The 142,305-nt window shown below is 34.8% G+C and overlaps 12 protein-coding genes, 2 long non-coding RNA genes and 1 pseudogene across 67 annotated transcripts; 9 read left to right on the top strand and 6 right to left on the bottom strand.

Moving 5' to 3' along the window:
- Positions 1–1,060: 1,060 nt before the first annotated feature.
- Positions 1,061–6,347, top strand: LOC112277533 (uncharacterized). 8 transcript variants are annotated; one of them, XM_090247294.1, is made up of 10 exons: positions 1,221–1,432; positions 1,970–2,026; positions 2,277–2,352; positions 2,746–2,794; positions 3,097–3,620; positions 4,049–5,053; positions 5,172–5,348; positions 5,483–5,634; positions 5,824–5,934; positions 6,125–6,347. In XM_090247294.1, the coding sequence occupies exons 5-10, from the start codon at positions 3,573–3,575 to the stop codon at positions 6,207–6,209; spliced, it is 1,578 nt and encodes a 525-aa protein (XP_090103420.1). In that variant the 5' UTR covers positions 1,221–1,432; positions 1,970–2,026; positions 2,277–2,352; positions 2,746–2,794; positions 3,097–3,572; the 3' UTR covers positions 6,210–6,347. The 8 variants fall into 8 exon arrangements, with proteins under 8 accessions (XP_024365750.1, XP_090103420.1, XP_024365752.1 ...); XM_024509984.3 differs by lacking the exon at positions 1,970–2,026 and having other exon boundaries at positions 2,263–2,352; XM_090247295.1 differs by lacking the exon at positions 1,970–2,026 and having other exon boundaries at positions 2,277–2,377; positions 3,108–3,620.
- On the bottom strand, positions 6,310–25,013 carry LOC112277364 (protein HAPLESS 2). 12 transcript variants are annotated; one of them, XM_073531229.2, is made up of 16 exons: positions 24,626–25,013; positions 22,724–23,557; positions 19,867–19,954; positions 17,517–17,583; positions 17,046–17,160; positions 16,350–16,488; positions 15,931–16,118; positions 15,376–15,459; positions 14,990–15,102; positions 14,721–14,838; positions 14,540–14,575; positions 13,465–13,558; positions 13,206–13,294; positions 12,775–12,908; positions 8,753–8,847; positions 6,310–7,958 (listed from the first exon to the last, which is right to left on the bottom strand). In XM_073531229.2, the coding sequence occupies exons 2-16, from the start codon at positions 23,231–23,233 to the stop codon at positions 6,688–6,690; spliced, it is 3,141 nt and encodes a 1,046-aa protein (XP_073387330.1). In that variant the 5' UTR covers positions 23,234–23,557; positions 24,626–25,013; the 3' UTR covers positions 6,310–6,687. The 12 variants fall into 12 exon arrangements, 11 of the variants coding, with proteins under 11 accessions (XP_073387330.1, XP_073387327.1, XP_073387326.1 ...); XM_073531226.2 differs by having other exon boundaries at positions 22,724–23,591; XM_073531225.2 differs by lacking the exon at positions 24,626–25,013 and adding an exon at positions 24,376–24,614.
- A 5,993-nt stretch (positions 25,014–31,006) lies between these two features.
- Positions 31,007–36,704, top strand: LOC112277532 (putative elongation factor TypA-like SVR3, chloroplastic). Its single transcript, XM_024509980.3, has 14 exons — positions 31,007–31,421; positions 31,672–31,781; positions 31,946–32,149; positions 32,265–32,441; positions 32,607–32,759; positions 33,042–33,131; positions 33,461–33,595; positions 33,996–34,112; positions 34,243–34,394; positions 34,526–34,610; positions 34,846–34,940; positions 35,191–35,356; positions 35,577–35,772; positions 35,939–36,704. Exons 1-14 carry the CDS (start codon positions 31,172–31,174, stop codon positions 36,070–36,072), a joined length of 2,064 nt encoding a protein of 687 aa, XP_024365748.1. The 5' UTR covers positions 31,007–31,171; the 3' UTR covers positions 36,073–36,704.
- Positions 36,705–38,154: 1,450 nt separating this feature from the next.
- LOC149986342 (uncharacterized) lies at positions 38,155–39,369 on the top strand. Of its 3 annotated transcripts, none has more exons than XR_016500812.1 (3): positions 38,155–38,465; positions 38,834–38,958; positions 39,063–39,196. It is a non-coding gene; the product is annotated as an uncharacterized LOC149986342 (long non-coding RNA). The 3 variants fall into 3 exon arrangements; XR_016500811.1 differs by having other exon boundaries at positions 38,357–38,465; positions 38,834–38,965; positions 39,063–39,369; XR_016500810.1 differs by lacking the exon at positions 38,155–38,465 and having other exon boundaries at positions 38,732–38,965; positions 39,063–39,369.
- A 563-nt stretch (positions 39,370–39,932) lies between these two features.
- Positions 39,933–43,394, top strand: LOC112277579 (acyl-coenzyme A thioesterase 2, chloroplastic). Of its 6 annotated transcripts, none has more exons than XM_024510088.3 (8): positions 39,933–40,086; positions 40,549–40,634; positions 40,730–40,894; positions 41,242–41,419; positions 41,624–41,868; positions 42,241–42,474; positions 42,626–42,754; positions 43,044–43,394. In XM_024510088.3, the coding sequence occupies exons 1-8, from the start codon at positions 40,008–40,010 to the stop codon at positions 43,203–43,205; spliced, it is 1,278 nt and encodes a 425-aa protein (XP_024365856.1). In that variant the 5' UTR covers positions 39,933–40,007; the 3' UTR covers positions 43,206–43,394. The 6 variants fall into 6 exon arrangements, with proteins under 6 accessions (XP_024365856.1, XP_024365857.1, XP_024365854.1 ...); XM_024510089.3 differs by having other exon boundaries at positions 40,000–40,203; positions 40,552–40,634; XM_024510090.3 differs by having other exon boundaries at positions 40,067–40,203.
- Positions 43,395–43,492: 98 nt separating this feature from the next.
- Positions 43,493–48,883, bottom strand: LOC112277580 (DNA repair protein RAD51 homolog 2). Of its 5 annotated transcripts, none has more exons than XM_024510092.3 (13): positions 48,713–48,883; positions 47,968–48,166; positions 47,683–47,796; positions 47,375–47,527; positions 46,969–47,072; positions 46,602–46,665; positions 46,386–46,441; positions 46,041–46,121; positions 45,734–45,799; positions 45,506–45,603; positions 45,068–45,196; positions 44,437–44,575; positions 43,493–44,173 (listed from the first exon to the last, which is right to left on the bottom strand). In XM_024510092.3, coding segments are annotated over exons 2-13 (1,089 nt in total). In that variant the 5' UTR covers positions 48,052–48,166; positions 48,713–48,883; the 3' UTR covers positions 43,493–44,172. The 5 variants fall into 5 exon arrangements, with proteins under 5 accessions (XP_024365860.1, XP_024365861.1, XP_024365863.1 ...); XM_024510093.3 differs by having other exon boundaries at positions 48,477–48,858; XM_024510095.3 differs by having other exon boundaries at positions 47,704–47,796; positions 48,713–48,851.
- Positions 48,884–49,613: 730 nt separating this feature from the next.
- On the bottom strand, positions 49,614–53,804 carry LOC112277577 (uncharacterized). 18 transcript variants are annotated; one of them, XM_024510082.3, is made up of 6 exons: positions 53,433–53,570; positions 53,028–53,072; positions 52,792–52,860; positions 52,250–52,615; positions 51,093–51,882; positions 49,614–50,946 (listed from the first exon to the last, which is right to left on the bottom strand). In XM_024510082.3, exons 4-6 carry the CDS (start codon positions 52,575–52,577, stop codon positions 50,385–50,387), a joined length of 1,680 nt encoding a protein of 559 aa, XP_024365850.1. In that variant the 5' UTR covers positions 52,578–52,615; positions 52,792–52,860; positions 53,028–53,072; positions 53,433–53,570; the 3' UTR covers positions 49,614–50,384. The 18 variants fall into 18 exon arrangements, with proteins under 18 accessions (XP_024365850.1, XP_024365848.1, XP_090103432.1 ...); XM_024510080.3 differs by having other exon boundaries at positions 53,346–53,487; XM_090247306.1 differs by lacking the exon at positions 52,792–52,860 and having other exon boundaries at positions 51,093–51,879; positions 52,861–53,072; positions 53,346–53,730.
- Positions 53,805–56,975: 3,171 nt separating this feature from the next.
- LOC112277218 (uncharacterized) lies at positions 56,976–59,252 on the top strand. Its single transcript, XM_024509297.3, has 2 exons — positions 56,976–57,336; positions 57,751–59,252. Exons 1-2 carry the CDS (start codon positions 57,319–57,321, stop codon positions 58,918–58,920), a joined length of 1,188 nt encoding a protein of 395 aa, XP_024365065.1. The 5' UTR covers positions 56,976–57,318; the 3' UTR covers positions 58,921–59,252.
- Positions 59,253–63,215: 3,963 nt separating this feature from the next.
- Positions 63,216–65,868, top strand: LOC112277382 (proteasome subunit alpha type-1-B). 2 transcript variants are annotated; one of them, XR_002968375.3, is made up of 3 exons: positions 63,216–63,866; positions 64,728–65,282; positions 65,428–65,868. XR_002968375.3 is itself a non-coding variant. In XM_024509598.3 (2 exons), the coding sequence occupies exons 1-2, from the start codon at positions 63,516–63,518 to the stop codon at positions 65,223–65,225; spliced, it is 849 nt and encodes a 282-aa protein (XP_024365366.1). In that variant the 5' UTR covers positions 63,216–63,515; the 3' UTR covers positions 65,226–65,408. The 2 variants fall into 2 exon arrangements, 1 of the variants encoding a protein (XP_024365366.1); XM_024509598.3 differs by lacking the exon at positions 65,428–65,868 and having other exon boundaries at positions 64,728–65,408.
- An 894-nt stretch (positions 65,869–66,762) lies between these two features.
- Positions 66,763–69,127, top strand: LOC112277383 (ATP-dependent Clp protease proteolytic subunit 6, chloroplastic). Its single transcript, XM_024509599.3, has 7 exons — positions 66,763–67,172; positions 67,298–67,363; positions 67,573–67,638; positions 67,797–67,937; positions 68,232–68,285; positions 68,417–68,509; positions 68,704–69,127. Exons 1-7 carry the CDS (start codon positions 66,864–66,866, stop codon positions 68,749–68,751), a joined length of 777 nt encoding a protein of 258 aa, XP_024365367.1. The 5' UTR covers positions 66,763–66,863; the 3' UTR covers positions 68,752–69,127.
- A 499-nt stretch (positions 69,128–69,626) lies between these two features.
- Positions 69,627–72,222, bottom strand: LOC112277381 (ran-binding protein M homolog). Its single transcript, XM_024509597.3, has one exon. The coding sequence runs from the start codon at positions 71,916–71,918 to the stop codon at positions 70,518–70,520; it is 1,401 nt and encodes a 466-aa protein (XP_024365365.1). The 5' UTR covers positions 71,919–72,222; the 3' UTR covers positions 69,627–70,517.
- A 649-nt stretch (positions 72,223–72,871) lies between these two features.
- On the bottom strand, positions 72,872–76,406 carry LOC112277380 (putative leucine-rich repeat receptor-like protein kinase At1g68400). 3 transcript variants are annotated; one of them, XM_024509594.2, is made up of 4 exons: positions 76,216–76,406; positions 73,975–75,413; positions 73,550–73,851; positions 72,872–73,398 (listed from the first exon to the last, which is right to left on the bottom strand). In XM_024509594.2, exons 2-4 carry the CDS (start codon positions 75,365–75,367, stop codon positions 73,060–73,062), a joined length of 2,034 nt encoding a protein of 677 aa, XP_024365362.1. In that variant the 5' UTR covers positions 75,368–75,413; positions 76,216–76,406; the 3' UTR covers positions 72,872–73,059. The 3 variants fall into 3 exon arrangements, with proteins under 3 accessions (XP_024365362.1, XP_024365364.1, XP_024365363.1); XM_024509596.2 differs by lacking the exon at positions 76,216–76,406 and adding an exon at positions 76,044–76,185; XM_024509595.3 differs by lacking the exon at positions 76,216–76,406 and adding an exon at positions 75,707–76,162.
- Positions 76,407–90,310: 13,904 nt separating this feature from the next.
- On the top strand, positions 90,311–93,342 carry LOC112277525 (uncharacterized). Its single transcript, XR_002968408.3, has 3 exons — positions 90,311–91,972; positions 92,222–92,433; positions 92,700–93,342. It is a non-coding gene; the product is annotated as an uncharacterized LOC112277525 (long non-coding RNA).
- Positions 93,343–134,037: 40,695 nt separating this feature from the next.
- LOC112277415 (F-box/kelch-repeat protein At5g15710) lies at positions 134,038–138,215 on the top strand. Of its 4 annotated transcripts, XM_090247382.1 has the most exons (4): positions 134,327–134,395; positions 134,847–134,982; positions 135,073–135,165; positions 136,726–138,215. In XM_090247382.1, exons 3-4 carry the CDS (start codon positions 135,102–135,104, stop codon positions 137,823–137,825), a joined length of 1,164 nt encoding a protein of 387 aa, XP_090103508.1. In that variant the 5' UTR covers positions 134,327–134,395; positions 134,847–134,982; positions 135,073–135,101; the 3' UTR covers positions 137,826–138,215. The 4 variants fall into 4 exon arrangements, with proteins under 4 accessions (XP_024365433.1, XP_024365434.1, XP_090103508.1 ...); XM_024509665.3 differs by lacking the exon at positions 135,073–135,165 and having other exon boundaries at positions 134,038–134,395; XM_024509666.3 differs by lacking the exons at positions 134,847–134,982; positions 135,073–135,165 and having other exon boundaries at positions 134,260–134,395.
- A 117-nt stretch (positions 138,216–138,332) lies between these two features.
- On the bottom strand, positions 138,333–141,171 carry LOC112277414 (amorpha-4,11-diene 12-monooxygenase-like; annotated as a pseudogene). Its single transcript, XR_016500833.1, has 4 exons — positions 140,866–141,171; positions 140,158–140,524; positions 139,329–139,671; positions 138,333–139,214 (listed from the first exon to the last, which is right to left on the bottom strand). The product of XR_016500833.1 is annotated as an amorpha-4,11-diene 12-monooxygenase-like (transcript).
- Positions 141,172–142,305: the final 1,134 nt, after the last annotated feature.

The raw sequence follows: 142,305 nt of genomic DNA on the forward strand, positions 1-142,305 counted from the left end.
TCTTTGATATTATGACATTCTTTCAATAAGATGGTTTATAATAAAAATAAAATAATATAACAATTATATCACTATACAAATTCCTTGCAAACCAAAAAACATAGAAACATTTAGCATAGAAGTTGATACAAATAAAGACACATGATTTGTTCTTCTATAGCAAAAACATTTAAACATTTTTTTCTTTAAAATATAAAATATTTACTTTTTGTAACTAAGAAGGTTTTTAAAGATCTAACAATCATTATTTATGATATTTCATAAAATTATTATATTTTTTTATAAATACCAAAAAATACATAAATAAATATGTTACTTAATAATTTAATTTAAACTTAAAAATAAAATAAAAAGTTATAGAATTTAAATAGAAAATATTTCATTTTAAAATAAAAAATAGATTGTCTCAAAAAAAATGTTTGTATAAACATAGAGAGAAATATATATATATATATATATATATATATATCATCAACCATAAAAATAAAAAATGAAAAATGAAATTTTAATGATTAAATATTAAAAGTAAAAATCTAAGCATTTTTATTTTAAAGGGATCATGTGTTTTCATAGTACTAACTTGAAAGTAGCTAGAAAGGACTGTAATCTTTCAACATTTTTTGATGAAAACAACTAGTCTTTATAAAATCCATAGATTTTTAAAGATTTTGAATCAAAAAATTCAAACTAAGTGAAACAAATAATGTGGTGTTTGATCCTTTTGGACAATGAAATAGTACTATGCACTGGAGCCTTGTGTTACATGTGTGCAGATGTTGTTTTCTGCAATAACTTCATGAACAATGTGGAAATTTTCTGAATCCTCAAAATCTGTAGAAAGCACAGAGTGTTTTCATTAAGCTTACAATGCAATAAAGACATGAGGAAGAGGAAGAATATTACAGTGATTACAGAAGGACATACATGATGGGAGTTGAAATGCAATGCAGTGTAGCAGATGTATGCAACAAACGAAGGGGCATATACAAAGCCTGACCCTAGGAGACTTGGCAATATTAACACTGAATGGAATCAATACATTGATGTTGAGTTGGGTGGAAATGCAACGCCATCATCGGGCGTGCTGTGCCTCCTTACCTGGTCTTAGTGGCGTTGACAGCTTCCTTCCGGGATCCCCCCCCCAGTTCCTCCGTGGCCCGCCTCGCCCTACGCCGGGCTCCCCTGCCCTGCCTTCCCTCACATTCCGTGCCCTCCTCCGTAACCCTGCCCCCTTCCTTGCCGTGCCCTCCTCGTCCTCCGCTCCTTTCCTCCTTCTTCTTCTTATTCCTCTCTCGTGACTCTCGCCACCCCTCCCCTCTCCCCGCATCACTGCCATCTCCACCACTACCACGTCACTTGCACTCACTGGAACCAACCTGCCCCCCTTCCCTCCCTCGCCTCCCGTTTCTCTGCCTGCCTGCCTCCCTCCCAGGTATGTATGTATGTATGTATGCATGCTCTTCTCACCCTTTCTTCTCTTGCTCTTGCTCTTTCAATCTTTGTTTCTGCATAGTGCTCCTTCCTCCTCCTTCTAGTGCGGGGAACCGGATCTCACTATTCCCTCCGAAACCTGCCCTCTCTCATTTCTTCTCGTATTCCTCGTCTGTTAACTCTTCCAGTTGCCTGATGATTTCATGGGGTTCTGGGGATCTCTTGGCAGCCCCGGGTTGGTGTGCCGCATGCTTCCCAATTTTGGTTGTTTCCAATTCTTAGGTTCAACTTTGCAAATGCATATTCTTAGGTTCAGTTGAAACTTAAGTGACCGTAGGCTGATACGTTATGACATCAGCACTTCGTTTCTAGTTAGGAGGGTCTGCATGCAATTTTGTTTTGTTTTTTTGCGAGTGTACTTTTTTATCGGGAACGAGGTTCTGTCGATCTGTACCGTGTCACTTTCGTTGCTGTGGGTAGCTATATGTTTGTCAACTACATACCTACCTAGCTTAAAAGCAGTCACGGAACATTTCAGGTTATCCCTGCATCATGCTATTTGAGCTGGTGATATTGAATCTTAATCTTTTATGAGGTAGGAGCCGAATTCAACAAGAACTGCTTATCGTGCTTGCTATCCAGTTCAACTGGTGTACCTTCCTCCCCATATTGATCGAAACAATTATGTAGTTTGTCTGGGATAATACGAGAAAATTAACCTAGTTAACCGTTTAACTATTTACACCATGAAATTTCAAGCCTTGACGGCTTCATAATTCATTGGGTTGAAAAACAGTGTTTGAACGGCTTTTTAATCACCTCAGTCCCTAGTGCATTCTCTTCAGGTGCCCTTTAGAAGCTGGGTAAAATGACACCAAGCTACTAGTACGAAACGCAGCATCTGCATCTGATCTGGAATGGGTACGTCAACGCATTACATACTTGGGTGGGTGACGTAGTGACATGATGGGCGTTATCGTAGTGAATTACAGGTTCTCTTCTTTGAGAATAATTTCTTCTTGAGCACCCTAGTTACATTTGCGGAGACACTTAGGTTATGCGTGAGAACTGCGTATTTAGGAATGCATCAGTAAAAGCACTGCTCTGAATTTGTCATCCCCAATGATTACTAGTCCTCTGCACTGCTATTGAATTCTCACTATCTGTTTTTCCTCATGGATGATGATATTGTTGCGGTGGCTTGGTCTATCGGAATTTTTTGTTTATTATGTGCAGCTGACAACACACTGCTTCTTAAAAGTGCTCAAACAATATGTTACTGTCTATTACATTTATCCTGCTTTATTTGTGCAGGATAAGTGCTGTTGCTTTACAAGAACCAGCCCATCTTAAATACAGTCAGGTGAGCAGATATGTCTACCATTCGCTGTGATTGTTCAACAGACAATTAATAATGAATTTAATTATGCCCAAGTTTTTTAACAGTGTTGAATTCAATATCAACATTTTCATTACTTCGAGGATAAGCAATCGTTTTTTTTTTTTTTTTTTTTTTTTTTTTTTTTTTTTCGCTTAATTATCTTAAGGGTTCACCAATATGTTCACCTAATGCGAAGAGCTTGTGTTTTCGAGAATTGGTTATATATTTTTTCTCGTGTTTTTTTGGGTGTGGTACTGATCTTCTTGGTGCTTGAGAAATGCTAGGAGAATTTCAGTGATATGAAAAGCTGGACAACGAATTGATGGATACGGGAGCGATATTGTGATTTGTTCCGAAACAGACGTATCATGGTCGTGCACGTTCCGTCATTTACCGTGGCCGTCACGATTTGCCACGGCAGGAGGGTAGGGACAGGTCAAGCATCAAAAAGATGCGTATGCTTTAGGGGGATGGGCATCAAAGAGTAGATGCATAATTGGTCCTGCATCAAACATCACTGGACAACTTCTTTCCGTTCTTGGTCCTCCTACGATTTTGGAGCTAGCCATCATCAAGTTACTGGATCTTCAGACGAGTCTTTTTTTCCTTTTTGCAACACTGAGTTTCACGTGCCGTTGGTGCATACAGATTTATACCTTACAGCATCTTACTTCATACAATTACATTTCTACCCTAGCCTTTTTGAGCCTCATGTGCGCTGCCCTCTCTCTTCCTCACTCTTCTCTGCGTGTTGCTCAGCATGGGCTCTGCTGCCAGTCGCACAGCTTCCCATCGATCTCAGACCCCAGTGAGTTTCCCACCTATCCTTTGCTGTATACGACATTTTATAATGTATACTTCACATCTGGCGTACAGCTCTTGTTTCAGCTCCACTCTATGTTTCGGACCAAGTTTTTGATGGAAACCATTGGGGTTTATGATCGTGTCGGATTGATTTCACAGTTTTGATGGAGTCATACTGCACCCGTTCATTCTTGTTGCGAAGTTTTCATAAGGACATTTATGTTTATGACTCCAGGATTTTAGTTCAATTCAAATGTTGTTAATACGCCTTGATAGCTTAAGCTCACAGCCATATAGCTAGGAGACTATGTACTGCTTGATTGCTGGTTGATTATCCCTAGATGGGGAAGGTTTTCTATTCACAGTGTGACGTGACATGGCATATTTCTGAAGCTGCTGCACTCACAATTTGCGCGTGCATTCATATTTCAGAATGCGAGTATTGAGGAGTTCGTGCAATCACGTGGTGCTACGCAACAACCACGCCATTTAAGTCCTGAGAATGTCAGGGAAGGGTACATTGTAAGGAGCACCGAAAGTCATAGATCAGCAAGTAGGAGTGTATCTGCTGATCCTGCGCGACTTCTCGGAGTTGGCAGTGGCACCAGCAGCGATTCCTCGCTGTGTACATCTTATCCTGATCTGACAGGTAACGGGAGCCCTACTCTGATGGTTGAATTGGAGGCGGTTGGTAGCGCACAGGCTGGATCTTCGAGCACAACTCCTTATCCTACAACTTCATTACTTCCATCTGTTAGAACAGGATCCTCACGAGAAATTTATCAAGATGGTAGAGACATCTTTCTCGAAGAAGAAGGTAGTAGGCAGTTGTCAAATGAAAGGTTGCATATGGCTTGTGCGACTACTCTGCGGCGGCAGAGAGTGAACGAAATGCAGGAACAGCTTCGGAGATGTGCAGGACTTCCACCTGCCCTTGATTTACATGAGCTAGAAAGACGAGGTCTTATGGCGACAGAAACAGTTGAAGCTCAGCGTCGCATGGAAGTTATGTCAGGCACGGTACATCAAGGGCTTTTCACCTCGGGAAGCGGTCGAGACTCTCATGATATGTCTGCCTGGGCGTCGCCCTCCTTTGTGCAGGTCTTGGATCACTCAGATTTGTGGCAAGGTGGTTATGCAGGGCCTTCCAGCTCCGTGCCAAGTTCAGGTCGTGCAAGTCCTCCTGTTGGAGATAGATTAGGAATGAGACTCGATAGCGTACCAGGTCGAGAAAGCAGGCGCACAAATGGGAGGAGGCTGTGGGACGCTTTGTCAAGGGCAACTTCACATCGTCGCTCAACCGCATCAACAGCTGCAGTGGGTGACGACATTGAGGATGCTATATCAATCGACGATGTTGATAGCGTGGGGGTGGGTATTTTACACAGCAGCAGGACTCTAGATCTAGAGGAACGACGGAGAAGGGTTAGATCGCAGGTGTGTTCATCCTCCCGTGATGTCTGCTGGTTTCGCTCGTCAATTTCTCTTTCATAGAGTCTTCTCATTCAATGGCTCTAAGCTTGCATGCGGATTTGAATTCAGTATTTTGCTGTAGGTGTGGGCTCTTCGACGTCTGAGCAATGGCTTGGAGGGAGTTCCTTGGCATTCTAGGACATGCACTGTAAACCATCACGGGCATCGTTGCTCTTGCGAAGCGCAAGGACCGGTTGATGATACGAACACAAGGGCTAGCATCTCTCGCATCATTATGCTGGCTGAAGCTCTTTTCGAGGTATGGTCTCAAGAACGAATGGGATCAGATCGGTGCGAGGCACTCAGCCGTATCATGTCAGGTGCCCATATATTTCATTGCAATGGCAGACGACAACCAAGACTTAATTTCTGTTTGGATTTTGTGAAATTCAGGTGCTTGATGAAATACACAGGCAATCTGTGGCGCTTTCGAGGTCTGCAACTATGTCACGAGCTTCTCTTCCTGCTCCTTCAACCATTGTGGACAGCTTTCCAACTCGCATTTATTTGAGCAAGTCTGCAGTTGCTTGTAACGAAGCTGTGCAGTAAGTCAGCGATTGCTATTTGGTGGCTTATCATCGAGCAATTACAGCAGGGTCATTTTGTTTTTTAGTCTACGATGTTATTTGTTCTGACATTTAGAAAATCTTATTTTATAATTCTTGGTCTTTATTAGGCTTTTGGTGTCTAGATGATGTACCCCTGATATGTTTTAACGCTTTTGTGGTGCTTAGGTGTCATATCTGTCTGGTGGAGTATGAAGATGGAGACGAGATAAGGGTTCTTCCCTGTCAGCATGAATATCACAAAGATTGTGTTGACAAGTGGCTGAAAGAGGTTCACAGGTATTGTTTTTCCTTCCAGATTAAGAGCTGTTGGTTGGGGTATACTGTTCTACAACGGTTTGTGTTTTTGTTCTTGTCCCCACCTGGGAATGAGGATGAAATTGATTGCTACAAGTGTATTTTTTATTCGATTGTGTTCTTGGTTGACGCTCATCGCTTAATTGTCTTCAAACTTTCGGTGCTGTTCCAGGGTGTGCCCTCTCTGTCGTGGCGATGTGTGTGATTTGAAGTCAGTCGAGACATCCGTCGAGACAACTGTATCAGAGAATATCTGACTAACTACATCAAGCAAGCTGTAAAGTATGTATGGCTAGCTATATGTTGCAGTGCAACACAAGTAGTTTGCCTCTACCAAGGGAATATGTTAAGCCTGAATTATCAAAAAAAATTATCGTGTTTGAATTTGTTTACTACATTATTTGTTGGTTCTTCGTTTGAGTATCTGATGCGGGTTTTTATTACGACATTCTGCTCTGCACAAACAGCGGAGCTGCTTTTATTGTGTTGATGCAGCAGATCGTTTATCCTTCTGTCAAGTTGAGTCAAACTTTAAAGTTTTTTGTTGATTGGCTATATTAATTTTTGTGATTGTAGCTAATCTAGGATTTACGTCTTTAACTTAAACTAATGTTTTGACTAGTTTATGTTAATGTTAATATTATTTTAAACAAAGCCGCTGCTATCTAGAAAATGAATATGCAAGGTATAATATTTTGTAGAAAAGATGTTAGCTCAAATATCTGTAACACCTAATTAATATGTTTCATTGTTGTATCCTATGATTGGAGATAAATCAGTTGCATTCTGTGTTTCATAATCGTCATAGTTTTCATGAGGTTGAGATTGAGAAATAATTCCTTCATATTCCTGAGTAACTGGCTGTTGATATTGCAATTGTGTGCCGTTGTAATAGTTTGTTTGATTAGGATCTGGCATTTGTGGATCATACAGTGGCAACATGGGGTCTTGTTGATAAGGATCATACGATAGTGTTTGGTTTTGCAAGTAGGGATCATAGTATTGCATTTGATCTTGCATGTATGAAACATTTGGGGGCATTGGGTTGTTAAGGTAAGGGTTGTTGTTGTTGGTAATGTAACCATGTGGGGGCTCCACTTGAGGGGCAAGATATGGATTGAAAGTATATGGACTCTCGTGTGGCAAGGGTGGCATTCCCGTTCTTGCAAAGGGAGCTAATGTAATATTATTGGATGTTCCAACGGGGTCATTGCTTTGCCTTTTTGCCTTGTTCACACTTTTTGCAACCGTTTCATGCTCACTTGCATCTTCGTTTTCATCTTCGCTTTCATCTTGATCGTCATCTTCCTCCTCCTCCTCCTTATCGGCCTGTTTATGTTTTTTAGATTTTGAAAGTTTCTTATTTCTAGCCTTTGTTTGTTTTGATTTGTTCTTATTGATTTGGTGAGATCTAACTTTTTCATTGATATTGTCGTCTTCATTATCTGGTTCCTCTTCATCATCTTCTGGCTCTTCATCATTATCACTGTCATTTTCATCTTCTACTTCTGAACTTTCCTCCTCTACTTCATCTTCTTCCTCTTTACCTTTTCTTTTCTCATTTCCAAGTTTTGGGGGTTCTTTTACCTTTTTACTGAACCGTTTCCCTCCTTTTACAGTGTGGCTTATAGATGTATTCGTATTGTTTTTTTTCATAAAACGATTTTTTCCACCTTTGAACTTGTGTGCACCATTTTTGAATGTTTCTTTTAATTTACCAATACTCTTTTGATAGTTTCCAAATATAGTTGATTTCAATTTTCCCATTTTCATTTTACCCATGAGTTTTTTGGGATTGGCAATCTTCCTTAATTTTTCCATAGGCATTTTAATAATTTTTTTGAGAAAGACCATAAACTTTGAACTTCCTTGCTGTAATGAACGAGATGTTTTTGAGAAGAAAGAACTTTTGCCGAGTGCACTACATCCTTTTGTAAGAGCAAGTATTTTCTTCAATAGACTAGTTATAAGACCACTTTTATTTAAATATCCAAATGCAATGAATCCTGTAAATATACCATTCAAAAATGCATTTATGAGGTTCTAAAACCAAATGTCTACTTTTAAAACAACCTTTATTTATATATATATATATATATAATAACGTAGTCACAAAATAAATCTATCATGTTATGAGTTGAAAACAAACAATGAAATGCTTCATAAACTACTAATATTCATTCCATAACACAGTATGAGTGTAATCAGGTGGCAAAGAAGATACAGAGTTATTATTTGAGTAGTGAAAATTAAAGTCTCTTCAGTCCCAAAACATTTTCATTCTTAAATTTCACATTTTAAATTATGAGCAAGGCTCACAAAAATAACGAATATTTTAGATTGTAAGGAGAAATTGATCTGAATATTTGATCCAAATCAAAGCGATATTAAATTCAACAACCTTACATTAGCTAGAGTAATAGGGAAAAAAAAATGAAAAGAAAAAGATTAGTTCTGACGTTGGTGAAGGATATTAGCAGTACTGAAAGACCACTATAATTCAAAAAACAATAACTAAGAATAGTCTGGCATTAAAATAAAAAAAAACGATTGAAATGAAAATGTGTGCTTAAAACAGTTTTATACGATTTAGCATGTGTAGCATATGCATCTTTTGGAATACTTCTAACTTATAGTTTTTCATTATTCATTGAATCAAATCCCAATAATATAGTGTGATTGATGTCAAACACATGCAATCAACAATAATATTTACATAAATTTAGGAATGTAAATGAATTCAAATAATTATGATGTAACTCAATACAAGTACAATGTTTTAAAAATGTAGTGAGATTACCTGCAACAATCAGTAAAATAAATCCAAGGGATTCTACCATGCGTGACCAACACAGTCTTTTCATTGCACATAAAATATTGAAGAAATTACATTGTCTGTTTTCATGATTTTTGTGATAATTGGTTTTAGCATTAATAGTTTGAAGTTCTTATAAGAATTTTACACGAAAAAATCATCACAAAGATTTTAATTTTAAAACACGTAATAGATTTTTAAAGTATAATTTAAAATATTAAATAATATGTATTTAAATATGTAGATATATGTATAAATATATGTATGTATATATGTATATTATTAATGTGAGATTGAAAGTACACAGATATTCTGTATTTTAGCATCTCCATGTCATATAATCTAGAATTCATTAAGTCCAATTCATACTTTAAATATAAATTTTTGTTGTCCAATATCATCTTTTACTGCCACAGAGTATATTATTATATCTTTGCTCATATTTTGACTTGTTGACAAAGATCACAGTTTAAAACATACAGTTTAACAGGTAAAACAAACAAAAAAAAAAAAAAGAAAAAAAAAAAGAAACTTTATTATAACATTTTGAAAAGTTTTTATGAAGCTAAGAATTTATTGAAAAAAATATAGAAATACATTCATATGAATAATGAAGTATAGTTTCTGTACGATTTCTTCTATCAGTTTTTTAAAATGATATGTATATATATATATATATATATATATATATATCTTTCTATGAAAATAGATAGACATGGATCACGAATTTTGGTGCCAATGACTATTGGTGTGTGTGTGTGTGTGTATATATATATATATAAGCATATTGTTTTATGAAAACCAACACAAAAATGTCTTGAAACCTTGTAAATTCATATTAACTACAATTTTTTTATCATGTTCATGGACGCCTTAATGTTTAGAAGTTAAATATGATTGATATTTTTTTATTGACATATTCAGATAATCTTCTGGACATGTTCATGTTACAAATATTCTATTACATGTTTATTCAAGTAATCCTTCTGAATCTTGTCTAAAATATTTACATGACCGTTAGCATCCTTTTGCATCATCTGAACCCGTGTATTTGTTACTATTTTCAAAAAATTGAACCAAAAAGTTTTTCGAAAAACTTTTCTTGAGTACTCAAGAAAATCAAAATTTTCAATAACACAGAAAACATTGTCTGAGTTATATATGCGAACTAAGTAATTGTTGATAAATGCAAAGGTGCCAAAATGAAGGTCATAAAATATGATATCAAAAAAATTCTTTGTGTATCTTGTGCATGATAAAAAAAAAAATAATGTAAATGAATAAAACAACAAATATATACTGAAAAGTAGTTGGCTTTACAAGGAGAACAAATTTATGCTTTTAAAATTACTTTGCATTTAATTGATTATTTATAAGCAATATTGATCAACTATATAAAAATAAAGAAATCATATGCTAACTACAATAGGAATGAGTTTGATTCTAAAGAAGGACCACATAAAAAGTTGTGATAACTGATTTATAAATCGTTTCAAGAATTATTATTTTAGAAGGAACTTACATATTAATGGTTGAATATCAAATTATTTGATTATATATATGATAAGAATTTTAAATTATATTTTCAAAATAAAAACATAAAAACAAATAACACAACAATTATGGTTAAATTTTTAGATTTATCTGACGTATAATCAATAAACGTTGAAATTGGATCCAGCTTGATGATTTTGCAGCAAAATTATATTACAAGATCATCACAAAAGTGAACTTAAAAAATTGACATTTAGATCTAGAGGAATTTCATATAAGTACATCTAAATAACTAAATAAATAAATTATAAGAATTTAAGTGAAAAACTGTTTTGAAAAGAAGTCATATTTAAGGATTTCTAAAACAAACAATTAATTGTTAATTTAAAAAATTGAAGTCAAATTGAAGAAATTCTAGAAATAATTGAAATTCTAGAAAAAATTGAAGAAATTAGTATAAATAACACCGAATATTCTTCAATTCAAATAATGAGTGCAATTTTACTAACTTTTAAATCTTAATTTTTCTTTAAATTGACAAATGTTTTGTAATCCCACACATGCTAAGTACTTTGTTTGTATAGATCTAGAATTGTAATATTTCTAAAATTAAAATGTTGCACTACTAAAATGAGTTTTCAATGTATATATATATATATATATATATATATATTGATGGTATTATCTTTTATCTGTAGAATATGTTATTGATTAAATAAAAGCACAAAATAAATAAATTTATATATATTATTTATTTATTTATTTATATTATATATCAGCTGAATAAAATCTAGATTTATTCAACCATGGCATTCTGTTTATAAATACATGGAACAACAATTAAATAACTTGAATTTATTATTATTTGATCATTTAAATTTATTACAAAATACAATACAATTTTTTAATTGATATTAAGTCAAGAAAGAAATATTTTTTAGCAACTGATGATCAAAAAAAGGATTTAAATTAAAATATTCACAGTCATGATTATTTATCGAGTTTACATTTTATAATAATATTTTGTTATATTATATTATTTTGTAAGGGTGTAGTCAATATTTACACAGATTAAAAATGTATATTTCTTAGTGGATAAAAAACATAAATAAAAATTGCAGATATGAATCAATGTTTTAAGAGTATTTTGAATATATATATATATATATATATATATATATAATAAGAAAGTCTTAAAAAATTGAATTCTTGTACAATATTTGTTTCAAATGCAAGGATATTTTATGTCAGGCGGTTTAAGAAAATAGAGCCAAATCTAATTTTTAATTGAAATAAGATTCTTAATCTATTTTAAAATTTCTACATATTTAAATAATATATGTCTATAAAAACAAATACTTTTGATTTTTTTCGAAGTCCACTACAAAAACAAGTTGATATTCTTATTTATATACATATAAAGAAGTAAAGTAAATTTGAATCAAATTATGATATTAGAAAACACAATAGCTCAATTTGATTTTAGATTTATAGAATCATTTCTCAAATGATACATGTTTTAAAATACATGTATAAAAAAAAGTTGCTCTTACAATCTAAAATAACTCAAAATAGTTTTCTTTACTATTGAAATATATTGTTAAATAGAATTTGGATTTATATATAAATATATATATATATATATATATATATATAATAATTTTAAATAGACCCACCTTTGATGAAGAATATGGTTATCATGATGAATGTGGTTGGTTTTTATTGGTTGCAAATTCTAATAATAACGAAATGAATATAGAAGTCATTATTTTTTTTTCATGATGGTTAGGATGGGTAGGTTGATTTAATAAAAACTTGAGTCTATTTAATATTCCCACACACATATATATATATATATATATATATATATAATGGATAAAATCAGATTTTCCTTAAAAAAAACATAAATATGTATGTATATATGGGCACAAGCAACCCAAAAAAGCAATAGAATTATAACAAAATACAATCAAATATGTTTGTTACTATTATGACCTAAAGTATTACTTGCAAATAAGTAATTAAATAATTTTTTTAAAAAAAAATCTTCAATCAAGTATATATATATATATATATATATACATATACATTAATGATACAAAAATAAAAAAATAATACTAGAATCACTTCAAAATTCTATAAATGGAGTCTTTGAGTTTATATTAAAAAGTTAAGTTTTCACACTAGATTGGTACAGAGTAAACAAACTAGTCACAGCTGGAAGAATTAAAAGAAATTTAAATTCAGAGGTTAGATAGAACATTAGATGAAAAAAATTATTTAGCATTTCTTCACTCAATTTATTAGGAATATCCATGGCTACTTAGTGAAGATTGAGATATTAGTTTATAAAATTGAATTTTATTTCATATTTAATCAATTTATTCAAATAATTCAACAAGGTTGAGCCATTCATATTTTACATGAAATTCTTCCATCAATACATGTATTAAATTTTATCAAATGCATAAACAAAGTGTAAGGTATAGAGGCTTTTGTGGTGGGGAACATACTGGCATGATCCAAAAATGCTGCCATGAAATATTTTGCCCATGAAGCTCCAACCACTGAACCAGGATTTGGGGTTCTTAAAACTCCAGGAGCTTGTGTAATTGACAAGAGGCTTCTTATCCAGAACCACACCTGACTGCCCCACACCATACAATCCCCAATTTTTTTATTTAACAAAAAAAACACACACACACACACACAGTCATTTTGATCAATAATTGTGTCTGATATTGAATTATGGATCAATTATTGATCCATAAATGTTTTCCAAAATAAACCACACTCCAAATCAGAGCCTCAAAACTTAAAACCATTCTTTAAATTTACAGTCAAAATTTGTACAGAAAAGTAAGAGTTCACCATCAAAGCGTTGAATTGAAAACAGACTTGTTGTGAGTAGTTTACTTTCAACATTATCAATTGTGTTCAATACCTGGTCTCCTTTGGAGTTCTCAGTCTGGGTTGTTTGAAATTGGCAGATTTGAGAGAACACATTCACTGCAAATGAATCCAGCAAGTCCACTGCAAAAAAGCAAGATTGTGCAGATGATGAATAGAATGGAATGTTGAGGAGCACATTCCATCACAACCCCCACTTCTACCACTTCTATTATTATTATTATTATTACTACTACTACTACTACTTTGCAGTGTGTAATTAAGTGTGGGGTTAGTGAGTGAGTGGGTGATACCTTTGCAGGTGTGGATGTTGGCCTTATCATCAATTGTTTCCAGGTCAAATTTGACTGTGGCTGAGGCACCTGGTGCTATGGTCTCTTGCTTCTCCTTCACATCCCACACACACACATATAGATATATATATACATATATATATTCACATGCACACATGTATATAAATAAATATATATATATATATATATGTATCTTGATTCAATATGGCTGCATATACATATATATATATATATATATATTCATGAACATTGTTCAAATAATTGGATAATGAAGAGGTGGAATCTACAAAATAAAAATAAAAAAATAAAATCAACACTTATTTATTTTAAAGGTAGTTAAACTGGACAGAACTTTATACTATAGATGAAAGTTTCTTGAATCATAAATATGAATATCATATATTTATCAAAAAAGATTCAAGACATAGTTAGGTGTCATTAAAGAAAAGTAATCAATCAGACAGATATATATATATATATATATATATTTATATACATGTGTGCACACATGTATATAAATATAGCAGACAGATAATAATTATTAATAGTAACTGCTTTCAAAATACAATATTTGTGAGGTAGAATCTTTGGAAGCAATGAAAAAATAATAATGATAATTTTAGAAACACTCTGGTTTGGAAGTAAGTTGTCCCTCTGGTAATTAATCCCGAAAAACTAATAACCCCCAACAAGTAATCAAAATTTTGAGAATTGATTCCAGCTAGAATCTAATGTTGGTTGTTGTTTTAGTGAGGAGGGGGAGCTGTTATAGAATCCTTTAATAAGATCCTCCATAATCCATTTCAGTCAAATAACCCACTTGACCTCTAATTACACACACAGCAGCATTCTTGTGATATAATACATACAAATTAGACAAAGGACCCTGCATGGACAAAAGAGCCCAACAGACTCATTTCCAATCAGCTGTTCCCAAACTTTACAAATGTGTTTATAATTCTAAGTATCTTGATCTTAGTTTTAATCCCTCTTTTTTAGATTAATATTTAATAATTGCAATTCACCATACAACAAATAAATTATGCATTTTTCAAAAGCATTACAAAATGCATACCTCTGGGTCTATGATGCCAGAAGAACAAGCATGGACCTGCTTGCAAGTGTTTGAAAAATAATCAAAAATAAAAATATATTAGAATAATGTGAACAAGTATAAAAGCTCTACTATTTGTTACATTCCATTACATGATGATATTATTGAATATGTATATATGTAAGTTCTGAGGTTAAATTACCTGTATGAAATATAAAGATACTATAGTTCCAGTATTTTGAACAACAACTTCCATTTGTCCATAGCGCGTATATGCTTCAAATGTGGGCACTGAAGCACTTATGATCTTACCTGGAGACCTATTTGTATACAAAAGATAAAATCAAACATACAGAAGGAACAATTTTAAAATGAACAGTTCAAAAAAATTGAGTTAAATGTAAAACATGCATTTTTATTTAGTAAGATCCTGGATGTATGGATTTTAAAAAAAGAAAAAAATGGTTTTACCTGTTCACAAAAAATTCCATCCCAGAGGCTTCCACTTCAAGTGTTACAACTGATGTCATAATTTGATCAAGTGTGATGGTCAACACTCTAGAATCAGGGTCTCCTTCAAAATTCTATTCCACACAATATATATACATTGCTTTATTTATTTGTATATGTGTAACTTAATTAAAAATAAGTTGATAATTTAATGCCCTCATGTGATTTTGAAACACATGAGTTCTCCATCTTTTTAAATTTTTTTTTTTACAGATTTAATAATAATAATAATAATAATAATAATAATAGATCTGTGAAGATAGTTCCTCATGCTGATCATTCTCATCAACACAGGCACAGTCCAAATCATTTTTTTACCAAACACCCATCTTCTCATACATACATACATGTATTCTCAAATCAACAACTCCTTCTTTTAAAACCGAGAAAATGGGTCTTGGGGGAACCAATGCACATGCAGCTGCTTCAGCCTACAATCAGTTGTATCAATTTGCACAAAATATAAGTAAAATAAATAAATAAAACAAAGCTAAGTAGAAAATCAAGATGAGAAATGGACATCTGCATGTTCATACAAATCACTACTTCCCATGCCACTGATTGAGTTTTCACACAATTACTGACATGATAAGTAGTCCAACACAACATTATTACTCTTACACCCACACAAGTTTAATGTAATAATCATACTCTTCAAGAAGAAGGAGAAGAAGAAGAAGAAGAAGAGGAACATCTACAGTACAATAACACATACTTTAGCCAATTCAGCATTTGTATATTTGTGTACAACAAATTGAATTATATCAACAATGGAAGAGACAGATTGAGTTTATCCATGAATGTGTGTTGGTATGTGTATATATATATATATATATATATACACTCACATGGGTGCAGATGTGTATGTTACTGATATATGTGAGTCTAGTATTTGAGTTTACTTGTGCAAAAGTCCAGAGTTGTGATGCCAAACAAGTTCCCACGGGTTCATAGCATCCTCTTTCTTGAATCCGAAATGGTGTAAAACCCACCCCAATTTTATTGCATTCAAGCCCATCATCCGTCACATGACCTTTGGGTATCAAAAGCCATTTCACTCTTTTCTGAAATGGATTGTCATGTGGATCATCTATCATCCAGTCACAATCATTCTCTTTGTAAAAAAATTCATTAATACCACCATTGTGAAATTTACACTTAAAATCCACATGAAACTAAGTACTCTTATACAATGCTTCCAATGACATTCTTAAGAAATGAATATTTGACATTAAATGAAAACAGTTTAGCATTGTGCACAAATTGATTTGTTTCATTTCATTTAAATTAATAATTTTTCACTCCTTGCACAAATTATTACCTGCGTTGGGTGTGAAAAGGTAAACATCATTCAGTTGCGGAAAAGATCTATAGTTCAAAAAGTCTCCAGCTAAGTGCACTATGCAATTACGATCTTTATTTGTAGCTTCCATTTGGGTTGGAGAAACAGTCAACAATTCCTTCAAAAACAAGTTTTTCTTATCTATTAGAGACATGTTTGTGTACAAGTTACAATGAATTATTCTATGAATCAATCAAATTCCATACAACAGAAAATTTTACATATTTTCCAGTTCAAATTTCATAATATATATATATATATATATATATATATATGACATTCTGCTCACCAAGATGTTTCTTTGCAACATGTATTTTTTTTTTTCTTTTTTTTTTTTCAGATAAACTACTGTGCATTATTTTTTTTTTTATTTTTTTTCTTCGTTACATAAATATATTTTTTTAGAATACACAAGCACACACGAGACTTAAATTTATAAATATTTATAAATATTTCGTTGGGGAATTGAAAATAGAGATTAAAATTTATTAATTTTTCTCCTGACATTACATTTGATCCAGTGGTTGCAAATACACACAAACAAAACAGAAGCAGATCACATCTGATTTTTAAGGTTATTGCCCAAAAATGTTGTAAAGATGCAAAAATAAGTGACAATATTGAAAAACTGAAACTGAGGATGTAGTAGAAGGGATAGGAGTATATTTTAATTACAGATCCACCACCAGGAGCTGGTTTGTTGCTTGGATCATCAAATCTCTTTTCATAAGAGAAACTTGTGACAATTTTGAATCTCAGCCTTGGCTCATTTACAGTGTATCCAACCCACCTGGATGCCAATTTTTCTTTCCTTTTTCAATAGTTTTTGGAAGTAGGACTGAACTCAAAAATTATGACATAAGCATGTTTTAGCAACAGTCAACACAAGTTTTTGATGTCATTATTTATAACAAGAATGACATCAAAATATCATGTTAAATTAATGAGGTTATAAACCTATAATACTGTAGCATTATATTTTTTTAACATTGACAATATATTCCAATAATAAAGCTAGTAATATCTTATTTCTTCAGTTTCAACTTTTGATTTTGATTTTATTTGAAATACTGATAAATTATATATATATATATATATATATATATATATTGTAAAACAATAAAGGGATCAAGAAATTTAACCAACCAGTCTGAACCCCAACGTAAACAAGAAGCAGATTGTCTTCTATTCCAGTATTCAAATTTATAGTCACCTACATGAACACATGTAAAGTCTTATTTTATAACTTCAAATTAAGATTAAAAATCATCACCATATACATGTTATTTTTTTATTGGAATATATTGTTACTAGCTTTATGTATATAAAATATTCTCTCTCTCTCTCTCTCTCTCTCTCTCTTGCTATATATATATATATATATATATATCATTACTCTAATAAACAAGGATTTATACCAATGTCTTTTGAGTTAATAGATCTTCTTAAAAAAATTTGAAAAGTTGAAAAAAGTAAAGGGATCCTAGTTATCAAATACATTCTTGTGAACTGATATTCATGAATAATCATACTAAAAGTGAAATAAAATACAAAATTAATATCAAGGTTTGCTACATCATCAAATAAATTGTGAACTAAAAATTACTATAGAAATTAAACATCATTTATATAAGTGTTTTAAAAACTATATATATATATATATATATATATATACACACATATTCAAGTGAATATTTACTTAGATAGTTAGATAGTATAAAACAAAATCTTTGAAGAAACAATTGTTTATTGAAGTACAAAACACACACATGAAAAAATAATGATAATAATAATTATAATAAATACTTTTATTCTATTATCTCACAAATCTTCATTTGAAAATAAAGGCAATGAGAGTAAGCTGAGTTTATTACAATTCTAGAAAATCAAAACTAAGTAAAATAGTCAATGCATTTACTACAAATTGCTATTTTAAAGGTTATTCTCATGATTGTCAAATTTAGGTATGTTGGAGGCATTTTAGACATCATATATATATATATATACATTAAAATATACTTGACTATCATTATGTAAAATGTGTATGTATGTATGTATTCTTCATTATTTTGTATTTTAAATGAGACATGTAGTTTGTTGCTATTATGGCATTTTATATTTATTCATAGAGAGTTATATGGATAGGCAATGTTTGTATCCATCAATATGCATAAGCATGGATGATTAGAAGTGCTGTGTCTTTACTTTGAGATTACACTTGTAAGTATCAAAGATCCAAAATATTACTAAATTTGTTTTCTTAACAGTCATGATCAGACAAATACTTATAATGGTTGATTCTAATTGTAGTGATATTTTGATTCAATAACTTATTTATTATCTTTGGCTTACATGACTAATTTTCATTTTTTTCATTGTAAATATTTTATGATAATTTCTAATTAAATTTTAAATATTATTTTTATCTTATTAACATACTACATTTTATTTTGTAAATGGGAAATACACAATCCATATATTCTGTATCAAGCTACAATATTAGGTTATAATCTTTAGGAATAATAATTTTTAATTATATAAACATATTACCTTATAAAGAGGGGTATAATTTTCAATATGTTATTTTGGTATATTTATGCTTACATCTATCAATCTCATTAAAGTTAGAGGTGTCAAGAGATACTTCAGAAATTATTATTTTTATCTGAGAAACCATTTAAATTTTCAGTGATATAATTTTCAAAAATATTATATTAATTTAGAAGAGAAATTATTTATTAGAACAAGATTTTGACGTAAAAAAAGTATGATTACTTTACAATATTTCATTTTACTGGTTAAATTCAACAGTATCAAGCATAGAATGCCTATGAAAGCCATGAAAATTATTTTTTGATGAAATGTATGTAAGTACTAATGTTGCTTGTAAAAACTTGTTTGTAAACCTCATAAATATGTGAATACATACTAGCATTAGTAATTTCTTAGTAAAAAATGAAAAAGATGACATTGAAATTCATTCAGAGAACTGTAAATTTTTGTGTTACGTAACACAACTTAATCTTTAATTTGATTTTATATATATATATATATATATATATATATATATTTCATTCAATAGTCTTTCTATGCTTCTCACACGAGGCATCATAAACATTAAACCACTCTCTTGCTTGTTGAAATTTTCATCAACAATAGACTTTCATGTGAAGGCTTTTGTCACTGATGCCTTGCACTTATACTAGAGATATAAATTCGAACCAACTATGGTTTCTTAAATTGAATATTCATGTTTCAAATTATTTTTCATTTTTTATTTTTTAACCAAGTCTCAAACTAGTTCAGGACAATTATTATTGTTAGAGCTTTACAAAAAGCACTCAAAGCTTGTGCAAACTTGAACGTTGAAATAAATTCCAAAAGATCTATAATGTTTCAAATGAAGAATGTGTAAATCAGAAGATAATAAGTCAATATTTTGAAAAGAGTAAATATGTTTATATGTATATTATATTTTACAATTTGAATAACTTACAATGCATTGGTTCTCCGCCACGATATGTAAGAGATTTTATTCCGTTATTACTGAACCAAGATGGTTTTCCACACTTACAACAAAATCCCTGCAAACATTTATTGCCAAGAGATCAAGTAAATGCACTTGGTGGTTGTGCGATTTGATTTAAAGCATGCAGGATATTTTAGAAAAAATAGTGAACAAATTTAGCTTTTACTGATGATGCAAGTAATGATATTGTAAAGTATTATTTTGTTATTTTAAAAAAAATCCAAAAAAAAGCTTCATGTTTAATTCCTTTCTACATGCTGTATCACTTCTCTATGTCAAGAAAAGGAAAAAGAAGAAAAGTTGCAGAAGAAAAAAGAATAAAAAGAAGATGAAAAAAGAAGAGAAAACGCACTGCAAGTATTAAATAATTTATCTTGTATATTGCCTCAGGGAACATATAGACTTTTAATGCTAAATCCTAATAAGTGAGACTCAAAGGAAGAAATTTCCAATCAAATCAACTTCCAACCTTATTTAAAGACTATTCATGTGCCACACAATGTTGTATGAGTCATTTTAAGAAACATCCAATATTTTGATGTAAAAATAAATTCGTTAATGTTTGCTTTCATTTTAATGCGTGAGAGTTGAAAGAAGAAACTTCAGAATTTTAGAATGATTAATGTTTGTATCTGCAGACTAAATTCTTATGCCTCAGAACTGGAGTTGCTTCAATATAAGAAAAAATTAAAGTAATATTGGAGAATTGTAGACTTAAAAAAATTCGCCATTTTTGTTATAATTATTAGAACTTGAGTAATTTTTTGACTTTTCGCCACTCACATATAAATTGATTCAAAAATAGATTTCTATGCATCATTGAAAGCCCACAAATAACAATATTTAGCCAAATAAATCTCAGGTTTATCGAAAACATGCAATGTGTGACATGTTAACATAAATATTTTACTATATTCAGACAAAAAGAATTGAAATTATTCACCAAAAAGGTATTAACTGCACTTTTGAAGTTGTTTGGAAATTACAAGGGATTATTAAACTGGTGTCCTCAAAACAAAATTGTATCACTACACATACAGACAGTAATCAATACATACAGAATAATTTATGTTATGTTTTTATTTTTTATTTTTTTGTTAAATATATAAAGTACTGTTAATTATAAGCATAATTATATGAATATTTTATCATCTACTAAATAAAAAGAATAATTTTCTTGCAGTATTCAACACCGAGTCTCTCCTGTTTTATTCTGTTTTTGTTAAGCTTTTAAAATGTTGTATACATGTAAAGTTTTGTTTACCGTGAGTAGTTGCTGGTTCTTAAAACACTATGTTTTCAGTCACAAAGTAACACTCTTACAATAAAGTAACACTCTTACAATATATATATATATATATATTGTATATATTTCTACTACTCCATAAGTTCCACCAAAGATATTTCTAGTTAGTACAAATTAAGCCCTCTTACCCTTACAAAAATAAATAAATAAATAAAAAAAAAAAAAAATCTAACTAGTTTAAAGGAACGATATTCCACTAAACAAAGAAAATGAATGAGAAGAGTAATAATTTAAACTAAACCCTCCAAATATGTGGTTCATTGTATGTTCTTGTAACGTGATATTTCTATGCTTATTATGTGTGTTACAAAAAAGACAATATAAAAGCTACCAAGCATATTTAAAAATATATTACATAGATATAGATGTAAGTAACATGTAAATACAAAGAACAGTAAGATTTCAAATAAAGGACTATAATTACTAGCAATAATTTTATCAGAAAACTGTTCATTTGAAAAAATTAAAATTGAAATTAAGTATATCAAACATTCAGATTCATGTAGAATATGATTGCCTATATATTTGCTGGTTCATTATACTATCAAAACTTCTTATATTTTGAAAGTTTATTCAGTGTAAAACAACAACACAACTTTGAGATTTGAGTTTCTACAAATATGTTTGATACATTATGGAAGCTCCTAATTGATACAAATGAAATACCTTGTAGAAAATAAATAAATAAATAAGATCCACATTTCAACTAAGGATATGATTTTAATAACATTTCTAATTACTATCATTCAATTAGTCTTCAACATAGAAAATATTTAACAATTATTTAAAAATGCACATGATTAATAATTCGTATTGTGTATCTATGTATATATATATATATATATATATATGTATGTGTGTGTGTTCAATTTTTTTAATAATGGTATATGTTACTAATTTTACCTTTCATGAGCTAGTTTACAATATAATAATTTTATTTAATACTCTTCATTAATCTAAACAAGAAACCACACCATCATTCATTCTTTTTTAATTCATAGTTACACACAACATACTTTATAATACATAATTATGAAATATGTTTAAATCATCACATACATACGTACATATGTATGTGTTTTATTTAAAACTTAGAAATTTTTTTTCACTCAATTGATTTTCCATCTTTTTAATTTGTTAACTTTCTGTTTTCTTTCTTTTTCTTTCTTCTAACCGGTTTGTGAGTTTATCATTCATGATTAATTTTACTAACATTATTGATATCTTATGTTTTTTCATTAAGAATACAAGGAAGTTTAAATATGAATGATAAGATACTTCAAAATTTCTGGAATATTAGTTTTACCTCTTACAATTTCAAGAGTCGAAAAGTTCAAATCTAATCCAAATTGTGCATTCTATTTCTTAAAAAAGAATATATATATATATATATATATATGATTAATTTTAATATAAAATATATCCTTTTTTCTAATATTGTATAACATGTTACATTCATAATGTGTAATAAATAGTGTGAGGTAGTGCACGATGATGAGGGGGAGGGGGGTAACATACCTGGCTATCCTGAACGCGGACATTGCCAACGTAAGCCCATCGGCAGGAGACGTCGCGCTGCTGGACATCGTCTTGGCAGTCGCCTTCCTTCATGTAGAGCAGCTCTTCGAAGGGGGCGTAGTTGAAATGGCGCTGGTAGTAGATGGGGTAGAACAGCCAGGTCTGCCCTTTGGTGACCACGATCTTGATGCCGTAGCGCACATTGAGCTCAGTCCCATTGGATGCCCTGCACTTCCACTGTGTGAATCTCAGCTCCCCTGCTGCCTCGCCATCCTTGTTGGTCACGGTGATGGTGGTGACCATCATGTTCTTGCAGGTGGGTGTGGAGGGAGTTGGGCTCCCCCCATACTGCTCACACATCACCAGCTCACTCTTCGCCAACACACTCAATGCCTCCACCCTCCTCCACCCCTCCTCCTCTTCCAGCAACACCAGCAATAGCAGGAGCAAGATAACATGACAAAAACGCTCCACCACCACCACACCCAGCTTCCCTCTTGCTCTCCCCATTAACCCTAACCCTAACCCTAATAACCATCCCTCTCCCTCTCCCTCTGCTCTCCCTTCTCCTCCGCTTATCTCTCCCTTGTCATGTCTTTGTCTCTCCCTCTTCTCCACCTCCTTTTCTCTCAATTTCTTCTTCTGGTTTTGTTTTGTTTTGCTTTCTCTGTTTTTCAATTTCCCCCTACTTTTGCATCAAGGCGTTTGTCAGCAACCTTCTTCAAAAGCAATGCTCATCACTTTCCTTCAAGCACCATGCTAATTGTGCACATTTCCCACCAAAGCAGCAGAAGCAGCACACCTACGATGATTCCTCTTGTTTCTTCTCATCTTCTTTTCATTTGAGTTCCCTCAAAAACAGAAACAACTGTAAGAACAAACAGGCACACTAAGTGTAATGCCACTGCTACAACTAACTTCTGCTCTGCTACCATCTGCTACAGTTAAAACACCACACATTTTGCTCCTAACAAGACTCAAATTAAAATGCCAATAGCACTTTACAAAATATTAATAGTATGAACTTTGCTCACACAATATGTGAATATCACATATAAAACACATAGTATTCAAATTTTTGAAAATATAATTGAACTAAATGTGTTCAAAATCTTACAACTAGAAATTTCAAAATATAACATTCAATGTGTTGATAAAACCTAATTCGTTTGTAATTATGTTGATGAATAAGATTTTTTTTTTTTTTTTTTTTTTATTTAGGAAAAAAAAATATAAAAAAAAATCTGCAATTCACTTAAATTACATACAAAAAAAAAGGCTAACTTCTCATTCATGCATCAATGTTTGTTTTTAATTTTGTCTTTTTATCAATGTAAAAAACATGCAGATTTAAATCAACTATGAGCAAATGTCTAAATGTAAATATGGTTCATATGTTAAGTTGTTGAAATTAACATACTACAAACATGTTGCTTTACAATGGCACTATTGAATTATTACTAAGCTATGGAGATGTACATGACATTATTGTAATTACTATTACTATTGTTTTATGTATTTGTGAAAATTCACCCAACATAAATTGACATATTATTGTAAGAACTACTATAAATTATTTGTTATAAACATTATTTGTTATAAACATCCGTAAAAACAATCTCTGATGGTAGATGTGTTAAAAAACATAATACCTGATAAGTAAATAAAAAAAGGAAAAAGGATTGAATATAATATTATCTGTGAGGTATATGTATAGAATAAATTAACTTATTTAAAAATAATAACGGTTTCTTTGTCTAGGGTTTTTATTTTTTATTTTGTTTTATATAATTATTTTGTTCCAAAACATTTTGAATCTATTGTTATGAACCAACAAAGATTAAACTGTTTAGGTTTGTGATGTTTAAAGTAGATATTATTTGCTCCAAATAAAATTCTCACATGTATTGTTTTACTTCTCTGCCTCCACATCATAATGTCAATAGCTTGTTTACCTTATTCAAAATGTAGAGAAAACAAATACAAAATCACACACATGCAAAGAGATTAATAAAACAAAGTTGTTTTACTCATCATTGAACCAAACTACGCAATTGGAGTTATTTTGAACTAATCACTAGATTTGCTAAAGTTTTTGAAGGATTTCTACCAAATATTCTTAATTCCCACTCAATAGAGTGTACACTGTTTTGTAGGGGCACTACCCCTCCTCTCCCCCCTTCATGAGAGTGTTCATTAATGGTGGGCAAGCTTGCTTTATTTTATATATGGTTTAAGCAGACAAAATACAAGGCGTTTTATAACAAGCAAATACATTTAAAAAAAAAAAAAAAAAAAAAAAAAAGGTGCTCTAAAGATGGATAGAATGTCTAAGAAGACTCCAAATATTACTACAATATGCATTTTTGAAAAAAAATTAAAATAAAATTAAAGATCATATTTAATATATTAAAAAGACAGCTCACTATATAATTATTTTTTATTTAAAAAAAATAATGTGACTCACTTAAATTATATAACAAAAATTTACAAATTTGCAACCATCATCATCATGTAAAAGCTTGTGCAGTTCTAATAATTTGTAACTATTAAAATTACAAATGTAAAAGACAAAAAAAAAAAAGTAAAATTAAAATTTTCAAGTAAAAGATTACGATAATTTTGAATACAATTCCAAGAATAAGATAATACTCTAGTTGCTTTAAAATACGTTTGACAAAATCGATGCCTCTTTTTTACCTCTCTATTTATACAATGGCAACTAGATTCTATAGAAGCTTCTAAGAAATGTTTTAGAAATAGTTATATGTTTTAAAATTTTATAAAATCTTCTACAAAACTTATTTTAGTTAAAGAAGATTAAAAATAAGTATAGACTATAAAATCTTTAAACATATCATGAATTTTTATTAAAATTTGTAAAAGACCACAAAAAAAATTAATTAATAATTAATGAAAGCTTTTAGACGACTGTAGAATACTAAAGAAACTTCAAAAATACCGTAGAGAAAATTTAAAGCTGTAATGGAAGCTAAAGAATTTTTTTGAAAGTTATATTATATTTTTATAATCAATAAAAAGTAAAAGAAATATCAGGGGGTTTTTAAAATGTTATAAAAATTCTAAAACGTTCTAAAAGGTCTTTGAAACCATAGTTTATCATGTACTTTTTACCAAAACCATCACAGTCTACAACAATTCTAATAAAATAATGATTGCTAAAAATAGTTTAAATTTGAAATCAAGCATATTTGTAACATCGTCATCAACATCTCGATAATATATAAAGATAATTATAAAAAATTATAATTAGCTAAAGAAGATTTCTATTAATTATTTTTAAATATACTATTTTTTATTCAAAAGAACTTTGATACACACTTTCTTTAAGAAATAATCTTGTTAATATAAAGCATAGCAACTTATTAAAAAAATTATTTTTTTAAAAAATATTTTTTCAATAATAAATTAATAAAATAAAAATTTAATACATATAATTATTTAATAAAATCAAATAACTTAAATTAATTTTTTTTATTAGTTGCAATAATTTTTTTAAAGAATAAAATTATTACAAACATTTTACAAGGATATCTACAATATTTACTATTATAAATCTAAACTATGTATTTTAGTGCTATAAAATTATTATTATTAAAATTAAAAAATTAAAAAATAATTTTTTATTGATTAAAAGAAAATATTATATATATATATATATATATGTAAGTGCATTATCACATCAGAGATTTGTTTAATTTAATATAAAAAATGTAAATATAATAGTATTATTATTTTTAATCAAATAATAGATTTTATAATATAATAAGTAATATAAAAATTTATCTATATATATATATATATATATATTAGTATACAAGAATTAAACTTTTAGATAAATATATGAAAATAAAAATCAAAAAATTGTAGCTTTCTATCAATTAATTGGAAGTTTTACATCTATCACTTTCAATATTATATATGATTTTAAAAAAATTCTATGTAGAGATTATTACTATTTAAACTATTATATATATGTTCTATGTAATATTAGATGTCTATTATAAGATAATTATTTTTTACTTATTAATTAATATGTACAAGTATTATTACAAACTACAAATATTACTAGCCTAATTGCAACAAATTTTAACAAATAGAATTCTTTATCTAATCAAATCCATCCTTTTTTTCTTTAAAAAAAATCTAATTTTTACTCATAAAATATTATATTTATATGTATATACATATATATATATATATATATATATATGAATTTTCTAAACCTAGAATATTCATTTGATAATATTAAATTTTATTTCAAAGAAAATTTTATATAATAATTTTATACATCCCACTTTAGAAAATAAAATTTTGTCTTTAATTACTAGAATTTCTATACTGAATTTCTATACTGAATTGCATTATCGAAAAATATTCATTTTATTCAATATAAGAAATAGTATTGATTTAATTCAAATCCTAGTAATTATTTATATATATTATTTTATATATATATATATATATATATATATAATCTAATACATAATTTATATTTTATTAATTAATCTATCTTTCATACATAGTATTCACAAGATAAAATATAAATTTTTACTCTTGATTATTTTAACTTATTTAGAAATATTTTTCAAATGCAATTATTATTTTTTCTTGAAGTTTAAATAGATTCTTGCATCTTTTTTATTTTTTAATTCTTCATTAATACCAAATGTCATTTTATGTTTGTTGTATATATGAAAATTATTTAAGAACATAATCTAATTTTTGCTTTAAATATCTTGACATCAACTAAGAGTTGTAGTCTTTTGGAATAATTTTTGATGTTTTGTAATTAAAATACAACTCATTGTAAAAGAAAAATTGAAACAGCTACTTCAAGTAGAATTTATAAGGCCTACATTTTGGTTGTTTCATATTATCTTGATGAAAAAGAAGGGAAGAAATAAGCTTATGGTGTCTATGGATTATTGGGATTTGAATAAGCACATTCAAAAAGACCATTTTCCATTACTTTTTATTACTTCTATAGTAGATGATGAGGGCGATTATGACTTATATAGTTTTATGAATGATTACTTTGGTTATAATTAATTATCAATAGCTCCTCAAGATTGATATAAGATTACATGAAAAACACTTTGAAAAACTTTTGTATATGTGGTATTGCCTTTTACCTTAATGTAAGTCATAATATCAACTCATTGGTAGTTTTAGAACAATAAATTGCACTTACAGTGCCAAAATTACAAGTATTAGGTAAAAACTAGATCAAGAAATTTTAGATTAAGAAAAAATGGTGTTAGTTGAAAAAAAATGCAATTCAGTATAGAAATTCTAGTATAAAAATTTAACTTCTAAGAGCATCTTTTAGTTATCCTTTTAGTATTGTTCAGGTATCCATTAGGAATTTAAAATATTCAATTTGGAATAGTATCTCTTTGAAATATATAGATAGAAGTAAGTTCTCTATCTAGATAGAAGTTGAATATTAATATGGCATAGGCTTGGGTTAACAATAGAGTATTTAGATCCTTTATTATTTTTTATTTTTAAATTAATAACATAATTTATTGCTACATATATGTATTTATATAAATATTAATAGAAATCTTTGTTATAAGGTACAAATAAGCTATTGAAAGTATTCTATTCCAAACTAAAGGCCTTGAAAAGCCCTACAATCTCATATTCTTGAGTGTTGTTGTTATATGGCATGTTTTTCTATTTAAAAATATGCTAGGTACCTAGCTATATAGAGTTTAGCTTTAACTTATTAGCCAAGGTCCAATAAGTGATTTATTCTTATTATTGAAGATAAATAAATACATCAATAAAAAAAGATATTTTAATATGAAAAACCTTTTATATATAAGAAGGTTTATATACAAGGCTTTTAAAGCATCTAAAAATGCCCTAACATCCTTTGCTATACCAAATCATAACTTATTGTTTGTCGATAAGTTTGATTTTCTATGAGCTCAAAGAAAATCCACAATCCTCTTATAAAAATCCATCTTTATATCATAATTTTTTCATAACTCCATATCTCCATCTTTCACATATATATAAAATTTTGGCTTCCAAAAACCCCTCTATTTTGTATAAAAATCCCAAATTATAGCAAAATCCTTTCAAAATATTTTTCTCTTGCATAGAATTTTTCTACCCAAATTTAAAAAATTCATATCTCTTAAATCATAAATCTACTAAAAAATCATTTGGCATCTTAGAAACCCTAGCAAGTACTCTAAACCCTAATTTATAAACATCCAAGTATTACTTTTTCTATATCTCAAAAATCCAAAATTTAAATGCCACAAAATTTATGAATAAAGTTTAGTAACATGATAACATACATTTTAGGAAATTTTTAGCCAAAAACTTGTCAAATTGCTCAGTTTATAGTTCAAAACACAACCACTATTAAATTGGGTCACTTACTGCTTTTAGATTGCAAGCGCTGAATTCAACTTCATATATCTCCTTCATCCCAAATTAGAATTCATCAAGTAGTATATGAAAAGTATAGCCAAAAAAGTATTCTTTCCAAACCCAGTTGCCTATCCTTTATTTCTTTCCACATACATGTGTTATACCCAAAAGAGTGACAATAGGTACATAATCAACACCTTAACTTTGAGTGCCTATATTTCTTTCATAAAAACTCTAAATTACTCAAAATTTGCATCAAAATAATAGCCAAAAACCTAAACTTCTTGATCCCAACTTCTGAAGTTCAAATTCTCCAAAAGAATAATCCTAATCCCTAATAAGGCCATAGAAAACCTCCTTGAAGTCCATTAGATATGAATTTTGGCCAATAAGAATGGAGATTTTCATCATCCATCTCCATTCATCTATATGGTTGGCCTAAATATTCTTTTTTACACAAAAACCATTCTCTAATATTTTTTCTAATAAGTTTTGTATAGTATATATTTAAACATCAAATAAAAGAAACAAAACAAGATTTCAAGAGTCACCAATGTCTAATAAAAGTGGCTCTAAATATATAAAAACTATTATCAACATAAAATTGACCTCAATAATAGCTCTTTTAAACTAATTACTTCAAAGTAGTAATCTAATCACATTTTTTAACCAACTAAAATTTAATAACATGGCTCTCACTACATTGTATAATAAATAATATATTAAATATATATGTGCATTATTTTCACATGGTAGCCAAACCACAATACAACACCGTGCTCTTACAATCCTTGCATTTCCTTCATCATTGCTAATGAGAGTTTTTTTTTTTTTTTTTTTTTTTTTTTTGTCTCTGTCTTGTATCCAAGCCACATCATATAATAAATAACATTTCTTAACATCTTTCCAAATATTGTGGTTGGAGGTGAGTTTGACATGATAAGACTTTTTGTTTTGTGTTATCTTTAAAAGATGCAAAAAATAAAAGAACATATTGGGCATGTGAGAAACAGTGCTGAAAGGTGTTGGTATGGCATATGTTCCAAGATGGTATGTACTCACATATAATGTGTGAGTGGGAGGGACAAATGCCCAATGCTTGAGGTGAAAAAAGTGGACTCCAGGAGGGAGAGAGAACATGGGGAGGGATGGTGCAATGAGCAGTGGAGGTTTGGAATAGATAGAGGAATGGACAGGGCTATAAAAAAAACCCCCCCCCCCCTTCTGCCTTTCTATTTGGGGTAGACAGTATATTACTCCGAACAAAACACCAAATGTGGGGTACAGAAGAGACAAAATTGGTGTGAATGTGGAAGGAAGAGAGAGCAACAAGAATGGTGGGAGAGGAGAACATGAGAGAGAGAGAGAGATGGTGATACTGATACTACTAACAAAATACAGATATATGAGAGACTGTCTTGACTGCATGGGAGAGAGTGTCGGAGCAGGGAGGTAACAGAATACGAAATAGAACAACAACACGAAGAAGAAGAAGACGAAGAGCGAGAGACGGGAGAGGGAAGGAAGAAACTGAAGTAGGCCAATGCATCCCCCAATCTCAAGTCCATGCTGGGAAACGGCGCTTCCGACTTGGCGGAAAGCCAGCCCCACGCTGGGGGGACGACGATCAACCCATCTGAAGCCATCCATCCATCCATCTCCCAATCCTCGAGAGGGTGAGACACCCAGCCTGGTGGTGGTGGGAGGGGGGGGGGGGGGGGGTGGGGGTGAGGCTGTGTCTCCACCCCACAGCCCTGAGAGTGCTCCCTGACCCCCCAATGTGTTCCTTCAGCCTGGTTCGCCCTCCTCACCCCTTCACCGCTCTCTTAAACCTCGCTTCGCCTTCCCCTGTTCTTTGTCTCCTTTTACAGGCGGCCACTTTGTCTCCGTGCGTTACTCGTCGCCTCCCCTTCCTCCTCAGTCTCTGGATATTTCGCCTTGGGCTTGAATTGCCCCCTTCTCCATTTGTGTCATCATCCCCTGCTTCCTTCTTTTCCTCCGCAGTGTACCTCCTCCTGCCTCTTTTTCTTCCCCATGGCTAGCCTTGCACACGCAGCTACGGCTGCTGGTGTGCAATGGGGCCTCTCTCCTGCACATTCCTCCGCTTCTGCTGGAAATTCGCCCCACCGGCTTTCTGCATTGCCTCGCACGCCAATATCTGGTTCAATTCGGCACGAGCTGCTCGGTGATGCTCTGTGCTTTCGTCCTCTGCCTATTGGGACCCCGAAATCCAAATTAGCTGCAGCTGTCCGCAACGCTGTTGCTACTGAAGAGCTTCCGCAAGGTAGTAATTTGCGTCCATCTCTCCTCTCCTATCCCATACTCATTTCCTTGATGTCCATCTTTAGTCCCAAATTTCATTTTTTACCGCCTTGTTGAGGCCACTCTGAACTTGAATATGTTTTTCCTTCCTCTACCCTCCTATATCAACTGATTAATGGAATTAGTTGATTGGTACTACGTCAATTCGAAAATTTCTGTTCTGTTGGTGCATTTTTTGCTCGACTTACTGGGGTGAGTGTTGCTTGCCACAGTCACTAACAAGAAGATGAGCTTACGAAGCGATATTCGGAATATTGCTATTGTCGCACATGTCGACCACGGAAAGACTACGCTAGTTGATGCCATGCTTCGACAGGCTAAGGTACTAGCTTGTCAGAACAGATATACAAGTCTAGGTTCAGCAAGGTCGTTCGTTTCGAGGCTTGAGTTGGACCTCCACCCTTAATCGGCTTTGCTCTGGTTGGTCTGGGGATGGTCACGTCGTCAGATACTAACTTATTTCCCATCTACCTTGGAATTCTTAAGGTTTTCCGTGACAACCAATCCGTTCAAGAGCGCATTATGGACTCCAATGACCTGGAGCGCGAAAGAGGAATTACCATTCTGAGTAAGAACACTGCTATTCGATACAAAGGGACTAAGATTAACATCATTGATACACCCGGGCATTCAGACTTTGGTGGTGAGGTGGAGCGAGTGCTTAACATGGTTGATGGCGTGCTCTTACTGGTAAGTTGATTATTATCGATTTCCTCCAAGCCCTGTGTACTGTGACCAAATGAATGAGATGATATGTGGTTGATGTTTCATGAACTGGAATGATGTAGTTGCTTTTTCAAACCAGGTCGACTCGGTGGAGGGTCCAATGCCCCAGACCAGATTTGTATTAAAGAAGGCCCTGGAGCTTGGCCAAACTGTGGTTGTGGTTGTAAACAAGGTGGACCGACCTTCAGCGCGACCCGACTACGTCGTCAACACCACCTTCGAGTTGTTTGTAGAACTGAATGCTTCTGATGAGCAGGTTCGTGCCAATTCCTCATTGTTGCTAAAATACATCTAATTATGTAGGGCAAGAATTTAGTATTTTTCCACGCCTACGTTGTCGTACAGGACTGAGTCTGCCCCATTTTTGTTAACATGCGAGATTTAGTCGTGTGATTTAATGAAAGTCTTGTGAGTTTTGCAGTGCGACTTTCAGGTTGTGTACGCCAGTGGCATTCACGGGAAAGCTGGTTTAGAGCCAGACCAGCTTGCTGACGACCTGGAACCGCTATTCGAGGCAGTGATCAGGTGTATTCCAGAGCCCCGGGTTGATATTGAAGGTCCTCTCCAGATGCTTGTAAGTGGTTTTACCGTGTGCTTGTGTTATCTCGTTTATAGGTTTGTATCTTGGATAGATTGCTGTGGAGAGAGATTTGTTGTTCAAATGTCGACGTAGACCTGAAATCACTGCGAATTCATCAGGCATCATTGACTACAATGGTGATGGCGCTGGGTATACCATCTAATATTCTCTTGGAGTGCCGAGCATCTTCGAATCTGACGAACGCATTTTGAGTGTTTTGAACTCTGACATTGTGAGAAAATAATTCTATTCTTTCTTCTTTCTTCATCGCAACAGATAACAAACTTGGATTACGACGAACACAAGGGTCGAATTGCAATTGGACGCGTTCATGCTGGGCGTGTGAGGAAAGGGATGGAAGTGAAGGTGGGGTCTTTGCGGATGTCTATGTTGTCTGGCAGGGTGGGGTTTAGGGATGTTTGGGTTTTTTTTTTTTTTCACACCAACCATGTTCCTGAATCAGAAATTATCGTGGGAAGTAGAGGCCTACGTTTCAATCTGCCAGTGAAAGGGTGAAATATTTTTGTTCAGTTGTGGCGATCACTCACTCAATTTGTTCTGCCAACTTATTACAGAACCGACAAACGATGATTGTACAATACTGTGAGGGGAGATATTTTTACTCAAGTTTGTCTACTGTGATCTCCCTTGCAGAGGATATGTGGTTGATGAGGTATTGATTTTGTTCCATGCAGGTCTGCACCCCGGACGACCGTTGCAGAAACGTGAAAGTCAATGAGCTTTTCGAGTATGATAATTTTGCCCGAGTTCCTGCTGATGTGGTGGAGGCTGGAGATATTTGTTGTCTCTCCGGAATTGATGATGTTTTGGTACCGCCTCTCACTGGCTTTTAACCCAACATGTTGCATTGGTTTTTCCACCTTCTGTCAGATCTCAACAAGTTTTCTGTTCACTTTGCTAGATTACCTTTGCTTTGTGCCCAGGGTTTAGATGTTTTGCCACGGCTGTAGACTCTTTCTTTCGCTAAATGATGTGTTGTGTAGCAGTCAGTGCCCTCGTTATGCATGGTTTATGCATGCCCTCGTGATAGGGCTGGGTGCAAATGTATTTGTTAAAGTTCGTTATTTTATTTTCGTTTTAGTTGTTAATCATGGAAGTCCTTTGCATGCGTCGAGCGCTGTGCTCCATGCTGGTGCAAGGTGATAAGATTGTCCACACTTTCGGATAATTATTGGGAGTCCCTTAATCCTTATTTTGCACGTTGAACAGATTGGAGAGACACTGGCGGACAAGATAGATGGGGTAGCACTGCCAACCATTACAGTGGAGGAACCTACTGTTAGGATGTCTTTTTCTGTGAATACGTCGCCTTTTGCTGGACGAGAGGTAATGAAGATGATGTGTTATATTTTCCCCCTATACTTCATGCAACAGAATTGTAATTGTAGTTGTGGTTCTTTCCTTGGGGGTGTTATTAATCGTAATTGGTATGGACAAATGGTTCGCATGTTTTCAGGGGAAGTATGTGACAAGTAGGAATCTGAGAGATCGGCTCTACCGGGAGTTGGAAAGGAACCTGGCCATGAAGGTAGAAGATGGTGAAACTGCCGACACTTTTATTGTCAGTGGTCGTGGAACGCTGCACCTCACAATCCTTATAGAGAACATGTAAGCTGACAGGCTACCTTGTGCGCGTCGGTCTACGTTACAGTTGGAACAAGTTTTATTTCAGCTTTTGTCAGTTTACTTCCCTGCCTCTGTGGTGTCTGGTGTTTATTGTGGCACTGGTGTTCTGGCAGGAGGAGAGAAGGCTACGAGTTCTTAATTGGTCCACCGAAAGTCATCAACCGGGAGCTAAATGGGAAGAAGCTTGAGCCTTTTGAGGTAAAGACAGTGAATTTTACGCCGATTGAATGACGAATGCATGAGATTTGCATACTGGACCTCTGCAATCATCTGACTGAGGGATTTTTTACAGCCAGTGCCTTTGTATCGTAATGGTTTGTAGAGATATGTGTGCATACTGTGTATGTTTGGAATGTGTTTGCGTATGTGTCCTCTCTTTGCTATCATCAATATGTGTGAAAAAGTTTTTGTTAAAGGTTGTGATATCCTGCAGGATGCTACTGTGGAGGTTCCTGAAGAGTATGTGGGAGCAGTTGTGGACTTAATGGGCAAGCGTCGGGGTCAAATGCTGGATTTGTCAACCACCGGGTAAGGTTATCATATCGTCTGCTGGTCCTTTAGTGGCGAAATGGCGTAATCAGCATGCTCTCTCTGCAAGTTTTTCTGTTGATTTCGCAGTTGCAAGTGGCATTTTCGTCATATGGTTTGGCCATGTTTGTGCTTCTGTTAATAAAGAGGAATGGTCTTCTATACTATCATGAAACGGTTGAATGAACAACTCAGATCTTGATTAGTTTGCATGAAGTTAACCGAATGGTGGGAATGCGCGGTACTGCAGGATGGAGAATACCACGCTGGTGAAGTACAGGATTCCAACTCGCGGTTTGCTTGGTCTACGGAACGCAATACTCACTGCCTCCAGGGGCACTGCTGTGCTTAACACTATCTTTCATGGATATGACGTGTGGGCTGGAGATATAAGTACTCGTGAGCAAGGATCTTTGGTAAGAACAATTCTACAGCCTGCCGTACATGAAGTCGCTGAGAATATTTGAAAATAATTTATTCCATTGATTTGGTAATGAATGGAGGGCTTTACGTTTCATTGCTGGAGTAGAACAATGTGATAAAGCAATCTTTCCTCGTCGGCAAGTCGAATAAAGCAAAGGTAAAAGGGTACAAGTCTCCGCAATTGTGTTTTGAGATAAGTTTATGTTGGAACAGGTTGCTTTTGAGACTGGACCTACAACTTCGTACGCCCTTTTCAGTTGTCAAGACAGAGGCAACCTCTTTCTGGGCCCTGGAGTAGAAGTCTACAAGGGCCAAATAATTGGAATTCATCAAAGACCTGGTGACTTATCTCTAAATGCCTGTAAAAGGAAGGCTGCAACCAATGTGCGCTCAAACAAGGAAGCTACAGGTGAGAATTTTACGTGGTGACCGCATGGGATCTCATGGTATACCGTAGTGTGTCGTTTTGTGTCACCTGCGGTCATGCCTTTTGTAAGTCATGTTAAAAGTGTGTGAACAAGGAATAACTATAATGAGGTAACTAATGTATGTGGTGTGTTTTACGTTGTGTGCAGTGGTATTAGCGTCCCCTATAGAGCTGAGTCTGGATGATTGTGTGGAGTACATTCAAGAAGATGAGCTCGTGGAGGTCACTCCCCTCAGCATTCGGATGTGCAAGAATGCCAAGATGCTGCAGAAGAAGCGTTAGAATGGAGGATCTTTTGTATTTTTGGTATGGTTAGGTGTAGACATTCCTGGAAGTAGGATTATTTGCGAAGAACTAGTACGCCGTTTTACGTTGTGAAATTCAGGTTCTTTTAGTTCTTTATTTTTTTATTTTTTCGTCGATAGCATCGTATGTAGGGACATAAGTCTTATTTATGGAAATTTGAGCTGATTTCTTATCCCTGTAATCTGATAAGGGGGTGTTACATTAAGGTACTTAGAAATTTTAGAGGGATTGGTACTCAGAGGAGCATATTATGCAGTGCGTAGCACAAGTAATATGATGTTGACAGAAGTTGGGCCGATATGTTATACGGCTGACTTAGATATAGAATCGTGAATGAAGTTGATAGAGCTTTAGAAGGTGAGTAGGAAGAGGTGATCTGTTAGTGTAAAACGCGTTGGAAAGTGTTTAGGATAATACCCTCGGAACACACGTCAGGAATGACCGGTGTTGTGACTATGTCTTGAACAAGTTGGGTTGCAACAGGCGGGTTCACAGGAGAATTTCTGTCGCTTTATCAACTCCTGTTCACAAAGATTATAAAAGGACAGTGTATTGATGAAAAATCGAATATTAGATATTAATTATAACGTGAATAACTTAACTGGGCAGTTATCAGAAGTAAATATCTTGGTTATGAAATCATCTTGCTTCATTCAAAGCTTCTTTTTTATACAGAAGACAGGCAAAGTAAATCGTGAATTGGTGTTGTGAGCATTTTGACGGTGTATCTCCAATCATTGTTTTGAAGATAAGTTTGAGATAGTTAAATATTCCTACTACACAACATAATGTGATCTCTTTCATCTGCTTAACTGCTCCGATTCTAAGCATCACAGTTCAAACCACGCAATGTTGTGGTTATGCAGTTGGACCTTTGTTTGTTGACATGGCAAGATAAATTTTGAGAATACATCTACTAAAATGCGTATTGGAATTGTTGTAACAAATGCTCATTACATCCCATTGCATCTATTTGTGTCACAGTATTCTTCTATTTGATACCCACCTTTCACAAAGAAACGATTGAATGTTTTCAAGTCATGAGACATTGAAATAGATCTATAAAGAAGGAACCCTTCTCATAATTTACAAATATGTTTTGAAAAGAATTTGGCTATTAGCAAATTTGTTCGATGGTAAACACATTATTTCTATTCTTATTCTTTTTTAACTTTTTAAAATAAAAATGGGGTATATTCAATGTATTAATAGAGTAGAAAAGGTACAATAGACAACTTAACTCATACTCAAAGACAAAATTAAGAGTACAATGAGCATGGAACAATTATCAGAGTGAGTTCATGTTTACTTTTATATATGATCACACCACATTGAGATACTTTAGAGTTCTATGGAATTACTTTATCATTTCTAGAATCTAAAGGTGTTTAGTTATCGATGAGTTATTCCATCTCTTAAAAAGAGAAGACTTGTGTTGCAAGTTTTTTTCTAATTTCTTTTTGACAAATTTCCAACAAATTTGTCCATATTCTAGAAGACCTTTCTAAACTAAGCTTCTAGTCTACTGTGTACACCATACTTTCTTTTTGAAGACAATTTTGTTTCTTTGAATCCAAATAGTCCATAGACAAAGACTTCTTAGTAAGGACCAATTCTTATGAAAATATTTGAATTTGGAGAGAAGAGCTTCAACAAAAATAATTTGTTGCCAATTGAAGAATTCATAATATACTCTATCAAACTTAGCACAAAGCTACTTCAAAATAATCTCTTCTACTAATTTAGTGGCACACAAATAGAATTCTCTCTTTGGTCAAGGCTATTCTTTTAACTGGAAAGATATTAAGTCCAACCCACAATCCCATAAAGAGGCTGTGTTCATTTGGCAATAATTTGTAATCTTTTTTCATTTCATCTTGGGATCATACTTTCACTACCCAAGGTTTCAAAGTAAGGCTCCAAATTTAATAAGCTGGTTGCCATTGCAAGGCTTAAAAATTGGGCATCAAGCAGATAAATGTAAGTGGTAGATTTCTGGTGTTTGGAAGGAAGGAAAGACGAATGACCCACTGAATTATCAAGGGAGTTACACCGGGTAATAATAATATTTAATATTTAATATTTAGAGAGGATGCCCTCAACCCAATTGTCCGTAGGTCCCCACCCACAGCTGCCACGTGGTCCATCACACTTGTCGCCGCCATGGTTCGTTGTGCCACAATGGAGCCCCTCTCTCTCGCTCGAAGCCCGACAAATGGAGTACTGCTGTTGCTGCTTCCCAACTCCTCCAATGTCTTCATTTCATTTGCAGTAAGTAGGATTCGGTCTCGAAGCCGTCATTCCAATCTTCCCACATCCGAAATCACTCCGTCTTGGCCTCTCTCTCTCTCAGTTCCCGCATATTTAAGGTAAAGGACTTTCCGAGATCCACATGTGGAGCCTCTTCTGAATCCGTCTCTAGAACCCTGACTTTTGGACCCTAAGATCCCTTTCGATTAGATGGGACGGCATCTGGGGAAGTTTGATAAAGCCTTGGCCCTTTATTCTACTGCAAGAAGTCTGTATCAAAGATTGAGTTTAATCGAGACCCATTTCTAGTAGCACATAGCAATGTGAGCAATTTCTAGAAGCAAAATGAAAAATATAATAAAATGAATAAACAAATCTCATGTTTATGTCCGCTTGAAAAATAAGTGCTCGTGAAGCCAATAGTGTTATCTAGCATGGCTATCCAGGTTGTATCTTTCCTGTAAAGGGGTCCTCAGTGCATGTGCAGGAAAGGATGTGATTCGGAACCCGGAGGCCTTGGAGATGTTTGAGGAGGCCAGTGACGACAACGTGGAAGAAGAGGAAGAGGCTCAAGGTCCTAGTGAGGACGAGGAAGATCCGGTCGAAGAAGAGGTAAAGAGTGAGTTTCCAATGCTCACTAATTTTTGCTTCATCTGTAGAGTTCAATATCTCATTTGAAGCTACTTTTGCTTACCTTGTTGGAAACCTTCGTCCAGGCAATGAGAAAAAGAAGAGGATGAAGAAGCCCCGATCTCCAACCACCGTGAAGGAGAAGCCAAGGCCAAGGAAAGTCAGAATGGCGAGGTGTCGGTCGGTAGAGAGTAGAAAAATCGGTGGATCTCGGAAAGTCCTTGCATCAGAGACCATGAAACACAAACGAGACTTGGCATGATCTCAAAGAAGTCGAAGTCAATCTTGAAGAACGCACACAACAATGTGGACTTGAGAAAAATCGAAAACAGCGAAGGCCTTAAAAATTAAATCCACAAGTCAGGGGGTCAATGATGTTGAGTGGGAGGGCGCCGAAAAGTCAGTCGCATGGCTCTTCACAAGAAATAGCTCCTCACGGTTTGCCGCATGAAGAAGCTTCGGAGCTAAATTTAGCGGGTGTCACGGGATCGAGCTGCTCTCTACTTAATGCAGTCACTCGACAGAATTGTAGCCGATATAGAGTCTTTGATACAAACCCTAGAACCTATGTTGCTAAATGGATGATTTTGTATTTACCAAATTCCCTTTGAGTCTCTCCGTTTCAGATGTACAACCATTTGTTGTTTGGTCTGCAGTTCTCGTGCGTGAAGTCGAGTCTTCTCATTGCCAGCTCTTGAGTTAACATGGCTTGTATTTGCCTCATGGCGTGCATGGCGATCATTCCCCTATTGCAACTATTGAAGTTGCTTTCTTCGTATCATTAACACAACACCGCACAGTGCCGAAGGATTGACTTGAGCTGTGTTCAATAAGATCAGCAAGACAGTTGAAAGTCCTGTAGAAGTTAGTCATGAGCTCATCGTGACGTCCCCGGTCATCAATTAACAACAAAAGCTGGCTCACATGCTCAAAGCCTTATTGAAATCCGGCATCTAAGATATGATTTGCTCGTACCCCTTTCTCTAAAAGGTCATCAATATTTGCAACTTCGTGAAAGAACCTTGCTGTGCATGTCGCTTCGTGGGACCACTCCGCAGGTTTTTAGTACTTGCGCCAGCACTGGCAGTGACGGCCCTAACTTCTCCGACTGTATACTATTAATACTCAATATTATCAATTTTCTTTCATCGTTGGATCTATTTTGAATTAGAGCAGGGTGATCGCAGAACTGCGTGTGGTAGAACAGTTGGTGTGCGACTCTGAGAGGTGATTTGTGATTGTGGACTCGTAATTGTGTCGTGATTTTAGGTTGTGGTATTTTTTTTTTTTTTGCTGGAGTAAGAAATTCAATTTTGTAATGTACTTGCAAGAACAGACCAGATTTTTTGGAGTTGAATGCCATGGTGTGATATGGTTTGGAGGCTGCCTTGTCCGTATTATTGCGGTTAGAAATTGGGTTGTATCTGTTGCGCAATGGTCGTCGAATTAGCTTGTTACGGTGACGAATTCTCGTTCTAGGGTTTGTGGGAGTGGAGTGGGAGTTGAGTGGAGGTTGTAGCGCATTACTTGTTTAAGGATTTTTTTTTTTTTTTTTTTTTTTTTTTTTTCCAGCAGAATGGCGGACGAAAATGTGCTCAAGGGGAAGGACTTTGTTATCAACTCACCGTCGCAGCAGGACCGCTTCAACCTGTGGCCGGGTAAGTACCATTCACCCGTGACAACCGCATTATGGCACGCCAGATCCAGTATCGTGGAAAGGGCTCGCAATATATCTGTGGATAGTCCCGCGCAGAGTACTCTCCAGAGCAAGACACCGGCGGGGAACCGCACTAGCGTGCTGTATAATTTTTCTTCCGACAACGAACTGCGAGAAGAGTATCGAAATCCCTGGAACTCGATTCGTATTGGGAAGCTTTTGGAGGATCTGGATGCTTTAGCAGGAACTATTGCGGTGAAGGTAATCACTTACCGTCGTGGCTCCTCTCAATTGAAAGACCTGTTGAATCTTAGCTCAATGGACTTACTGGTGCAGGTCTTAAGGTTCTTGATTGTCTCGTGCTTCGGACTGCATGATCCACTGGAAGGAATTTTCAGAAGATCTCTTCACTGGATTTGATTGCCTACTGGCTATTGAGTTTCTTCTTCTCTTCTGTTGCGGGTGTTTCGTTGTTGATTTTGTGTACAAAATCTTGATGGATCAACTTTGTCTGTGATTGGTGTTTTCCTGCCAATTGGACATAATTCAGGAGGTTAATAGCAGCGTGGCATATCCCAATGTTAATGTTGATGGCATTGTTATGGCAGCATTGTTCAGATAGCGACCACACAACCAGGCCTCTTTTATTGGTGACGGCGTCAGTCGATAAAATCAGCATGAAGAAGCGCTTGCGTATTGACGTTGATCTTCAATTGGCCGGAGCTGTTGCCTGGGTGGGGCGGTCTTCCATGGAGATTCGGATGGAGGTTATTCAACCGGTTCGAGGTGTGTTTCAAACATGTCCTCATTGACGAATTTCTCAAGATATTTAAGATCAGTAATATTCATCGAGCTGTCGTAATAATCAAAATGTGATTGCTTCGTCTTCATAATCCTGAGGGCTTGACATGAATTTTAGAGTTGGGAGTGGCTTTTTGTTGCCCATCGATACCAATTTTAGCCGATAATCAGATTTGTTCGTGCAAGCAGAGGTAATGGAGGAGGATGATAAGGCTCTCATAGCGAATTTCACATTCGTCGCCAGGGATTGGAAAACACACAAGGCTGCTCTTGTAAATCATTTGGTGCCCCAAACCGAGGAGGAGAAGCAGCTCTTCGCAATGGGCTCTGCCCGCGACGCCCATCGCAAAAAGCTTCGGTTGGAGCACCAAGAAGCGTCTACTTCTCCTTTCACGAAGCAGTACAACGACCGACTCGCTCAACTTTTGAGAGAGGTGTGACCATCATAAATAAACTCGTGTGATTGGTTACTCCCAATTAACCTGATTTTTGTGGCAGAAATTACTAGCGTCACTGGCATAAGCCACAATGCTTTCACTCCCATTTCTCTAGGGTATGAAGCCTCCGCCCACGAGTCTTATACAGAAGCAAATCTCAAGGGTAAATCCGAGAGATCTTCTTCCGCTTGAGGCCCTTGGGCAGACGCTTCTCAAATCAACCAGGGCTGAAATTTATGATTTCCCTCTCGCGCAAGATAATGTAGTGTCTACTTCACAGAGTCTTTCTGACCGGATTCTGTCCTATTATCTTCCTAAAATTCCATTAGCCTTTTGAGCTTGGGTACTTAATGTTGCTTGTGATAGTAGGGGCGAGTTCTTTGTGAAATGCCAGCGTTGGCCGATCGGAACAGTATTCTGATGCGAGACACACGGTTGGAGAATGCTATCATTTGCCAACCTCAGCAACGGAACATGCATGGCCGTATTTTTGGAGGGTTTCTGATGCGAAGGGCCTTTGAGATTGCCTTCTCAACTGCATATGTCTTCGGGGGCATCAGACCTCTCTTCCTGGAAGTTGATCACGTCGACTTCAGACGGCCGGTATGCATGATTAGTCTTAACCCTCTTGTGCATTCCCAGAATTTGATAGTAGAGGGCTATGCAGCCATCCGTGCCGTGTTCTCTTTTTTTTTTTTTTATCGCTCTGACCATGCTTATCAATGCTGATTTCAATTGGATTGTTGAACTCCAGGTCGATGTCGGAGACTTCCTTCGGCTCAAATCCTGTGTGCTGTATACCGAAACAGAAAATCTGGAGCAACCCCGCATTCATGTTGAAGTGATCGCCCATGTCACTCAACCGGAACTGAAATCCAGTGAGGTACTACTTTGACTTCACTCGGAGGTGGGGGCTGGTTATAACGGCTTAGTCTCTTTAAAGGGAATGTTGACTGTTTCCCCTAGCCCAGGTTTTATGATTTATGATTTATCTTGTCGGATGGTTCTTGATGATTTGTTGGAGGTTATGAGGGCAAATTCAGCATTACCATAATTGATTAATTTCGACAGCCTTCATGTCAATATATTCGGATGTAAGCAGCACCAGTTCCTCTTTTTACATAGTTTAATTTCTAGTTCCTTCGGCTGAATTGATTTATCCTGATTGCCAGGTGTCGAATACCTTTTACTTCACATTCTCACTCGATCCAGAGATTAAGGCTCCTGGTGTGGATTGGAATGTGCGCCGTGTGCTTCCTGCTACTGAAGAAGAAGCGCGAACTTATCTAGCACGTTACGAAGCTGACCACATTGTCCATGAAGTATCAGTATAGTTGTCCTCAGATTTGTAGTTGTCTGTTGACTTGAGAACTCGCACCGTACGAGTGGGATCGCTTATATTTCTGGATTAAGAAATTAAAAACATTAGAGAAGTTTCATAAGCGATGCTTGTACATTCATAACATAAATTCCTCCATCAAGCAGATAATGGAAAATCACTACTGCTCATTCACCTCTGGAAATTAACCCTACGTTTCAACGAATGCTGCCTTGATTAACTTTTATGTGTCTAGAACACCACAGAAGTCTCTTCACATTCAGAGACGTTAAGAAAATGCTGTTTACTTTAAAAAATGCATCTGATTGATAAGCATGTACACGTCTTCACATTGCGCATTTGCACATTTAATGCTGACAGTGTACAAACTAAATTTCGTCGCAGCCTAGACTGTTTATTGCTTGGCGCCGTCGGTTTGCCTCTGCACACAAAGCTTGTCCTTGAGCATTAGGTGCAAGAAACTGTTCCAGTATTCATCTAGCGCCCCATGCCCATGTTCACTTTGAAGTTAGAATTCTCGGTATAGGGCAGTTTTTGAAGTCATTGGTACTTGTAATGGTAGGGACATCACAAGTACAATGATCACTTTCTAGCAATGGTACCGGCTGAAAAGTCCAAAAATGACTTCTTCCTACGCTCCCAATCTCGTCATGAAACGTAGAAAAAGAGGTCAGCATCACAAAACTTAACAGTGGTAACAGACAACCAACAAGGAATAAGTTCAAAATCTTCCCAACTAACACTCATTGTCAGAGGCGTAATTCCAAATCTTTTATGTATGGAAACTGGGATGTGTAAGATCCAACGGTTATCATGAAGACATGAAGTACAAGTAACCAAAATTCGAAGTTGGGCTGTGGCATTTCTTTGTGGCTGAGACGTCGCAGCAAATGTTTGGTGATGAAAAGGTAGAAATGCAGAGTTTGAGGAATTATCCGAAGGAAACAGTCGATATGAATTAATCTGAAAACAGATCATCAAAAGCTCAGAAACTTTTACATCACTGTTCATTCTCATAACAACTCAACCTTCAACAAGTTAAATAGCCTCGACTAGAAACACAAATTAAGTGAGTGTCGAAGTTTAGGGAGGTGAACATGACACGGACATTAGCACCCTCGAGTTCTCTGTGTAAGAACTGTGTAAATGTTGTTAAATAGGATGCAAATCTGATGGATTTGTAGAAATCTGAGAACCGAAGAACGTAGAAAGGATGAGGCACCAACCACTGGATCATGTTTCTCCCCCCATCACTAGCATCGAAGGTTTCATCTCCTATCTGTTCAATTCCTGCACACGTGACCTCGTAATGGAATGCTATCGTTGCAGACATGGGGGACTTGGCGATTTTCATGTAGCGAGTTCCTGCAAGAATCAGCTAGTTAGGATAGGATTGCAATCTACCCACCAAGATATAATATTGAAACAGTTCAATTAAAAAAAAATTACATCAATAACATGCCCAGCACGAAGGAGTGAGCACACATGTGACCTTCAACAACCCTTGTAACGGCAGACGTGATGAGAAGCATGCCTACTATCAAAATGCAATCGGTTTTGGATCGTGAAGCTACACGAGTCCATTCAGGGGACGTGATGGTTAACTCATATTTGAATTCAGTTGTCATATAGACGTGCCCAAAATATCTGGATGGTACTGTTCAATTCCAAGCTCTACGCATGTGGACAGAATAGGTGTCACGGGAAGAAATAGACTTGCAAGAACATCCAGAGCCCCATGTGCAACCTTACCTTTTCAGTTGATTTACCGATATAGGTATAAACTTGTGTTAATTTATTTTACTCATTTCAACGTCATAACCTCGTGAAGCGAAAGAGCAACTCTCAACGATGTACCTGAAAGGCTTTCGAGGACGAGGCGGATGTTGACTGCATGTGACCACTTTGTACCAAGAGCAGCTGTAAGTTGAAGGTCTAACCCTTCACCGTTTGCTGTCTCTGTTGCCCGCATTATCTCTTTCTTACCTGTCAAAATGCACATTTTACGTCCTTGGATGTTGGCGTGATGATGAAATATCTATCATGCCATGCTTTTCATCTTATATGTCACATTAAACCAAACCAACAGGTAACCTCAGCTCAACAGCGTTCAGCCATTCCAAGCCTGTGATTACAACAGTGTAGACATTCCTATTCTCCAGAATTATAAATAAATAAATAAACTATCAAGTTTGTGCATTGAAGCAATGTGCTGCAAGAGGGTTAATCCTTTCTAACGTAATCCGGATTTTCACGTTTCGTTTAGTCTAAGGAAAATTGTGAAATTGGCAATACCAGCAGAAGTAAATGCTGTCTCTTGACCTCCAGGTCCACCCTGAAACCTCACTTGATTGGTAACGATGACTGGCATTCTACGAGATTCAGCCAAATGCCTGACCAAAACAAGCTCAATATCCATTTCAACAGTGAGGTGAGCACTTGGCAAATCAAGGCCCATCCTCAAAACTACGTCAAGAATCATGAGCAGAAGAGAAAGGGTAGGATGAGCAGAGGATCACTTACTTCAAAATTGACGCTTGCCTCCCGAGTAGTTCCTGTCTCCGAATAATGTCGTCACGTCCATACTCGCTGCATCCACTCCACACAGATGATTAAAGATAGATAACTTAAATAAGCATGTACTGGCACAGTCGTATCACCAATGAGCATATAATATGAACGGGTATAGTTGATCCAATATACAATAGCGTTCAGGATTGTGTAAACCCAATACAAGTAGATTCACAAATTTTACCACGCAACCCAAAAAGGTCCTCACAATCGGAGATAATATTAATAGTCATCTTCAGAGAATCAAATTCACAGACACCTTTGCAAGAGTGCAGCCACGCTATCCACCACCAGAAGTCTCACTCCGTGTTGACGAATTGCCTCTTCAAGTCCCTGTAACCTACACAGAATTAAACTTGAGATCCCCTATTCGATTACATACAGAAGTGCTGTAAAACAGAAAGTAAAACTTAATGGCTTCAGCTTGTCATACAATGGGATCTGCAAACGCAAAACTCCTGGTATATTGTGAGGGACACCATTTGAAAGATCATTGACTTATCTATTAAAGGAAAAGCGCACCAAAAACAAGAAGAGTTAAAAAAACTGATGCAATATCTAACGGTGTCAATAAAACAGAAAAACGACATAGCTCCCATTACACCTCAGCATGAGCTCAGAAACTGTGTCGGGTTGGACCATAAGCACGCGCGCAGCCAGCTGCAAAATATTTCAATAAGTACTTGACGAGGATCTTCCTCCAAACTATGATAGGTAGCTCTAAGATGGAAGCAAACCTAAAACACCAAGAAAAACACAGCATATCTGGTTCATTCTAAGCCATGATCTAGAGGTGGAGTTCCGAATGTCCAAGGATTACCTGCTGTAACACCTGATCGCTAGTAAAGTGATCTGGAAATCTGGACTTTGCTATTTGTAGTAATCTGTTTGCACGAAGTCAACGGCCTTAAGATTTCAACTTCGTCGGAAAAGATTGACATGCTTTGTTGAGAAAAACTTGACTTCTCTTTCAACGGAAAGAATAAGCCTAACAAGTGATTTCATCACGATGACCATGACTAAACACAAAGACGCATTACGCACTCCCACAAACTACCTTGCACACTAACGCTCTTACACAATCTGCAAGTGATGCAGTTTGGGAACATTACATCTCTCCTGAGGCAGCTGCTGAGTTTGATGGAATGTATGTTATCGACTCGTCTTTCTGAGGAACAGGACTGTACCTTTCCGGTCGGAACTTTTTCTCGGTATCAATGTATATCACACGTCCGTCGAGACCGCCAAGTTCGACGGGCATGGCTGCTAGTACTGATAGAGTAATACAGAACTGCAACCCATACAACATACACCATACACCAAAACCTATTAGATTGTACACTAATCATACATCAGATGCGAGTTGGCGAATGGGCTGTAAATCCAAAAGCTACAAATTCTGAGCACTTCTAAAACTTCTTCCAATTACCAAAGTGAAGTCATGCAAAAGTCTCTCGATCCACAAAAATTACGAAATTACAATGTCCCGTGAAACGCAATAGTCGTAGGAACACCGAAATGTTCACACTCTTCCAAAATAAACGGGACAAACATTAAACGGGTAACCCATAGAGGTAAATTTCGAAAAACTACCTGAGTTTTCCCAATACCAGCAGGTCCCACAATTTCAGTCATTACGCCAAAGGGAATTCCTCCCCACAATGACTCATCCAAAGCGCCTAACCCTGTGGGTAGATGACCAAATGCAGCCTCCTTCTTGGCACGCTCACTCAAAATGTTGAAGACCTGATTCAAAATGAATTTTTCATGTATCACAATTCCCAATCCACGCAAAACATGTTAAAAGCGGGTGCACTTCAATGGTCAAGAGAGGGAGGAACAGGAGTCATGAAGGCACATAATAAAACACAACCAAGAGCGAATAAAGCTGCGAGTCAAACCGAATGACATGGTGGGCACACTTTCGCACTGATGATAGCGAGTGCGGATTGCACTTCTCCAAATGGCACATCCAGTAGCTCTACAAGCTCCAGTTCTGTCTTGAAAAGAGCTTCCTACACAAACAAAGCCAAAGCCAAATTTCAAATATCTTGCTCTTTAGACAACACCAACACAGCACGCGTACATCCTTATAAAGATTTGAAAACACAATCGCATGAATACAATGAAGTGACCACTGAGACTAAATAACCACACGCTCAGCCGGTTGGCAGCAATAACTATACCTTGGCCGTGAGTATGTTACGAGCTCTGAAGATATGAGCAATTGAGTCGTTAAGCCCCATAGAGCTCAAACTCATGCTCGCCATCTCTCTGGCGCCAGGTTTAGGGTTTAGGGTTTACGAACCGTGGCCTGTTGAGCACTCCTTACATCTTAAGAGGAATTCGCAGATCACCCCGCTAGTGCATCATCCAAAATCTCACCTAGGGTCAGCAAATTATGGAATATTAGAAAAGATGTTGCAAAAAGTTCGTCCCTACGGAAAGTAAGAACCTCCATCTTCACATTCTTCAAGAAAAATTGGCAATCTGCAGTTCCATTGTTGGTCCGACCTAATTACATGAATACAGAAACAACAGAATAATGAAAATAAACGTTTCACAATTGGCCATGCGACAGAACAAGAATTCACACCAAGTCAATAAAAGGGCACCTCAACATCTACGATTTCAAAGACCATAAAAGTGACGAAAGAATCAGCTCTAGGGCCTAGGGTTTAAGGCTTTTGCAGACCAGTGTCTCCGCAGGGAGAAGACAAATGAAAGATTAGACGCACAGTGATGCTGTAGAGCAATTCACCGGAATAAACTCCATGTCTTGCATATATCTGCCATATTCAATACAGCAGACCTTCTCGCAAACAACACACCAATGAAAACACAAACCTCTCTACACCTCCGTTCCCACCAAAAAAACCCACAATAATCAGCATCTATTTGCTGAAACTAGTATTGAGCTCATATTATTACCAATTAAGAAAACATCGTCGTGAAAAGTTGCCTCAATTCAACCCGCACAATACACACAAGGCACCACAATGCGCAGGAAGGAACAGTGAATGCCCACAATTTGAGACCATCTGATGAAAGTGTTAAATCCTCTTCCAGGCCGAAGCTGAAGAGCCAAGAGCTTCATTCAAATTGTGGGGTGCGAGAAATGCAAGTGCATGCAGGGCTCCTTCCCCGCGCACTGTTTTTCGTTCGTCCACGTTGAGGCAATTTCGTTGACGATTAGACGGCGATTCGTCCAGATTCCGTCACCCTTGAAAATATTTAAGAAAATAATAAAAATCATATCTTGAAACTTTCCTACACAGGACCACACTCAAAATCATTGAATCATGGATATGTTCTTAACTGCAAAATTTTGATTCTCACAAGAATAAATTCTTTTCAGCATTATACCATCCATCTGTATATGATCCCTATATTTATCATTGAGTGTTAATAGGCATCAATGCTCAGCAAGGTCATTCAGCAAGATTGAAATGCAAGAATATTGAAAAGCAAAATTAACAAACCTTCAAAGTATTCAATAAAAGGTATATATTTGGTCATGTACAACTGTTATAAATAATAAAATGCATGTATGAATATATATATATATATATATAATCACATATTAAATATTTTTAGAATGTTTTCTTTAATTATCTAATTAATTATTTATTTGCTCAAAAACATGGTCATTATCTTTACACTAACATACTGTTATGTATTATTTTAAAATAATAATAATAATAATTGAATACTTGCTAATTGTTAGAATTTAAAAAAAGTTACCATTTTGATTTATTGGTAGGTTACCTGAGGTATTAGAAACATCTATATTAATTATGTACATAATAGTAAATAGAAAAACAAAACAAAATTTAGTGGTAATAAATAGAATTAATAATATCTTGTGAAATTGTACAAGTTTTGTGGACACAAATAGAATCTAAAAATATTCTTACGTGCCTCATATAATTATAGAAACTTCTCCTAAGAGTACTTTAGCTTTTGGGATCTAAATAGCTACTCTACAAGAGAAAAATTAAAATTAAACAGATTATTTAAGTAATCATTACACAAGGTCCAAAGTTACATATAAATCCACAGGAATGCAAGCAAAGAATAAGGAATGAATGAATAAGAAAAAGGTTCTTCTTTAGTGCATGGGCCCCAAAAAAGGCTTTTTTTTTTCTGCAGGGAAATGACGGAGGTGAGAGCTTTGATCAGAGGGTCCGCTGCATGTTCAAGACGTGAAAAGCTGGTTCCAAACACTCAGCCATGAGAGAGCAGAGTTTGTATTGTCCTCCAACAAGTCAATTAGACAACAAACAACAAACAACAAACTGCAGAAGAAGCTGGAGGAAAGTAGAACCAGTGTGACATGATTTGGTGATACTCCAGTCCTTCCTGCAATAAAAGAGCACTTTGCATTGGCATCCACTAGAGGGCCTCTATCTCGTCCTCCAGATATAGATAGATACCTGGTGCCGAACCACCCCAGCTCCAGCTCTCGGTGCTGCTGGAACTGAATCACATGGGGATTACGCACTTCTTCTGAGTGCCTTCATGATTACACACTTCTTCGGAGTTCACATTCCATGGGACCTACTTAAGAAACAGTCCTTCGTGAAGTAGTGTAGATTATCCCTTAAAAATGAAGGATCATGCTATCCATCCACCCTAGCTTAAGACTAGTGCCGGCAAGTGTAAGACCAAGCGCAAATGCCAATCCAATGGCATAACTCAGAACGATTTTAGTTCTTCTGTCGCCTCCAACATTTCTCACGGGTGCGCTTGGGTCCCGGCAACGCAAAACAGTTGAGAAGTACTTAAGCATCTGGCGGTGAATGCTGCCCTTCTCGAAGTGCTTCCGAGAATTTTCTGACAAATGGTCGAGACCGGCAGAAGTTGATGTGAAGTGCTTAACCCACACAGCCCCATGCCGGTTTTGGACACACACCTTGAGCCAGGCATTTTCTGCTTGCAAAGAAGCAATCCAGTGACGGTATGTAAGGGACAAAGATGCCTCTCGGAAAAACAGCTGTGACAGCTTTCTATACTCTCTCTTGGTCTGCTCAACTTTCAATTCAGCCTCTCTAGCCCGAGTTTGCGAGTGACACAATGCTTCCACCAGAGGACATGTGTGCTTGCTTGAGGAACTGCCAACCACTCCTCCACCACCACTGCAGCTTGTATTTCTGTTGTCAGCACTGGTGCATATCCATGGTCAAAACAAACAATTGTTATGGGGTTCAAGAAGATTGAAACGGCGTAGGAAATTAAGTATATTAAATAATCCACATCTCATGAAAAAAAAAGAAAAAGAAAAAAGGGAGTCCGGCTTTTTATGATGCACCTGTAGTTTTTTGAAATAAGTTCCTGGGCCGGTGCATTGGAAATGTTGAGATGCTCACCGGTTGCCAGAAGGAAAGGTGTGGCATGGGACTCTGATTTACTGTACATACGAGAGCTTGCCTGCATGCCCAGATCCTCAGGGTAAGAGAGTTTACCACCCTGAAATACTGAAGAGAGCAAATCGCGATCCAAAGATTTCGAAATATCATGAGGACCTTCCTCCAGCACTTCCCAACCGTCCAAAGATGCCTTGAATTTAAATCCTGATCTTGGAGTTGGAAGATCACAATTTTCAACCATTTCCAATGACTTCTGTGCAACAAAGACAGCTAAAGCTTCCTTGTCCGATGTACGCCACGAACTTCCTGCATTCGGAGATCGTGTATTTGTGGATGCAGATATGGGTGTTGGAAGGCATTTTGTTGACTGTCCAGTCAAGATAAGATCTTCTGCTTCTTCTATTCTACGTATCCACATATTTTCCAGTTTTTCCGGTCTTTCTTCTGATTCGAAGCTAGAGGTGGAAGGCTGACTTGTAAATTCTTGAACGGTTTTCGGTAACATCACGTGCGCCACCAAGCTGAGATTGTTTGCTTCGTCATCGTCTGTAGGTACGCCTTCACCACCTTCTTCAACTAAAGGAGGGGAAATATCGTCCCCTTCAAGATTCTTATCCCGCATTTTGGTTTCAGACACATCAACTAACTTAGGTTTTGGATCCAAAACAAACTGCCATCCGAGATCGACTTCATTGCTGACAGAATACTCGGATGGCACACCGATGTAACCTGCTACATTGGAATCCCAATAAAGACATTAAAAAATTAACACTTCCAACGGACTGCGAATCTTCCACAAACCTAACTCCAAGAACTACCTTGCAACTGCAGGGTTTTCACGCTCAGAAATTGCCATTTCTACCTTAAAAAAAATCTCTCCTCAAACGTCTACTAAATCGGAGAAGGCCTCCTCTACCAACCGGACATCCACACATCCAGAAAAACCACGTCATTGACATGGCACCAGAATATTGTAGTTCAAAAGTCATACGCTATTAGAAACAGGGCATTTTCACATGCAAATCAAACAGAGAAGATAAGTCCAAATAACAAAAATTCAGAACAATTCACATCAATTCACACCAATGATGGCACTAACCTGAGATCCCAAGCTTTGTGCAGCTCCGCTCGGCAACAATATCTTGCAAACGTGGCTTGAACTGCGACAAGAGAACATCCTCTACTCCCAGATACTCGGATCTATAGTCACGATGAGCGCTAGAACTAATCTGTCGTGGTAAGTCAACTTTTGTATCCATAGAGCCGCAACTGTTGCCAAAGGAGGAGTAGGAGTCTTGTGCTTTCAAGGAAGGACGGTGTGCTAATTTGGGGGCTTTGGCAGTATCCTCCTGGACAGCACGCTTTTCCGCCGCCCGCTGGCATATTGCGTGCGATTCCGCTGCCGCCATCAAGTAATCCCACCACATGACAAATCTTTGCTTAATGGTTGGAGCCCTTGTCGTCTCTGCGCAAATATTCCCACTAAATCCATTACATATACGATGACAGCCATGCATGCTTGTTCGAATGTGAATCATTGGAAAATACGGAAGATCAAGTGGCTGAAACCAAGTCTTTGCCGGAGCAGAGAGAATTAGTCAATTGAGACAAAATCCACTTCACGTCTTCATAATGACATGCCTTTTTCATTTGTTGAGCTCGTTATCGAAGGTGCGCAAAGAAACGCCGTTTCTCGGAATACTCACTCACCTATCAGGCGCAATAGCACCGTCCGCTTTAACCCAAATGTAAAGGGTCGCAACACGTACTTCCAAAATGGGAAAGGGGGAAAAAAAAATCATGAAACTGATCAATTCACTACGAGAAGCAGGTACAATGACAGGGTTGTTATTCGCAGCGTCTCTTTACGTCCACACCTTCTTCAGAAATCGCGTCTCAATGGTCTTCCTCAACTTCCTTCCCTACATATCACACCAACAGCTCTGACGTCTTACTCTCATGTAGATATCACCAATAGATCCAATCGCGAACACCTCAAAAGCAGCCCAATCGTTCCATACTTTTCGAAGAATTAAAATAATACTCCTAAGCTGGCCCCTGCGATCCTTGACAAACACTCATCACAAATATCCCAGAATTATGACACTTTCGAAAACCAACTCAAATCCTGCTGTCTTCAACTCCCTTTCACGTTCACTTAACGCTGCAAGTCTCTCGCTTCAACCACACCTCACCTCAAATCCTCACAGATCCCCATGCCAAACCATCGACTCTGACCAGGCACAAGAAAAAGTCTAGAATCGGCCAGGTCAAGAGAATACAAGAAAGACCAGTGCGTGGTGTCTCTGACAGTGCAACTACCACACAATCCTCAAACCTCAGTTCCTGCATGCAAGAACCCAAACCCTCGGTCAAGCCATCCCCACACGCGTCCACTGGAACAAGGGAAAACGACTGCAGGCGTGCAATCTTCACTCCATTGTCGCTGGAGGGGTGGGGGTGATTGAGCGAGGAGGAGGGGGAGATCTGACCCTGCCGTCCCTGAGTGAGCAAGGCGACAGGGCGCACAACGGTAGCTCTCAATTCCAGAATAATGAAGAAGACAAGTCAGTCAGTAGAGAAGTTGAAGATGGGATCCCCTCTCGTCTCTGTCGCCATAGCCAGCCAGCAGCACCCCCTCCTCGACGACGAATGTGTTGGTCCTGCTCCGGCGCCGTGCTGGCATTGCCATGTCGCACTTGCTGGGGCGGGGGGGGGGTGCCGACCTCCACCTAAGACACCAACGAATGAGCGTCTGACGTGGCTGAATTCATGCATGTGGCGCGTGGATGATTTTCTTCTCTTTTTCGGGCCTGCAACGCTGTGCGAGCAATTTCTTTTGCATGCCGATTGCATGTCCACACACACTCGCCACAACCCCCCCTCATACAAATGGGGGCTCAATCAGATTTAAATGAGAGCAAATCCCTTCCCACTCCGATTGGGTGTGATGCTTCTTCTGCTGCCTCGTCACCCTCCCTTTGCAGAGTAAGCCTGGTCCATCATCACATCACACTTGGGCAGTCCTTTCTTGCCATGCCTCGGTTGCCCATTGTTGGATGAAAAGAAAGTAAGAAAGAAAGGAAAAAAACAGACATTTCGAAACTTCTCTGGACAGTGAACCCTCGAACTTCCTCCAACTAAAAATGCTGATAAATGGACAATAGGTATTATTGAGGTCAGCTTTTCTTCAGTAGCTTCTTTCATCCATCCATCCATCCATCCATCCATGGATATCAAGAGAAGGTACTAAATTATATTTTGGATTGGGTGTGTTCTTCCACTGGAATTGGATTGGAGTCTTATTCTTCCGTGTTCTACAGATCTCTCAGACCCTAAATTGGTCCAAATACCGCCTTCAACAAGACACATCCACAGATGGGGAGGACAGATGTCTCTCAAGCGAGTCAGTCATCTATGTTCATCCACTAATATTCGTTAGTGGGCAACACCGTGGGGTCCTATATCCATGGCCATAAAGGCCCATATCTGTGGAAGAAGAATGTAAACCCTTTGTCCGTCTTGCGCGGATGTCGCAGCCTCCATGATGGATTACATTCGTTGACGTGTTTCATTCGCCGAGAGTAACTGAAGGAAGGGTCTTCTCTGTCAGCTATATTCTCGGGGGATATATGTTCCTTATTGGCTGTGTCGGTAGATGCGGCCGGTTCCTCGCCTGCATTGCTATTTTGAGCGATGTTGTACGGAAGCAGGTTTCGCGAAGTGGGTCGAATATCTTGATAAGAGCCAAAATGCTCAGAAAAGATGTACATTGTAAGTCGAGGATAGACTCACGTGTGATATATTCCTAATCCTCTAGGTCGACCAGACTTGGCGAGATTTGTTCAAGTTCTTCCTGTGTATGTGGATGGAATGATCCTTCCTGGTAAAATGCTCCCGATGAAGGCACACTTGTGAACATGCGTGAAGTCTAAGTAATCATGGTAAACTTGACTCATTTATTCAACTTGGCGCATTCATGAGAAGAATCCAATGCATCGTTTGACAGGAGTGCGAGTGTTATGTACCATATTCTCCCCTTACTCTTAGCCAATTATCACATGATTCGCAGTTGATTGATATCATAGATTAGAGTATGGATATTACTTCCTGGTTGCAACGTACTTTTCTCCTTGAAGGAATTTTTTTTGTCGTTGAGCAGTGCCGTTGTTAAGAAGCAAGGATTGTATTTTCAGTTATAAATAGCAGAAAAGAAAACGCCCCAAAATTGTGGGCGATCACTACATTAAAGTGAAGAATACAAGGAATCTTATTGACCTCAGATTCGGCACAATTGGAGCTGCTCTATACCGTTGTTTCCACGAAATTCTACAACTATGTCACATGAACTTTGACAACACGATAACTCCTGCCTGTCGTTGTCTTCATGGCTACTGAGGTTTTTAGTATATAGGATTCTAATTTTTTGGCGGATTGCCTTGATTTCGGAGAGCATGACCCTTCCACTGTTCTGTCTATTGACGAACGTGTCGTCTGACCTGTCAAATTGCGAGACTGCTCTTGAAGGAAAACTTCTTTCCAGTACGCTTCAAGTGATCATTCAATCACAACAACCTATTTCTCAATGCTCTCTCCACAATTATTTTCACTCGATGAGCACGCCATTGGGTAAATAAATCTGATGTCTCTTCTATCGCATCGACGCTGACGGTGACCCAATTGAGTTGAATATGCCCTCGATGTCTGCATTCGATCTGTTGTTGACTTGGTTGTTTGCTTTCCCCTTTCAGAATAATTTTAGGGCTCGATTTTATGCTTCATCGTAGTATTGGGATGGGGGATTCAACCTGTCTCATTCGTGGATGTGGCATCATACCTCTGCGTGTCTTTGTGAAGGCAATGAAAGTGTTTTTGGCCGTTTCATTCCTGAAGGACAACCTGTAAAAAACACACAAACACCGCAATCTGTAGGTTCACCCCCAAAGACCTTTTCCGCCCTTGAGAATTCTGACTTCTTTCAACACCAATCAACACTGTGATGAGCGATATGAGTGGGCAATCCAGCTTGGAGTCACATTTGAGGATCCAATGACACGTAGGGGATATTATTCCCAGGAGGGTTACATCGCTTGACATTTCTAGCGACTTTGACTCACCAGAATGTTGCCATTCTTAATTCCAATGAGAGGGGTTTCTACGAATACAAAGCATGGGTGAATGTGGAGTTTTCCGAAACTTGTTACGCATGGCAGAACACAACTACAAGAGAAAACTTTTCGAGAGAGTAAGCTACCTGGGCCCCCAGGAACTCTGATTCAGGTGTGTCGGTTCACCTCGCACAGCGCATTACACGGCTAACGTGCAATTCATCTCGATCTTTGAAGTACTTATCAAATCTCTCAGATCCTGCCACCTCCCTCCAATATTATCTTCAGAAGCTTTGATACAAGCATTCACACCATCTCCTTGAACTCTTCCACTGAATCCACGAACACCGTCTAGAAGGTTGTGTTCAACAAGTACCCTAGCCAGTGTATCGTAGCTGGGGATACTCAACCAAGGGTACTGGATGAATACGTTAAGGACATTGCAGAGGTTGAAAGAGCTTAAAAGCAGCAAATGGAGCCACGCGGAAGGGCCATGCTGAAAAATCTCTGACACTCCACGCGTGACTTGGCCCATGTCCGGAGGGGATCTGCTGCCTCCTGTCCCCGATTCTGTCCTACCCCATTTAGCATGATATGATCTTCAGGTCCTTCATTGTCTCGCTCGCTCTTGTCAGGCTCTGCAGCGGCCTCGATAGTGGGATATTCATGTTTCAACCTTTTTGGTACCCAACCTAATCAAGCCACACGGATAGTAGTGCCGTCCTCCCTCTCCAGTCCCCGACATACTTAGAAGCTGAAGCATTCCCTTGTTCCACTCACTTGTTCATTCCTGCTCTACTTGGTCTATGTCTGGTTTGTCTAAGCCGTAAGACAAATAGTGCCCTTTCGCAATAGTTCAGGTAACATAGGTGTGATCCAGAACTGTTCTGGTAATCCCTGGTAAGAGCAGAGCTACTGTTCTGGTTGAGAGAAGACCGAAATTGCTTTTTAGTCACTACATTTTGCGCTGTGAGTGCCGGTGGAGTTGTTCCTGAATCACTTGCCCAGGTGTTCTGTGTGAGGCTTGGAGATCTGAACTGTGCGCAACCGGCTCAGGATAATGGCCCGCATTCAGGAGGTCTGTTGCATCTTGAGCAGTCTGTATACATTGAACGACACAAGATATATGCTCGTAATGCTGATGTGCACTAATGATCTTGTAGAGGACAGAGGTGTGCATTTGAAGGCTATAGTTTCAGGAGTTTTAGTAGCGATGATATCTGCGTTGACTTGAGTGAGAGAGAGAAAACATTGATAAAGTTTAAGAACTATTTTGACACATTCAATGCGGCGCCGCTTGCATCGTACAGTGCAAAATAGAAATCTTCATTGATTAGCAGCTCGTATCCGGTGTCTAAATCTTTACTGGGCTATCGTAGACAGATTAAATGAATAAAGAGTTGCTGTGGTCTTGTTGGTGGTAGTCAACTTGTTTTGTTTGTGAGCGCCCTTGTGACCTTTTTGATGATCGTACGCTGCTTGTTCTGTGTAGACTTGGAGAGGCCAACAAGAGCCAGAGTACCGTTACCGCACTGGCTACGATCAGCGCCAAGCTCGAGAGTCTAGCAGGTACTTCAGCTATCCTTCCAGTGCCACTTCCGAAGTGCACAACGGATATCAAAGGCCATACGGAGAAGTTTCGGATTGGCATGGTCGAAGTCGGTATGGTACAGCAGAATTGCTAGGAGAGTACCGCAGACCATACCGAAGCAGCGAGCAATCACCGCGGGGTGTAGAGTACCGGAAGCCGTATCGTGAGAGCAGCGGTGATTACCAAAAGTCTTCTGCTGGATCTAAGCGTGATACGGACGACTCTGTGATCGTTCTCAAGGTGCCCATGTGTTGCGACAAATGCAAGGAGAAGGTCCAAGAGGAGCTGGGTGAGGTCGAAGGAGTAGAGTCTGTTCGTTGCGACCAGTACGCCTCTAGGGTGACTGTTAGGGGCGAGGGTATCGACGTCGACAGGTGCTTGAAGAAGGCTGAACGAGCTGTGAAGAAGAAATGCGAGTTGATCAGTGGCGATGACGACGATGAAGCTGACGACGACGACGACGACGACGATGACGACAAGCGCAAGTCCAGCCGCCGCATGAGTATGAACAGGACCAGATCAGGCGATTATCCAAACTTGGACAGGGGCAGGTCAGGCGACTACCGCGGCGATGTCGAACGAAACGGAAGCCATGTCCGCTCAAACTCTGGCGCTATGCAGATCAGCGGTCGACCCAGCTTGGGAAGACTCCCCTCATTTGCAAGCGGGAAGGTCAATTACTACGACGGAGCTGGGCATATCGGCCAGGATTACGAAGCAAAGGATTACTCAGGATTCCGTCGCTTGCCGTCCTTCAGCAAGCACCGACACCACGAGGCTGAGTACATCAGCACCATTCCAGACCAACGGCCAGAATTTACGGGTAGTGGCCTCGATTATTACGCTGTACGCCGTATGCCGTCTTTCAACGGGCACCGACACCACGACGCCGAGTACATCACCACGGCTGATCGTGAGTACAGTCCTCGCACATTCTACGAGGACTCCAGCAGCAAGTACACCACGGTGTTAAATGAGCGGCCTGTGTATCGATCCCAAGCATCGTTCTCTCGGCTTCCCGTTGGAAACCCATATTACGTGAAGCAAATCGATGGTATCCCAATGTACTAATGAGCGGGGCATCGATAAATTGTGATCTACTATCGTTCTTTGAACAGGGTGTTAGACGTATTCAGAGGTGCAGGCGATGATTTTACCAACTGGTGTCTTCGTGTTCATTTTTCCAGTAGTCTTCGTTCACCAAATTTTTGTCCTATGTTGGTTTTGTCACTTTCACATCCTGATCTCTGTCACAGACATAAAAAGAATAGCGATTATATGGATAGTATAGCGTAATCAAGAACAGGCTGAGTCCTTTGGATTTTCGCCAGAAAAAATTGCCTTCAGTATGTACCATGACACTGAGATGATAATGAACACAGTTGGTTGTTAAATTTGAACCATATGTGATCCCTTTTAAAGGATATGCTCGGTCATACTCGCTGTTGCTGTGTATGTGTGTGTGTGTGTGTGTGTGTGTGGGTAAACTGGAGTGACGAAGATTTTAGATGGTAACCCGAGCACTTGGATTTCACTCAGAAACATTGTATGCTGTAATTTAACATCCAAAGTGTCTTCAATACCTGTCTATCGTTGTTTGAGAGGGTGCTGATTGTGAATGGTTACAGAACTAATACTAATATAAACTTAGCAACACTTTGAGTTTTTGTGACCCCGTCATACTTTTGCTCCGTCAAGTGACGTTACTGCACAGCAGCTGATGTTTCTGGGTCTTTTAGTGGGCAAATCATCATTTTCACTGCAAGACATGCATGTTTCTTGGTTTTGCAAGCACGTTTTCATCGTGACTGTATTATCTAGACCGATTGCACTGTGTGGGTGTGTGTAATCTGCTTGTGGGCAGTGCTCACCACAGTTGGAAACGAATCACAAACCAATTCTCCACAATCAAGCGTTACCTGCTTGGTTACTTGCTTGCTTGCTTGTTTGTTTGATAGCTTCTTCACAGTTACCTTTCTTCAACCCTCGGAGCTCCAACTCATCTTTGGGGTGGAACTGGAATTCTACATCTTCATGTGCCAGGGCTGTTCCTTTTCTGTACAACAAGTGCGCAATTCTGAAATTGTCATGTGTGTTGTTACATGATGTATGGGTGGCTTTTAATTTGTAAATTTAGCATGTAAGTGGCGACTTCAATGTACAAGTAAGCTTGTAAAATCGTTATCGTAATGAGATTGGTTAATCTACTTTTTTATTCATCGGAATTTATTTCGAATATTCCTCTAATCTGCAACCAACCACGAAAAAAAGATGTACGTCATCCTTAAGACATTGGTGTTCATTTGTTGCCGAATTGAGGTCATTTCAATCTTTTACAGAACTAAGTCTGAATATCAGTATAATTCTTAAGACTACTGAAATGAAAAAAAATTCAATTCATGATTAATAGAGAAAAAGATATTATATATATATATATATATATAGATATATTGCATGTATTTGTGTATGAAAGAATAGATCTGTAAGACAACATAATTCGGCTTCTATCACAATAGCAACACAACTGTGCACATACATCATTATCAATCAAATAAATATAAATTACAAAACAAAAATAAAATGAAGTAATCTTGAGGAAAATAATCAATCATTCCAAAATTATATTTGGGCGACTACATATTTGATTAATACCAATATACATATATGCAAAGCTGTTACTTCTCAATAAAATAAACAAGTCATAGAATATTTGTAGATCTAACTTTATACAAAAATAAAGAAATAGAATACTCAATATCAATTAATAAAAAATAGTATTAAAAATTTGCAATCAATCCAAATCAACAATAACCGTGAAACAACATATTCATATTCACCTGAATGCTTTTTTGTTAACCATGTTTTACAAAAAAAAATACTGATAAATTAAAGTGCATAATTTGTAAACTTGTAAGTTTGATGAAGGTTCCAAATTGATAATATGTTTAAAAACAAAAACAATATTAATTTTACTTTTAATTTAATACATATTCCCATAGAAAGTATACATATAAGAGTTTCTTATTTTTGATATATTGTAATAAAAATAGTCATAAATTTGAATTTTAATATTTAAAACTGTATATATCTGATATGTAACATTATACAGACTAATCAAATTATTGTTCAAAAAAAATATATTGTATTAGCATACAACGGTTCTTAAATTACAAATTTTAATTACAATTGCATAGAATTTTATGTATGTATAATTATTAATATTATATCATTGAATTAAAATAAATGATGGTTACATCTAATGTTTAAGCATTAAAGCATGGGAACTATATATATATATATATATATATAATAATTTATGTTAATGCATTTAGATTTTAGATTAATTAAAATATGGATTTATGTGAACATTATATTTAAATTATACTAAGATTTCATTGTTTTTATGAAAAGTAAACTAGAATTGTTAGGTAATATATATATATATATATATATATATATATTGAAAATAATCTTGGGTAAAAAAGTATTTTTTTATTTGTATTTTATTGAATTTTACTTCTTAAAATAATATTCTATATAACATTTCTTTATCAAATATTGTGTTAGTATAAAAATTGTATAAATTACAGATTTTTTTCATAAATTATGTATATCTATATATTTAAATCAATATTTAGTGAAAAAAGAAAGGATTCAAGCAGCTTTGACATGATTAATTTGGAATCAAATTTTTAGGATGAACATTAAATGTTTACTCAAAATACATCTTTGAATGTTACTAAAACGATTGTGGTGTATCTAAAAATAACAGTATAACTTAAAGTAGTAGGTTCTTTATACATATGTTCAAGTATAATCCTCTAAAGTTATTGTTCTTGGATTACATCTATGCTAGACCACCTCAAGTTCGATGATCTATTTTTTTATTCTAAAAAACTTTTTTTTCTAAATTTCTACACAAAAATAGCTTTTTTTTTTTTTAAATGCACTCTCAAATTCTCATATTACGAAAATCCCTCCAATAAACTAGAATCAAGTTTAAAATAATTAAACAATAAACTTTATTATAAGTCATTGTAGAAGACACAACAAGTGCACTCAGTGCTTCTCCTATTCTAACAAGTCAATTTAGCATCCTCAAAATTCTGTAAGCTCTAAGAAAATCTTAGAATCTCTCTTTCTTTCAACCATAAGTCCAAACCTTCTCAAACTTCTTCAACCTTAGATCTTTTCAATCTTATATACATACACACTAAAATAAAATAAAGTTATTTGACAATAAATTAATAAATTGGAAATTATATATATATATATATATATATATATATATATAATTTCCAATTTATATATATATATACTGCCATGCAAATATGAATCTAATATCACGCTTTAAAGAGTTATAAATGTGCATGAATATCTATGTTTTGACTACTAACCAGATTAAATTACAAGAACAAGAATTATTTATTGTTTCAAGAAAAAAAAATGCAAAATTTATTGGGCTTGTGTGTAATCTCAAGAATACTGTATCTTGATGGCATTGGTAAAGAGTTAATTGCTACTGCTTTGCGAAATAAATTGTACACAAGAAAACTGAAAGATTCATGATAATTGACAAAATAGCAATGTAGAGTACTTGAAATGAAAAAATAGTGATACATATTAAGTAATGAGAAGACTGTTGTTGTTTTAGATTTTGGTGTGACTCAATCATACACATTATATATACATATATAGAGTATAAGAATACTCTATTAATGTACTTAATAAAAACCTATATTACTGATTATATTCATATTACGTGTAAATCATTATACTATTCTTTTTAAAAAAAATACAATGATCAAGTGCACATAACAAAAACATGAATATAAGGTCAACTATATATTTCAGTCCTATACAACATGAAAAAATTTCCTAATAAAACATGTGTAAGAAAAATTAAGCCTCATTGAATGGAAAAAATTAATTGAAATATTCTATAAACAAAAACTTCACTTGAACAGATTATTGCAGTAAAACATTATTATGTTATTTATTGAGGAAGTAAACGATTTTATAAAGAAACAAATGATAATGCATACATAAATCACCATGTTTGAAGTCTAACATAAAACAAGCATAATGAAGTTGCAATGGACCCTATATAAAATCAGCAAAAGTAATGCAAGTTCTAGGAGGAAGCAAAAACACACACACCCATGGATGAATTAAATCGGGAATGAATAAATGGATGAATGAGCCACCTCACCCAAGAGGGATGTAAGTAGATACTTGGGAATTGAACCGAGGACACCCGGATTGGTCGGTCGAGTCAGGGTATGAAGCACGACTGGCGTCTGCAACAGCTTGGGCAGCAAGCATACTTAATTGTTGTTGTTATTATTGTTGTTGCGGCTGTTGTTGTTGCTCCATTCCTCGTGGCCATCGCCAAATTGCTGGAATTGCTTCGACGTCGACGGGGCGCCAAGGGAACAGTTCCTCTCATCGCCAGCGCTTCCTTCTCTTTGGAACTGCGGGAGCTCGTCCTCTTCGTTGCACTCTTGATCCCGAGGGCTGTGACCTGGCGCAGAGAAGCAGACGGGACGAGGCGTAAGAAGAATAATAATAATAAGAAGAAGAAGTCGAAGTCGAAGAAGGGGGGGCCTGCCTTGCTTAGGTCGCGGTTTGTAGGGTTTGTAGCGAGCGTGCGTGAGTGGGTGAGGATGTTTAGGAACCAGTATGACACGGACGTGACGACATGGAGCCCCGCGGGGCGCTTGCACCAGGTGGAATATGCCATGGAGGCCGTGAAACAGGGGAGCGCCGCGATTGGGCTCCGATCCAAGACGCATGTGGTGCTGGCTGCGGTGAACAAGGCATCGTCGGAGCTTTCGTCGCACCAGAAAAAGCTGTTCAAGATTGATAATCACATAGGGATTGCTATGGCGGGGCTCACCGCTGACGGGCGTGTATTGTCTCGGTACATGCGATCGGAGTGCATCAATCATAAATTTGTTTACGAGTCGCCTCTCCCCGTCGGCCGGTTGGTGGTTCAAGTTGCAGATAAGGCTCAGGTGATTGATTCTGCTTTCACTGTGTTCAGTTAGATTGGTTTGTGTGGCGTTTGGAGGTTTTCTTCTCAACCAAAAATTTGTCCGGGCGGAGGACATTTTTAGTGCACATATTGGAATATCCTAATTACCCTGATGCTGAGTCTAGCCACTGCGGAATCAAAATCTGATCGTCGAATTCAAAGCTTTTGGGTTGTTCCGAATCCGCTCCTCTCTCATTTAGGTCTAGGTCAAATATATTCGAATATCAGGGATGGGTGTTATCGTAGCGAACAGCACGATGGTACCATTACCAAGTCAGCAGCTTAAGCAATTCGAAAGCACTTTCTTTCTCAAGTAATAGACATCAGTACCAGGACGTACCCGGTGCACTGTAAGCCTCATTGCGTTTTCGGCATGCGGAACGCGACTGTGACTGCGCGTAAGATGAAAACTGTAGTTAGGATGGTACTCAAGATGCACTATATGAAGAAATTGGGTTGTGCTGCCTTACTGGGCTCTAAATAGCAGCAGGTCTAACGACTTTGTATTTAGGTGGATCTTTTTGTGAATTTTTCCATTTACATATCTTGTTTCAGCCAACCACAATTACTCGCTCTTCTTCTTCCTCTCATGATTGTATTTTAAGGTAACGTGTAATTTGTAATGACCATAATTAGCAATGTGCCGAGTTGTCTTCCTTTTTTAATCCCACATAGAATATCTGATCGTTTTGACTAGAATATCATCGCTTTCTTGCTGCACATTGCTGATCATTTCGTTAATCCAAAATGTTCATGTGGCAATTTTTGTGTCGTGATAATTGATTCTTGATGTGCTCAGTTCCTTTTGTTCATAAACCTTTTTTTTCCCCCATTTTCACAGGTGTGTACGCAACGTTCGTGGAAGCGACCATATGGTGTAGGTCTTCTTGTTGCAGGACTAGATGAAACTGGTCCCCACCTTTATCAGAACTGCCCTTCTGGAAACTACTTTGAGTTCCATGCGTTTGCTATTGGATCCCGTTCACAGGCTGCAAAAACATACTTGGAACGAAAATTCGAGAGTTTTATGGACTGCTCGAAGGAGGAGTTAGTTCGTCATGCTCTTCATGCTGTGAAGGAATCACTTCAAGAAGAGGAGCTTAGCAGTGCTAACTGTGGGGTAGCCATTGTTGGTGTTGGAGAACCTTTCGTTATTCTTGATTCTAAGACACTTCAGGCGTACATTGAGTCATTGGAAGGTGCCAAGGATGATCAAGCGACCAAGATTGAAGTGGAAGAGGAAAGAAATCCCGCAGTCATTGAGCGGCAGGATGTTTCAGGTGGAGGAGGCGTAGGAGTTGGTGCTGAAGGCGAAGGCCCTTCAGACATGGAGACTTGATGACAGGGTGTTTGGGGGCCATTCGAGGCGGGAGAAGCTGGTCCATAGTTTTTTGAGGTGCTAAGGATCTTACCATTTGTTGCAGACTCTCTGCTTCCAGAAATTGAACTAATCACGCAGTATTAAGTATGTCAAAGTTTCCAACATTTTTATCGTGCTGCATTAAAACCCGTCCTAATCTTACTATATGGTGCAAAACCAGGTGGTGGCCTACACACTGATCATTGTGAGGACTCTTGGTGATGCTTCCATTGTTTTTGTCTATAATGTATGTGCTTGAATATGTTTTTAAATTGGCGGTATGTTGCAGCAGCCTCCACCAACGTTTTAGGTCCGTGGTTAGACTCTAGTCTCCCTTCCGCCCCTCGTTTACATGATGATTGCTGCATCTTTTGTAGGAGTTGCCAGGAGTCTTGTGGTTTAGCTTTTATTTTTTCAATCGTCTGTCACATTCTTGAAAGTTTCCTAGTTATGGAATGGAAAACAACAGTGCATACCAGACCTAATTCCTGCTATCATAGGGTTACATGTAACGATTGAAGTTCGGTACACATTAATGTAGACCGTGTTAATTTGCATATCACGGATGATTTGAAATCACGTATGTGATTAACAACTAAGTAATATAATTTGCTTCAGCGAATTTCTGTTTGTTTTATGTCATCACAACTGAAGTGGGCATTTCGAAGTGTTCAGTCATGGCATTACACCGGTCTGTTAGGTGCATCTATCTCGTTTGTTCTCCAACGCTTTTGAAATGTGTCTAGAAAAGATGAATCCATTAGTTTTAGGGACCTGCGAGGTGAATACCCCTCTACTGCGTGGACACCCAGTGCTATGCACTCATTCACACAATTAAACTTGTGGAATTAAATAAAAAATTACAATAATTCTTTTAAAAAATGAAATTGATGAAATTTTAAAAGTGAGTGAAAGAATTACATGAGATGTATTATGAGATTTTGTGAAATTTTATCAACAAAAAAAAAATGCCATAGATCAAGCCAAATATAATATAAAAAGTATATTTTATTGTGAATTTCTCTTAAATCTTTTTGGTATAAATAAAAGTTTTACAATATATGAGTGCATGGAGGGGGGGTCCATGTAGCAATTCCCTAGTTTTAGTGTATCTTATTGATCACATCACGTTGTAACAAAGTTTGAAATTATATTCAAACTTACTAAATTTAGCATATGAATATTACAAAGCAGGGTTTTCTTATCTCTAAAAGAAGTTACATGTTCTCGCTTGTCGTTTTCTTTATTTCATATATATATATATATATATTTACGGAGGAATTCAAACAATAATTAAAATGAAAAAAGTAAAAGTACTTGGTGAAGCATGATAGAATTGTAGGTGAGTATTTGGTGAGACGAGAGCGGAGAGCTTGGAAAGTGCACGATTGACCAACGAACGAAGTGTAGAAGGACGAGGAATATGGACGGAGTTGTCAGCGAAGGGGGGGCTCGTCCGACGGAGACGCAGGGTTATCAGTAACAGCAGGTATCACATTGCGGCATTGGCAAAAGCATTAGCAGGAGGAGGAGCAGGAGCAGGAGGAGCGGGCAGGATCAGGTTGCGTTGGAATTGTGTCGCAACGCGTTGCTGCTGCTGCTGGGGATTCGGCGGAGATGGCCATGACAGCTCACCTCGGAGTGTCCCTTCACGCTCGGCCTTGTAAACTGGGCTCGTTGCAAGGCTTGAAACCGTCGGAGGGATGTGCAGTGCCGCGGAGTGTGAACCCTGTGAGCTCCGGTGCTGCCGTTGTCTCCCGGAGAGGATTGGCTCTTAGAGCTTCCCATGCAAATACTATTAGGGCTGCGAAGAAGGGAGCACCGCCAATGATGCCCGCTGTTCTCACGCCTTCCGGTCCCGTGGACTTGAGTACTCTCATGTTCCGTAATCGAATTATCTTCGTAGGATCTTCTGTGAATTCTGAGGTATGAGTTCACGAGGTTGGTTTCGGTTTTGGATTACATTTTTTAAAATCCTGATAAATCCACAATCAGTTCATCGCTGGAAAGAGTGACATGGGTATGTTGCGGGGTCTTGCTTCGTTCGGCAGGTGGCTCAGTCGGTCATTTCGAAGCTTCTGACTCTAGCTGCTATCAATGACGAGGAGGAAATTAAGGTTGAGTTACCATCCTATTGATCCTTGGCGTTGCTCTTGAAGTATTGTTAGATAGGATTGTCTCACTGTTTCTACTCCACCCCACCAGTTCCAATTGTCCAATTTGATTAGGGTTCGCCCACCCACGCATCTTCGGAGAGAAACGAGTTGGGTTCGTATTGCGATTTAGAGTGACGAGCTTCTCACACGACTTGGCTGAAAAATTGCAGATGTACATCAACTGTCCAGGTGGCAGCACTTATTCAATTATGGCTATATTCGATGCTATGCAATGGGTGAGTCACGGGATGTGGACTGAAGTTCAATTTGTAGGGGACAGCACGTGTCTGTATTCATTTGAATTCTTATTATGCCTTCCATGGATGCATTCCAAGGTCAATAACAGAGTTTGCAATAGTTTTTTTTACAGTATGTTGGTTTTATGTGAATGCAGATTAAGCCAGATGTTAGCACTGTTTGCTTTGGTATAGCTGCTAGCCAGGGTGCGCTGTTACTTGCAGGAGGCAAAAAAGGCAAGCGGTTCGCAATGCCGAACGCTCGTATCATGATTCATCAACCCCAAGGAGGCTGCGGGGTATTACTTCTCAGCTATTCGTTATTAACTTCTCGTTTGCTGTTAAGAGAGCTTGGAACTGAAGTTGTATAGTTTATAAGTTTTGAGTTTATTGCTCTTCATTCCTTGTTGCTATTTGCTGTCTCTAGACTCCTCTCCTCTCGAGTGGTCGTTACTCGCACTGACCTTGTCGATCGTGCTGTCGCATCAGTTTGTTCGCGTTCATACTGTTACCTCTCCGGTCATTCTGACAGTTTTAATACCTTCTCATTTTTGCTGGACAATCGCCATGTTTTTGGTGTTATTGATTGTCAGGGAACGGCAGACGATGTTAGAAGACAAGTGAACGAAGTCATGTCCTCTCGGGATGTAAGTCACTTGAAAGTCAATTTAGTCATTTTATCACTAGTCTCTCCACCAGTTTCGATTCATCGAATCATGATTATTGACTAGTGATACTGGCACCATCAAAAATACTGATATCTAAAAATTCTGTGCAGAAAATAGACAAGATGTATTCAACATTCTGCAATCAACCTTTGGAAAGAGTGCGCAAGTTTACAGAGCGAGATTATTTCTTCTCTGCTGCTGAGGTTCTTAATCTTTATCACATGAAGTCTCGTACTCTTCCGCGTTAACGATTGTGACTCTGTCACGGAGGAGTCTTATCTTCTGTTCATTTTTGAGCTTAGTGCTATTAGTAAGTAAAGCTATAAAAAAAGCAAGTAATATTATTAATATCAATAATAATGTGACAGCGTAATGATACTGCTTGTGGTGAATGCAGGCATTGGATTTTGGATTGATTGACGGTTTGTTAGAGACAGAATTCTAAGATTAGGCAACAATTCTTCCACGACTCCTGGGGCAGACTTTCACTGTAATCGAAACTGACAACTACAAACGTGTTCCGCATCGTACAGTTTGGTTTGTGCTCAATCTTAGACATCAATGTCATAGCTCATTTGAAATTTCCTTTTTTGAAAGCGCGTCATCAGCTGCCAATCTTCGCACAAGATCAAGGATTACACGGACTAGTACTGAGGACAGGTTCGATTATGGTGTAACATGCGCATTTGTGGTTTAACATGATGACACTTATTCTTCTCATCGAGTTAACCCTCAACTACAGCGTGCCACATCTACTGTATAATCAATATGCCAATTAATCAAGATGTTTGGGCGTGTTGCTCAGATTGCGTCAGCATTAAGCTTGGTGAGGTCTAAAATGAGAACTGCTGCTGATCTCTTACACAATTGTTGAGATTTAAAAATGACTATTTGGCATATTCATGTTGCTGTACACGATACACGAGGGAGAAGCACGAATTGTCGAACAGCTGCTACTCAAGCTTCAGCTCATGGTACTTTTTAATGAGAATTTGAAATCCAACTAGTGTACTGAACATCATAATCCCGTCCAAGTACATCTCATCCTAAGATGATTGAAACGATCCGTTCAGAATTATCATGCAGAGTTGATCAGAACAACATGCTGGCAAGCTCCTATAAACTTCACCGTGCTGAATACCACCGTAATAGTCCACTGTCGCTAAAAAGAGTTAACAACAAAGTGTTCCAAATTCAAAGGCAGAGATTTCAAAAAGAGTAAGCATGAAAAACCACCAGTTACTAGTGGTCAGCTGTTGTATACGGAATGAGAAAGACTCTTCATGGTGGACCAAGTTGATAGTCTGGTGCGAAGTGCACTGCACGGCAATAGGTTTCTTTATTCGAACTTTCAATAAAAATCCATTCGCCCCAATTTCTTTCTTACTAACCCTCGTAGCTTAAGCCGCAAATCCCTGCACAAACCCGGATACTCGCACAAACGTTGAAGGCAATCCCCACCTCCTTACTTTCTTCCGTTGAAGGCAAGCTAAATGCATGAACAAATATTTCTAAACCTAAACTTCTGTCCACCTTGGATCACAAACGCGACACTAAGATATATGATTCACAATCTACAACTCCAGAAAATCGAAGTGATGGAAAATCGAACTTCTAAAATGAAAAGAATATGTTTGACTCTGACTGACTGAGGAATCAGCCATAATATTATCATGTCAAAAAGCCCTGCAGCCAACTGTCGAAGAGGCATGATGCACTCGTAGTTAGCAACAATATGATTTTAATGTTCAGATTTTACTGAAGGAAGTCCTCAGACAGCCAGACACTATAAGAAGGCAGGCTTCACACTCTTACTAGAGCCATAAACACAAGCCGGAGGTCTCACGTTACTAAAAAGCTGTGCAGTCTATTATGAACACTTCAAATGCATGAGACGATGCAAACTGCCGAGAGTGGAGTTCAATCAAACGATGGAGCACACACTTCCTACTTTCAAATGATATTTGGCTAAGAGTGATTTAGAGTTCCAAGGAAAGCCAATTCTGACTCCCAAAGGATCCGGCCTGAGAATTTATCAATTGGAAGATTAATCGAACCTTATGTCTAGCTCACTCTCTATGCTATCTACATGCTGTGCTACCCTCTCCTCTGCCCCTCCACCCCCATTGCTTGCGACAGCGACTTCAATAGAGACATTTGAAAACAAGTCTGGCACAGACTACAGACAAAGAGATTTCCAGGTGTTCCACATTACCATCCCCCGTCCTTGCCTCCCTGCAGTATACGATGCAGTCGGAACACCTCACCTTGGCCTCCGTTGAGAAGACGCTTCTCAACATGACACGCTGTAAGCTGTCGGAGTAGCTTTTCCAATGCAGATTGAGGACGCTTTCCAGTCTTATCTACGATTGCCGTGGAGGGATTAGTGCCTAACACAAAAGCATTCACTGCATCTGCCACCACTTCCCGTTGACCAAATTGGAGAAGATAAGCCATCGGGGAATCTTGGGGCCGCTCATACGCCAATAATGCTAAACAATCATGCAGAAGTAGATCCTGGTCTCTGCTCTTTCCAAAGAATGATGCCAACTGCGATCGCGCCAGATTTACAGCATCCTCCACATGCCCCGTTCTTATCAACTCGATGAATTTCTGGCAGCGCAAAAGAAATAGGATTTTAGAGAAGTGCTCCTCCTTTTCCTGCGGGTACCATTCCTGGAGGTTTATGAGTACACCCTCCACATTGCCCTCCCTGATCAACCGCCGTAATAACTTCCGCTGGTCCAAGGCAAACATGTTGTCATCCGCCACGCCATTGGCTTCCTGTTGCGGAAGGAGCTCCCCCAATGCAATAGAACCCACGCAGCCGTCCGCACTTGCAGCCCCGCATGCCGCATCGAATGCAGTAAGAGTGTCATGGTATCCGTAGTGAACCAGAAAGGCACGCACAATGCTATGGCTGGCGGTAGGAGGAAGAGGCAAATTCTCTACCGCACATTGTCTCCGAACTCGTTCTTCCAAAATCATCGTCTCTACATCAAACAGAAACTTCCGCTGCCCAAAATTGACCTCCACTTTCTCATTGAGGCTGTGCAATCCGATGGTCGGGTACAACGGCGTCTTCACATCCTTATACACGCCCGTCAGCGCCTTGCCGTTTTTCGTGAAGAAAATCTCCTGCGCGGCATAATTGATGCCAGCGCCCACCGTATCCCCCACAGTAAACCCCTGTGCATACAGGTCTACCGACCCCGGCCCACGGTACAGCTTCCCGTCGTCTCCGTGATAGCCATAACTGTTCACCTCCCAGCCCGGCTGCCGCGAGTTCTTGAAATGCTCATCGGTGAACCCTATAGTAGTGTAACCCTTCTGCCCCCGGTCCTTGACCGTCATCTCGAAGTAGTATATCAACCGACGGCACGGCGCAGGCCTATTGGATTGAATGGCGCCAACATCATGCCCATGGCGACCATCTCCCGTGTACCTCGCCGTAAGCTTGTCCGTCGACACCACCAGATACAAGCTGCACGTATTCGTGTTCAAATGCGTCGGTTCTTCCTCCACTTCCTCCTCCTCGTCATCCAACGTCGCCCTGAACATGACACTCGAGGTCTTCTCCGAACTGTCAAAGGGGCAGAACCTCCCCGACATCGGAGACGCCGGAGACGCCAGCCTGCCCGTCTCCCCCTTGGAGCCCTGGCTCGCGTCCGCTCCAAATGCCCACCACCAACCCCTCAATTCTCACCCCCTCCAACACCGGGACAGAGCGAGCCGCATGTTTCAATCCTCTTACTCACCACATAAATTCTCCTAGCAAATCATCGCAATCTCCCGCTGCCTCAGCCCGATCGTCCCCGTAACAGCCCCGCCGTCCTGCGCCTTCTGCTCCTACTGCATCTGGCACAATACCGAATCCCCTCAAATCCTGATGTACTGATGATGGCTGAGCAAGCTTACAACCGAGACCTGCTTCGATTTCTCGGAATAGGTCGACGACAAATTAGCGGTGTCTCCAACGGACGGATGAATTTTCTCGTTCGTCCATTCCGTCACTCGTCGTACTTCGTAATGCAAGATTGCTTTGGAAGGAAGGTTGGGTGGGGTGGACCAAGAGCCTTCAACGCATGAAATCTTCTTTATGAAACAAAGGAGCAACTGTTTCACTGACTGGTTCAAACGGGATTGCTTCGCTCCCTCTTCTTCTCATCCATGCTTTCGTTTTAGCACGGCAATTTGCATATTCCAAAGCCAGATTACCATTTGGTTCTGTTTTCTTCTCTCTTAACATGTTTGGTGATTTTACAAACGAATGAGCACTCTGCACTGAGCTGTGAAAGTTCTTCCTCAGGCTTGTGGATTGCTGTTAGGGACCATGAGGTGCAACATTCAGAATTCAGTGACTGTTTTATGCCACAACTCGATATCACAAATACGGCAATCTTCAGCGTTTTGATTAGTTAAGCTCAGATTCACACGCATCGTCGTCTGCTGATTGGTGACTGCCTATTCTCGGTTCCGGTGGTATGGTGATGCATTTCTTGGAACATACACAACCGCGTTGAACAGAACCAGCAATCAATCATGAAACTCACACCGCACTATCCTTTGTGTAGAGAAACGTTGTGACGGTGCCGACGTAGAATAAATATGCACGAACATATACATATATGTTGCACGTCCATGTGCTAACTCTGCAGCTCTATACGAAGCGTAGAATAATGGATGGACAAATGCCGTACATCGTGGAGTTGTGATTTTGATGGATTAGTAAGTTCCAATTAATTTGGACAACTCAGACAGATGTATCAGCTTCAGAGGCCGCAGGAGATTGACAAGTTGGGGTATTGTTGTCGTAGAAATGGGATTGGTCCCTGGACAATTTCTCAAGCAAGGCGACGACCACGGTCATCTTAGGTCGCCGCTCTGGTATCGGTTCCGTACAGAGCAGCGCCGTTTGCAGCATGGACACCATGTCTTCCTCGATATCCTTGTGGCGCTTGAGCTCCACATCGAAGACCTCCACAGTCCACTCCTCCCGTACCACGGATTGCACCCATTTGGGCAGGTCGATTCCTTTCTCCGAGGGATGGAAAGATGCGGGGGATTTGCCAGTCAGAAGCTCCAGCATCACCTGCTCAATTCACAACGTTTGCCTCCTGTGAGCCTCTCCTCGCAGCTCACCAATTTCTAATAAGATGTATTGTTCTTCGCCACGTCGAAATCCGTTTTGAGATCATAAATTGAATTAGAGGATGAGCAATGAAAGATGCGCAGAAACTCACCACACCAAAGCTGTAGACATCGGATGGTTGAGATATTCTTTTCATGTCCGCATGTCCAGGGGCATGGTACCCAGCAACTCTTGAAGCTGCAGCAGTGGGGGACAAGATCAAAGAAAGGCCGAAATCCGCCACCAAGGGGCGATGATTTTCGTCGAGGAGGATATTTGATGACTTGATGTTCCCGTGGGCAATTTTTTGCTTCCCACATTCGCAATGCAAGTAGCGCAGAGCCTTTGCTACTCCCAGCGCAATCTTGAACCGCTGAGACCAATCTAGTGGCGTTCGATCCAGCCGTTGATTTCCTGAAAATGGAGTAAACAATATAAAACGACGGTTAAAAGTACTGCACCCAATCAAATCGCCACCTCGGTAACCGTAAGCTCACCAAGATAGTCACTAATGGGGGTTCTGAAGATTTTTCACACCATGGAGAGAATAATGGAGGCTGCCATGGGGCTCGTAGTCGTAGACCAGCAACTTCTCCTCTTTCGCAAAGTAGAACGCCCGCAATGGGAGCACATTAGGATGCCAGAGTCTCCCAATAGCATCCATCTTTAGCTCAAAATCCTTCTTGCTGGAGGCATTAACTTCCTTCATCCTCTTCACCGCAATAACGGCACAATTTTCCAACACTGCCTTGTATGTAGTGCCGAAGCTACCCTTTCCCAGCATCTCAGCAGATGCTCGCAAGAGATCGCTGAGCTCGAACCGGTTGCTGTTCTCAAAGAACACGAGATTGCCACGGTCGGACTCACTAGAAATCTTGATTGGGGAGTAGTGCGTCAAAGTCATGTCCATCTCTTCCAGCTTCTTTGGCGACTTCTCATCGTCATGCCGATGAGGGCATTTACGCCAGTAATAAGCCACTGAACTAACGGAGATGAGGAGAAACACGGCGGCATCGCCGAACACGATGGCGATGATTACACCCCTGCTTAAACCCGGCTTCCTCTTCTCAAGGTTCATTCCAGGGTCCGTACTCTGCGTAGATGGAACAGTCTTGGGCATGACACCATCACAGACTATGCTAGGAAACAGGATTCGTCCACACAACATGGGATTCTGCTGGAACGCAGACGCTCCGAATCTCTCCAGAGACGGGGGTATAGATCCAACCAGCTGGTTATGAGAGATGTTAAAATCGCTAAGATTAACCAACTGAATTGGCGGAATTAATCCAGAAAACTGGTTGCCTTCCAGCCGCAGCGTCGCCAGATGTGCAAGCTTCGAGATCGTTGCTGGGATCGGACCCGAGAGCTGGTTGTTAGAGGCTGTGAATCGCAACAGTTTGGCCATAGCTGCAATGGAATCTGGAAGAGGACCCTCGAACTTATTGTTGTGCAGGTACAGATGACGAAGATTTCGCCAGTGAATCATGTCCGGCAAGGATCCGTTAAGCGCATTATCTTTTAAGCTTAAAAGACGAAGCTGCGTGAGGTTTGACAACATGTTGATAGGGCCTGTCAGATGCATACCCTCGAGGACAATCTCCCGCACGAATCCTACTTCATCACAAGAAACACCAGTCCAACGACCAAGGCATGGGTCTCGATCTGTCCAGTTAAGAGTCTGCAGAGATGGGTCCGCGGAGAGCTGAAAAAGCTGAAGTGTATGAGTGTCCGGCGAGAGTGACGTAACTGGCGCGGCAGATTCTGCCAAAATCAACAAGCCCAAGATTGCAGCATGACTGAAGAGGCAAATTACGGGCATTGCTCCGCCCTTCCGAAACGCTCCCATCACACGGTTTATTGGGAGGTGACCATGTGATTTCCGCCTACTGCATCGTTCACCAACGCTGTTCCTAGAGTTGGCTGCCATTGCAAAAAGCTCGAAGCACGGCTATAGTGCCGTAGTTTTCCATCATCTAATTCACACAAACACCAGCACGTAAAACAATAATTTCAAAAAATAAAAAATAAAATAAAAAACTCTTCGTTTCGGTCGTCGTCAACAAAGGGGCCGTCACCGGACAGTAGCTGGGACGTCCAACTACGAGCAATGCGAGAGGATGACCAAAGCTTTTAAACAGTAAGCTCGCACATTGGAATGTGAGACACTCGACAGTATTCCGCGCAGTACTTCCAGAAACTACAAATGAGAAGACAACATGTAACCGCCAGTTTAATATAGGCAGCGACAACAATCAATACTACTCACAGCTGCAGTGGCGAAGTCGTCCAAAGGTAGATCCCTGAAGTTGTATGTATATATATATATATATATATATATATCGCAACTTGAGCTAGCAAGGAATGTTATAAAGACACAGGAATTTCCCTCCCTCGCTCTCGCTCTCGCTCTCTCTCTCCCACACAGTCTCTTCCCCGAGCTCTCCATCACCCACCCCCAGCTCTCTCAATTGCCAAGCACTGAGTTTCATAAATCCTCGATCAATCAGCACGACCTCAAGCCCAGATACTGCGTACAGCAATCCGTGAATAATCACGGATGAGTCAAATCTGGTCAACTACACCATCTTGTCACGCAGTCTCACCCGATCCCGTCACCCTCAGCACCAATTAGTACGTAACACAGCCTGCATAGCTGCAACCAGTACCCGACTGCCTGCACCTCTGGAATCGCCACCTTCCCAACAGCACCGAAACGAGATGATCCATCGACTGTCAACTGGTGGCATTTCCGAGCTGCAGTGCAAGAGAGCTTACCAGTGCAGCTGTCACAGACGAGGAGGTGCTTAGGGAGATGCGCTTCTGGCTGAGAACTACGACCCACTCAAGTCACATGCCAGCCAGCATTGCCATCGCCCAGCTCATGATGCAAACACCTCGAGCATCTCCAGAGCATCCATCAATCGCCAGCCAGCCTCTGCACTCCGCCCCTCCGAGGTACAGTTGCTGCATGCAAGTGCGCAATCGCCTCATTTTGTTCTGCGGCCTTGCGGGGGGTATCAACCGGATATCAGTGTAGTCTGAGTGGTCATAGGGGGTTGAACCTTTGCAGGCAGGGGAGGGGCCGGACCACCATTCTGGTGCACCAAGGCAGTGACTGACTGACTGAAAGACTGAGGGAGGGAGGGAGAGTATCCGTGATACGACAGGCATGGGGGTGGGCATCAAACCCCAGGGAGGAGGGGAGGGACCCCCCACCCCACCCCACCCCATGACCACGCTCTGACCTGCTCAGAGTCAGAGCTCCTTGACCTAGTCCACCACGAGACTTCACACCTCTCACATCTCAGAACATGATCAAATTGATAAATATGTGAATATGTATATATATATATATATATATAGAGAGAGAGAGAGGGATTTGTAATTCTATACTTCTATAATATATTTAAATTAAAATCAAATAGAAAGTATGTCTTTTTCATACAGCACAATTCCAAGTATTGTAGCTAATAAAAAACTATGCATTTCATGGTAATTACATCCATATTAAATTTTTCGACATTGAAAATCTGATTCTATTTCATATATTTTATTACTATTTTATTATTATTATTACTTTTGAAGTTCTTTCATGATGAAATTAGCCTTTCCATCGCATGTGAATTGGTGAGTAAATCATCTCAATGTTAAAATCCGATTTGCAAGTTTCAATTCATGTAAGTATGTGTTTTTTTCTACTACAAAGATATCACATTGATGTCTCTTACATTTCAAAAATACAAGTAATCTGGCTATGAAAATGTTAATTTGAGTAAATTGATAAGAAAGAAAGGAAAAGAAACTATAAACCAAATCAAAGTTTAAGTTTGGATCCTGATTACAATCCATGCTGTTTTTTTTTTTTTTTTTTTTTTTTTTTTCAAATTTTATTTACAGAGATAACCATAAATGTTATTGCTATTTTTATTGTGTGAAAGATTTTTTGAGTTCTTTGTGTAAGAAACAATTTTGTCCTGGTATATTTCAACTGGGGATGTTTATGGAATATTTGAGTTATTTAATTGTAATATGCACTTATAAACATGCCTGCACTTCTATACGCCATGTGTTAACAAAAACTATGGCACCTGAATGCTCTTATCTGCATAATATTATTATAAATTTTTTAATCCTACACATTAATAATGAGGAATATTTTAAAAATATAGTGCAAAGAAACAAGAAGTAATAATAAAATTAGTTGAAATATGATTATATGCATTGAGACACGTTTATAACAACAGATACCATTATCACTTATATACAATATCTTCTAAAATCATAAATAGAGTTTGAAGGAACTCGGTATTGGTAAATAGGTAGGAATTCTTTCATGAAAATACTGGTTTCCCTGTAATAAAAAAAACACACGTTAAAAAAATCATACAGTTGCAAAACATTCTCAAGTGTGTGTGGGTGTTTCAGGATGGAAAAAGCACTGGAGATCCTTCAAACTCTAAATCTGTCAAAAGCGAGCACAACATTCTAGAGGGCAAATAAAACAACCAGTGGAGAGGGGTTCCGACGGATTCCGGCTGGAACAAGGCACCGTGATCAAGCTGCTGCTGCTGCACTAGTAGTAGTAAGTTTGAGGGGCAGGGGGCCCACTCACCCCGCCACCCAGTTAGGACAAGAGCCATGGCCTTCCTTCCTTCCTTGGTTGGGTGCATCAGCTCATGGCCACCTTCAGTGTGAGAGAGAGTGACAGGCGGCGGCACCCTGGCTTGGAAAAGAACATGGGGGAACAGGAAGAGGAGTAGTAGTAGTAGTATAGGGAGAGTTCCCCCTACAAGTTCCCGGACGTTCCCCAAAAGTGGGACTGGCACGCACAGCACACGCGGCGTCTCTCTGCCCATAACATCCAACAGAAAACATTCTGGGCCATTAAGAGAGAGAGTGAGTGAGTGGGGCAGGCACACACAGGGGGACTGGGAATTGTGTCCATGCAGCTGGCCCACTACTTCTGTCTTCCATTGTAAATCCATCTGTGTGTGTGTGTGTGTTTATAGGTATCTATCTACCTAGCTATCAATATCTACATCTATCTTAATTTATTTTGTCGATCCCCCTGTCCACCAGCCTGCAAAGCCGTTTTAGAGACCCAGCATTGAATGCAGAGTGTGGCAGACAATCCCGAGGTGGGACGAGGACGGGTCTGTCCTTTCCTGTTACCCCCACTCCCACTCCCACTCCCCCACCCTTCCCTTCTCTTCCCTTCACCCGCTCTTCTCATCATCCCCCTTACTGCTCATCAATCTCATACGACCACGGATAGATGGATGGACATACGAATGTCGATGAATATAAGGATGGATGAATGGACGGGTGGATAGACGACATCCCAACCCCCTGCATTCGTGCGGACGAGCGAATGGATGAATGGTGAACCAAATCCAATTAACTGCCACTAACAAGGCGTTTTACGAATTTCGAAATCGTAATTATGTAGTCTACGGTGGATGTCTTCCTCAACACGTGTCTTTTTGTTTTGCCCTTCTCATGGACTCTGTTGTCATTATTTATTTATTTAGTATGTTTTTTTGTTGTAGTCGGTGTAAATTCTGATACGCTCACTCTTGGGTTCAGATTTTATTTCTTAGTATTTTTGCATTCAATATGCGTTGATGTTCTTATGTAATACATTTAACAAATATGCGGTACAGGTACTTTACAAAGAAAGAATGAAAGAAAGAATACACACACACACACATATAGTTATCTTCATAGAATGATATGTGACCAATGAGAGGGTACTCGTATAAAGACTGTTAAATAAAGGCACTGTAATATTGTGATATTACAACAGTATGAAACATGATTTACAACGGTGGAATTTGAGGATTTTAATAATTTAGAAACTAGTTTTAAATAAAAAATTATAAAGATTTTTTAAAAAATATAAAAACTATAAATCAATTGAAACATTTAAAACCAATATTTTAAAATAATAACAAGAGTAATTATACAAATCATATAAGATAATCTTTTTAGAAAAAATAGTTGCAATTAAAATAATTACACTAACTAGAAACAAAGAACTAATATGAACTGCTCTGAAATTTAATATTGGGAAGATTGAAGAGTCATTTGTCTTGTCCTCATTTTTAGGAGTAATTATATTAATTTTAAAATTTATAATTACGTATTATTCTGAATTTTATTTTAAAACAGAAATCACGATTTTCTTTCCTTTAATACTCCATTTTGATATTATTTTTTAAGTATAGATAGGAACAGAAAGCTTTATATATATTAAGATAATTATACATAAACTTCAATATTAAGAAAATTCGATCTTTAATAATCAATCTCATCGTTACTAATTTTATTTAAAGATTTAATTGTATTTACTTTTTATAATTATAGGTTTTGATTCTAATTAGGTGTCTTGATAGATATTTAAATAATATATGTATCAATTTCATATGTTCTTTAGTTATATATTAAAAAATATCCACATTTATGACTAGTCATTTTATTCAGTTAGTTTTATTGTCCTATAAAAATACTTATTCAATAAGTAATTGCTTGTGAATATTACTTATATAGTTTTTATGGATGATTGTATTAAATTATTTGAGGTAAATTTAGTTAACAGTAAAGATATGTGTAATTATTTAGTTATATACATACATATGATATATATATATATATATATATATATATAAAGGTTATTTTATGAACACAAATTATATTTTTAATATAAATTATTTTTAAAATATTAATATTTTAGTATATTTTAATATTTTTAAATTCTCATAATTTAATTTTTGTAATTAGTTATTGATAAAGTTGAACATCTATAATTAATCCCTTTTAAATCAATATCCTCCAACGATTAACAATTTATCATAAAACCAATGTAGTAGATTGGAATATAATTAATATCCATGATAGCTAATAAATATTATTATTATTATTATTATTTTAAAGTAATTGCTTCTATTTTGTTCTACAAAGCTCTATTTGTATGCATCAAAGTACATTTTGTGCAATGGCTTGGTCATCCATTATCATATCCAATATTTGAGTTGTACTCTACAAGCAACTAAGCTTCCCTTCCTTGGACATGATTACTTCTTTTGATTTTTTGTATTCATTGATTATTTTACTGTCAACATTTTATGTATAAGTAGGGGCAACATAATTGCCATGTAAAATCTCTTTGTGTATAATTTGTGCTTCTTCCATAGAATTAGGTAGATTGGTAACAGACACAAGGTGGTGCACTAGGAGCTAGTTAATTCCTTCTTGAGGTTCTTATTTCAGTTGATATTCTTCAAGTTTAATTTTATACATTGAATCTGTTAAATTTGTCGTAATTTGGAACAGTCAAGTATTGAGATAGAAATTTGTGTTTGTTCCAAAGATTTTTTTAATTTAAAGGTGCCTTGGTCCATATCATTTCAACTATCTAACAACTTTCTAAATATTTGCTTCTTAACATTCATCCTTTGCAATTACATCTTAAAGTTTATAATTAATAATACTTATTATTAAATGTTTAAATAATATTAACATTTATAGATTGGATTTTTGATGTTATGCTTGCAAGCAACATTAATAATATAGTGCTTGTCAACTCTAAATTTATTTAGTATGAGATGGGACATTGTACAATAGAAGCAACAGTTTCTTGCTAGCCATTCTCATACCATTGTAAAAATATTTGCAGCCATTCTTAAAACAAAATTTTAGCCATCTAAGCTTTTTGATTATTTTGATAATGAAATCCAAGTTGGCTGCTGTTTTTTTAATTGAATGCTCAAGATTTCACAACATGTTTCATAAAAAGATGTTGTCTTCAATCATTACCATATGCATTGGTTGTAAAAAGAATTTGAGTTTTAATTTTAAACATTCATTTTGGCATTGGGCAATGATTTTGTTGAGCGTAGTGCAGTAAAAGAATGTGATTTTATCTATGTTGTATACATTTTGGGATTCATATTGTGCTACCCTTCCTCACAATATAGGCAGTTCAAGTTTAATAGCTACACTATTAGCTAAATTACTTTTACGGTGGGACTTTATTTTTTTTGAATCCATGTTAACTTTGGAACTTTGGTAGCTAATTGGTAGAAAATTCAAGGCCCTTGCCAATGACAAACTAGTTAGAAAACTAGTTTTATCAAATCACATGACAAAGCTACCTAGTAAGCTCAATATTAAAGCACCAAGTTTGCAAGAACAATATTTGATTTAAGAAAAGTAGTTAAGAAGATCTTTTTCTTAAAATGTTGGTCTGTTCTATATTCTCACGTTTGATTCTCTTCTTTAGAATATTGCTCATAATGCCTTAAGATAGAACTTTACACATGCTAAAGTAATGTTTTTTTTTGTTTTTATTTATTTATTTATTTCTATTTAGCTAAGTTTTGTTTTGCAAGATTCTAAGGTGGAATTATTTGTGTTGACATAGTTGTAATTGTTGCTTTTTGGTTAAATTTCTTGTAGAAAGGTATGGAATTGCTAAGAACTTAACTTGAGAAAGTTAAAATGATATGTGTTGGAGGAAAATAGAGAGGATGGGAAAACAGAGAGAGACAAAGGAGTGAAAAGAAGAGAGGGTTGTGAAAGTAATGGGATTTAGATATAAAGTGAAGTTGCGTGTCAAAACAAAGAAGTTGGATATTCAGAGAGAAGGGGAGAAGTTGCATGTTGGGAAGGAGGAAAGAAGTCATACAATGATTTCTAATAATCCCTACTAATTAATACCTATCTATGCATTGGATCATATTATATATATATATATATATATATATATGTGTGTGTGTGTGTGTATGTTTTTTATTCACTATTTTTTGTTATTTGTATTTATTAATCATTAAAAAAAAATAGTAATCTAAATAATTTATAAATAATCAATCTTTTTTTGTTGTAAATTTTATATCTGAAGAATTAAAGTTCTCATTGTAATAAATAACAGAGCTCCAAAAAACAAATTATTCATAAAAAAAAATTTCTACAAAACTTAAGTTTCTTTTTGTTCACAACCAACAAATATAACCAATTCTTTTCAAATATTATTTCATGATTTAAGTCATGACTAGAATTTTTCTTTTCTTCTTTTAATGCATCATACTATTTTTTTTTTCTTATATGATTATACTTAAAGTATACTATTCTGTAATAAATTAATTTATCAACCGATTTACATGAATATAATAATTTAAATTTAGATTTATAAATTTAAAAATAATTTATAAATTTAAATTTAATTATTTCATATTTTTTGCTTATAAATATAATTAAGAAGGAAGAACTTTAAAAAATATATAACATTCTTTTTTTCTTTTAATAATTTTTTATGTAAGATTTTCTTAAGAAGTTTTTTAATCATTATAGCAAAAACATTATTTAGATACCAACTACAAGAAAAATTGTAACACTTTATTAATTTAATAATATGTAATTTTTGATATTTTTATTTTTATTAATATTATTTAATTTATATTTAAAATATCTAATATTGTTTTTGAATCCTTAATTAAATTCTTGTTCTGGATATCAAAATCAATGACCTACATTTGGATCAAATATTAAAGTATTTATTTAGAATTTTTGCTCTTATTAAAACCTTAAATTATGTATAATGTTTTATTTCATTTCTTATTCATACCACTTTGAAATATAAACATATATTTTTAAAGATTGGTCAATTCATAAATTTACTTGATATAATAAAAGGTATTTTTTAAAAAATATTATAATAAAAAAGATTTTACAACTTATCACAAATTTTTAAATTCTAGTTGAATTATAATTAGAACTCTCTTCATAGATATTTATTGTGACCTATATTGCTATCTTAGTGATTTTTATTTTTTTAATATTCAATAAATTATTTTAAAATTGATAGTTTTTTTAAAACTATATATAGTTTTTTAAAAATTGATATATTGACTAGTTATACTTTTATATTTGTATTATCTTAGAATATGCATAACTAAATTTTGCTACTATTTTTTATTTTTTTATAAATTATATTTTACAACTTGAAATGTATTTGAGATTGTAGCAAGTTAGTTTATATAAATATTACATGTTGTACTAGACATACCTAAGTTTTTAAGCTGTGTAGTTCTAAGTAGCAAAAAGACACTCATTAATAAAGATGAATTTAAAAAAAAATTATCCATGGCACTAAATTTATTAATAATTTATAATTCATCTCAATATAATATTCTATTTATAAGATTCTATTAGCTCTTTTGAAATAGGTTTGATTTTTTATAATTTGATACCAAAATAATAAAAAAAATATATCTATAAATATATTTTAAGATTTTAAATTTTTCAATAGTTACAAAAATATAATTGATATTTATAAATTAAATAATTTAAATACATACAATATGATTGAAATAAACAAATTAGTCATACATTATTAATTTTATTGTTGGTTATTGTATATAGTTTAAAATACCTACCATTTTAATGTACATATCTATATTTATTGTGAAAGAAAATCTGATAATTTTTTTCTATTAATACTTATAACTATCAAATATTTTATATTTTTTTTATTATTTAGAAGAATATATATATATATATATATATATATATATATAAAATTTATAAATCTATATTCTTTACAAATATAAAAACTATTTAAAAGTAGTAGTTTTAGTCTTGTGAATTTTTAATTCACATAAGATAAGTAATAAAAATCTGTTTAATATGTTAATTAACAAAATAATGACATTACAACAATAATTCCAAGCTCATACTACTACTTGATCTTTCAAAGTGATTAATAATATAAATTATTTATTTATGTTAAAAATTAAATTAAATCTTTCAAATTACATATTTTCAATTTCAATCTTTATTCCTTTATTTGTAAATATTTGGCATACATTGGTTAATTTTACTATATAATTATTTTTATAAAATATCAATCATAGACATACATATTTATTCTAATATTTACCTATTTGATTAAATAGAAGTAGGTAAAAAATGCAACTTTTCATGAAGAAAGAATAATTCTCTTGAAGCTAAATTTTTTTCATCCTTTTGTAATAAAATCAAAATTGATTGTTGATTCAACCTTAATTAAGTAAATTCAATCAAGTTTGTCTTTTGATCCTCTTGTTCATGATATTAAGAATAATTCTTCTAAATCTCATGATACTTTCAAGTTTGAGTTTGAAAAAATATTATTCTACTTTGAAGGATGATTATACATTTCAAAAGACAAAGCATGATTACATGTTCTTCAAGCTTGTCATGACTTTTCAACTGTCGGATATTTTGGATATAGTAAGACTTTAGAACTAATATCTAAAGATTTTTAGTAGCATCAAATATAGAAGGTAGTCAAAGACTTTATACAATCATGTGATATTTGTTCAAGGTCCAAAATTCCTTGTTATTGACCTTATAAACTTCTTCAGCTATTACTTATTTAAGAATAATCATGACCTTTTGTTTCTATAGATTTTATCATGGATCTTTCAATCTCAAGTTTGTATGATTCTATATTTTTCATAGTAGATTATTTTATCAAGATGTTATATTTTATATCATGTATTAAATCTATTAGAAGTGAAGAAACGTTTTTCTTGACAACATCTATTGCTATCATAGATTGTCCAAAGATATTATATTGGATAAGAAGACTCAATTTATATCAAGTTTTTGGAGAATCCTTTTCAAGTTTTTAAAGATGGATATAAAGGTGTCTTTGGATTTTCATCCTCAAATTGATGGACAAACAAAATGAGTGAATCAAATTTTGAAATAGTATTTGAAGTATTCCATCAATTATCATTAAGATGATTGGACAATTTTTTTTGCCATAGGCAAAGTTTTCATATAATAATTTGGTATATTCTTCTACTCAACAAACACCTTTCTATGCCAATTATGCTTATCATTTACAACTTGATATTTTTGACTTTGTAAAAGTTAATAATCTTACAACACAAGATTTGATGAATTATTTTTCAGAGCTACATAGAATAATGAAGGCATAGTGAAAAGAAGCTCAAGAATAATAAAAGATCAATGCACATGCTTATCATTAGAAACAACCACAATTCAATGTGGATGATATGATATGGCTACTTTGTTGTAATATCAAGACTACTTGTCTTTGTCACAAGTTGGACTATTATAGGCTTGGACTTTTTCTACTAGTGAACAAGTCAATCTTGTTGCTTATCAATTATATCTACTAGAATCTATGAAGATTCATCCCATATTTTATATGTCTCTTCTTGAGCTATATGAGACATTGAATATCTCAAAAAGAATAAAAATGACACTTCATCCAACATGAGTGAATAATAATCAAGAAGTCGACCTAAAAAAAGTCTTAGATTTAAACCAGTGCCAAAATAGATTAAAATATCTTATTCATTAGTATAGATATAATATTAATGAATGCACATAGAAAATAACAAAGAATCTTACAAATGTAATAAAAAAAGTTAAGATTTTTTTATCAATGACATCCATCAAAACCAAGATAAAGAATAGCAAAATTTTGCTATAAAAAAAAATATCCATAAAAGAAAGAATTCTACCTTTTACTCTTATTTGTAACTTTTTTATATTTGTGATGCTAAGAAAATAGAAAATCAACAACCAATGAATTCAATTCAAGAACTATCACTTAGTGACTTATTAGATGAGACATTACAATTGTCACAACCTTCAAGTCAATGTAATTGAGATGAAGATCTTCAAGAATGATATATCTTTCTTTGAATAGATGGCAAGATATGTGTTTGGTATCACAACCTTAGAAGAGACTCTCAAAACTTATTATTTACTATATGACACCATGCTTTTTTCAAATACCACCACAAGCTTTCTTAAACTTTAAAAATCTTCATGTCAAAATTTTTTTTTTTGAGTCCCAATTCCAAAATTTGCTCATGCATTGAGAAATGTTCAAAGAATCAATACACAAGAGCTATATTGTAAAGATACTTATCTCTATGAGATGACTAATTCACTCAAATTAGCTCAATCCACCTATTGGCCCAACATGTATAATAACTTAGCCAAATATGAGGTAGAACTTGAGATGAAGAGGAACAACAAGTAGTTGATTGGAATCAGCAACCACAAGCATACTACCCATCTCATTGTAGATCATTGAAATAAATGCATAATATTTTTAAATATTTTAAAATTTAAAATTTATTTAAAACTTATTCTTGTTTTAAACCTTTTAAGATAAGTTCTAAAAGAATTGACCTTTTATGGTCTCTAAAATTTTAAATTTACTTGGAACCATAAATTTTCCTTATCTCATTATAACATTTGATTTTCTACCATTCCATATATATATATATATATATATATATATATATATATATTATAATATTTATTCTAATTATTTTATTTATTATTTATATTAATAGAAAATAAAGGTACAAGCATAAAATTAAATTATTATATATTTATAATTGAATTTCAAGCTTTATATATAAACAATTTGTTTCTAATCAATCTACTAGTTTTATATCAAGTTTATTTTTTCAAAACTTGCTATAAATAAATAAATATATCAATATTATTTTGAATCTAAAAAAAATATACTATTAATATTTACAAAAATTATACTATTGAAATATTAATGTTGCCATATTTCAAAATAAATTAAAAATTATTCAATTATTATAAATGTAAGATGTTGTTTTATATTAAATTTATATCAATAAAAATATCAACATATTAAAAATTAAATTGATATAGTAAATTGGAACAAATATAATATAAAACAACATCTTATACTAAAAACATTTCTATATTTTGAAAATATGTGCATACATAATATACACTTCAAAAGTAATATGAACCAATGAATAAAAGTTATTTATATTTTATGGGATTCAAAAATTTAAAATTTGAGGCTATTAGATTATGTTAAGAATATATGCAATTTATTTTTTCTCTTAAATAAAAATCTTTAGTAAAAAAAAATATATATATATATTTTTATTAATCAAAAAAATTATAATTGATTTTAATATTTAAGATAAAATAAAATATCTTATATAAATTGGATATTGAAACTACCAATTAAAGTTAAAATTATGCATTGTTGTATTGCATGAAGTCTTACTCAAGAATGCATCAAGCTTTTGGTTATAGAAGATAGAATAGAAATTGCTATAACAAAATCGTAATTCTAATAGAATACTAAATAAACTCTAATTAAACCTTAAAAATGCTAAACAAGCTTTAATCAAATTTAAAAGAAACATTGAAGAAATAATAAAAAAAACAATAAGAAATTTTAAAGGAGTTAAAAGAAAATCCACAATAAATCTTACATGAATTCATAAAAAAATTCTTAAAAATATTAGAATAATCACAAATATATCTTAAATAAATTTCAATCAAGTTCTAATTTAATCCTAATTAAAACCCTAATATACTTCAATCAAATCCTAGACAAATCCTAAATCCTAAATGAAACCTTAAACAAACTCTAAATTCTTAATCAAATTCTAGAAAAATCTTATAGCCTAGACCAAACCTAAAAAAAATCCTAAATCCTAAACCAAACCCTAAATAAATCCTAAATCCTAAATCAAACCCTAAATAAATCCTAAATCCTAAATCAAACCCTAAACAAATGCTAAATCCTAAATCAAATCCTAGACAAATCCAAAATCCAAAATCAAACCCTAACCAACTCAATTTAATCCTAGTATTATGTAGAACTTCAATATCTATCAATCAAACCATTGATCTTACTTAAAAATTTATATACTTTTCTACAACTAAGTTAACAATAAGTACAAAAAATTTGAAGATAATTGCACTTACAAAATGGAAGAAAAATTCTAAAATCCATTTGAGTGTTGGCTTGTTTCCTACTCCAATCTAAATGTTAAACTTTTAACTCTAATATCTTCTTTTTAAACTATTTAATTGTTCTTAAATTCCACATATATATAACAAATCAAGTCTATTATCTTGACATATAAATTTTACCTCAATTTAATTAATAGATTGCTAAAAATCTTAGAAATCCTAATTGCCTCACAAAGTCCAATTTTTGAGACCTCAACCTACTTGAAATTCAATGAACTTTAATTCAACCATTCGATCAAGCTCAAACTTATAGCATACACTTTAGAAAATTATTCTTATAAGTCCTCAAAATTTGAATCATAGATCTACTACCAAACTTATATAATTTCTCAAATTGTAATACTCTTTTTATTTCACAAATTCCAAAGTCTCACAAAACAATCAAGTCTTTGCAAAGCTCTTAAAGAGTCATTACACACTCAAATCACTCAAAATCAATGCTTAAAGAAACCTTTTCAAGTTTGCTCTCTAATTCCACTCTTTAATTTACAAAAGAACCTTAAATTGCTATAGGTGCTTTGTTTTATATCTTGGGGTCTCATTTTGATATAGGTTGAAAAACAAACCTCTCTGGGTATCAAATTTTGCCCTTTTGAGTTAATTTTTGCTAAAATAAATTCCTAACTTTCTTTTATATATGCTTATATTCTTTATTTTTTAAATCTATCTTATTTTATCTTATTTATGGCCTTACAAATTAAGTAGAAGCCTACTTTGCAAAAAGGTAGCATTTATACCTTCAATTTTACTTTCTTTTGGACATTGTCTATTTTCTAAGATAATTTGCTATAATATTTGAAATAAGATCTACTATAATATAATAATTTCTTCACCATTTTCACCTATTAGTTGTATTATATTACAACAGTGTGTTTTTAAATTGTCAATTTTTTTTTATATATATATATATATATATCAATAAATAAATAAATAAATGGTGACCCTAAAAATATGAACCACAAAATAGACAAAGTTTGTGAGAGGCTGAGTCGGTGTCTTTAGGCTCTGTTCATACTATAGCCTCATGCAAGTCGAAAACAACTCTCTTCATAGAATTTCCTTATTCATATTAGGACCACTTTTATACCATAGCCTCATACTTGATACATTCCATGTTAATATTTGAAGAGTCATAAAATATAACAACATGAATTATGTTACAAAAATAAATAAAAAATTACCACTTTTAATTTTTAAATATGTATATTTATTAATATTTCAAATGAAAAATAAGAAGAAAAATGCTTAAAGATAGATTGATGACTAAATATGATTGCAAATATTAGAACCAAATAACAATAGAATGCATAATTGTTTCATTTAGCTTGCTACATGGGCTACCACTACTGTGTGTGTGTGTGTATGTATCTATATATATATATATATAGGTTATTTTTACCCATCAACTAATATTTCTTGCTTACTTGATAATTTTTGTTGGAATGGAGGTTGTTTTCAGGTCATAAACTTAGATCCTACAATTAATATTTCTTGATTGATTTATAAAATTTCTATCCACCGAAGTTAAATGTATTATGAAACACAACCAATGAAACACAACACAAACAAATATACATACATATATATATATATATATATAATTTAATTTTCATAGCAGTAAGATTATCATTTTTTTGAAGATAACATAAAATTTCTAAAATAAAGTTTTTTCAACTATAAATTTTTCAACTATAAGAAAAAATCAATTATTAAGTAATAATTAGTCTCACACTTATTTTGATTTTTTTTTATGTAAGTTGTTAAGATGTTTTCAAACTTTAAATGTGCATTATATACACATACAGTAATTTTCAAGCATGAAATTTTAGTTTTAAATTTTAAAATTATCATTATTATATATGAATTATGTGCAGGATAAACAGAATCCATGCATATAACTTTTTATCAGATGTAAAATATTTATTGATTTGTAGATACACACTTTTGTAAAAAAATTAAAATTTCCTGCCATTTTGAAAGTTCTTTTTGCTATCTTTCTTTCTTTCATTCTTTCTTTTTTGCATATGATGGGTCCTTATTTTAGTTTTTTTTAGTTTTTAGTTTTTATTTTTATTTTTTCCTCAAATACCATTCAAATTACCTACATACGTTTGTTTCTCATCAAATTAAAAAAAATGAAAAACAGGAAAAGAAAATAAGAAACACATGCAGAATCACATTACATTAGTAAAGTATTTCCCATCACATTAGTATACAATCAAACAATTTATTTATTTATTTTTGAAAGCATACTCATTTTAAGCTTTTCTCAAACCAAAGTAGTTAGTTTAGTTAGCAGGGTTTATTTATTCAAGACATGTGTAACAAATTCAAGAATTTTGTACAAATAGAAAGATGAATAATGCAGTAAAAAGCCAACCCACCTTTTCACATTGTACAAAATGAGCATGGTGGCAAAGCAATTGGTTGTTATTTTTAAATGTAAATTCAACAGATAAAATAGACCACAATTGATGTAGAACAAGAGTTAGATTTTCTCTTTGTGGATACCAAAGAGTCATACAATCATGATATCATGTGGGAATTTAATGTAATAACGTGATTCTAGTTTTGAATGCCTTGAAATTTGTGCTTTGTTAAGGACATGGGTACTTGTATGATGGGAATTAAAAAGTGCAATGGGATGGCATTTCTTAATCACAATCACATTCTTATATAATGTTATTCTACATAACATGTGTACATTGTCTTGTGAGAATCTTATTCTACTCTGCCACATTGGATTAGTAATTATTTGTTGATTATATGCACCAAAATTAGATGTTAGAGCCAATGATCCCTTTATTAAGTATACACCAAAGATTGACACTTGGATGCCATAACAAAGTACTATATTATAAAAAATGGAGTTAGTCTTTTAACTCAAAACTCTAGGAAGGAACAAGAAAAAGATAAAAAAGAAGAAAAGAAGAAAAAAGAAGGAGAAGAATTTAGTATCAAAATAAGAATTAGAAATAAATGGTGTACTTGAATTAGGTTGTGCTTTATTACAATAGTATGATGTTTGCTTAAAGAGCCAGTAAAATCAGAAATTTTGGTTTTGAATGATACTGTTTGAAGATATATTTTTGGTATAGAAATTCACAGTGTTTTTCTTTTTCATGTCTAACGGATATAAAATTGATGAAGAGCCTAACACTGAAATTTTAAACACAAACACAATCACCTTCGACCATAAACAGAGACCGAATTTCGGTTTGTACTGCAATTGTGCTCCAGAAAGTTTTGGTTGTACATTGTTTCGTATTTTATTTTATTTTACTTTTGATTCGGACTGTGCTGGCAACGTGGAGATCATATGCTCATCGTGCATCGTGCAATGGCCGATGTGTGCGGCGCTTTGTGACCTCTAAATTGCCTATCCTGGAGTTGTAGCGGCATTCAGACTCGACTACGAGACAAAGTTTGATGCATCGTGGTCAGGTGTTGGCGTCAACGAGCTTTATGTTGCAGAAGCGTAGGAGACGGACGGAGTTGTGATTCATGGACTGCAATTCTGATTAGGAAGAAGGCCCTGATCGTGTCTTACGAATGTGCTGAATCTGTTGGAGCGTGCGTGAAGGGGAAGTAAGCATGCAGGAAGAAGAGCGCCACATTGGAACCGAAGAATGGAAAGGTAGAGGAAGGGCCTAGGAGTCCTACTCCAGCGAAGCTGTTGCTCAAATTGGTAAGCTCTGGGAATCCAAAGACAAGGAGACGTAAGAATGCAACCTAACAGTGGTCGAATAGGAAGAATTACTCCAGCGTATTGTGTCATGTTGAATTATCATAACAATTTTTCAACTACCATATAGCGCGGTGGAATTAAAGACCTTTACTCTCCAGATAAAAATCTTAATCTATCTCCTGGATGTACCGAATGTGTTCACTATTCCTGGTCAGATTTTGGTGACTCACGAAATGCTCTTCTTGATAGATACCGCAGACCCGAACAGTGGCATGTATGCAGAGGAAGCATGTCCGCTTGCAGCGAGTCTCTTCATGATTGCTGAGAAACTGAGTCGGGTATGTTTCCCTTGTGAGTTTCAGTAAGTTAGTGACGAGGAAGTGCGATTGAAAGGAGCAGCGGAGATGTTACGATTGTAACCGAGACTATCTTTGTGCATCCATGTTTGATGCTGTGCAAAAGTAGGAACTCCTCAACTTTTAAGCCCCTTTAGACAACTAGTGCTTTCTGATAATCCCGCCAATTTCAATGCACAAACAATATGCTTTGCTCTTATATATATATATATATATATATATATATTCTATCTGCTTGAGTATCGTGAAATGTGACTTGGAGTTGACGCAGTGAGGGGTCTATTTCAAATGAGCTGCATTGTTTTGATGACCAGGTTTAATTGGATCATTGTTTGAAACAGAATCCTGACTATTTGGGAAGTTTCGTGCAGAATTCCGCAACAATGTTCAAGCTAGAGAGGAGCTCGAGGAAGAACCCAAGCTTGAACTCAAGGCTACAATATGGTTCATCGGTAAATAAGACTAGAAGGAGAATCCTGGTAGAAGCTTCGACAGTTGGTACTCTGCGATATGCATTTTCTTAGTCCAGACACCACTTATCCAAAAAAGTAGGGACATGTTTCGTATCGTTGCACACTTGAGAAGAAGAGCTGGAAAATGACCATTGTTATCAATCGTGCTGGTGAAATTCATTCATTTCATGGTGAAACTTATTTACGGTTGTGCAACCAAAGAAAGGAAACATTTGCACGAAGAGCACATAATTACGATAGCCGCTTCAAAGGTTAACAATCAGCCTGCCTACTGATACTGGCAGAAATTAATTTGCAAATGCGAAGAATCGCTTGGGCTCCAGAAGTCTCTACTCCATAAAATATGCTTCTCATTTTCTCTCAACAATGTCATGATGTCTTATGTGATTCTCATGTTTCATCAAAGTAAATCAGTTTCTTAGGTGATTGTTATCCTGAGTTGGTGAAGCTGTATGAACTCATCATTCTTAGTTGCCAGGCAATACATCATTTCAATGTCTAATACTCTCTAAAATGTAGTAGGCATAACCTTGATGAAGTAGAGACCAGAGTCCAAAAGGACATTGTGGATTTGGTCTTGTTGTTTTGATGCAATTAAGTTCTAAACACAAATTGCAGATTTGATGATTGTGTCCCAAAGATTTGAGTGAAAGAGACTGAATTGTTTTGCTCAAATAATATTTGCATTATAAGGATATGAATGTTTGTTATACTATCTACCTGTTTTTGGATACTTTATAAACATGTTTATACATGAAAGCATTCAATAATTAAAACATGTATGCACATGATCTAAAGCTATATTATATTTTTGAACTAAAATCAATTTAGATGATACATAGAATTGGATGTGTCTTAGTAGTTTTTAAAAAATAACTTATTACCTCTCTTGTGACCTACTATATTTCTACTATTTGTAGTTTGGTTACAATAAAATTTTAATTTATAATATTTTAAACAATGTTTGCTTCTTTTATTTTTTTTGACCTTTTAATTTTTTTTATAATACAAAAAATCATCCACATACTATTTATATCTACATACAAATACAAAGGTAATATATACATAGATTATTTTTAAAAAAATAATTAATTAAAATACCTTATTCTTTTTGGTATATGTATAAATAAAAATGTAATTCCATTATAAGCTTCAAATATTGTAATAGAATAAGTATGGTATATGTTTAATCTTGTGTTAAGGATAAGAACTTGAAGGATGTAAATAACCAAGTTAGAAGTTTCTTAAAGAAAGATGACAAAAAGAAGAAGTATATATATATATATATATATATATATAAAGAAATTAGAATGGTTATTTTCAAAGACTAGTAATCTGGAGTCTCTTGAAACTAGACTAAAAGAAAAAAAGGAATTTATAAGAATGAAGAAATTTTCATTTGATCCTTTATATATACTATCTAACTAGGAGCTTTGTAGTAACATTTTGTAGAACCTCCAATACATGTCCAACTCGTAGGACATGTTGTAGCACACATAATAGAAAAAAGAAAGAAAAAATATCACATTATATATATATATATATATATATATATATATATATATATATATAATATTGTAGCAAATTACTTCAAAAATATAGATGATGGTCAAGGAGGTACTAAAATTAATTAGTATTAATGCTATTTGTTTATAAAAAATACTTCTAGTTACTTTGTTGGACCATAAATAAGATAAAAGAAGATAAATTACCAAAAATAATAATATAAGAATCTTTAGGTAATACTAAAAAGTAACTTGTGGCAAATATTTCTAAAAAAAATATAAGATTTATACTTAAGGAGGACCAATTTTGAACTAAGATTAAAACAAAATTCCAAGACTCAAATTTGTATGCCACATTAAATGTTAGGTTTCATTATTGATTGGAGGATAAAATTCAAGGGCAAATAAAAGAAAGGTACTTTGGACATTGGTTTTGATTGAGTTAAGTTTATAATGAATTTATAAGAGCTTTACAAAGTTAAGATAGTTTTGCAGTGACTCTAGTTTTTGAGAAATAAAAAGTAAATTAAAAAAAAAAAATTATACTTTAGATAATTTTTTGAGATTATTAGTGAATTTTAAAATTTGTGGATTATTAATTAAATTTATGTTATAAATTTGAACTTGCTAAAAATATTTATTTGAAGATTATTCAAACTTAAGTAGATTGAAATCTTAGAATTATAAGATTTGTAGTAATTTTTCAATTAGATTGAGATGATTTTAAAAAAAAATGATAATTGACTTGATTTCCAACAACTAAGTAAAAATTGAAAGTGATTGGATAGTGAAATCAAGAAATATTGGTATTCAAAAACTAATATTAAAATTAAAAAAAGAGATCAATTAATACTTGAGCAAATTATGAGGTTTATTTCTTAAGCTCAATCTTTTCTAAATATTTTATACTTATTTTCAAATAAAATATTTAGATGTATATAAATTTTGAATTAAAATAAATAATTAAATTATTAATTATGGAGATTTTTATTTGCTTTAGAATTTGATATAAGCTTGGTTAAAATTATCTAGGATTTAATTAAGATTTTATTAGAATTTAGGATTTAAGATTTAAATAGGATTTCATTAAGATTTGATTAGAGTTAAGATTTATAATTTGGTGTCACGGACATACTCATGTAAGCCAGTTATTACATATATAAATAGATAAAAGTAAGTAAAAATAGATAAAAGTAAGTTAATTCTATAGTATTTGGTATGAAAGCTTCATAGATGCTACTTTGACTTTATAAATATCTTTAATTGACTTTTTGGATTAGAAACGTAGTCAACAAGTTGGCCATGTGCCACACATGTTGTTAGCTTGAAGACCAAGCTAACTATGTGGCCCACACGTAGAAAAACTTGTCTTATAAGCCAAGACATGTATCCTATAAAGTCAACACATATTAGAGGTCCTATAGAATGTCACCATGTAGCTCCTAGTTAGATAGTATATATAGAGATAAGAGTGAAGCCTTCTTCACTCTTGTCAACTCCTTTCTTGCTTCCAGTCTAGTTTCAAGGGTCTAGTTTTCTTGACTTTTTGAGAATAGCCATTCCAGTTTCTTTCTTAATATATATATCAAGTTATTTCTATTTTGTCATCTTTCTTTGAGAGAAGTCTCACTCGTTTTTTTGTCTTTATCGTGTTCTTATCCTTAACAGATTGACAAGAGTACACTTACAATATCAGAGCTTTGTCTAATCTTAATTAAGAGTGGATTATTTTTTTTTCTTGATAAGACATAAGTATATTAGAAATTACCGATTATCCTCTTTTAAACCAATATTATCCTTAGTATTTTTTTTATTCTCAAGTCCTTCCTTCTATTTGTCTTGAGCGATATTAGACATCTTTTCTTTTCTAAGTGTTATCATAGTAGAACTTGCTGAAATGAACAGTGCAATGGCACAAATGCAAGAACAATTGAGGGAGTTAATGCTTGCGATGCATCAACTCAATTTACCACCACAAAGAGAAACAAGATTGACAGGAAGTAAAGATATAGAAATGATCGGAGCTGCTTCAACATCTGCACCAAATCATGTTCCTTCTCTTATGGTGGAATGCCCTTCTAGTGTTAGAAAACCAAGAATTACCCTACTTGAGAAGTTTTATGGCACCAGATCCAAAGTTTAGAGGATTTATCAATCAAGTACAACTTATGATTGAACTTCAACCCCAAAGCTATCCAACTCCAGGATTGCAAGTTAGATTCATTGGTACACTTCTTTCAGATTCAGCATTATCATGGTTTTCATCTTTTTTTGAATGACGAGATACAATATTGGATAATCTAAAGGCTTTTTTGGCGGAGTTTCAATCCATGTATGGAAAACATGATGCAATTCGTATTGCAATCAATAAGATCCGTATTTTACAACAAGGCAATCAATTAATAACGTTGTATGCTTCACAATTTTGACAACTTCTAACTGATACTAAGGGGGATGATGCTACACTCATTAGCCAATTTCTCTATAGATTACAATATGAGGTAAAAAAAATTAATGCTCAACTTACCTGACCCTCAAACATTGAGTCAAGCAATTGACTTTGCTGTGAAGTGCAACAATCGCTTTTTTGAATTCTGATTTGAGAACCGTACAAGTGGACCTCAACATAACTATAATTCAATAGCAATACCAACATCTCTTCAACACATACATTCGAAAGTAGATGATATGTAAATTGATGCAGTATATTTCGAACGTCTTACTAAGCAAGAAAAGACTTGTCGTCGTCAAGAAGGTTTGTCCTTACATTATGGAGAACCTAAGTACACTGCTCAACATTATCCAAAGAAATGACACAACCATAAAATGAAGAGTACTGCAATCAAAGGAGATAGCATGTCAAAAAACGAATTTATCCAGCTACAATAGGGACCATGCGGTTGGAACCTTGTACAATGCGTAGTAAAGATCCTATCCTCTCCTCAAAATCCTCTCCATGTTTTACGATAAATATTATTCTAGGACCTAAATATCTCAAAGCCTCTACCTTGCTAGATTTTGGAGCCTTAGCATGTTTCTTAGATGAAAAATTTACTAAAAGACATAACATATTTTTAGTAAAGAAAACTAAACCTGTTCATGTAGAAGTCATAGATGGTCATTCGTTGTCTTCAAGAGATGTTACTCATGAAGTCCTTCCTAAAGAAATAACAACTAATGGTCATAGTAGTTTTATAATATTTAATATCATTAGATCTTTTTCTAATCCAGTCATTTTAGGTTTATCATGGCTAGAAAAATATAATCCTAAAATAGATTGGACTTCTCGTAGTCTTAAATTTTTTGAAAGTATTGCAATCAATAAGATCTATATTTTACGACAAGGTAATCGATCAATAATATTGTATGCTTCACAATTTTGACAACTTACAACTGATATCAAGTGGGATGATGCTGCACTCATTAACCAATTTCTCTACGAATTATAATATGAGGTAAAAAAAATTAATGCTCAACTTACCTGACCCTCAAACATTGAGTCAAGCAATTGACTTTGCTATGAAGTACGACAATCACCTTTTTGAATTCTGATTTGAGAACCATACAAGTAGACCTTAATGTAACTAAAATTCAATAGCAACACCAATATTTCTTCAACACATACATTCGGAAGTAGAGGATATGAAAATTGATGCAGTACGTTTCAAACTTCTTACTAAGCAAGAAAAGACTCATCGTCGTCAAGAAGGTTTGTGCTTACATTGTGGAGAACCTAAGCACATTGGTCAACATTGCCCAAAGAAACGACACAACCATAAAATGAGGAGTATGACAATCAAAGGAGATAGCATGTCGGAAAATGAATTTGTCCAACTCTAATAGGGAACGTGCAGTTGGAACCTTATACAATGCCTAGTGAAGGTCCTATCCTCTCCTCAGAACCCTCTCTATGTTTTACAATAAATATTATTCTAGGACCTAAATATCTCAAAACCTCTGCCTTCCTAAATTCAGGAGCCTCAGCATGTTTCTTAGATGAAAAATTTGCTAAAAGACATAGCATATTTTTAGTAAAGAAAACTAAACCTGTTCATGTAGAAGTCATAGATGGTCATTCATTGTCTTCAAGAGATGTTACTCATGAAATCCTTCCTATAGAAATAGTAATTAATAGTCATAGTAGTTTTATAATATTTAATATCATTAGATCTCCTTTTAATCCAGTCATTTTAGATTTATTATGGCTAGAAAAATATAATCCTAAAATAGATTAGACTTCTCGTAGTCTTGGCTTTTCTAAAAGTATAACTAAGAGTGTAATTAATCAAGTAGAAAGTCATAAGTCTAGTATAATTAAACCTATATTTTTAGGTACAAGAGCTTTCTTGCATGTTGCAAAAGAATGATCACCTTGTGTCATTTATGCCACATCTATTTTTATTGGTGGAAAGACTTCAAGTGGCATTCCAAGCCAATATCAAGATTTTTAAGATGTATTTGAGAAAAAGAATGCAGATACTCTTCCAGAACATCGTTCTTATGACTACTCAATTGACCTTCAAGAAGGAGCACAACCGCCATTTAGATCAATCTATAATTTATCTCAAAAAGAGTTGGCTGAACTCAAGGAATATATTGAAGAGAATTTGGCCAAGAACTTGATATGCCATTCCAAATCTTCAGCAAGAGCTCCAATTTTATTTGTGAAGAAAAAAGATGGATCATTGCGGATGTGTGTTGTTTATTGAGGACTCAACAAAATCACTATCAAAAATAGGTATCCGCTATCTTTGATATCTGAACTTCTTGATCAATTGAATCAAGTTAAGATCTATACAAAAATAGATCTACGATGAGCATACAATTTGGTATGCATCAAAAAAAGAGATGAATGGAAGATTGCGTTTTGAACAAGGTATGGACATTTCGAATACAACATCATGCCTTTTGGACTTACAAATGCACCAGCAGCATTCTAACATCTAATGAATGATGTCTTTCAATAATTTTTAGATGATTTTGTTGTCTGTTACCTAGACAACATCTTAATCTATTCTAAGAACTCAAAAGAACATGAACTTCATGTTTGCCAAGTATTACAAAAACTAAGAGATGTAGGAATCTATGCCAAGATAGAAAAATGTGTATTTCACACTACTCAAGTCGACTTCTTAGGATACATGATTTCAAATGATGGACTTATGATAGATCCTAAGAAAGTTTAAACTATTATGGATTGGAAGATCCCAAAAATGATAAGAGATGTCCAATGCTTTTTGGGATTTGCTAATTACTATCGGATCTTCATCAAAGACTTCTCTCAAGTTGTAGCTCTATTTACATGTTTGACTTGCAAAGACAAACTTCAATAGAATCAAGAAGTAGAAGTAGTATTTGAAGCTTTGAAGATAACTTTTGTTTTTGCACCAATCTTATATCGCGTTGATTTTTCTAAGCCATTTTTTTATAGAAACAGATGCATCAGACTTTGTTTTGGATGCCGTATTGTGACAAATGGGAACAGATGATAAACTTCACCCAATAGCTTTTCATTCCAGAAAATTTTCAACAGCCGAGATCAACTACGTGATCCACGATAAAGAACTTCTTGCAATCATGGATTCATTTCAAGAATGGTGCCATTATCTAGAAGGGGCTTCTATCCCAGTCACAGTATATACGGATCACAAGAACCTTGAATATTTTATGTCAGCACATGTTTTGAATCATCACTAACTCCATTGAAGTATGTCTTTATGAAGATTCAAATTCAAGATCACTTATCGACCAGGAAAACAACAAGGTTTGTCAGATGCAGTCTCTAGACGATCTTATCTTACACCAAAGAAAAGAGATGTTGCTTTTGATCAACAATAGATAATTTTCTTGAAGCCAGAGCATCTTCATCTTTGAGCAATAAAATCAACACTAACTGTTGATTCAACTTTCATTAAGCAAGTTCAGTATTACTTTTGATCCTCTTATTCGTGATATTAAGGAAAATCCTTCAAAGTCTCATGATACTTCCAAGTTTGAATTCAAGAAGAATCTACTATATTTTGAAGGACGCCTATATGTTCCAAAAGGTGAAGCTCGATTATGTATTCTTCAAGCTTGTCATGACTTTTCAACAGCATGACATTTTGGGTACAATAAAACTTTGGGACTAATATCCAAAGACTTTTGGTGGCCACAAATGTGGAAATGCAGTCAAAGATTTTGTACAATCTTGTGATATTTGCTCAAGATCAAAAACTCCTCGTCATCAACTTTAAAGACTTCTTCAGCCATTATCCATTCCAAAACAACCATAGTCTTCTACTACTATGGATTTCATCACGGATCTTCCAATCTCACGTTCTTATGGCTCTATATTCGTGATAATAGATCGTTTTACTAAGATGGCACATTTTGTACCATGTACAAAATCTATTACAAGTGAAGAAATAGCTAAGCTTTTTCTTGATAATATCTATCGCTATCATGGATTACTCAAGGATATTATTTTGATAGAAGAACTCAATTTGTATCAATATTTTGGTAAACTCTTTTTAAGGTTCTAAAAGTGGATATAAAACTATCTTCAGCATTCCATCCTCAAATTGATGGACAAATAGAGTGTATTAATCAAGTTTTAGAGCAGTATTTAAGATGTACCATTAACTACCAACAAGATGATTGGACAACTCTTTTGTCATTGGCAGAGTTTGCTTACAATAACATGGTACATTCTTCTACTAAATAAACACCTTTTTTTTTACTAATTATGGTTATCATCCATGACTTGATACTTTTGATTTTTTAAAAGTTGATAATCCTATTGCGAAAGATTTGATAATTCATTTGTCAAAATTACATGCAATGATAAAGGCATAGTTAAAAGAGGCTCAAGAACAACAAAAGGTCAATGCGGATGTCTATCGAAAGGAACAACCACCATTCCTCTTGAGTGATAAGGTATGGCTACTTCGTCACAATATCAAGACCACTCATTCTTGTGAAAAGTTGGACTATCAAAGGCTTGAACGATTTTCTATTTCTACACAAATCAATCCAATTGCATATCGTTTATACCTATCGGAGTCAATGAAAATCCACCCAGTATTCCATGTGTCTCTTTTTGAACCATACAAGATAGTGGACATATCAAGAAGAAGACAAGCTCCACCTCCTCCTATAGAAGTGGACAATAATAAAGAGTTTGAAGTGGAAGAAGTCTTAGATTCAAGGCGACGCCAAAATAAATTGGAATATCTTGTCCATTGGTGCGGATATGATATTAGTGAATGCACATGGGAGCCAGTAAAAAATCTTACAAATGCAGCAAAGGCGGTGGAGGATTTTCATTGACGACATCCATCAAAATCAAGATAAAAATCTTCTTTATAAAAGACATAAGATCTAGGCAAAATAACATTCTACTTTCAATCCTTGTTTGTAGCTTCTTTGTAGTTGTGACGCTCAAGAGATGGAGAATCAATAAGCAACGGATTTGACTCAAGAACCTTCATTTGTTGACCTATCAGATGAGACATTACAATTGTCACAACCTTCAAGACGATGCAATCGAGATGAAGATCTTCAAGAATGACATATTCTTCATCGAACAAATGGCAAAATATAACTCATTTGGTATCATGATCTTGGAAGGGATTCTCGATGTTTGGTGATTTTACTAGAGGTAGGAACAACTTTTGATGGTGTTCCAAATATTTTATTCGAAGGAAGTTATGAAGGCCTCAACAATGATCAAATAACTGGGTGGTCTTCCTGCCATTGTATAGGACACTACTGATGGTTGAGAGGCCCTATCAATCATCTTCGACGAGAACAAAGATCAGAGTATGTAGTGAATACAATTCCTCGCATCATAGATTTTCTCAACATATGATGACCGCTCCTTGTGAAACTCGTCCCTAAAAGAGGAGGTAATGTCACAGACATATTCATGTAAGCCAGTTATTACATATATAAATAGATAGAAGTAAGTAAAAGTAGATAAAAATAAGTTAATTCTATAGTATTTGATATGAAAGCTTCTTAGAAGCTTCATAGATGCTACTTTGACTTTATATGTGTCTTTAATTGACTTTTTGGATTAGAAACGTGGTCAACAAGTTGGCCATGTGCCACACATGTTGTTAGCTTGAAGACCAAGCTAATTATGTGGCCCAAACATAGAAAAACTTGCCTTGTAAGTCAAGGCATGTGTCCTACAAAGTCAACACATAATAGAGGTCCTATAGAACATCGCCACGTAGCCCTTAGTTAGATAGTATATATAGAAACAAGAGTGAAGCTTTCTTCACACTTGTCAACTCTTTTCTTGCTTCCAGTCTAGTTTCAAGGATCTCTAGTTTTTTTGGCTTTTTGGCAATAGCCATTTCAGTTTCTTTATTAATATGTATATAAATATATATATATATATATATATATATATATATATATATATATCAAATTATTTCTATTTTGTCATTTTTCTTTGAGAGAAGTCTCACTCGTTTATTTATCTTTATTGTATTCTTGTCCTTGAATATAGGATTTTATTGTGATTTTATTAAAGTTTTTTACGAATTTTATTAAAATTTTACTAAGATTTGATTAGAAATTGATTGGAATTGGATTAGAATTTTATTAAAAAGTATTAAAGATTATTTAGGATTTTTTTGGAATTAATTAGAGCATGACAAGATATATTTAGGATTTTTTTAAGATTGATGGGATATACTTAAGATAATTGGAAGTTTATGTAGGTTATTCAAGGTTGCCTAAGGATATTTTTTAACATCTTATGCATTAATTTGGATTATAAATCAATCTTCTTACTCCTTGTGGTGATAAATTGAATTGATGCATTTTAAGCATTAATTTCATTTATTATTTATTGTTGTATTTGTGTTACTACACTCTAATTTTATACAAGCTTTGCTATGATAATATAATAGAAGAAATAAATAAATAAATAAATAAATAAAAATCTAATATCAATCAATATAAGTAAAAGAGAGGATTCAAGAGCAAAGAAAATTCTATGAACAATATCAGTTTAGAAATAGGTAATCTATAACTTCTCATATGCTTATATGTTATTAAGAAAAGACAAAGCTCTAATATTGTAAGTTGATTTTTTTCAATTTTTCAAAGATAAGAACTCAATAATTTAAATGACCAAATAAGATATTTTCAAAGAAAGATGTTATATATATATATATATATATATATATATATATATATATAATCAAGAAGAAATTGGAATTGCAATTGTCAAAGACTAATAAACTAGAGTCTCTTGAATTGCATTGCATATAAGAATTGACAAGAGTGAAGAAGGCCTCACTCTTGCATCTATATGTATTATCTAATTAGGAGCTATATAGTAGCATTCTATAAGCTGTCTAGTATGTATTTAATTTGCATAATAAGTTTTTATATATGCATCAAATGTCTAATTTGTATCATAAGTGGCCAACATGTATAACATGTAATCAAATTGTTTGGCATAGTCACTAGTGCAATAAATATCACATCATTTGCAATAATAAAAATTTTACATGTTAAAAATGCATAATTAAACATCAATACAATAATTTACAAGATTATGTTTACATATTATAGTGTTGTAATTGTTTTACTAGGTAATTGTATTCACATGTTATAATGTTGTAATTATTTTAGTAGGCAATTAAGACAATTTTCAATGAACTTGTAGGTATCATGAAGATGTTTATATGTTGAGAAGCATCAAATTTTTATTAGAGAATCAACAAAATTCATTGACGATCTTATACAAGAAGTAAATGGAATGCCATTCTAGAAAGAAAAATTCAAGTAACAATAAAAATACACTAGAGAATCTATAAGCTTTTTTATGATGGATAATTTTGATCTAAACCAGATTTATGTGTTTATAAATTGGTTTTTAGGAGCAACATAAGAATTAAACAAATATTTTCAGTTACAAAAAATATTTTCAGAATATATATTATTTATAATATATTCCAAACAAAATATCCATCATTTGTGTTTCTTTTGATATAATCATTCAAAAATTAATATTTTAAATCAATTTTAGTTCTTATAGATATCAATGATTTGTTTCTTCTTAAAGTAATCATTTTTGATGTAGAAATTCAATTAGTTTTTAAATTATAGAGTAGGTTAATATGATAATTTCACCACAATCTAAGTCAGCACCTATCACAAATTTTGTCCTTGTATTAGCCTTAAGTATAGTATGTATATTCTATCTTCAATGCAAATATTGTGTATTCAATAGATGTTAGACAATATTGCTTTTTCAAAACATGTTTTTCTAGTACAATTAAAATATACTTTTGAGATGTGTCCATAAGATTTTTTTGTCAAAAGTGGTTTGTAAGATATATATATAACTTTCAAAATTTTACATTGCAACAATTGAAAGAAAGTATTAGTATTTATTGCTTAATTAGCAAAACTTTTATCAATCTAGTATATAATGTCTAGAATATACTTATAATAATACATACCAAATATTTGTCTATTATTATATATTAAATTTCTAAGTATAATATTTTAACAATTTTTAATGTGTAGTTTTATTGCAAAATTATAATTTTTTTTCTCATTCTTCTTCTTACAATTTAACTATAAGTGTGGCGTCATTTTCAACAAGGAGTTGAAATTGTCCAACCTGAGAAAACTATATTCTTAAGATTTAGACCATCTTGTGAGGATATAACACATGATTACAAAGACAATGTTTGAAGTAATTGTTAGTACATACATGTTTGCACTAGAGCCATGTGCAAATTGTAGCCATAGCAAATCTTGGCATAGGACCTTGCTGTCTATTCTTGAAACATGGTAAGTAGGCACTATACCACCAGCCTTTCTAAAGTGCAAGTAAACTAAACTTTATCAAGGCCCATTTATATGGAAATACCATTGAGAATGTCCACAAACATTGTTGCAATGCATTCGAATACTTAATTGAATGGCAATTGCAAGTTGATCCAAAATCCAATAAGTTAGGTATATCTTACACAAATAAGAAGGAATAATTTTTTATAATTTATTTTCTAGATAATCATGTAAAAATTTTAGAAGAAATACCTTCTTTATTTTTTTAAAAGTATTTATAAATAAAATTAAAAAATCAATTATAAGATTAAGAATTTGAGGTCAATGAGTAGGACTAAAAGCCTATTCTCTTCCAAAAGAAACTTTACACATAAGAACTTTCTCACACCTTTATTTTGGTCCATGTTGGTTCAAACAACCATGACAATGTCCACTAAAATTCTTTGTTATATGCTCTTATCATTTAAAATCTCTTTATATCTACTACTTATCTACATAGTCCATTTGTAGGTTATAAACAATTCAATGTAAAAATATACATGGAAATTTTATACACTTCTGAACCATGGGAGCTTATTCAAAATATTTTAGAAGTCTTAAAGAAATAAATGTGTTTCATCCAAATTCATACCACAAAACTTGTATTGAAACATCATCTTATGTAAAATATAATCTAAAATCTCATTTGGTTGTGCTAGAAATGAGCTCCACATTAGCTTTAAATCATTACATGGAGTACATAGCCCAAAGTTTGTGGTGGGGACATGAAATTGTGAGTGTGGAAAAATCTCCTTTGTTATGAAATGTTGGATTTAGATGTATGTCTTGAACATTGTCAACTTGACAAGTAAAGAAGATGTCTGCATCCCTCTCCAGATATGTATGTATGTATGTATATATATATATATATATATTCATTCATTTCAGATCAAGCACACCCAAAAATACATAAATGACATTTTTCTCTCATTGAAGTCTACATCAACTTCAGAATTTGAGGTAGTTTTTTAAAAAGATACTGTCCAATTGAGAAATAAAATATTTCACAGTTAATTCTGATGTGATGTGCTTAAGTTGAATTCTAAAATGTGAAAAGCTTATTGATTAAAATAATCTATTATATAATACCAGTAATTTATTGGGTTCAAAAAATAACTCAATGATCACAGTATAGAATTTTACCATCTAATCACCAATTCTGAAAGTTTTGATTGATTGTTTGTCCTACATTTAAGATTTGTCATGATTGTAAATGATATTGTGAACAATTAGCATATTCCTTTAAAATCATTGATAATAATATAAAAAAAAAATTAACAATCTACTGTAATATCATATCATTTTATTGTGCTACAAACAAAATAAAGGGTATGACAGAAAATGTAATTGTTGTTAGACATTCCACAACATAGATGCTTGATTCAGATAAAAATTCTCTGCAAAACCTTTACTTGAAATTTGATCTAATTTATGAATATTAAAATGACTAGTAAATAACAGTTTTTCATTGTATATAATAAAAACATGTAATAAGATGTGAGAGAGCAAGTGAGAGAGAGAGTGTGCATGTATATATAGATGTATGTGAACTAACTGCAAGCTGCAAATAAATGTTAAATTTATAACCATATATGTACATTTACACAAACATACATAAAAAGAATTTCGGTAAAATTTGAGCAGGAGTTTTGTGAAATGAATAAGATTATTAAATTGTAAAATTGGCCCAAGCATTTACCAAATTGACCCACCCATCATCATTGGTTGCAAATCCAACTATTTTTTTTATTGGTTTTCAACCAATGCAAATCCAACAATATATATATAATGGTTAGGATGATTGGGCCAATTTACTAAATGCCTAGATAAATTTAAAAATCTCCAAGAATAATAAAAATGATAATAATAACAAACAACGACGACAACAACAACAACAACAATAATAATAATAATAATAATAAGAGGACAGTGGGATGATTCCATACAAGCTGGGAGGGTCTCAGTCTACCTGGCGCCCGTGCCAATCCATAACCCTGGCCGGGCCCGGCAACACCCAGTCCGCGTGGACTTGTGGGAAGCCGGCATCGGCTGCCCGAGCACGCAGGGGCAGGAGGCGGGTGCGCGTTCATTCATCCATCTATCCAGGGATGGAGGGAGGAGCTGTCGGCGTTCGAGGCCTGTGATCGAGGCACCGCCATTCCCGTCTTGGGATCGCGGAGGGCCACGAGTGTATCAGTCCACGTACGCAGGCAGACAGGCAGGCAGGGCCTCTCTCTTCACCACGTTGGCTTCGCCAGGGAGATGGGTGCGCACCATGACCACGTGGGTGACGCAGGGTCCACTGTTCTGTCCGCTGGGGAGTCGCGACCAACATGCTGCCTTTCAGCTCTGCCTTTACCATTGCACCTGAGTGAGTGTGTGTGTGTGAAAGTGTACTTCTGTTCATTCGATTATAGTTATTATTATACATGGATGGATGGAGAGATAGACACAAAACCCACACTTGTATTCGTACATTCATTCATTCATTCATTCATTCATTCATTCACAACCTGCTGTTTAAGATTGATGATGAGATCAACTTTTGGATGTTCTCTAAACTCTAAGAAAAATATGTATATGTACCCATAAATTTCTTACACAATTTAACATACTTTCCATTTTTGAATGTATGTATGTATGTATGTATTAAATAATAATATATTTAAACTTAATTTCAATATCCTAGTGAGATTAAAATGTTTGAATTTATGAAGATTGTGAACATGTTTGAGACAGGTTGAGTCTGTTACGTCTTTGTGTTTTAAATAGTTATTTTTGGCCATATGTGAATGTATTTTAGATTTTTGGCATCAATTTAGCTTTGTTAAGGAATTGTTTATAATTTAGTTTTCAATTTCTTAGATTACATAGTTATATAAAGTAAACAAAAAATCTTGTTAAGTCTTGTAATGTATTTTTCAATTATAGTTACCGTATGTCAAGGACAATCAAGAAAACTATGCATATTCCTGAATACATAACCTATTAAAAAAATGGTAATTTCTGATTTATTATAGGTTTATTTGCATATATATATATATATATATATAGTGTTAAGAGTATATGTGTGGATGTATGTAATTTTATACAAAGAAAAAGTTGTTTTAGATTTTTTTAAACTAAAACAACTAATTTCAACACTACATCACAGATCAAGAAAAAGGACTATATCAATGCTTCAATTAATTACTAGCCTTCAACAGTAAAACTTTTCCATGATAATTGAAAACTGTTTTATTACAATTTTTATGAGAGTATCAAAATAGAAGCATATATTTTATTTCTTTTTCTACTTCTATCTGTGGCACATAGACTTGAGTTTAAAATCAAAATTGGAAGGAAATGTTTCTGAACATTCAATCCATGCAGGAATTGACATTTGCTATGAATGTTTGTGCCAAGAAGTCATGTAATGAAATTCACAAAACTGATGGAAGATGGTTCCATTTTTGGTGAAGTTTTCATGTTATTCATCTGTTACTGTTTAAATAAGTAGTACCATTTAAAGATAAGTTAGTTAAACAGATCATCCTGATGCCATGTGGGAATGTGGGAGTGTGATGGGAATGGTTATGTCTTTTTGCACAACATGGTAAGACACCCTCTATTTTAGCAATTTAATAATGGTCTTATTGGTAATTCATTGGGAAAAGGAAGGAAAAAGTCTAGATGTTGGGGGGGGGGGGTACACCCAAGGAGGTCATCCCCATTAGATCTATCACTATTATTCAAATTATAATAAATAAATATAAATAAATAAAATACTTGGTGTGGATGCTACTCAATCACGATGCTGGAATTGCGGCGTATCCAACAGCCCTTTTTCAAGCCAAACGAAGTGTTCTCCACGTGGCATGCACCTACTGGCTCACCGCCCACGTAGTGACAGGCTGGAGATTCAACGCCAATGGAATGAAAAGGGATGTTCATGTGCATGGATGGATGAAACGTAGAAAAGAAGGGTTCCGCGGGTGAGCATTCATCCATGGCCGCGAGGGTGGGGGGGGGGGTCACTCCATTCCCATTCAATTCCATTCAAATCTTTTCAATTCTATTCCATTCTCTCTCTCTCTCTCTCTCTCTCCATTCCATTTCATTGTTCCAACAACAGCCCTCCCCCAAATAGTGTTGTACTTGTAGTAGTGTTGACTTGTATGCACCAGGTTCATTCCTCCCCCAATCCCAGCCCTGGGAAGAATGATGTTACGATGGAATCTCAATGCTGACATCAGCACCATCTTCATCCCCAAAACTCAATTCTCCTCGTCAAATTTAGAGAATGGAGAAGAAGTGAGGACAAAATGGATGGATGAGTGAATGAATGAATTGTCACATCCCTCTCCTGACCACCTTTTTTACCATGCTTTACATTGAAAGTTGTTTGGATCCCCAGTTTACAAGTGATTTTGCAAAACCATTATTTGATAACTAAAAACAAGTAAAGAGTTAGTCATTGTGCATAGGTTCTTTGCAAGTTATTATTTCATCACTTATAAATCAAAACATATACAATACGTTGCTTTTGACTTTTTTGAAACTAATACTCCAGCAACAAAGCTTTTGATAAATATATTAATGAAGGCTTGCATTACAATAAAGATGCAACTATGAAAGCCTTAAGTAGATAAATAATTAAACAAAGAAATAAAGAATTCTTATTCAAAGATGGAAGTAATATATATATATATATATATATATATATATTACAATTAAAAAAATTAACCTTGTGAATTACAAAACTATCAATGGTAATATATGTATATATATATATATATATATAGAGAGAGAGAGAGAGAGAGAGAGAGAATGTTTTAATTAATAAAAATAGTAAATATTTTTTTATATTTTAATATGTACTTCATTAAATTTTATGAAATATCCAACACGCCAAAATGAAAGAAATTACCACCATTTTTGTTAACATTGATAACAGTAAAGAATTTGAGATAACAAATCTTGAAATTGAAATAAATATTTTTTGTACTTTCTCAAAATTAATATTACTAAGTTTACATAAAAGCTATAAGATACCAGATTAAATTATATATATATATATATATATATACATATATATACACATTCTTCACATTAATATCTATAGAATCTAAGGCCCAATCATTAAATCACTTGTATTAGGATAAAATATAATTTGTATTACAAATATTTTATTTTCTTTTGATTTTTAACTAACCATTTACTTTACACATGTAAAATAATTACCCAATAGTAATCTAACTTTCAGAGGCTACCAAGTATTTACTTAATTTTTCACAGACCTTTACATCCATCAAACAGTCTAATGTACATGATGTTTCCAATATCTTTTACATATTGCACAATCCAAATTTTATTCTTAAACAATTACAATATCTAGGATATTTATTACAATAAAATAATCTTAAAATAATATCTAATAATATCTAATAATATCTATTATTATTACAATGAGTGATTTCGAAAATAATTACAAAATTAGATTTGTGTATAATTTGTTTTAATTTTGTAATATATACATTATTTGCATACCTTTGTGAAATTCATCTGGCATAAATTGCATCAATTTTCGGAATTGAAACAGTTAGTGCTTTTTATTTATTATTATTTTTTTTTGTGATAGACAATGTCTATAATAAAGTAATAAAGTAATAAAATGTATACAATATGAACAGTGATAAAAGACTTGATTCTTGCATCAAATCTGCGAGATCTCTTCCATTCACAAATGCTATCCAAAAATATTATGATTGTTTTTCTCTCAAACCAAACTACCAATATAAGTATGAATGAACCATCATTGATATTCAGACTGTGCAAGCAAGAAAATAACAAAAAGTTAAAATATAATTAGAAAAATGAAAAATGAAAACAAACAAACAAAAGTATATTTAATATGTGAATATAGCACTGGTCCAATTGCGATTTCTCAGACAGACTAACCAACGTGGCATTCCCACGTGCACAGTGCAGGAGAAAGTAAAAGATCTTTTGATGCTTTTACGTTTTTCTGCCACTACTGAGACTTTGATTGTTAGAGCACTGACTGCTGACATAAGCTTTATTTCCAAGATTTCAATTTTAGGGTTCCCATAAAAAAATTTGCAGCTGTGAAACCCGTGAATCACAAAAATATTCCATAATGCACATCGGGATTTTCTTATGAAGGTCTTCTCTGACATGTTCAAGCATTCAAATCATTTCAAACTCCATTAAATTCATGGTTTCTATTTTCATGTCCTTCGGAATTCGCATACGAAAATATGAAAATAGTAAATTATGTAGACAATCAAATGTAGGGCGCCTCGAATATCCACAAAAAATTAAATTCATGAGTTGTGAATGAGATTGTCTATATAAAATGGAAGGAATAAGTAAGTAGGTAAATTTGTCTTATTCTATTCTATTCTAAATGTTTATTTAATAATCAGTTAAGCATGGTTCATCCTGAAAAGGAGGTTTAAACGACGAATATGATTCTTTCTTGTAAAAGTGGCAGTTAGAATCTTCCATTCTCTCTTTTTTAAAAAGCTTTATTTATTGAAGGTAAAATGAATTGACAAAAAAAGAAAAAAGAAAAAAAACCATTTTCTGAATCTTTAAAATTCTCTTTCACCATTGTAAGCAGATTATTTCTATTTCTCCCCACTGGGAAATATCACAGCAAATAAAACTTAGCCATGCTATATGTACGCATATGTATGATGAAATAAATAATCAGGTTAATCCTCAATTATGGATATCTTCACTCATTGCTATTCATTTAGGAAAAAAAATTGCAATTGATAGGCAAATTACCCTCCAACAGCTTTGCTGTTTAAGACATTATTCAATGATTCCTAGTCTTAATGCTTGTTAGTACCAAGGCATTCATTGTTACACTCGATTGATATTGTGAATAATTTAGATTATTGTAGAATGTAAGCTCATCATAACAAATCCACATTATGAGAAACATATTAAAAAATAACACCAGAAAATAGAGAACTTTTGTTGAATAACGGAGAATGAAGAGACTTTTGTTTTTTTGTATTCTTCAAAAAGGAAAAAGAATAAGAAGAAGAAGAAGAAGAAGAAGAAGTGATATGAGGAATGAGGGTTTTTTTTTGAGGACATAAGGTTTACGACAAAAAGAGCTACAAATAACCTTTTAAATACATACACTATATCCAATGCAAGACACAAAGCTTTATTCACTTATTCACTTATTTATTTATTTATTTTGGAATACACATATTGAATATACACACACATTTTGTTGTGGACATGCATCAGAAATTTTTGAAGGCGACAGAGTTAAATTGAGCAATAAAAACAAGGCTACTTGAAAGGATGATATTGGTGGGTGCCTTGATGGTGGGCACATCCCTGGATTAGTTAAATACCAACGTGTTCCCAATAACTTTCACGCATTCTCTTCATGGGAACATTGGGGGAACATGAATATTGTGCTTGTGTCTCAAATGTCCTGTCACCAATTGTGATGATATATATATATATATATATATCTATATATTAAAAATGTAAATAAAAAGACATTAAAAGTTGACTCTTGGTTTTACTATTATTATCTATATTATTTTTCTTATAACAAATATTTCGTATATTTATCTAAGTAGATAACACATAAAATAACAAAGTAAACACATAATAAAATTAATAATAATAATAATAATAATCATCATCATGCACATATTAATCAAAATTGGATGCTTTTGAATCTTGAAATGCAATACAATAGACATCATGTAATGTATGACTAGAATGATTTAAATTTCGTCAAGGTAAATTGAAATGTACAATTTTTTTTATCAATTATCAATCAATTTTTTATGATTGGGTTTTTATATTTTTCTAATATGCATATCATTATTGTGGTACTTAAAAAATATATTTTGACATTTTAATATGTTAAAATTTCAAATGACATCATCTTCAAATTATGACATTTACAAAATAAATGAATTTATCATTTAGATCAAATTATTTTGAGTTTTAAATCAATTCTTAACATTTTCAAATTGAAAATATATACTAAATAAAATTGAATAAATTTTTTTCTGAATAATCATATAATTTATTATTCAAATTTTCTTCGAATCTCAATAGAAAAAACACCATGTTGTGAATTGGTTTTACAGGAATCCACACATAAAATATGTAAAAAATAATAAAATTATTCTTTTTTCAGTTTGGAACCAGTTTGTTAATCATATAAAGAAATACTTTACGAAAATATTTTTGAAGTCACTTTACTGGTGAAACTGAGGTGCTGAGGTGAATATAAGCACAGGTTTTACAAGGATTTGTTTTCATTATGTTGTTATGTAATAGTCATGAATAAAAAATAATTATGTGAATGTAAATATATATATTTTAGAAATTTGTAAATTTAGAATAAAATTTACAAACCAAGTGTTGTTCTAATATGAAAGGATAAATTTTAGGAAGTAACCAGTGAATGAAAGAAAGAAAAACAAATAGAAATGAAAATGGTTTAACATGTGTTTTTATTCATTTTTTTTTTTTTTTTTTTTTTTTTTTTGATATGTGCAGTAACAAAAACTCATTATATTAGAATGCATTATTTAAATCTTTTCTTCTTTGACATAAAAACAAGGTGTACCCAATGCATTGGTGTGATGGATAGTAACAAATAACATCTTAATCTCTAATATCAAATTGGGCAAAGTTAAGAGTACAATCACAAGTAAGTATACTTAATGCTTAAGGTAATATAGTTTTGTACATTACTAAACCACTCAATGGAATTCTAGAGTTCCATTTAATTATCATATTCATTGTAGTGTATATCAATTATTTTGCTATCCAAGACTTGTCTCATCTTTTCATAAGAACTATCTCTCATTCAAGTTTGTTGCCTATTTAAACAAATAGTGTGTTTCCAAGAGATAGTCAACTAAGGTTTCTATTTCTATGGATTAGAAATCAATTTATATGAGAGAGAGTTAGACCAATCTCAATTTTTCTTAGCTTGCTAGCATTCTTAGAAATGATGAATGATAGATTTTGGCATGTGTAACAAATAAATTATTTAATAAATTATATAAATAAGATTTAGATATTTAATATAGAGTTTTAAGAGAAGGTGGAAGCCTAAGGATAAAAATCTAAACTACTAAGAGGCTTATGGAGAGGGATGAAATCAAGGCATGGTCGGATGAAGGCAAAAGGTGAAGATCTTTATTCCTATTGATAAAAGGCTATGGCCAATAGACATTCAATAGGTTGTCTACAACCATAACAAGGATTTTGGCAACTTTAGAAGAGACATTTGATAATCAAAAGTAAGGATTGTAAGGTTTAGGATTCAAGCTATAATTTGTGTAAAAATTTTAGAGGATTTGAAGTTAAGGTGATGAAGTTATACCTATTTAAAGTCAAGGTATCTTTTAAGACATAGTGTTGCTATTTTGATGATACGAGGGATTTTATGATAAATTTTGAAGTTTAAAAAATGTGACCACAAGGTTTATTTTATGATCTACATTTTTTGTGAAAGAATTTTTGCCTTTGGAATTTGTATAAAGAAGTTATAAAGAATTGATGATAGCATATGTAATTCAAAGACAATAAAGGAGTCATTTTGTTAATAGTAATGGATGGAGCCATATCTTGAGTTTTTAATGAATTTTTGGCTAAAAATTTCTAGAAGTTTATATTATTATGTTGAAAAGCTAAATATATCAAATTTTTATGGTATTTGAGTACTTAATTTGTGAGATTTGAAGAAATTTGCATATAGTTGTATGTTAGTAAGGATTTGAAGCTATTGGTAGGACTTTGGCAATATCTCAAGATCCATACTGAATTTGTAATTGAAATTTCTTGTGGTAGTTGTTAAACATACATCAGTACTTCACATAAAATTTGGATTTTTTTAGATAGTCCAATCATGAAATATGAGCTATTGAAATTTGGAAAAAATTCACTTTAAGGATATACAAGGTTTTATAATATTTTTATCACATTTTTTATGATCTTTGGTACTTAAGGCTTACGTATTAATGAAATTGCTCCTATAAGGATAATTTTATATATAATTTTTTATTTTATTTTTTTATTATTATTATCTTGAGGCTTGGTTGAACAATTAGTAATAGCCAAAAGCTAAGCACTTTTCTAAGGCAAATTTTCTCTACCTTAATAATGTGACAAATATATAAAAGCTACAAACAAAGCTAAAATATAGAATATTATCTTAGATGGATCTTATTTCTTTTATAATAAAGGTTTGATATTATTTATATTAGTTTTGATGGATGTCGGCAATAAAAAGCAACAATTTTTTAAGTGGCATTTACAAGATTCTTTGTTCGTTGCTATGTATATTTATTAATATTATATTCATGCTAATAAACAAAATATTTGAATCAATTTTGACACCACCTTGAATCTATGACTTCTTAAATTTTAAATTCTTTATTATTATCCACTTTTATTTATCTTCTTCTAGAAATATTCACTGTCTTATATGACTCAAGAAAAAACACATGAAATATGAGATAGAACTTTATAGATTCTAATAGATATAATTGATAAGCAATAGATTAATTTATTCACAAATAAGAAAAAGTTCAAGCCTACAATAGTCCAACTTGTCATAAAGACAAATAGTCTTGATATTATAATAGAATAACCATACTTTATTTGCCACATGGAATTGTGGTTGTTCCTTGTAATAAGCATCCATATTGATTTTTTTTCATTCTTAAGCTCTCTTTAACTATGCCTTTATTGTTGCACGTAACTTTGACAGATTTTTCAAATCTTTTGTCACAAGATTATTATCTTTTAAAAAATAAAAAATATCAAGTCATGGATGATAACCATAATTAAAAAAGAAAAGTATATTGAATTATTATATGCAAACTTTATCAATGACAAAAGAGTTATTAAATCACTTTTATGATAATTGATGGTATACCTCAAATACGGCTTCAAAATTTGATTTATCCATTTTCTTTGCCCATCAATTTGATGATAAAAAGTCAAAAAGAATTTAATATCTACCTTTATATATATTTTTTTTTTTTTTTTTTTTTTTTTTTCAAAATCTCGATATAAATTGAGCCTTCCTATCTAATATAATATTCTTAGATAATCCATGATAGCAATAGAGATTGTCAAGGAAAAGCTTGATTGTTTCTTTACTTGTGATAGATTTTTCACATGGTACAAAATATGCTATATTAGAAATGATCTATTATCACAAATATAAAATTATATAAACTTGAGATTAGAAGATTCATAATAAAATCCATAAAAACAGAAGACGATGGTCATTTTGAAATAGGTATTAGATAAAGAAGTCTATAAGGTCAATGGTGAGAGATTTTGGATTTCTAAAAAATATCACATGATTGTACAAAGTTTTTGACTATCTTTCACATTTGAGGCCACCAAAAATCTCTTAATATTAGCTCCAAAGTCTTATTGTATTCAAAATGTCTAGTTATTGAAAAATCATAACGAGCTTGAATAACACATAATTGTATCTTACCTTCTAGAATATATAATCATCTCTCAAAATAGAATAGATTTTTCTTAAATTCGAATTTGAGAGTATCATGAGATTTATAAGAATTATTCTTAATATAATAGATAAGAAGATCAAAGAACATACTTCATTGAATTTGCTTGACAAAAATTGAATCAATGATTAATTGTCACTGCCATAATCATGTAAGCTAATAATTACATATAGAAATAGATAGAAATAAATAAAAGTAGGTAAAAGTAAGTTAATTCTATAATATTTAATATAGAAGTTTTTTAGAAGCTTCTTAGATGCTGCTTTGACTTCATAGGTGTCTTTAATTGACTTTTTGGATTAAAAACGTGGTCAACAAGTTGGCCATGTGCCACACATGTTGTTAGCTTGAAGATCAAGCTAACTATGTGGCCCACACGTAGAAAAACTTGCCTTGTAAGTCAAGGCATGTGTCCTACAAAGTCAACACATATTGGAGGTCCTATAGAACGTTGCCACGTAGTCCCTAGTTAGATAGTATATATAGAGACAAGAGTGAAGGCTTCTTCACTCTTGTCAACTCCTTTCTTGCTTCTAGTCTAGTTTCAAGGGTCTCTAGTTTTCTTGTCTTTTCGCAATAGCCATTCCAATTTCTCTTTCAATATATATACTTGTTTTGTTACCTCTCTTTGAGAGAAGGCTCACTTGTATGAATTGTTTTTTCAACGAGTTCTTGTCCTTGACAGATTGACAAGAGTACACCTACAATATCAGAGCATGGTCTAATCTTGATTAAGAGTGGATTACCCTTTTTTCTTGATAAGATATAAGCATATTAGAAGTTGCGGATTACCCTCTTTTAAACTGATATTGTCCTTAGTATTTTCTTTGTTCGCAAGTCCTCTCTTCTATTTGTCTTGAGTGATATTAGACATCTTCTCTCTTCTAAGTGTTATCATGGCAGAACTTCTTGAAATGAAGAGTGCAATGGCACAAATGTAAGAGCAATTGAGGGAGTTAATACTTGTGATGCATCAACTCAATTTACCACCATAAGGAGCAATAAGATTGGCAGGAAGTGAAGATATAGAAATGGTTGGAGCTGCTTCAACATCTGCACCAAACCATGTCCTTTTTCCTATGGTGGAACGCCCTTCAAATATTAGAGAACCAAGAATTATCCTACCCAAGAAGTTTGATGGCACCAGATCCAAGTTTCGAGGATTTATCAATCAAGTGCAACTTGTGATTGAACTTCAACCCCAAAGCTATCCAACTCCAAGATCACAAGTTAGATTCATTGGTACGCTTCTTTCTGGTTTGGCACTATCATGGTTTTCATCTTTTCTTGAATGACGAGATCCAATATTGGATAATCTAGAGGCTTTTTTGGCAGAGTTACGATCTATGTATGGAAAACATGATGCAATTCATGTTGTAACCAATAAGTTCCGTATTTTATGACAAGGCAATCGATCAGTAACATTATATGTTTCACAATTTCGACAACTTGCAACTGATATCAAGTAGGATGATGCTGCACTTATTAGCCAATTTCTCTACGGATTACAATATGAGGTAAAAAAATTAATGCTCAACTTACCTGATCCTCAAACATTGAGTCAAGGAATTGACTTTGTTGTGAAGTGCGACAATTGCCTTTTTGAATTAGGATCTGAGAACCGTACAAGTGGACCTCAACGTTACTATAATTCAATGGCAACACCAACACCTCTTCAACACATACATTCGGAAGTAGAGGATATGCAAATTGATGCAGTACGTTTTAAACCTCTTACTGAGCAAGAAAAGACTTGTCGTCATCAAGAAGGATTATGTTTATATTGTGGAGAACCAAAACACACTACTCAATATTGTCCAAAGAAACGACGCAATCACAAAATGAGGAGTATGGCTGTGAAAGAAGATAATACGTCAAAAAATGAGTTTGTCCAGCTACAATAGGGACCGTGTGGCTGGAACCTTGCACAACTTCTAGTAAAGGTCTTATTCTCTCCTCAGAGCCCTCTCCTTGTTTTACATTAAATGATATTTTAGGATCTAAACATTACAAAGTCTCTGCCTTGTTAGATTCAGGAGCCTCAACGTGTTTTTTAGATGAAGAATTTACTAAAAGACAAAGCATATCTTTAGTAAAGAAAACTAAACCTGTTCATGTAGAAGTCATAGATGGTCGTCCATTGTCTTCTGGAGATATTACTCACGAAACCCTTCCTATAGAAGTAATAATCAATGATCATAATAGTTTTGTAGTATTTAATATCATTAGATCTCCTTCTAATCCAGTCATTTTAGGTTTATCGTGGTTAGAAAAATATAACCCTCAAATAGACTGGATTTCTCGAACTCTTACTTTCTCTAAAAGTATAACTAATAGTGTAGAGAGTCATAAGTCCAGTTCAATTAAACCCGTATTTATAGGTATAAAAGCTTTCTTGCATGCTGCTATGAAAGAATTACCATACATTATTTATGCTACACCCGTTTCTACTAGTGAAAAGACTTCAAGTGGCATTCCAAGCCAATATCAAGAATTTCAAGATGTATTCGAAAAAAAAATGCGGATACACTTTCAGAACATCGTCCCTATGATTGCTCAATTGACCTTCAAGAAAGAGCACAACTGCCATTCGGACCAATCTATAGTTTATCACAAAATGAGTTGGCTGAATTCAAGGAGTATATTGAAGAAAATCTAGCCAAGAATTTCATACGCCATTCTAAATCTCCGACAGGAGCTCCAATTCTATTTGTGAAGAAAAAAGATGGATCATTGCGGATGTGTGTTGATTATCGAGGACTCAACTAAATTACCATAAAAAACAGGTATCTACTATCTTTAATATCTGAACTTCTTGATCAGTTGAATCAAGCTAAGATCTATACAAAAATAGATCTTTGGGGAGCATACAATATAGTACGCATTAAAGAAGGAGATGAATGGAAGACTGCATTTCGAACTAGGTATGGACATTTTGAATACAACGTCATGCCTTTTGGACTTACAAATGCACTAGCAACTTTTCAACATCTAATGAATGATGTTTTTCGAGAGTTTTTGGACGATTTTGTGGTATGTTATCTAGACGATATCTTGATCTATTCCAAGAATCCAGAAGAACATGAACTTCATGTTCGTCATGTGTTAAAAAAATTAAGAGATGTAGGACTCTATGCCAAGATAGAAAAGTGTCTATTCCACACTACTCAAGTCGATTTTTTAGGTTACATCATTTCAAATGATGGACTTATGATGGATCCTAAGAAAGTTCAAACTATTATAGACTGGAAGATCCCAAAAACGGTAAGAGATGTCCAATGTTTTTTGGGATTTGCCAACTACTATCGGATCTTCATCAAAGACTTCTCTCGAGTTGCAGCTCCACTTACACGTTTGACTTGTAAAGACAAACTCCAATGGAATCAAGAAGTGGAAGTTGCTTTTGAATCTTTGAAGACAGCGTTTATTTCTACACCAATCTTGTATCGTGTTGATTTTTTCAAAGCATTCTCTATGGAAACAGATGCATCAGACTTTGCTACGGGTGCGGTTTTATCACAAATGGGAACAGATGACAAACTTCATCCAGTAGCCTTTCATTCAAGAAAATTCTCAGCAGCAGAAATCAATTATGAGATCCACGACAAAGAACTTCTTGCAATTGTGGATTCTTTTCAAGAATGGCGTCATTATCTAGAAGGCGCTTCTAGTCCAGTCACTGTGTATATGGATCACAAGAACCTCGAATATTTTATGTCAGCATGGGTATTAAATCGTCTCCAAGCTCGTTGGAGCATGTCTTTATCAAGATTCGAGTTCATCATCACTTATTAGCCAGGAAAACAACAAGGTTTATCCGATGCCTTGTCTAGATGTTCTTATCTTCCACCAAAAGAAGGAGATGTAGCTTTTGAGCAACAAAGAATGGTTCTCTTGAAGCCGCAGCAATTTCATCTTCGAGCAATAAAATCAACATTGACTGTTGATTTAACTTTTCTTAAGCAAGTTCAGTTAAGTATGTCTTCAGACCCTCTTGTTTATGATATCAAGAACAATTCTTCTAAATCTCATGATCAATCTAAATTTGAATTCAAGAATAACCTACTCTATTTCGAAGGACGCCTATATGTTCCAGAAGGAGAAGCACGTTTACGTGTTCTTCAAGCTCGTCACGACTTCCCAACAACATGACATTTTAGATATAATAAGACTTTGGAGCTGATATCTAGGGATTTTTGGTGGCCTCAAATGTGGAAGGCAGTTAAAGATTTTGTACAATCATGTGATATTTGCTCAAGATCAAAAACTCCTCATCATCGACCTTTTGGACTTCTTCAGCCATTACCCATTCCAGAACAACCATTGTCTTCTGTTTCTATGGACTTCATCACGGATCTTTCAATCTCAGGTTCTTATGACTCTATATTCGTGATAGTAGATCGTTTTATCAAGATGACACATTTTGTACCATGTACAAAATCTATCACAGGTGAAGAAATAGCTAAGCTCTTTCTTGACAATATCTATCGCTATCATGGATTACCCAAGGATATTATATCAAATAGGGAAACTCAATTTGTATCAATATTTTGGTAAACTCTTTTTAAGGTTCTAAAAGTGGATATAAAACTATCTTTGGCATTCCATCTTCAAACTGATGGACAAACGGAGTGTGTTAATCAAGTTTTGGAGCAATATTTAAGATGTACCACTAATTATCAACAAGATGATTGGACAACTCTTTTGCCATTGGCAGAGTTAGCTTACAATAACACAGTACACTCTTCTAGAAAACAAACACCTTTCTTTGCTAATTATGGTTATCATCCACGACTTGATATTTTTGACTTTTCAAAAGTTGATAATCTTGCTGCGAAAGATTTGGCAATTCATTTATCAGAGCTACATGCAACGATGAAGGCGTAGTTAAAAGAGGCTCAAGAACAACAAAAGGCCAATGCAGATGTCTATCGAAAGGAACAACCACCATTCCTCTTGGGTGATAAGGTATGGCTACTTTGTCGCAATATCAAGACTACTCGTCCTTGTGATAAGTTGGACTATCGAAGGCTGGGACCATTTTCTATTTCTGCACAAATCAATCCAGTTGCACATCGTTTAGATCTACCAGAGTCAATGAAAATCCATCCAGTATTCCACGTGTCTCTTCTTGAACCATACAAGACAGTGGTTATACTAAGAAGACGACAAGCTCCACTTCCTCCTACAGAAGTGGACAATAATAAAGAGTTTGAAGTAGAAGAAGTCTTAGATTCAGGGTGACTCCGAAATAAATTAGAATATCTTGTCCATTGGCGCAGATATGGTATTAGTGAACGCACATGGGAGCCATTAAAGAATCTTGCAAATGCAACAAAGGCGGTGGAGGCTTTTCATCGACGATATCCATCAAAATCAAGATGAAAACCTTCTTTATAAAAGAAACAACATCTAGGCAAGATAACATTCTACTTTCAATTCTTGTTTGTAGCTTCGTTGTAGTAGTGACGCTCAGGAGATGGAGAACCAACAACTAGCGGATTCAACTTAAGAGCCTTCATTTGCTGACCTGCCGGACGAGACATTACGATTGTGACAACCTTCAAGATGACGTAATCGAGATGAAGATCTTCAAGAACGATATGTTCTTCCTCGAATAGATGGCGAGATACAACGCGTTTGGTATCACGATTTGGGAAGGGACTCCCAATGTTTGGTGATTTTGCTGGAGGTAGGAACAACTCCTGATGGTGTTTCAAATATTCTATTTGAAGGAAGTTACGAAGGCCTCAACAATGATCAAATAACTGGATGGTCTTCCCGCCCTCGTATGGGACACTACGGATGGTTGAGAGGTCCTATCAATCATCTTCGAAGAGAACAAAGATCAGAGTATGTGGCGAATACAATTCGTCACATGTTAGATTTTTTCAACATATGATGACCGCTCCTCGTGGAACTCGTCCCTAGAAGGGGGGGTAATGTCACGGCCATAATCATGTAAGCTAATAATTACATATAGAAATAGGTAGAAGTAAATAAAAGTAGGTAAAAGTAAGTTAATTCTATAATATTTTATATGGAAGCTTCTTAGACGCTGCTTTGACTTCATAGGTGTCTTTAATTGACTTTTTGGATTAGAAACGTGGTCAACTAGTTGGCCATGTGCCACACATGTTAGCTTGAAGATCAAGCTAACTATGTGGCCCACACGTAGAAAAACTTGCCTTGTAAGTCAAGGCATGTGTCCTACAAAGTCAACACATATTGGAGGTCCTATAGAACGTCGCCACGTAGTCCTAGTTAGATAGTATATATAGAGACAAGAGTGAAGGCTTCTTCACTCTTGTCAACTCCTTTCTTGCTTCTAGTCTAGTTTCAAGGGTCTTTAGTTTTCTTGTCTTTTCGCAATAGCCATTCCAGTTTCTCTTTCAATATATATACTTGTTTTGTTATCTCTCTTTGAGAGAAGGCTCACTTGTCTGAATTGTTTTTTCATCGAGTTCTTGTTCTTGACATTAATGTTGATTTTATTACTTGAAGGTAAAAATACTTTGGCTTCAAAAAAATCATTCTTTGTTAATCTAAAGATGCATTTTTTTTTTTGTGCAAGATAAGAACATTTAGAAAATGCCTCTAACAAATCTTATTATTTTTTGAGTTAATAAGTAATCTTAAAATTAAATCTTCATAAAAATATGCTCTAATGAATTTGGCAATAATTCAAAATATGTACACACATGAAGTATTTGAGGTTCTTGTGATCTGTATACAATATGAGTAGCCTTGAGGTGCCTTGAGGTGCCTTGAGGTGCCTTCTATATAATGATGCCATTCTTGAAACGAATCCACAATTGCAAAGAGTGCTTTATTATAGATCTCATAATTAATATTAACTACTAAATATTTTTTGGAATAAAAAGCTATTGGATGGAGTTTTTCATTTGATTCCATTTATAATAATACTACAATCCAGACAAAGTCTGATGCATCTATTTCCATAAAAAATACCTTGGAGAAGTGAATACAATATAAGATAGATACAAAAATAAATTCTTTTTTTAAAGCATCAAATGATGCTTTGGCTTCTTTATTCTACTCAAGTTTTTCTTTGCAAGTCAAATGTATAAATAGAGCTAAAACTTGAGAAAAATTCTTGGTGAAGATCCAATAGTAATTGATAAAGTTCAAAAAGTATTGCACATCTTTTATTATTCTTAGAATCTTTTAATCCATGATAGGCTGGATCTTCTTTGGATCCATCATTAGTCCTTCGTTAAAAATGATGTATTTTAAGAAATTAACTTGAGTAGTGTAGAATACAGACTTTTTTTTAACTAAGCATATAATCTTCTATCTCTAAATTTTTGTAATATATGATGAACATGTTTTTTATGTTTCTCTGTATTCTTAGAGTAGATTAAGATGTTGTCCAAATAATAGATAATAAAATCAACAAAAAATTCATCAAAGATATCATTCATTAGATATTGAAAAGTAGTTGGTGCATTTGTAAGTCCAAAAGGCATGACATTATATTCAAAATACCCATACCTAGTTTGAAACATAGTTTTTCATTCATTTCTTTTTTTTAATATATACCAGATTATATGCTCCCCATAGATCAATTTTTGTATAAAACTTTTCTTGATTGAATTAATCAAGAAGTCTTGAAATTAAAGATAGAGTATAATTATTCTTAATAGTAATCTTAATGAGTCCTTAATAGTCTATACATATTTGTAGAGATCCATCTTTTTTCTTCACAAATAAAATAAGAACTCTGCAAAAAATTTAGAATAGCATATGAAATTCTTAGCCAAATTCTTATCTATATATTTTGTAAGTGCAACCAATTTGTTTTGTGATAGGCTATAGATTTATCTAAATAGTGGTTGAATTCTTTCTTGAAGATTGATGAAAAAATCATAAGGATGATACTTCTCAAAAATGTCTACTTTCTTCTTTTAAAAAATGTCTTAAAAATCTTGATATTAATTAGGAATATTACTTGATATCTTTTTACTATTAAAAATAGATATAGCATGGATGTACTAGACTTATATATTATTTCTTAACTATGGGATTTTGGATTAAACTACCAAAATAATTAAGATTATAAGAATTCTATTCTATTTAAAGACAACCATCTATAACTTTTATATGTACAAGTTTAATTTTTTTGACTAATAATATCTTTTATTTTTTGACAAAATCTTTGTCTATAAAAGAAATTGAGGCTCTTGAATCTAACTAAGTGTGAGGGACAAGAACTTCATGAAAGTAAATAAATAAGTATAATAAAATAAAAATAAGAAAGTTTGTATATTAAAAAGAAACTGGAATGGCTATTGCCAAAAGATAATAAAAGTAAAAAATCTTGAATCTAGACTAGAAGCAAGAAAATAATTGAGAAGAGTTAAGAAGACTTCACTCTTATCTCTGTATATATTATCTATCTAGGATCTATATGGTGACGTTTTATAGGACCTCCAAAAACGTGTTGATTTTATATGATACATATCTTAACTTACAAGGTAAATTTTCTATATGGCCTCCACATAATTAGCTTGTTCCACAAGCAACCAATATATGTGATACATGGGTAGCTTGTTGACTAAGTTTCTAACCTATCAATCAATTACAAACATATATGAAGTCAAAACAACATCTAAAAAGCTTCTAGGAATCTTGTCTAGAAAGTATTATAGAATAATCTATTTTTATTTAGTTCTACCTATCTAGATAACAATTACAATAGGTATATATCTATGATACTAAGTTAAGACTTTGTGATTTTTTGGTTCTAAATAAACTTCCATTATAAAATAAGATGATGGATTTGAGGAGAGAATATGATCTTTAATAGAAATTATATAAGATTTGAGCCGCACAGTCTCTATTATAGTTGAAAAAACTTATTTTCTGACACAATATTAGCTTTGGCAATCATGCTTCTCATTTTGTGGTTGCGTTGTTTCTTTAGACAATATTGAGTAGTATTTTTAGCTTCTCTATAATATAAGCATAAGCTCTCTTCATGTCATCGAGTCTTTTCTTGCTCTAAGAAGAATTTAAAATGTATTATATTAATTTTTATTAATTCTAGCATTTATGAATGAATTTCTAAAAACTTGAGAGCTAACATTATTATTTTACTTATTCTTCTTTAGAAAAGTCTTTATTCTTGACATCTTTCAAATAATTAATTATTGCATGCAATGGCTTGAGCAATAAATTATTTCAAAGATTATGCCTTTGACAGTGTCAATAATAAATCTTTTATATTATCTTTTAACTCATATTATAATTAATTGATAAGAGCTTTTTCATTTGAGTCCACATTGCAAGAAAGGCTTTGGAATTCAACAATATATATAGTGGTTGACCGTGATTCTTGCTGTAAAGATAAGAGCTTAGTCTCTATTATTCTTTCTCAATCACTTTCTTTGAATGTGGCCATAAATATTTCTAGAAATGAATTCAAATCATAAAGGAGTCATAAATCTTTTTTCATTAAAGGTGGAAATCAAAAAAGAATATTACTTGATAGAAATATATGCTTATGAATCCAACTTGAGTAAATCCATCAAGGTATTGGAAGGAATGTAATCTTAGATAGAGCTTGATCTGTTGCAAAAATCCTTGAAATTTTAATCTTGTTCCATCAAACTTTTTAGGCATATTAATCCTTGTGTCCATTATACTTGTGGAAGCAATACTTCCTAGATTCGATTGTAAGGTGAATCTACTTGTTTTCTTTAATTGTTCAACTTCTTGATGTACATTCTAATCTTCTTCTATAGGCATAAGAATAATACTTCCATGATTGACATTAAAAATATGTGAGATTTTTACTCTTAGAATCTTGACAAATTCTTGGAGATTTACAATATTTGCATATTTATTCTCACTTCTATTAAGAGGAGCATCCATAATCTTTTCTTTCATTAATAACTCAAATAAATTCAAAAGTTAAATCAAACAAAAATAATCTACAACCTCTAATATCAAATGAAAATTTCTACAAAGAGGGATAATCCACTCTTTTTAAGGAAAAAAAAAAATCAATGTTAGAAAACAAGATTGTTTGTTCAAAAGTGGATAGTTTTCAACCTTCAAATACAAAAATAAAAGTGAGATAATCCACTCACTTCTAAAACAAGATAGAAACAATAAGTTAGCACTCTTTTCAAACTATTAAGGACATGAATTTCAAAAAAAAAAATCTTTAATATACTCTTGTATCACTCAAAAGAATTAAAAAGTCACTCAAAGATGATATGATATTAAATTAGAATGACTATTATCAAAGGAAAGAAGACTATAAAGTCTTGAAAAAAAAAATAAAGACTAAAAAGGCATTAAAAAAAGTGAAGAAGACTTTATTCTTGCCTCCATATATAATCTTAATTAGGAACTATGTAGCAATATCCTATAGGACGGCCAAAACATGTTGACTTTGCAAGACACATATCTTAATTTGTAAGGCAAGTTTTCTATATGTATGCCACATAATTAACTTATTTTGTAAGATTCTAATATATGGTTAATTTATTGATCAAGTTTCTAATATATGAGTAACTTATTGATCAAGTTTTTAATCTACCAATCAACTACAAATACATGTAAAGTCAAAGCAACATCTATAAAGCTTCTATGAGTTTTTTTAGAAAATATTATGAAATAAATCTATTTTTACCTACTTCTATTTAATCTTATAGGTAAATATTAGAAGAAATATGTATGTCTATGATATTCATAAATTCCAAAAATTAATCATAATTTATTTATTATATTTTTATTTAATAAAAATTAAGAATAATAATCAAAAATATATTTTTAGATTGGATTTTTAAAATCTTTCTAATAATATAAAAAATTCATAAAATAAATAACTAAAAATAAATTATAAAGGTTTAAAGATAAAAATTAAAAATTATATATATATATATATATATATATATAGTTAATTTAAAAATTAACTTATTTTATAGATTAAGAAATCAAGTTTTATTAAGGCTTCTAAGAATTATATCCTAAAAAGGCCATGAGATCTTAGTCTTATCTTCATACCTAAAATTGTATACAAATATGAATACATGTATATGACATGTTTATAACTACTATATGGATGTAGCACCTTAGATATAACATCTTAAATATAACAACTACTACATCTTAGGTATAATTTTAAATAATCCTATAAGATTTTTATAATTATAAAATTAATTTAATTCTATTTTTATATTAATATGATCAATTTAAATAAATTAAAAATACATTTTTACATAAATAATTAAAATAATATTATATTCTTTTATTAATTTTTCTTCTTATTAAAAAATATTTATAGATTTTTAATAAATAATATATATAAATAAAATATCAATATAAATATTACTCTCCATAGATATATAAAAATTCTTGATATTATAAAAAATATTAAAAAAAAACTAAAATAATTACATTTAAGACTTATAAAAGCTTCATTTTTATATTTTTATTCATATAAGATTCTTATAATTCATAGATCCTTCATAATTATAATAAATTCTAAAATAATCAAATATAATTTTTAATCATAATATTATTTTATTTAAATAATATAAAACCATATTTTTAATAATTTCATTAATTAAAATGTATTGGCAGGATTCTTATGTGGTAGCCATTTGGAATTATTTGTAAGAATAGAATGAATCATATTCTTTCTTTTGATAAAATTTATAAAATTTATAAAAAATAACCAAAATAATAAAATTTGATAGTAAATTAAATTAAAAGAAATAAAATAAAAGAGATGAATATTGAAATTGTGATCAAAAAATCAAAATAGAACAATTTTTTGGATTTGACTCACAAATTTGACATGTAAAAACTTTTTATTTAGTTTATTAGTTCAATATTAGACATTGAGATTCAAACTAAAAATTATTTTTACATACAATATTATGATACCTTTGTCCAATTCCACTTATTAGAATACAAAAAATCATGACTTAAAAAAAGAATATTTAATAATGCCTTGAATTTAATTTTATAATATATTAAAAATAAAAATAGTATATAAATTTGGTTAAAATTTAATATATAAATAACCAAATATATTAGAATTATAATAAATACTTTTATTTTATTAGACTTCTATTAATTTATAAAAAAAGTCTTTTCAATCTAATGCTTTGAATTAGAATAAATTATTATAAAATAATTCTTTGATAATATATGGTCATGTCCAAAAAACATCAAACTTGGCCAAAAATTCTAATTTTTTTAATATCTTTGACTATTAGCCACATTCTTAGAGCATCAAAGACATGAATCCTAAAGAACCAAAAATTCAATACATTCTTATGTAACTCAAAGAGTATAGATATTTACTCAAAACTAATACAATATTGAAACTAAAATGGCTATTGCCAAAGACAAGAAGACTAAAATGTCTTGAAAGAAGATTAAGGAGTAAAAAGACATTGATAAGAGTAAAGAAGGCTTCACTCTTGCCTCTATATATACTATTAATTAGGAGTTATGTGACAACATCCTATAAGACCTCCAATACATGTCTAATTTGCAAGACACATGTGTTAATTTGCAAGGTAAGTTTTTTATATGTATACTACATTGTTATCTTGTACTATAAGCTATTTACATGTGTGATACATGACTATTTTATTGGCTAAGTTTTTAACCTATCAATCAACTATAAATATGTATAAAATTGAATATGTATCTATCAAGCTTCTAAGAAGCTTTGCTATAAGATAATATCAAAGCTACATATATTTATCTTCTACCTAATACTTCGTATTTAAATAAATATATATTTTTGTAGTATGGAGTAAAAAAATATTTCTTCAATATTTTTATAATAATGATACTTCTATATAAATAATAATAATTTTTTTAATATTTTTATTTTGACCACTTTTTCTTTTATCTATTTGATCAAATATTCTATAGCTATAATGATATATTGTATTCTATATAAAGATGTAGGATGAATGGATCTAAATAATTTATATTATAATTTTTTAAATAGAATAAGTAAAAGTGATGGATGTAAAGATATTATAAGATTTAAATCATAATGTATATATTGCTAGAAAACATCGTAACATCTTGCAAAAAATTCTAAATTAAAAAATATTGTAGGTCAAAATTAGTATTTTCTAAAGAATTTTTGAATTTTTAACCAATAAGAGAAGTATCTACCACAATCACTTGAGTCACAAACTTCTAAAATAAGTGATATCTCTTCATATATATGACATTGTATTAATATAATAATAATTTTTTAACAACATAATTTTTTAGTTACAAAAAATAAATAGATATTATTCATTTTAATATTTTGTTGTTTATTTTTTTATAAGGCATTGAATAGTTTTTAAGTATTAAAAAACATGTAATATATTTATGTTATATAAATATAACTATAACTTAGAACAAATATAAATTAAGAAATTTATTATCTATATCTTAGATATCTATGGTTGTAGATAATTGTAAGAGGTAATTGATTGATTTATATTATTTTTTTAAATTATATTTTAATATCAAATTTTGAAAAATCAAGATTAGCAAGATAGGTATTATATCTGCTAATTACAAGATGGATGATCTCAATAAAACTCCCTTCTTAACTACCAAGTAATTGTTTTTGGATTGAAAAGAATTCTTATTTTTTAAAAATATTGAAATGACAATTAAAGACTTTCACGATGATCATTCTTTTATGATTGATAAATATGATATGTATTCTTAAAAAATATTTTAAAATACATAAATCATGGCCCTTTGAAAAGCTAAAAGAGCATTACATAAGCCAAACGGCATTATTACATATACAAAAGTTTCTCAAGGTGAGGTAAAAGTAATCTTGTACCAATCTTCTAGAGCTAGATGCAATCTTAAATTCTCTTTGTGCATAGCTTGGCCAAAGGTTTGTGTACTTCTTTGGCACTTTTGATAAATTCTTAAAAATTTCTTTACATCCATGATAGACTTTCTTCACTTAGTTGAATTTGATAGATCAAATATACTTGGATTATCCGTGGTTGAATTTTTTTTTTTTTTAATATTATTGGTCTTGAGATTTCTAATATTTGTATTAGCTTTATGATTATTCTATAATAATATCAATTTTTGTTGTTTTTATTGTTGTTGTTTTCAAAGCCTTGAACTCTTTAATTCTATGATCCATAGTCATACAAAATTCACATTGTATAAAAAGCTTCAAGTATTCAATAAAAATAAATTAATATAATATTAGAAGCCAAGTTTTTCACATGAATTTCAAGCTTCTGGCTTGTTCTAAAATCTATTACAATGTAACATCTTAGTTTAAGAGAACTAATATTCTTTGAACTACAACTTAGAATTTTTTTTGAGTCCATCTACAATGTGCAAAGCAACCAAGAAAAATTCTTTTGGTTGTTAATATTATATTAATTTATTTTCATTGGAATGTATTTTAAAGCCATCTAAGTGGAGGTTTTGAAAGATCCCATAAAATAGAGTCTCTCCAAATTCTAGATGGCGCTAGAATTACAATTTTGAATTCCAAGCCTAAAATGTGAAAATACCAAGCTTACATCTAAAAAATGATAGAATCAAAACATGGGAGAGTATCTTCTTAGGATGCCATCTTTAATTTTTTTTTAGAAAAAAAAAAAAAAAAAAAAAAAAAAATCTAGATTTTCACTAATAGGAATAGTTACATCCATATATTTTTCTACTTCTTTCTTGTATAATTCAAATTGGGTTTTTCTTAAATCCCATGCACAAAACATGCAATAATAAGGGATCAAGATGATCCAGCAACTTCTTTATGCATAGTATCTTCATGGACCAAAACATCTTTAGGAACAATATAAATCAATAATCCAATATAGCTTTTGGCAAAACTGGGGGATAAGGACTCACTTAGAGAAGGTTTGGTGGGATGCAATTTGCATTGGATTTGGTCAAGGTTGAAGGAAGCAAGCACTTTGCATTGGATTTGCTATTAGATCCATGGGAAGATTCAATTTATTTCCAAACTTGCTTGGCCTCTTGCATTATTGATTAGAATAACAATTGTTGACAGCACCCTGAACCTTAGCAACATCCTTGCTGCTACCTCAACAATCAAAAGTGAAAGAAAAATAAAAATAAAACACCAACAAATTTTAGTACTTGGTCTTGGCTGACAAATTAGGAGTGTGCCCCTGCAATGAGGCCAGGGCTGTGCTTGCAAACCTTCCTACAGGACATCAAGATCACAAAACCCTAGTTCTATTTACACAACCCTGCTGCATCCTTGCTCCTCTCCAATGCTTGTTTTCCACCACAACGCAAATTCAATTACATAAATCACATGAATCCTGTTTTCTTGAAAAATCACAGTTACACATAAACTCTAACATCATTCATTTACACAAAGCACAGAATTCTATTCCCTATTCTGTGTACTTAATTATGTAAAAAGAAGTTTGACTTTGTAGAATGCTGGGGCTTTGGCTCTTGGTGATGCATTGGTCAAATGAGATACAGATCTCACAAAAAGCATGCAGATGAATCATGTTGATTCTGTCTTAGTGAGGCTTTACATTTAAGGCTTTCACTTGGATTGGGGCTCATGCTATTCCTCCTTCAACAAGTCCCACAATTTAGCTTTGTTTGATTTGCTCTGGGCATCATGTTCACACAGCATCAAAATGCTACTAATAATAAAGCATTTAACCCCATGCTATTGAATTCATAATCATCCAATCCTTCTTCATGAATGGTGTTATCAATGCATTGGGGGGGGGGTAAGACTGGGAGTGTAAAGAGTAAATGCAAGAGTCTGGGAGCATGTTAGTGAGTGAGTCCAAGTCTGTCAGTGAGTCAACAACATTATTTCAAATGGGATATTTAAATACATATATACATTTTTGTTGCTTTGTTAGCTGTGTCTTGTGGGCCCTCCCTCCTTTTCCACCCCTGTTCCTTCTTCTTGAAGAGTCCTTGATGGGAACTCACCAATTCCAAGGCCCCCTTTTTATAAATTTGGTTAGGAACATGCCTTTCATCCATCTGAGTAACTTATTCATCCATGCTGCTCATCACATGATCCACACAATTCCAAAGCATGATGATGCTGATGATGAGAAGAACCAAGTGGAAGGTAAGAAAGAAAGGAAACAAGGAGAAAAACAGAAGGAACACCACACATGTCTGTATGACTCATTCTAGAGTCAAGCAGAATGATACAATTTTGTTGGGGGTGTATCCCCAGTGAGCCATTCACAGATTCATGTGTTCAGGGTATTGCCGTCATGATGATGCACCCTTTTCCAATTCATCATAAACTATTACTAATAAATACAAAGTGAAAAAAGAAATCAAGAAATCAAGAAATAAAGGAGGGGAAAAATTAATAAAAAAGTCTATGATTACCATAGGGGTGTTCACATGGACAATGACCCTTTCATTAGCCTTAACCACAAAAGGAAACAGCTTCTTTCCCCCTTTTCAGAATTCAACCTTTTGGGAGAAAGTGAGGGGTCCATCTAACTGGATTGAACTTTCAAAAGGTGAACCTTGAAGACAATGAGCATTTTCCCACCCTCCATTTCATTTTTGCTATGTGAAGAAAATATGGTGAAATTTTGGCGACAATAACAACAACAGCAACTCCACCCTGTGATTCTTCAACAGCCTTTATTGCAACACTTTTGTTGGTGAGCTCAAGCACATTCCAGCTAAAAACGAAAATTCTTGGACATGCGAGCATCTCTAGAAGTATAAAAATAGGGTCAAAACTTTTTTTGAAAACCATAGCTCCATTGCCTAGCCACCAGTCCATGGAGAATGAAGAAACCAGATCGTCTATGCTCACAAACGACTGCACAATACAATAATAACAACACCACAACAACAACAAAAGAGTGAGAGTGTGGGTATGTGGGTGGGGAATTAAAATCCGCTTTTCCAGGATTGATTCCAGTAGATCAGAACGACAGGGTGGTGGAAGCAAGCAGGATTAAAAGAGGAGGAGGAGGAGCAGGGGGGGGGGGGGGGACAACAAATCGCATGCCATGTGGTACAAAATTGTGGCAGAATCACATATATTTGCTCATGTCGATTTGAATGCGTTGTGAGAGCGGGGCTAAAACGGGGAAGGGAGAGGCTAAAAATAAGAGCACGGGGTCGTGTGTTACAAGCCTCACGTGTCAGGGTGGGGTGCTGTCTGCGACGCCTGCGGACTGGAGGAGGAGAGGAGGATCCACCACCAGCCCCGTTGCGTCGTCGGAATCCCGTGACAATGTCGTCTTCGTCGTCGTCGACGAGGACACTGGCAGCAAGAGCAACAACAACAACAAGGAGGCGTGTTTTTCTTTCTCCGATCGGCAGCGGCCACGTCCTTGGAGTGCAACGCGAGACCGAATCTCGGGGATTCTGCCTCCACTCTCGGGAGTCCAGGTCCTGGGAGAGCCACTGGTGGTCCAGTTCCGTCGTTGATGGAGTCTAGTCTAGCGTAGCACCCGATTCCCGATTCCACCTACGCTTGCGCACTCCATGTGCGCAGGCGCCGTCAAATATATCACTGCAGAGGGGCTTGTTGTTCACGTCGCATCCTCCGATGCATATAAGAACCTTGTGGTTAGAGGCAGGTACTTCTAGGCCGAGCGCGGTAGTACCTGTAAGCTACGATGTTGCTAATCTCGTGCTTCACTATCCACTTCGGATGTTGGCTGGCCAGGTGAGTGTGTCGGGTCGTTTTTGCTGCTTAAAGTGAAGTGAAGCTGGGCTGTGAGGTTGTCCGTGAGCTCTGCTGGGTTTGCCGAAGCCATCAAATAATTTTTGGAGCTTGCCCCTTTGAGAGTTCTGTTGTTTATTTTTCCTTTTCCCCTCCCCCCCTTCAATCACAAAGGGGGTTGCGGTGCTGTCGCTAACATGGGGTTGTGTCTAGGCTACATGCTTTTAGATCGCGTGGTTAGTATGTGTGAAACATGTTAGTGTAGAGCAATGAGGGCGCTGAGAAGAGGGTCGCCACCGCAAGGGGTGTGTTTCACCTTTCTAGGAGATCCTTCTTTCCTCTAGGAGTGAAGGGCTTGTGCTTTATTTATTCATTTATTTTCCCCTCTTCCTTCCTTCTTCTTCGTCTTCTTCTGTTCACTGTTTTCCGGTCCTTTTCATTGCGCTTCGACCAGCGTGTTCGCACCGGTCAGCCAACAGCGACAAGTTGTGCACATGAGGCTCCCCTCACTCAGAAAGTGGCAATCTACGACGAATGACGTTGAAGCGAATTCTGGCCCAAGATATGGCATTGTTCTCGACAGCTCTAAGGTAATGATCTTTGCAATCGTGCCCAGTTTTCATGAGCACTGTCGCTTCATCACATTAAGCTCAGTCTCAGTCTGCTCGGGGTTCTGCCAGGCAATCCCGCAATCACCACGCAAGGGCAAATGTGCTCCACAGCGTGTTCGTGTTCGATGGTGTGTCCGGAGCTCGCAGAATCCAATAGCCAAGGTCAGGAAACAGGAACTAAATAAATCACAAAACCCTTTTTTGGGTCCCATGGATAGGTATCATCTCGGCGTGCAGGAGCAGCTAAGTGAGTTGTCAGATGCGTGGTTTCATCAGGACACCGAGGGTTTGGAGCCTCTTTGCGCTCCTCGATGAAACCCTATATTTAGCGACCCCCTCCCCTCCGTAAACGCCTTAGTTTCCCTGTCGGGTGGAGGTCTGGGTGGCAGGTATATGTTGACACCAACTTAAAGATTGTCGGAGCTTGTTAGGGAAGGATTTGGAAGCCTGCCGAAACCCATGTGGAAGACGTGTTACCAATCGTCCTCTCTAATTCATTTAGCAATCCTGACAGAATATTTTCGATCGCCTCTAGAATTCCCCAAGCGCCAGCGTTTATGCTGTGGCGGACGATCTCGCTGATCTGATTAGCTCAGAGATGCTTGGAGGCCAGTGTTTTGCATCCCTCAACAACTGCCACGGTGACTGAAAGGCAACGAGGATGTTTCCGTCGACTGTTTGTCTGATCCTGAATAAAGCCCTATTTCAATCCAGACCTGTCATGCTCACCCCGATTATTTCCCTTCGCTTACATCACGTGGACTTGCTATTGTTCCCCGGTCTCCTGCTTGTGCTTTTGGCTGCTCCTACAATGTGGTTTGCGAGCCAGTATGACCCCTTCTAATGCATTGGGGGGTGAACCATACTCTCCCTTTCCTCGTCATCCGTATCCGCAGCTCATGTCTCTCTTTTCTACGCATTCGACGTTTGGCTGTTCTTCGGATTAGCCAAAGTTTAGCCATATCAAGAGATCCAACAGGGTGAGGGTGCTGGAAAAGTCGAAGGAACGGCTAAATAGGTTGAGCGGGATTTTCGCATCCAGCTGTAATGAACTTGAAGAACAGGTTGTTGAGTTCGTGTAGATCATTTAAAGGGATGAAGGAAGAAGGGTTGGGTTGTGTTCTTTCTGGTAGTGGAAGGCGGGTCTTTTTTTCAAGTTGGAGTAACAGCCTCAGCAGATGCCAAAGCAGTACCTCAGGATCAATTCAATCATCTGTCTTTGAAGGCTCATGTGAAACGAATTCTGATTATAGTTTTTCTTGTAATTCGCTACTAATTGTACTGTCGTACTTTTATCCTGTCGTGACTCTTTTTGACTTCCTCACATCCTCGTCGTTCGCAATTAGCTGGCAGTTTTGTACAGAACTTTGACTTCAGAGAGGCTGCGAGCTCCTGACCTTCATGTTCAAGTTTTTTTTTTTTTTTTTTTTTTTTTTTAATTTTTTTTTATGCTGACCGTCCTTGCATGATACACGAATTTTGAGCTTGAATTAGCTTGTTTTTCTCATTTACAAAGCAAGACTCCGACGCTGTTTAGTCAGCTTTACTATTCTCCTCCATATCTAACTTGCTTAACATCAGATGAAATTCTAACGTTATCTGTTGCGGGACATCATGATGCTCCGCAATCTCGCAGCCTGATGAATATAGTCTTTTTGAAGCTGAGACATTGCAACATAGAATCTCCATATTGATAGTGTTTTCCGTGGAGCTGAAATGCAGGTAAAATGGATCCAGAATTATGGAGTAAGCTTCCTCAGAAAATACTTCTGGACGTGCTAGCAAGGCTTCCCCACAACTGCATCGCCAGGTGCCGCGAGGTGTGCAAGATATGGAAGGAGCTTCTTGTGATGAAGCACTTCACAGACAGGATTGTATCGGTTCGAAAATCTCATACCCCTTTCTTGCTAGTATGCGTCAAGAGGTATCAAGCCATCATGGCTTATAATCCATCGATGAAGGAGTGGCGAGAAATATTCATCTGGAAAAAGTCACCCAACTTCCAGATTCACTGCTTGCGAGCTGCAGGTGGGGGATTGCTCTGCTTCAAGGGCAATCTTGGCAAAAGGAAGAACGTGGAAGATGGAGATACCAGGCTCCTTGTTGTCAACCCCATTACCAAGTTATGGCGCATCCTCCCCAGCCTCCCTCCAGGCATCCGAGCCTCCGGGTGCGTCAATGTGATCGTCCTCGAGAACGAACCTAACCAGTTCAAGATTCTGTTCATGCAAATTCACCGTGACCCACATGCACAACGCCGCCTAGTGGGGACTCTATACGATTCTGCTGCTGATATGTGGATAACGTACTGTGAGGACACTACCCTGGAGTCCATTTACCGGAGTGTGTATGTCAACGGATCAATGCACTACATTGGCTCCGAGCGGGTGCATGAGAATGGCGCTATTGTCAGCCGAAGACAAGGGGTCTCGTTCGATATGTACAGTAAAGTGTTTTCCAGGTTTGAGGCGCCACTGATCAGCGAGGTCGGCGCCAAGAAATTCATGGAGCTTCACGGCCGGCTTTCGCTGGTTACATTCTCCACGGTGGCCACATTCTCCCCCTCGGTGCAACAGTTCGACGAACAGACTGGGACTTGGGTGGATGCGCAGCTGTTGCCTGCAGGGGTTGGTCTCGGCGTGCAAGGTTACGTGCCGCTGGGTCAGGGCTCCTATCTGTACTTCGCCGACCCGCACCGACAATCTAAAACCGTAGTATGCTACGATTTGTTGAATAGGCAGAGGTTCCTTATTGAAGACGCTTTTCCTGACTTACGTTTTGAAGGTTACAAATTATATCATCCTTCGTTGTGTTCGGTGTGAGAAGCATGCAGCATCGTCCTTCTTTGCATGCCATGCATGCAGGTGGCTGCTTTTCGTTTTAAGATTATTATCCATCTCTATGATATTAGACTAGAAATTTTCTTGCTGGGATGTGGTTTCTACGTAGTCGAGTTATGGAGATCAATTGGAGTTCTATTGGAAGGACTTGATTACTATGCTGGCCGGACTACGTTAGGATAGATTACATTGGGTCTAACCATCGAATCGTATGGTATGAGATCTGTTAAACTTGGTCGTCTCATTGAGCCTAGTATACAATCCGTCGACCTCCACAACATTGATTGTGCATGTTTTTATGACTCAGATTTATACACCACTGGCTTTGCACAGTTTTACTTGGCAAAGAACAGTGTAATTTGTCGTTCAAAAGCTCACAGGTGTTCCATCGGAGTGGCATGATTCTGTCCTGTTTATTCGTTTTCATTAGGATGTGCGATTGGTAACCAGGAGGTTGGTTGTTTAAAGATAACGCGAATCACTCTGAAATGCGTGCGTTAACCAACACTGGGTATTGCCCAAGTCATGCAAATGGCCCAGCAGTTCATTTTAAAACTGGTCTGCCGAGACAACTCAGGATGTGTCGTGCAGATGGTACTCATGCCGTGAGAGCAATTGGCCACCACAAAGCCAGATGCACAAGTACCACTAAAGATTTTCACAACTTACTAAAAATTGTTACAACTAGCATATGCATTACAGATCCGTTGTTGTCTTTCTCCCGTGATACATTTCCAGCGTGTGATTGAGGCAATCAATTTTCTGCTACGCTCTCCAAAGAAAGTTCAAATCTGGGTTTCGGAACCAAGAGCAGCGGTTGCTTCTTGCTGACGGAGAGGCTTATTGTCTCAGTCATGTCCACCTCAGTTTGACCTTCCGGCAGAGACCAGTCGAATACATAGAGCAGATTCGCTAACATCATGGCCACCATCGTATTCGCCAGCCTGTATCCTGGGCACATCCGGAGGCCTTTTCCGAACGGCATGAGCTCGTAGGGATCACTTGTGCAAGAAATCTATCAGGATCAAAGCTGTCAGGGTTGTCGTATACACTTGGGTCTCGGTGGATTGTGAAGGCGTTCACTAGCAGCTCCGTTCCTGCCGGGAAATGGTACCCAAGAAGCTCTGTAGGCTCTCTTGATTCATGGGGAAGTAAGAGCGGAGCAGGAGGATGCAGCCGGAAATTCTCTTTCATCACGGCTTGCAGAAAAGGGAGTTGTTGGATGTCGGATTCTTCCACGAGGCGCTTGGAACCTATCACTGAATCCATCTCAGTCTGTGCTCGCTCGATCAGTTCTGGCCTCCTGATGAGTTCGGCCATAGCCCATTCTGAAGTGTTCGAACTAGTCTCCGTCCCAGCATTCAACATTTCCTGTTCTACAGACCAGCTGTTGGTTACTCTCGATGCCCTACACGTCCTACGCCAATGACTAAGAAATATCATTATGCAAAATAGTGCTCAAATGAGAGACACAAAATCTCTTACCTGTAGTAGCTTTAGAAGGTCCTGGTCAGGGAGATTTGTGCCGTTTTCGAATGGCGTCTCCATTAGTACATCTTCAAAATCTGGGACATAGCTTGGGTCGTTTTTCATTTTTTTATAATTGTTTCTGTGGCTGTCGAGGTCGAAAAAATTAGCCGTGAGTTTGTCTGAAACATCGCGGATCTTGGAAAACTTGGATGCATGTCCTTGCAATTTAGTGATGAAGCTCAAGTAGGGCACGAAGTCGCTTATGTCTACAGAACCAAGAAGTTCAAAGACACTGGAAGTCATCTTCTGAAGGTCTTGTCCTTCCTTCTCACTATCGTCTACACTGACACCGTAGAACCTGCGCACGCGCGTGCAGGTGTAACAATGTGAGTAGACAAGAACACTAAATCACTAAATCACTAAGTGAAAACACAATGTAGCAAGGCCCTGCTTTCATGTAGGATGAGACTCTAACAAGTCCACACTGAGAAAAGAGAAGTGTCTTTCTTTCACTTAAGTTGCAAAACAACTCTATAAGCAGGTTCGACATATTGCATCAGCATCAAAATTGTAGAGAAGTTGAAAATACTTGAAGAGATGAATGGGGTTTCAGAGTTAAGACGAAATTGAGGTCATCCTGTGTGGAAAGGTGCAAAACTTCACAAAATCCTTGTTGAAGTTTTGATGAGTCGAAAAGAAAACAGCTCCAAAGATGATTTTTCCTTCAGGGATTTGAAGTCATACACCTGTTCTGGAGAGAATATCGTGTGTCTTCTAACTACCGTAGCAATTTATTCCACCAAGAGAATAGCCCACTACTCTGAGAAAGCAAGCTATGGCGTACCTCTTGCCGACGACCATCCGGGTCATGTTGTTGGAAGTTGTGCCATGCAACCAGGTTTGGAGATTCACTGGATTGCCCTTTTCCGACTCCTCTAGAAGAACTTTCATCATGCACTGGATCTCCTGTGCTCTTGTAACTTCGTGGGAGGCATGACGTCTTGGAGAGAAGAGCTCTGTATTCAAAAGCCTGCGCAGCTTGCGATAATAGGGTCCATACTCAGCGAGGCCAATGTTTCTGTAGTTCTCGTCATTGTTGTTCCAGACGGTCCATGAGAACCTCTTCGGCCGCGAAGCAAAGCTTGCATCAACGGTTGTGTAGAACTCCTTAGCCACGGCAGCCGTGGAAATCACTAAACATGGCTTGGCCCCTGGTGGCACAATGCATTTCAAGGCTCAGGATAGGGAGGATCAAATGGGAGACATCAACTGACAAGGCAACAGCAACAGAATTGTTGGACTGTGAAGGGAACGCGTCATTGTTGTTCCAGACGGTCCATGAGAACCTCTTCGGCCGCGAAGCAAAGCTTGCATCAACGGTTGTGTAGAACTCCTTAGCCACGGCAGCCGTGGAAATCACTAAACACGGCTTGGCCCCTGGTGGCACAATGCATTTCAAGGCTCAGGATAGGGAGGATCAAATGGGAGACATCAACTGACAAGGCAACAGCAACAGAATTGTTGGACTGTGAAGGGAACGTTGGAGTCACACCTAACCGGAGATACATGAGACCTCCATACTTGCCGGCAAGGTTTCTGTGGGGCAGGTCTCCCAACGCTGAAAAGTTCCCCACAACTGGCCAAGGCCAAGGCCCTGGTGGGCATCGCCTTCGCTGCAGAGTCTCAGCATGGAAGTAAAGCACCACGACAGAAATAAGCACTGCAGCTACAAGGACATCGGCGAGCGCAAATCCAAACAGTAGTCCACCCTCAGCCATGTTTATGATTCCTGCCGATCACGCTAGTAGTACGCCCTTTGAACCTACCAGGTGGCTAGGTTTTTGCAAGCTCTGGAAGCTAATTTGCGGCCGACGACCATCATAAGTACCCACCAATTTTGGCACCATGACAGTGGCAGAGTGAAATAATAGCGTCATCCAACGCCGTGAAATGACGTGTGCCACGATGTCTGCACAAAAGATCCTGTTGTAATTGGGTTTCAACGATGCGATGCGAGTGTGTGGTCCGCTAGGACCATGACGAGCATGGCCACACGATTCCGCGCTTCGCGAGTCTACGAAAAATGCCACTAGAAACTGCTCACTTTCAAGCAGCCACTCGAAGGTCACCAAGGCAGCAACGCGGTCCAGCTCAGCCAGAGGATTACCCTTCCTCTCACTTTGTTGTGATCAGTTTGTTTTTCTCTTTGTTTTGTTCTGTGGTTGCGTTTTTTTTCTTTTTCATAAATGAATAAAGTTGAACCATTCATGTGGTATATAAAAAGGTGTCAGAGTGGGAAGATATATGAGGAAAAATTGTTCAGAGAAAGGGACATGGGTCAATTAGAGCATAGCGAATGGAAATAGTGCTGATGACCCACAAAGAATAGAAACATGATACATTAGTTTACTAAAAATAAATGCAATTCTACGTCAAATAAACATTCTTTTAAATGGAATCCTTGAAACTATAATAAATGAAACTTTTTAGTACAAACAAAAACTATAAAATTTAGATATTGTCTACTAAAAAATAAAAAATGTGATAATCAAAATTAGTAAATGCTTTATAATTTGTGAGAAAATGTAATTTATATATATATATATATATATAGATAGATAGATAGATCTCTGTTTAAGTCAAAACTTTAATACAAAGGAATCAAAAAACATGAAATTTAAGAAATATTTATTGTTTTGTAATATTTAATTATTAGTCATATTTATAATTCTCATATAAATTTAGGTCTCACATTTATATATGTACCTAAATTAAATGACTTAGTTTTGGATGATGCTAAACAGATATACCTTTTTATCACACAACCAGAAGCTCATGTGAAATAAAATGTTGAATTTATCAAACAAAGTTTCATGATTGCAATTTTTTTACCATAAATAAATTTATCATTACCTATATTAATTTAATTTATATTTTATTTATGAAACAAAAAATAATATAAAAACGGGTTGGCTCTTGAACAGTATAACTC

This window comes from Physcomitrium patens, chromosome 25, assembly GCF_059467195.1.
Source record: "Physcomitrium patens ecotype Gransden chromosome 25, ASM5946719v1, whole genome shotgun sequence".
In the NCBI taxonomy this organism is placed as follows: Eukaryota; Viridiplantae; Streptophyta; class Bryopsida; order Funariales; family Funariaceae; genus Physcomitrium; species Physcomitrium patens.

Coding starts and splice junctions, on each gene's coding strand:
- LOC112277580 (XM_024510092.3), bottom strand. CDS start 48,051: ATGGCGAGCATGAGTTTGAGCTCTATGGGGCTTAACGACTCAATTGCT. Junction 47,797..47,967: donor GTAACATACTCACGGCCAAG/GTATAGTTATTG, acceptor TTGTTTGTGTAG/GAAGCTCTTTTCAAGACAGA. Junction 45,604..45,733: donor AGGCAAGCGTCAATTTTGAA/GTAAGTGATCCT, acceptor TGTTTTGGTCAG/GCATTTGGCTGAATCTCGTA.
- LOC112277380 (XM_024509594.2), bottom strand. CDS start 75,367: ATGGCAGCCAACTCTAGGAACAGCGTTGGTGAACGATGCAGTAGGCGG. Junction 73,852..73,974: donor CCTCCATTATTCTCTCCATG/GTGTGAAAAATC, acceptor CTCCATTTTCAG/GAAATCAACGGCTGGATCGA. Junction 73,399..73,549: donor ATGTCTACAGCTTTGGTGTG/GTGAGTTTCTGC, acceptor TGAATTGAGCAG/GTGATGCTGGAGCTTCTGAC.
- LOC112277381 (XM_024509597.3), bottom strand. CDS start 71,918: ATGTCGGGGAGGTTCTGCCCCTTTGACAGTTCGGAGAAGACCTCGAGT.
- LOC112277533 (XM_024509982.3), top strand. CDS start 3,573: ATGGGCTCTGCTGCCAGTCGCACAGCTTCCCATCGATCTCAGACCCCA. Junction 5,054..5,171: donor GGAGAAGGGTTAGATCGCAG/GTGTGTTCATCC, acceptor ATTTTGCTGTAG/GTGTGGGCTCTTCGACGTCT. Junction 5,635..5,823: donor GCTTGTAACGAAGCTGTGCA/GTAAGTCAGCGA, acceptor TGTGGTGCTTAG/GTGTCATATCTGTCTGGTGG.
- LOC112277383 (XM_024509599.3), top strand. CDS start 66,864: ATGGCCATGACAGCTCACCTCGGAGTGTCCCTTCACGCTCGGCCTTGT. Junction 67,639..67,796: donor TATTCGATGCTATGCAATGG/GTGAGTCACGGG, acceptor ATGTGAATGCAG/ATTAAGCCAGATGTTAGCAC. Junction 68,510..68,703: donor ATTTCTTCTCTGCTGCTGAG/GTTCTTAATCTT, acceptor TGGTGAATGCAG/GCATTGGATTTTGGATTGAT.
- LOC112277364 (XM_073531229.2), bottom strand. CDS start 23,233: ATGGGGAGAGCAAGAGGGAAGCTGGGTGTGGTGGTGGTGGAGCGTTTT. Junction 19,955..22,723: donor TCCGCGTTCAGGATAGCCAG/GTATGTTACCCC, acceptor AAATGTTTGCAG/GGATTTTGTTGTAAGTGTGG. Junction 13,559..14,539: donor CTGGCATCATAGACCCAGAG/GTATGCATTTTG, acceptor TGGGATGTGAAG/GAGAAGCAAGAGACCATAGC.
- LOC112277579 (XM_024510086.3), top strand. CDS start 40,553: ATGGCGGACGAAAATGTGCTCAAGGGGAAGGACTTTGTTATCAACTCA. Junction 40,895..41,241: donor CAGGAACTATTGCGGTGAAG/GTAATCACTTAC, acceptor TTGTTATGGCAG/CATTGTTCAGATAGCGACCA. Junction 41,869..42,240: donor TCGCTCAACTTTTGAGAGAG/GTGTGACCATCA, acceptor TTGTGATAGTAG/GGGCGAGTTCTTTGTGAAAT.
- LOC112277532 (XM_024509980.3), top strand. CDS start 31,172: ATGGCTAGCCTTGCACACGCAGCTACGGCTGCTGGTGTGCAATGGGGC. Junction 34,941..35,190: donor CTGGATTTGTCAACCACCGG/GTAAGGTTATCA, acceptor GCGGTACTGCAG/GATGGAGAATACCACGCTGG. Junction 35,773..35,938: donor CTCAAACAAGGAAGCTACAG/GTGAGAATTTTA, acceptor CGTTGTGTGCAG/TGGTATTAGCGTCCCCTATA.
- LOC112277382 (XM_024509598.3), top strand. CDS start 63,516: ATGTTTAGGAACCAGTATGACACGGACGTGACGACATGGAGCCCCGCG. Junction 63,867..64,727: donor AAGTTGCAGATAAGGCTCAG/GTGATTGATTCT, acceptor CCATTTTCACAG/GTGTGTACGCAACGTTCGTG.
- LOC112277415 (XM_090247382.1), top strand. CDS start 135,102: ATGTGCTCCACAGCGTGTTCGTGTTCGATGGTGTGTCCGGAGCTCGCA. Junction 135,166..136,725: donor CGCAGAATCCAATAGCCAAG/GTCAGGAAACAG, acceptor GCTGAAATGCAG/GTAAAATGGATCCAGAATTA.
- LOC112277577 (XM_090247296.1), bottom strand. CDS start 52,688: ATGATTCACATTCGAACAAGCATGCATGGCTGTCATCGTATATGTAAT. Junction 51,883..52,249: donor CACAAAGCTTGGGATCTCAG/GTTAGTGCCATC, acceptor ATTCCAATGTAG/CAGGTTACATCGGTGTGCCA. Junction 50,947..51,092: donor CTTATTTCAAAAAACTACAG/GTGCATCATAAA, acceptor GATATGCACCAG/TGCTGACAACAGAAATACAA.